The sequence below is a fragment of the Colletotrichum siamense genome (assembly GCF_013390195.1).
Source record: "Colletotrichum siamense strain Cg363 chromosome Unknown KSG_Cg363_contig01, whole genome shotgun sequence".
NCBI classification, from domain to species: domain Eukaryota; kingdom Fungi; phylum Ascomycota; class Sordariomycetes; order Glomerellales; family Glomerellaceae; genus Colletotrichum; species Colletotrichum siamense.
Genome location: NW_023501014.1, coordinates 5,069,775 through 5,180,177, shown reverse-complemented (window position 1 = coordinate 5,180,177; position 110,403 = coordinate 5,069,775). Strand labels below are relative to the sequence as shown.

Sequence of the window (110,403 nt, the reverse complement as noted above, 5' to 3'; positions counted from 1 at the left end):
TGTGCGATGGGTTGGGGAATAGGTCGCTGAAGGTCCAGTGAGCCCGTTGCACCGTGGTTGCTGGGCACCCTGCCCTCCTGGTATCGTAGACCGACCCAGGTGAATAAGTAGACAGGCGAGCTGGCTGGATGAGTATTCGATCAGGACTTCTTTGGTGTGAGGCGCCCTCTTCTTGTCCTGCCGCTCCTTGTGCCGTTCTGCTCTCCCACGTGGCTCGCTACCCTCCCTCGACCGCCCACCCGCCGTTCACCTTTTCCTTCTCCTGTCGCGATCCCACAAAAACAAACCCTTCTCTTCTTCTTCCACCCACCACGACAGCTTCGCGCAAACACTCGACAACTTTCTTTCGCCACCAAAGGTACGTAAATATCTTCCCGAGAGATCACAAAATCCTCTTCCTCCTCGTCCCATCTAACTAACTTCCACCAGCACTTTGCGCCTCTTTCGTTCATCTCTTTTCCAACACTCATTCTACAATTCAGTCTCAAGGTACGTCGACAAGATCTTCAATCTCACGACCTCTCCTGCTTCTCACTTTACCCTCAATACCCTTGGGGCAGCTTCTCAGCCTCGAAAACCCCTTCTTCTGAGGTCTCCTCATCCTCACGATTTTTCCCATACCCAAATTACCCTCCCAGCTCCCAGAAGCACATTTGCCTTGTTTTCTCCCCTTCCACTCAACAGCTCAATTGAGCATCTCATCTCCTCAAAATCCCCCTTTGCCCACTCTCTCCCCATACCACCCGTTCTTTGTGGCAGACCAGTCTGAGCAAGAGACGAAAAACTCCCTTCCTCCTTGCGCCTTCCTTCTTCGATCTGTTTCCCAGAAGCGAGCGCACAAGTTTGTTTTTTTCTTCTCACCTTTATTGACGCGCCTCTCCCCACTTCCTCCTTCTCACCTTCTTCCTCTCACCAACACCTTCACTCTTCCATCACCATCTCAACTTTCTTTTCCCTCACCACCCACTCACCACGCCGTCTCTCATCCAGACTCCCACGTTCTCTAGAACAGAATCTGTGAGTATCACCAACTTTGCCGCGTTCTTTTTCGCTTCGCGCCTTTTTTTCTCTCCTTCTCCCTATCGCTCTCCCCCGATCTCAGCCTCTCACTTCACAAACTCACTTCCTTCGATCCATTAACAATCAACTAACAAAAAACAGACAGTCATTCATTACAAATACAGATCGTTAGCAGCATCTTCAAGATGATGGACAGTAAGTTCTTTTTAAAAAAAAAAAAATCTCACAATCTGTTTTTTCGCATTCTGACCACCTGACCAGACGGCAAGCATCGTCACAGCGGCTACTACGCTGAGGACGAGCTGTTGGAGATCAACGATGGCTCCATCACTCGCTCCACCAATTGGAAGGATGACTGGGCTGCTTACCGCAAGTCGAGTTTCTGCTTCCTGGCCTATGTCTTCCTGATGGGTCTCTGCGTTCTCTCGGCCGTTATTGGCATTTCCTACGTCGGTAAGTTCTACTCAGCTCGTCTCAAGTTCTGCTCAGCTTTTCTGACACTTGAGCCAGCCATCCGCAACGAGATCCAGAGCAAGAACGCTGCCGACCAGGCTCAGGCTGCTGCCATCGTCCCCCGCTTCCCTGTCATGAACTTCCACGCTGGATCCTACAACGGCACCCACTACTCGCTCAACCACACCCTCACCGCTGTCTCTACCGGTATCTCAACTGATGTCTTGACCTCAACTGCTGTTCACTGCCCTGAGGAGACCGAGACCACCACTCAGCCCGCCAACATGACTTCCGTGGAGTCCACGACTACCATCAAGAAGACCCGCACCCAGACTCGCACTCACGAGCAGTCTCAGGGTACCACCGTGTCTTCTGCCTTGGGCGTCACCGGCACCCAGTCTGCTACCCAGTAAGCTCAACCCTACACTCTCATCATTCGCAGTCTTCTGACGTTTTTCCTAGGACCGTCGATGTCATCACTGAGTTCATCACCACCTCTGTGACCAAGACCGCGATCCAGACTGCCTCTGCTTCCTCCATGAGCGTCTCTGAGTCCACCTCTCAGTCCACCTCTGAGAAGTCCAGCATGTCCAGCTCTCAGGTCCAGAAGCCTTCCGTCGAGGTCTCTTCCGTCCTGGTTACCAAGACGCAGACTGCCGTTGTGACTTCCGTGAAGAAGGTTACTTCCACGATTGAGGAAGCTGTGGTCACCACGACTTACACCCCGACTTCTATTCTCGTCTCGACCGTCTACGTCACCTCAGAGCCCCTCGCCACCTCGACTCAGGAGGCCCAGTGCTCCATGGACGACCACACCGTCTACGTCACCGTCACCAAGACCGCTGAGCCCAGCTCCTCAGCCTCTTCCACTACTTCTTCCCTGACCAAGACGAAGACCGAGACCGTCTCCCCCTCTCCTTCATCTGTCTCCGCCTCCAAGGCCACCGACACCGTTCTGATCACCTACACCGTCACCATCGACAGCTTCAAGCCTACCAGCACGAGCTCGTCTTCCGGCGCTGTCAGCGAGACCACTACGTCCGTCACCTCCGAGGCCAAGAAGACCTCCACAGTGGTCGTGAGACACACCAAGACAATCTTCGAGACCGTTGTCGACGGCACCACTGTCGCTTACAGCACCACCGTCTCCTCTGCCCTTCCCCACGCCGCCTCCTCTTCCGAGATCAGCCAGGGCACCGGTGATGCGACCACGACAGTCACTGACATTGTCACCGAGACTCACCGCGCATCTGCTTCCTCTGATGCCACCACCACCGTGACCTCCTCTCTCATTGTCTCCCCCTTCAGCTCCACCTCCACCGTCAAGAAGACCAAGTCCATTGAGACCACGATCGTGCTCACCGATCGCGCCACTCAGACTGTCACTGTCGGCGGCATGGAGACTGTCACCGTCTACCCCACGCTGTCCCCCGTCCTCAACACCACCTCCTCTTCCGTCGAGGTCGTCACCGAGGTCGACATCAGCACCCTCACCGTCACCGTCTCAGGCGAGGTCCAGACCTCCACGGTCGGCGTCCCCAAGAACGCTACCGCCACCCTCACCCTGAGCAAGACGGACGTGGTCAAGACCGCCCTCTCCACCATTACGGGCGTGTCCAACACCACCACCCTGACCACCCCCACCCCGGAGGTCACCATCAACACCACGGTCTACATCACCGGCTCCCCTGTGAAGTACACCAAGACCGAGGGTGTTGAGCTGCCCCCCTACCCCACGGGCGCCAACGGCACCATTGTCACTCCTCCCGCTGGCCCTGTCAAGCCCAGCCAGCCTGCCACCACCACCGCTCCCGTCTTCTCCTCTGCTGAGAAGCGCGCCGAGCCTGGTGTGGTCTTTGGTGCCGCCCTCGACCGCATGAACTGCCAGACTTGCCTGGTCCTGTTCGTCCTGGCCCTGCTGGTCCTCTTCTAATCTTTCACTTCTCCTGCTTTTTCTTTTTCTTGTCATCACTCTCTCATTCTCGTAACGCACTGCACACCTGACCGGAACCCTTCACGGGATCCAGTCACACGCTGCCTTGCCTGCCCGCAATGCCGATGACAAAAGAACACAAAGAGCACTTTTACTTTCACACTGTTGCACTGAACAACAGCACGAACGTTACGGAAAGGAATGATTAACGCAATGATGATGAATTGATACCCCCAACAAAAGGATTTGGGAACCCCGGTTTACGAGAACAGAAAGGGAAAAATATCGGGCTTTGTATGATGCGCGAAGGACTTGGTCAAAGGGGATTCATTTCGGAAACCACGACAGGAAACTTCTTGGTCTTTTGGCCGCTTAGGGTAGTTTGGTTGAGGTAATCCGGTGGATTTGATTTGGCTTCAGGACCATTGCTCAATACAAGACGATTAGCTACTTACCTCCTCTCTTGTGATGTCTTCGAATGTGTGTGTCTCTCATCTCAAGGCGCGCCTCAAAATGATCAAATCGCTTGCATTCATTCATCCTCACCGTCTAAAATTCTATCATAATTCTATCATTCCATCAAATCTTTTCTAGTTATGCGCAACCTTCAGAATCCGTTGCTCCATCTCCTCGAACGCGCCCACGATCGGCTGGTACTTCTGGAATACCCCGTCCTTGAACCCGTCGTCGACCTTCTGGATCGCACCCTCCTCCTTCCACCGCTTGCCGATGAGCTCGTCGAAGCTCTCCCCCTCGCTCCTCTCCAGCGCCCACACCGCCTTGTACGCCCCGCCGAGCGCGCACGCGTTGCCGCCGACGTCGAGCTTGTACACCCCGTCGCACCCACCGAGCACGTCGCCCATCACCCTCGCAATCGCCGGGTTGAGCGAGCCGCCGCCGACCAGGTAGATCCGGCGCGGCTGTGCGGGGAGGCCGTCCTTGGGGCTGTGCACAAGGTTCTGGCTGCGCAGCCGCATCGACAGCGCCTGGCTCTCGACGATGATGCGCGGGTCCGTCTCCTTGCTCCACTGCGCGGCGGCCTCCTCGAGCGAGCTGCCGTCCTGGTTGGCCGTGTACCGCCACGTGCCAGCCTTGATGTTGGGCACGATCTCGGGGAGGTCAAAGTAGAGCCCCAGCTTCGCCTTGTCGTCGGCCGAGCGGACGTCGAGCGGCGGGGTATCGAGGACGGCCTTGTTGAAGCTGGCCCAGGGGTCGCCGCCGTCGGGCTTGGGCAACGCGTCGCGCACGCTCTCGCGCGCGAGGCCGCCGTTCTTGTAGCACAGCATGAACATGTACTGGCCCGGCGTGCAGGGGTGGTTGAAGAAGTGGTACGCGGCGTCGGGCTTGTACACGGGGGTGACCATGAGGAAGGTGGACGAGGTGCCGAGGGAGACGATGGCGTCCATCGGGCGCAGGGGCAGGGCGAGGATGGTGGCCGGGTTGTCGCCGGTGAAGGGGGCGACCTGGCAGTCCTTGCTGAAGCCGTAGCGCTGGACAAAGTAAGCCGCGATGGAGCCCATGGAGCCGCCGCCGTCGTGGCGCGGCTCGCCGAGCTTGGAGCGCAGGTCCGCGACGCCGGACTTGCCGCCGGCGGTGAGCTCGAGGAGGGGCTCGCTCCAGCTGCCGGCGGAGATGTCCCAGAGGTTCATGCCGCAGACGTCGGAGATGTCGATGGGCGCGACGGTGCCGAGGAGGACGGAGGCGAGGAACGACGAGACGAGGGAGACGCGGGAGGTGGCGGCGTACATCTCGGGGAGCTTCTGGCGAAGGCGCATGATTTGGGTGCCGGTGAAGCGCTGCGTTTGGTCAGTGTCTACCACGTAAATGCGGTGAGAAGGGGGACTTACGTGGTGGGCAGCGCTGCCTGTGACTTCGGCGAGTCTCTGAGCCGTCTCAAACTGGGCGTCGAACTTGTCACACTGCGACTGCGTGCTGTGGTCTTGCCAGTTGGGGGCGTACGGGTGCGAGAAGGCTGCCTTGAGCTGCTCAACAAGAGGCTTGTCGGCCTTGAGCCCGCCGAGGAGCTTCTCGGCATCGTGGCTCCAGTAGGTGCTGCCGTGCTGCTGGCACGAACCGCTGATGCCCTTGATGCGGTCCATGGGAGTCTTCTTGCTGAGGCGATCGAGGACAAGGTCGATTGCCTCGAGGAACATGGCGACGGGGGCGTAGACCTCGCCCTCGGCCTCGTTCGTTAGAACACCCTTCTTCAGGCCATACTGCTTGCCGAAGTCAGCATCGAAGTCGACCTTGGCCTCGGAGACGACTGTGAGGTCAGACTGGACGACGATGGCTGTTCGGTCGTCAGCATCGTGAGTCGGATGATGATGGTGGATTGAGATGGCAATTGATGCATGAACTGACCCTTGAGCTGTTGGGTTGATAGATCGAACCCGAGATACAGGGGACCGGCACTCATGACGACGGCAGACGAGAAGATCGTACACTCTTTTGGGTATTAAAATCTGTCTAATATGATGCAATTCGAATCACATTAAAGCTCTGAGAGACAGGAAGGGGAAAAAACACGATGCGACCCGGATATTTGGGAAAGTTGACCGCTGCCCACCACCTTACATCACTTTACGTGGGGAGTGGACATGGAGGGGCAGCTCGGGACAGGTTGCACGGTATCAGCCTTGTGGCAATTCAGGCTAAAACCGGATTGGCCAATCGTAGATTTTGTACCTCCTTGCGACGCATATGCGCACCAATGACATCTCGATGGCTTGGCAAAAAGCCAAGACAGCCTTGTCCCCCGGCTCGGGGGTCGGGGGCAGCTTAGCCCGCGTGCTATGCGCACCTTAGATTTCAGATCGCAGTCCCCGCATGCCGGCCCAGGGATTGATAGGTCGGGATGAAGCGAGTAACTAGGTTGCGGGAATGGGCAGAGTGTGTGCCGGCGGCACAGCGCGAGACACGGCTGTATGCAAGGTGACAGGCTAAGACAATTGATTCTGTTATTGGCAAGGAGAGACACAAGCTCTCCGGATGACTGGCCTAAATGCTGGCCTTTTGCTAACCCCCCTGAACGCCGCCCAGATGCATCGCATACTTGAGAGGACCCTCCAAGTATGCTCTTCTAAAACTTCCCCTATATGCCACAAAAACAGGTAAAAAACAAGACGGTGGCTATTCCACGCTTCCGGATAGTGTAAGGGAACCAAGGGTATCTCATCGTGAATGGCAAGCTCATCCTCCCGAATGTACAACTAGGGACGTCGGCCGCTTAGTGGTGCTTGTGGTGACCGTTGCCGTTGGCGTCGGTGGTCTCCTCCTCGGGCTTATCCATGTTGGCCTCGCCGGGGATGAACTCGTCAAACTTGGGCGCGATCTCAGCCTCCTTCGGGACGTAGCGGACCTTGATCCTCCGAACTCCACGCACGCTAGAGCCGACTTGGGTGCGGACGGTCTCCTCGACGGCGCGGACGTGCTCGACCGTCCAGGCTCCCGGGACAGCCATTTCAATGTCGACGAGGTAGTTCTGGCCAGACTTGACACCAGAGATGTCCCTGACTTCGACCTCGTGGCCCTCGGTGACATCAGATAGGCTCCTAAGTGTGTGCTTCTCGACCGATTCCTTGACCTCGTCATCGATGCTACGGTCGGCCAGTTCGTACAGAGCGGACAGGGTGTTCTCCGCGCCAGCCTTGATGACCAGGAGAGAAATCATGAGGCCACCGACAGGGTCCAACCAGGCAGCATCTCTGAAAAAGTTTGCGCCGAGAATAGCAAGCAGTGTAACAATTCCAGTCCAGCTGTCGACACGGTGGTGAACGGCGTTGGAGGCGAGGACAGATGACTTTCGTTCGACGGCGACTTTCATTGCTGCAAAATCTTTGTTAGACACGTTGCTTATGTTTGCTCACTCTACAGGGGTTTGGGTGACACCTACTTGCTTGGTACAGCCACTCCTTGATCGCCACGGTGCCGAGAGCCAACCAGGCCGCGTGCAGGCTGGGGCCAGAGTGGTCGTGGTGATGGCTGTGGCCGTGGGAGTGAGCGTGGGCGATGGCCTCAGCGGCCGCCGCGGGATCCAGGAAGAGGTGGGCGTGGAGAGTCAGCAAGCTGCTCCAGCACATGAACAGGCCGCCGCCCAGAAGCATGCTGGAGACTCCCAAAGAACCCAAGCTCTCAATCTTGCCGAAACCAGTGGGGAAGCCAGCGGTAGGGGGCTTCAGACTCCAGGAGACGGTGGCCAGCGTCAGGATGTCAGAGGCCAGATCAGTCAGACTGTGCCAGGCGTCAGCGACCATTGCCTGGGAGCCGAAGGCGTAGCCGCCGGCGCCCTTTGCAATGGCCATGCCGAGGTTGGAGTAGAGGCCGATGCGGGTGATGCGGACGCCGGCATCGTTCTTGTTGCTTGAGGTCAGGTAGACGTTGTCGTGACCGTGATGGTGGTGGTGGTGACCATGGCCGTGGGAGTGGCCGCCAGAGCTGTGTCGTGTCTGAGTCTGCATGACGGTGGTGGGAGGTGCGGTGGTGGTTGTGGTGGTTGTAGTTGTAGAAGACATGATTGCGGTCTGTGTGAGGATGGGGAAAGAAGTACTGGTAGTGGCCGGTAGCCTTGAGCGCAAGCGGAGGCGGGCGGCGTTGGGGGTTAAGTAGGGATCGCAGGGAGAGGCGGCCGGGCTGGATGTTTGATAGACGCGCACGCGGCGCAGGTTTGGGAGATGTGGCCTAAAGGGGGTACCGGTAACAAAATCGAGGCAAGATGAACGGAGGAGGGCGTGTACGGCGGAGGCAGACGGCCCTGCGGCGCGTCCAGGCCCAGATCGCATTCCCATCCCAATGCCCATCCCCATGCTTCTTTTGCGCGTCCCTGTGCCGGTGCCAGTGGAAGCTCCAGACCGGGACGTCACACTCACACTCAGCCCGGATAGGCGGCGGAGCAGACCCGTCGGCGGGCGCTTGGACGGGGGAGACATGTAGGTACGGTACGGCAAGGTACGGTAAGGGTACGCGAGGCACAAGTGACAAGGCACGAGGCTAGAGGCCGGGAGTACCAGGAATAGGATGGGGGGAGGGGACGAATGATGGGATGGCTAATTGCAAGCAGCGGCGGCAGCAGGCAAGGGACGCGTACATGACAAGCAGCCCAGTACGGATCGAATAGATGGGGAGCGCGGCGACGGGAGTGGTGGGAGTGATTTGGATGGTGGTGTACGGAGCCAGAGGTACTGGGTAAGGTAGGTAACGTAAGGTAAGGCAAGGTACGGAGGGGAGGGGGGAAGGGAAGCCGAAGGCGAGGGAGAAGGTTGCGGGAAGGGCCTTGGGCCTCGGTGGTGGACTTGTGGCTAGGCTGTGTAGCGGAAGAGAGCGAGAGGATGTGGGAGGAAAGTGACACGGCAGGGTTTGAAGTTGAGAGTTGTCGTTGATGTTGCTGCCGTTGACAGACAGTCATGCATGAGGTACGGTGCAGTCAGGGCAGGTCAAGGTCGGATCAGTTCAGTTCAGTCCGGCCACGGCGGGTGTTCGATCTGATGTCCCCGACTCTCTCGGGCTGCAGTCGCTTGGCCTCGCCGCGGTCGCAGTGCGCAGAAGTGGATGCAGTGCGGGTTGCAGGGCGACAACACAGGGCAATGGGCAGAAAGAGGCAGGGCAGGGCCGGCTCGGCGGGACAGGATGGGACGGGATGGGACCTATGGGATGGGTTGCTGATGCTAACCTAAGCTAAAGATGGCATCCGTTCCTGACGAGGATGGGGTCTGTAACCGTACTCTGTAAGGTAGTGTATAAGTACATCGCAGCGGTATCCGTAGGTAGACCACAGGACGGGAAAGGCGATGATAGAGTGGATGCAGCATGGCATGGCCCTGGCCAGTTGAATTGGATTGATTGATTTGCTACTATGCCTGTCCCTAATTACAGTTGTACACGTTACCGCCGCATACAAAGTAAAGTAAAGTACTGGGCAACGCAACGACTCAAGCTCACCAATGGAAGTGTGTGCAAATTTCTTCCAAACCAAAACTTGCGTTTTGGCCCCGGCACCGGGGTTTGGGATGGGGGGGAGAAGCTTGAATTTTCTTTTACAACTGGCCCTGCACCTCCTGCAGTGGCCCTGGGCAACTGGCGACGACATGCGTCAGCAGCGCCCACTATTGACAACGGAGCCCGGCGGGATGCTGCAATTAGCCATTGGGATCTCCAGCTGCGCGAACCAACTCTGGTTAAAGCAGATGAAGCGTACGCAACTCAAACAGACGGACGGAACCAACCCTCCAGGAGCCTCAAGCCATCACCTCCGGCCTGCCGAAAGAGGATGCCGGACGACTGTAGAGGCACACGAGGTGACAACCGGACGCATACTATCGGACAGGCAGGTGACAGACAGCCCCTTGAGTCTCAGATAGTCGCTGTCCTGGCTCTGAGTTGCCAATTGCGAATGTGACCAGTGCGAAGTTGCCAATGAATACCCTCTCCATTGCAACGGAATCTCTCTGATTTGCTGCAGGGCGCCTCGCTTGGTCCGTGCCAAGGCCTCTACCACAGTGCAGTGTCTAATCACTAACCACCTTCACAACACTGCAGGTGGTGTCTTCACTGCGAGACCTCGGGCAAGCCACACCAGCTTTGTCATCGTGTGGGGTGACAGCGGGCCCCCTTGAGGCTGGGACCCCCGAATCATGACGAATCGACAAGCTGACGATAGAGAGATGAGATCGCCCCTTGGACTCAACATGAGATGAGCCCGTCGCAACGCTTCCGTTTACCAATACACGCGTCTGACACCCGCCCTCAAAATTCTCCTCCCGTCCCTTGTTTGCTGCTATTCTTAAACCCACCCCCGGGCATATCACGTCCACATCACAACCCTCTCTTCCTTTAATTCAACCCCTTTCTGGTCTTCTCCTTCCTCTCACAGCCTCAGCCTCCACGTCGCCCGGCGCCATCCCACCTCACGATCCATTTCCCTCCCACATTCCGGCAGCCTTACGCAACACCCCACCACAAAGCCTCGCCCCGATGCGCAAACCTCTTATGCGCATTCCCTACACGGAACTCTTGGCTCCTCCCACAGTCCGTCCAAGTAACGCAAACTCCATCCCTGGCGCTGTCGCGGCCCTCCAGAACTTCTTCACAGCTCCTCCGCCACAGGGGCTGCCGAGGTCGACCGTAGTCTTGACTGGGGCGGGCCTCTCCGTCTCCAGCGGCCTCGCCGACTACAGAGGGGTCAATGGCACTTACCGCGTGAACAAGACTTACCGTCCCATCTACTACCACGAGTTTCTCTCAAATCACGAAGCACGCAAGAGGTACTGGGCAAGAAGTTTCTTGGGATGGACGTCACTCCACAAGGCGTCCCCGAATCAGGGCCACTATGCCATCCGTGATCTTGGCCAGCTCGGTCTTATTCGCAGTGTCGTCACTCAGAACGTCGACTCATTCCACTCAAAAGCTCATCCTGACATTCCAACTTTAGAGTTACACGGTTATCTGCGGTCCACTGTCTGTGTTACTTGCAGGAACGAATACCCCAGGGACACCTTCCAGGAAGAGCTAGCGAGGCTCAACCCGGCTTGGGCGACCTTCCTCGCCGAAGCCTTGGCTTCCGGGGCTCTCGATACAGAGAATCCCGCGGAACGCAGGGCCAAGGGCATCCGGACCAATCCTGACGGAGACGTCGACCTGCCCGGCGCTCCTTACACCACCTTCCGATATCCTGCATGTCCGCATTGCCTGGCGCACCCACCCTCCACCCCCGAGGGTGCTAGGCACGTCGTCGAGGTCGACCATGACGGCGCCTGGCACTCCTCCAGCTCTGCGGGCATCCTCAAGCCTGCCGTCGTCATGTTTGGCGAAAGCATCCCCCACGAGGTCAAGACGGCGGCGGAGGAGGCCATCGACGGGGCTGGCAAGCTGTTGATCCTCGGTACTTCGCTAGCCACGTACTCTGCTTGGCGGCTGGCCAAGCGGGCTCTTGATCGCGGCATGCCCATTGCAATCGTCAACACGGGAGGCGTCCGAGGAGAGGAGCATATCGCTGCGGTCCCGGATCCGGATCCGACAGGGGCACTTGGAGTCCGGACCGAAGTATCCACCGACGTCGTCCTTCCGGCACTGGTCGACCAGCTTCAGAAGCTCTCGGCGAGCGGTGCCTCCGCTCCCGCGGGAGGCGTAGCAGCCTTCAGGGAGAATCATGGTGTCTTCAAAGACATGCTTTCATAAGCCGCAAGATGTACAATCAAAAACGTCTCCGTTATGAATCTAGAAGAAGCTGGACATGCCTCGTGCCGGTGGCTTCGCAGCCTCAGAGACCTCTGTCGCATGCGATTTGGCTTCCTTTTCGGGCTTGCTCTTCACGCTCTCCGTCTGCCGTGACTTTTCCTGCTTCTTCTGTCGTGACACGTCTTCTCGTTCAATCTCTCTCAGCACTGGTCGAGTTCGTCAGCATTCGTGTAGTACTATCCGTGACAGTTGACATACTCTCTTCCCACTCCAACTCCTTCTGAGGGTCGCCCGTGCCAAGTGCCTCTTCCACGTCAACCTTCTCGCCGCGTTGTATCTTCTCCACGACCTCTTTCAAGACCCCGATGCGGACGTCAGCTTGGCGTGAGAAAGCTTCGAACGACTGCTTGCTCGACAGCATATTAATCGACATGGAACCGATCAAGAGAAAGATGACAATGTAGAAGGTTGCAGGGTTCCATTCCTTCTTCTTCTTCGACTTGACTCGCTTGATCGACGGGTCTCCGGGGAGCTGCGGTTCGCGACGGAATGGTTTCGGGATCAGGCCCTTCCAGAAGTCGGACTGCGCAACCGTCGGCAGGGAGCTCGAGTGCCGCGCATGGAAGTAGACGGCTCGAGGGGCAGCATGCGCAATGGATGCGCTGCGTAGGCATGGAGCCGCGGCAATCAGCCGTTGTGTGGCAGTTCGAGACATGTCGGCGGAGGAGCAATCAAAAAGATGAGTTAAAGGAAAGACCGATGCTCGCAGCGTGCTTCCGTCTCGTCTTGGAAGTTGGAAGTAAAAAAAGTTCCGGTCCTGCAGTTGAAGGCCAAATGGTCCGTGCGCTAGCAGCTTCCTCCGCACGGACCAAACCGGATGGCGGTTGCCCCGGACAACGCCCCGGGGCATTGTTTAGCGAGATCTGCCAGACTGACAACTGCAGTGCACCCTTTGTGGATTTGCCATGAAGTCACACATCCAAATTGCTTCTCGAACAACTGCATTTCGCTCTTTTGGCCTACCCCTGGTCGTACTTTACGAATGAAGCTCGAGATTTCATGACGACATGCTTAGGATCAAAACGTATACGATTCGATGACTTCCCTACAAAGCAAAGTAGAAGCCGTCAAGGCGGCGGCGACATCAACCGCGACATGCACATCAGCAACCTCTGTGTTGCTCAAAGAACTTCTTGCGACTGAGACCGAAACAGCGTCGGCAACAACGAAGACAACATCACGAAATGCAAAGTCGACAACGACCGCAAGAGGCAAGACCGCAGGAGCGGCACGGACCGCTGCCAACAAGAAGGAGGAATTGAGCCCAAAGGAAAAGGCAGCACTCGCGGCGCACATCGTCAACGTCGCGCTCAAGTCGCTCACCGAAGCTTCGAAGCCCGCACCGGCGGCCGCACCCTCGACACCATGCCGACGACAGAACTCGGGCGAGGACCTTAGGAAGACCCCGAGCCGACGACATCTGAGACGATCAAACTCATTGCCGATGACGCCCATGCAACCGCGTTCGCTAAACCGGACATCGACCTCGCCCATGACTGCCGTGAAGCCAGCACCGAAGCCGACGACCACGTCTACACCACCGACGACATGCCTTGCGACGGTCGAGTGTTTGAGGGCTTCTTTCGCCTGCCTGAGAGCGCTGCACAGTTCTGGAGCCGTGCCGCTTCCTGATTTGCAGCTGGAGAACGGCATGTCTTCTTTCATTGCTAAGCTTGTCGGCCTGGGGCTCCAAGAACACGCGCTGAAGGAGTTGAATATCCTGAAGCGAAGGCTCGATACGTTGGGGACTTCACCTAAGACCAAGCCCAAGACAACCAAGGCAGCGGCCGCAGACACAAAAATCAAAGGACTTGCAGAGCTGTTGGACTTTGGTGATGCCAAATTTTCGGGCGCAACTCTGGGTGTCGTTATATCAACACAGATGCACATTTTGCGCCTGATATCTTTGGGCAAGAAAGCAGCAATCATCGAAGCAGCTAAGCCGTTCCTGACCTCCGCCTGCCCGACATCTCCCATGAATCTCCTTTTGGAATCCGCCAAAGAGTCTGCCCAAGCGAAAACGAAAGCGGCTCGGCAGTTGGATTTGCTCTCGCAGTTGCTTACCTCCCTGGCTCCCAGCGTCTCTAACAAGGACGACGACACAGCGAAGGACTCCCGATTGAGCTGTTCTCCGGCCACCGCGTTGGAGTTTCAAGCAATTGCACTGGAGGCTCGCCTGCACTGGTGGCCCATGGCAGGCCACAAGGCCGACGTCAACAAGGACATCATGTCCCCGTTGTCGAGATGCATCACCTCGTTTGTTCGCAGATCCCAGTCAGACCTCGCCGGATCCTACCGCCGATCTCTCGATATTTTCCAGCGCATCATGAAGATGGTTGACAGCCAACACCTGGAGCCAACTCTATCATCGAAATCGCCGCTCGCCATCATCTACCAGGCCTTGGGTACCGCAGCTCAGGCTGCTCGGCTTTACAAAGACTCGGCCGACTGGATCTTGAAGATCAAGCAAACTTTGAACCCGGAGAGCGACTCAGCGGCGAAGTGCTGTGCTTACTCGGCGCAGCTCGTCGCTGTTTACGGCAAACAAGTACCACTCCCCGATCAGCAGCTTACAAAGGCCCTGACCGAGGTCATCGACGCACTCCAGGGCATGCTCAAAGGCGATTCCACAGAGCTTGAGGAACTAATGACCAACCTGTCGGCTGCTCGAAGGTCTTCAGTCGGAATATTATCAAGCAATAAGCAAGAGGTTTCCGAAGAGATTGTCGATCTGCTTAACAAGCTGATTCTCCAGTTCCCCCGATTCTCTGTTCGATGGCTCGGGAAAGCGCCGACAAGAGACTCAGCAGCCAAGGACCGTGTGCGCCACGAGCAGAGACGACAGATCCTTCTCAGCTCTGTCCCCCAAATCTTGGACTCGGCGTTCATGGTTGCGAAATCGCACATTGACAAAAATAAGATGACTTGGGAACTTCTCGACGGCCTTCTGCAAGAGTGCCTCATGTTGCTTGATTCTATGGGCGACATTAGCACTACCGGCTCAAAGACCAATGATGGCAACTCTGCGTACACTAAGATTTCCCATCTGTATTTCATGTTTTTCCACTGGTATCGACGTAACAACGAAAGCAAGCCTGGCGACAAGACGCCTCTGCGGGCTCTCCGACGATCCGTTGATTGCGTCAAGGACAGGCCATCCGATGAGAAGGAGAAGGCACAGACTACGGCAAAGCTCGAATATTTTGCAGAGCTCTGTAAGCACGCGGGCCGCATTAACGATGCCCGTGATGCCCTCAAGCTCATCTGCACGAACATGGTCGAAGATGGTATCCTATCCGCCGTGGCCGCTTCCCTGTCGGAAAAGTCACCCGCGGTTGCCTGGGGCGCAAACGACAAGACAGAGGCCTTGTCACGGACGCTGGGTGCCATGGTCAAGCTCGACCAGTCTTGGAATGACTGGACCTTCTTCCTCGCAGATGTTGAGCGGGCGGCGGTCCTGGAGCGCATCATCCAACTCCTTCTATCCGACACATCGAACGAAACGAAATCGGATGATATCAAAGAGCCGGTTACTGAGGCTCTCTTGAGGATTTACTCCGTCGATCGCTTCCCGATTCGCCGACTCCGTACTTTGACGCAGCTTCTCACGATGGCCATTGGCGACCAGAACCAGTTTCAAGATCTCCGAGAGCAAACCGAGGCGGCCCTACAAGCATGCCGTTCGCAGGATCTTGCTGATGACAGTGGTTTGGCAAGCTATGTTGCGGACCTTGAGGCCTCCCTGGCATCAACGGTAGCACTCGTAGAATCTCATTCCGAGTGGCGCACAAGCGCTTTCGAGTGCCCGATCAACGCTTGGCGTGTTATTGTGACCGAGTGCTCCTCCAAGGACGATGTTCTCTCCAGAGTCAACGACGCCGAGGGACTTCTCAGACAGCTCGGTGCCATCGCCAACTTCGCGAGGCTCCGCGGCGAGGACGAGTTCCTGCTGTCGATTCTGACCTTATCAGCCAACCTCTCGCAGAAGCTATGTGATTCGTCCACAGACTTGCTGGTCCAGTCACACAGCGATCTTGCGGATCAATATACCCACCTGGGCTACTCTGACAAGGCCGAGGAAATCCTCAAAAAAGCCCAGGAGTTTGTGCAGTCCTCGAGCAGCGATCCTGACCTCGCGGCCGTTAATCTTTTCGTATCTTTTACCGAGCATCAACTGGCCAAGCAGAACTCTGCTGCCGCGTAAGTTGCCCAAATTTTTCTTCGTATGGGTGCGATTCTAACAGGGTATAGTCAAAAGATGCTTCTCCAGGGCCAAGCCGCTTTTGAAAAGTCCTCCTCGAGTCGCAGAGGCTCCCGACAACAGAGAAAGCTCCTGCTTGCCAGAGCCGCTTGCCTGTTTTCCCGCATCAAATGGGACCAAGGTGAATACCAGCATGCACTGTTTCATGCCAAGACCAGCGTGCGTCTTCTGTACTCGGACTGGACGAAGCTGGAAGCTCGATGGCAAAGTGCACCGAAAGCAAGCTCGGCCCAGGCGTCACGGGAAGGCTCTCCCGACACAGATGATAGCATCATCAAGGGCGATGCTTCTGCCCGAATCGACTTGTCCGATGGACCGGACAGCTGGGCACTCGCCTGCGGTCTCCTGACGGCTATGCTGCATCTTTCGTCTGTCTACGCCCATCTGGGTATGTTCCAGGAGACGGTCTACTACGCAGAGAAGGCCCACCAAGTCGCCAACTCAACCAACGCCTCTATCTATAGAGCACAGGCAGCGAGCTGGATCGGCTCTGTGTGGCTCAAGGCAAGCAAACTCGACAAGAGTCTGGGGTATCTGAATGAAGCGAGGCAGCTCATGGCCACGGCTGTTAAGCCCACGCGTCAGGCTTTCCAGCTCGCCTGCGAGCTCAGTGCCTCTTTCGGAGAGATGAAAGACCATGAAAACGAAATGCTGCTCCTCGAGCTCGCAGAAGTCACCCTCGGAACCTTGAACACCAGCAATCAGGGTGCCATCACCGGAGTCAGCGCTGAGCAGGTTGTCCATAAGATGGCCAACCTCACGCTGAAGAGCGCTGCAGCGACAACGGCCACTCGAAGAACACGGACGACCAAGACCGCCGCACCGGCAACGAAAACCGCCGCTAAGACTACGACCAAGACAGCTGCAGCGGCGAGAACTACGAAGCGCGCAACAGCCCCGAAAGCGAAGACGGCTGCGCCATCCAAGGCTGTTGTCGTTGCGGACAATGGTCAAACATCTGACTTAAAGGCATCCATGTTGATGTACAAGGCACTGGTCCACCTTAGCAAGGGCGACTGGGCGGGCGCATCGGCACTTCTTGAGGAAGCCAAGCAGATGTCGACAAGTCTACGGGAGTCTCTCCGTGTCCAGATTAGTGAAGCGACCTGTCTCATCGAGCAAGGCATCAAGCAGATGGAGGGCGACTCCGTCTTCTCCGTGGTCAAGGAGTCCACAATCTCCTACCCCTCGATTCACGCTGCCTCCGACAAGAACACCACGGAAAAGACATCACCGACTGGTCCCTCTCCCCGGAAGCCTCAGAGCCGGGCTATTTCTGCGGAGCGCAAAGCATCCAAAGAAAACGCCGCCTTTGTGGAGACTCTGGAGCAAGCCCAGGCACAGCTGATGGAAGCTCAGGCGGCCGCTGCTATTTCTGGCAACGGACATCTGGTTCATCGCATCTCAGCGTTGCTTCAAAGCACAGGCATCTTTTTGTCGGCCGCATCCCAAGGTGTTCCTAAAAATATCGGCAACTTTGGATACGCTGCCTGCTCTGTTGAGTTTGCACGAAACTTGACATGGAAACGGGAGCGAAGCACTGTGGCCACGGAGCAGCTCAACCCCAGCTTCAGCGAGACGGGTTGGCCGTTGGCTCTTCAGGTTGAAGACGACAGGCGAGCAAGCATTATGACTGCCGACGACATGACGAGGTTCCAGCGTGACTATGTCGACATCATTCCCGAGGCGTGGAGCGTCTTCTCTGTCTCGCTTAGCGATAACCGCAAGGATCTGTGCATCACGAAGTTACAAGCCGGCCAGAGCCCATTCGTCCTCCGCTTGCCATTGGAACGTGTGGCCTCCAGAGACGGCGAAGAAGAGTTGTTCGACTTCCAGCGTGGTCATGAAGAGCTCATGGATATCATTAAGGCCACCAACGACAGCTGCCACAATGCGGGCGACTACACTGGAAAAGGAGCCAAGGCGGCCTGGTGGGCCCAGCGAGAGGACCTCGACAACAGGTTCAAGGACCTTTTGGACAATGTCGAGCAGGTCTGGCTCGGCGGCTTCAAGGGCATCTTTTCTCAGCACCGCCATCGTCCCGAGCTCCTTGCCAAGTTCCAAAAGGCCTTTGCAAAGATTATGGACAAGCACCTGCCCTCTCGAAGGCAGGTACGCGGCAAGAAGACCACGAAGGCCCCCAAGGTTGCCTTGGAGCCTCGCATTCTCGACTTGTTCATTGGCTTGGGAGACCCATCGACGACCTCGCCAGATAATGACATGGATGAGCCCCTCAACGACCTCCTCTACTTCGTCGTAGACATCCTCCAATTCCAAGGCGAGAGGAACGCTTACGACGAAATCGATTTCGACTCCATGGTTCTGGATACACTCGATGCTCTACAGGCCTACCACACCGCGGCCAAGACCTCGGAATCCGAGGAAGGAGCGCACAGCATCCTGATCCTCGACAAGGCGCTCCATGCCTTCCCTTGGGAGTCCCTCCCGTGCATGGAGGGACTGGCATACTCCCGTGTTCCCTCGCTCTCATGTCTTCGCCGATTGATCACGGAGCAGAGGGCTGCTGAGGGCACCCACGGCGTTGATCACCACACAGTGTCACCCACTGGGGGCACGTACATACTCAACCCGGGTTCAGACCTCAAGAACACCCTCGCCACCTTTGAGAAGCCCCTGAAAACCCTCGGCGACTCCTGGAAGGGCATCGTCTCGCGTTGCCCGACAGAGGACGAGTTCGAGGGTGCCCTCAAGGGCTCGGACATTGTCCTCTACTTTGGCCACGGCAGCGGTGCGCAGTACATCCGCGGCAAGACCATTAGGAGGTTGGAGAAGTGCAAGGCGGCAGCGCTACTCATGGGCTGTAGCTCAGCGTCGCTCCAGAACGTCGGCGAGTACGAGTGCCACGGTCCCGTGTGGAACTACATGCTCGCAGGGTGTCCCGCCGTCGTGGGCACCCTCTGGGATGTGACGGACAAGGACATCGACCGGTATGCGGGCCGATTATTCGAGGAGTGGGGTCTGATGAAGAAGGGGACGTTTGTTGATGATGGCAAGCCTTCGGCCAAGGGCAAGGGCAAGGGCTTGTTCGCCGATAAGAAGGGCAAGGGCAGCAGCAAGAGAGAGGAGGAAGAAAGCCCGGAGCGCGAGGACGGGCGCGAGACGTCACTCGTCGAGGCTGTTGCTAAGGCTAGGGACGCCTGTCGGTTCAGGTACATAACAGCCGGCGCAGTGTGCGTGTACGGCATTCCCGTGTACATCAGCAGGGACAAGGCCAACGGCGCGTGAAGAGAGCGTATTGCTTTAGATGGGGATCGGGCATGTCGGGGTTCTTATTGAGCAAAGGGGTTTATTGTTTTTTTTTATCTGTTCGGTTTAGCATTGCGTGGGAGTTGGACGGAAACTAGACATTCTGGACTGAGGATTCAGGGGCTAGAAAGGGGGCGCGGGTGTAGATGCGTATAGCACGGGTTATGGGTACGCTTGATAATGAATGAAGAACAACGATATCATCAAAGTTTTTTTTTGTCCTGGTCTCCTTGATTCCCCGAGAGGTGGTTCCCTGGACCTGTTGCCATGGTGAGCCGTTCAAAGGGGAGGGGTATGATCTGCCTTGTCATAATGCTTCGCAATATCGCTCCTCGTCTGGTGCGGAACGGGGTGACGTTGTGTCTACACGGATGATGGGATCTTGAATAGGTCCGATTTTGGAGATTGGGCCGCGGGATATCCGCCATGTTTCCCCCGTCGTGCTATGCTGGCGCGGGCATGCTCCAAATGGTGATGGTGTTGCTCGCCGTATTCTCGGACAACTATATTCGTGCCCCTAGACGTGACCGTGTGCTTAGGGGTCTACCATCCGTCTGATTTTTCTAGGTTGTATCTCAGTCCATCGTGAGGCGGACATAGATCTGATTCTGGACGGCAGCACTTGGACTCGTGGAAACGTCGAGAAGGACGGGATGTCATCCTCTCTATTCTTGGCTACGGGACGGACGACGATGATGGATCCGAGGAGGGGAGGGTGCCCTTGTATCATGAGAGGCAGTCGAAGGAGCAGATTCGTGCTGCTATTGGGTCTTGCCGTGGGCACATAGACATCGTGACTTTCTATTCTTGTTCAGGAGTCACCATGAGTATGAGGTATAGGTATACACACCGCCGCCCCAGCGCGGCGGCACCGACCACGACGACAAGCCTGCCTGTCTGCCTGCTTCGCTGGGGGCCTGACGAGTGTGGTCTTGCTATTGGTTTTCTGGGTGGCAATGCGTACGACTCTATTTCTGTCATTGGGAAGAGCATCGTTCCTCCTTTGGACATGTCATCGGATAACGTCGTGGTGAGAGGGGCACGAGGAAAGGAGGCTTTGATTCATCTCATCGTGTAAGTGTGCTCCCCCGGCGGAGAGTGGCACAGCAGATTCAACTGAGACACGCATTCAAGATGAGATTGCAGCACGACGGCGATGCGCGATGAGAGAGCCCAGGTATCTGGGCCGTCCAGTCCGGGATGCTTCGCACGGGATGGGATTGGTTATATCGTCTTCGGTATGAGCTTCCCCGACGACGCCCTGGGAAAATTGGGATGAGGCCGGCCGTGGTCCGTATCCCGTGGCACTCCGGAGCCATGGCCCTTTCTTTCCGGGAAAGCAGCAGGCGTTTGTTGGGCAAAGAATGGACAGTCATGTCTGCTTGGGGTTCTCTCCCATGTGCATTGTCTACAACACGAACACGACGACCGCTGCTGCTGATGCTGATCAGATGCCTGGCTCGGTGCCGGCACGTTATTAGCAAGCAAGCCTCCTGGTCCTTTGATATCTTCATCGTCGATGGGCCGAGCCTCTTTTTTTTCGCTCATCTCCAGGGCTGCAGGCTCGCCAGCGACCAAAGAGCCCGAGTGGTGATGGGGCTAAGCTGCCTTCGGATCCAAGTCCGAAACGCGGGCACGACGAGGGACGAGGCTGCGCTGGTGGCCTGGCGCCTCTATTGCGCATCGATCTGATGAGCCAGTCGCCTTTCTTCTTTTGCACCTTTGCTCCGAAGCCTCCTTGCGCCGTTCCTTGGGGCCGTGTACTTGGTTTCCGCCCCGGGAAGCTGATAGGGCAGGAATTTTGATGATGTGCACTTGTCTCTCTTTTTTGGCGTCCCTAGTAGAGCGAGGCGTAGGGCGGTGGCTTTGTGGCGTTCGAGATGAAGAGCCAGTCGTATCTCAAGACGGACGGACGGAAGTGGGTCTGGTGCGGATTGGTCGACGGGGGACCTGCGGGGGACGGGGACACTGGATTGGTTCCGGTCGACCACCGGGGGGGAGGTGTGGGGCCGCGAATAAGGAGGGTGTGGGCACAACATGTGTTTCCCTGGCTGGTAGCGAAACGTCGCGTCTCCGTACAGTTAGGCACGGTGCCGACAGGGAGAAAGTGGATGCAATTCGACAGTGTGTGTGTGTGACTGCACCTGGGTGAGGTGTCCAGGGGGGGGGGCTGAGTGGACTCTTTCCTTGGGGTAAGGGCCACGAGATGGCAGGTGCACGCTTGAACACTCCCATATTGCACCGAGAAAACGCAGAAGATGCTTGCCCTTGAACGCCAGCAATTCGTTCTTCAGCTGGACCGTGAGGCAAGGTAGGCCCAAGATTTTTTTGGTTTCGGGACGAAGACCGTTTAGGATCATCCGTAAGGACTTAGTAAGGCTGGCTAAGGCCTCCTTCGTCTCTTCTCTTCCATCAAACCGAACGTTGTTCGCCCCCTCTGCGCACGTCCTCGATCCCCCTCTCTAGCGCCGCCTCCAACTGAGGACGACGTTGAATTTCGGTGGCGGGGCACTTCCCAGAGAACCATACCCGCCCTGTGATCCCTTCAATGTCTGCACCTCTCTGCCTGTGCTGACGAGAAGATGACGGGGGACACTCCTGTAAGTAGACAGCATCGGGGACCACTTTTGGCCTCCGGGAATGAGATCACCCGTCCCCAAAGTCAAAGTCATGCATGCAGCTTGAACAGACAACGACGTAGACACGGACGGAGACGGAGACGGAGACTACGGAACGGCTAGTCTAGAACCTTGGTCTTCACTTCCGGGATGAGGTATGTGTCTTGGCGTCGTCCAGAGCATCGAGACGAGAAATCAACGGTCGTGCTATGAAACCGAGCTCAGGCACACTGGGCGTCTTATTCGCCGCTTCGTCTTTTCTTGCAAAGCGAAGCCATGTAAGTTGATCTCCTGTTGCGCCTTCATGGACGTTCCTGGCGACCGACATTCGATTATGGCCAGACGCCATTTGCTATATCGTTCTGGCTTGTCTTTGCGACTGACAGCTGCACCGTTCCGCGCGCGTCACGTTGCGCCAGGCAGCTTTTCTCCTTCACTCCCCCCTTGACGCGGATTTGACAGAACATCGTTACCCAAGACGAAGCTTCGAATGGTCCGTGTTGTCACGTCAACGTATTATGACACGAGCCGGCCCTTTTTGCGTCGTGGGAGGGTACATATACCGAAATCGTTTTTGTGTAGCTCTACACTCACGTGTCAACCATATGCTTTGCGGGCGGGTCAAAGTTGGCCTTGAAGAATTGACGTGCAGTTGATGCACCGTCGCGTTCCTGACATGCCGTAGTTCGGAGCTATGCGCAGATGTGGCTTTCGCTTGCGCGACTCGAGTGTGATCCGGTCGAGGCTGGCGGCGACCGGGCGGCGGCTGGCCCCTCTTCTTTCACGTCTTGTCCCGCCAGGGCCCAAAATCCTTCATCGGTTGCGCGGATGCTCGGCTGAGCAGCGTCTCTTTGAGGGTTCAGGGTTCATGACCGATGGCTGAAGTTCCACCACAGCCTAGACGTAAATGAGAATGGCTGGCCGTTTGAAGGCATCGTGGATAAGCATAGCAAGGGTGTCTTGATTGGCTGCCCGGGTCGCAGAGTCAGTCAGACAAGAAGCGACGGAGATCATCAGGCCGGGGTTCAAGGGAACATGACCCCCAGAGATACATCGCTCCATCCTGCGTGATCACACATGCTGCTGTATTTCTTGGTTGATGAACACAGGCTCAAGCAGCGGCACGCATGCTGCATGACCCGTGATGCACCCAAGCACCGGCGTGGAGCAGCGTGGCCGGGGAGGCAAAAGGCAACTGGGGGCGCGGGGGACGTATCTAAGCAGACGGCGAGACGAGATTTGCAGAAAAGCTCCGAGATACATGATTGATCTGTTTGATGAAATCAGCAATGTCACCTAAAAAGGAGGGGGGTGTGGCCAGATGGAACGCGGGAGGACCAATACAGACTGGCGGTGTCGCCAGATTGATGGCCTTGGTGAGCTGGCCATGCGTGCCAATCCTCGACGACAGATGCTTTGCTATAGGTCACGGTCGACGTTGTAACGGCTGTGGGCGCGATGTCGAGGAGAGTTTGTCGCCATCAGCCTTCCGAAATGACGGACGGCGGTGACAGGTGAGCAAGCATATGGCTTGTTTGCTCAGAACCAGTCAACATCAACAACGGACGCAGAAAATCCCGCGGAAGCGCCGTCACCGGTGGCTTTCGTCAAACCGCATGCCGCCAATCTCGGTCGAATTGTGGTGACAAGGCGTTGGGCACAATAGGCCAGCATGAGCAACGGCGACTTGACACCGCACGCCATTCTCGACATGTTACCTTACCAGGACGGAGTAATGTCGAGAAAGGGCTACAGAGCCACCGGAATCGACGTGGTCTTCCTGCGTGACTTGGTCGATGCTCTGGATCGCAACGACTGCGTCCAAGTAGCTGCGAAGCGCGGTCGAGCATCCAGGGTCTAAGCAACATGGCGCAGACGGCGCAAGAGAAGGCCGCATCAGCAACTCGTCATCGCGAGCAGGCGTGAAAACAAAAACAGATATCCAGACATCAACCTCGTCAGGGGCGGAAGGAGGGATGTGCGGATTAACAAGCTGGCGTTAAGACGGTCTCAAGCACGGAGGGTGGGTATGAAACCGGAGGAGCTCTAGGGTGTATCCCAGCGAGTTTTGCCTCCTCCAGGCCTGACGAAGTTGGAAAGTGTGTCGATCTTGAGCGTTATTCGGTCGTAGACTAGCTCGATTGCGCTCCAGCTTTCATCCGAAGTCGTGCTTTTTCTCGAAGGGGTTTAAGAATCAAGTCAAAAATAGTGTTCGCAGCGTGTCAACGGTTCCCACCCCTTCTGATTGACAGTTGACAATGACCAGCATCAAGCAAAATGCGATAGTGGTGCTCTCTCGCTCGTGTCGATTCGCGATTTCTTCCAAGTGCTCAGGGGGGCAATTCGATGGGTAAGGTCGTCATCGAAAGGACAGCTCGTACAAGCACGAAGAGATGCAACCTGGACGAAGATAAGGTAGAAGCATGGACAGGAGGCAACAGGCGCGCAGACCGTAGCGGCGATGTTGGGCTGGGCAGGGTTGTAGTGTTTAAGGTGAAGCTACCCAGTCAGGCAGGAAGATCATCGCGACTGTCGCATTCACGGGCTGGCGTTTTTTTGGAGGACGGTGGGGGGGTTGTTTCCCCATCTGGGTGTAACTCCAGTAGTGAGGAGAGAGAATGTGGACCGGTCCTGCGTTGGGGAAGATACACCAACGACACTGAGTTCTCTCACTCACTGCGGTGGTTGCTTCCAAACTAGCAAGACGTGAGTGACACAAGCGCTGGAATGTGGACACGCACCAGCGTGAAAGACACACACACGACAGGCAGGGGGAGGCATGGAAGCCACGACTTATTTGCCCCGTGTTGTCGGATTCATCGATGTCAGACATGAGTGTTAAACTCTCTTGTCTTTGTCGAGGCGTGGTGTTTTGGACGCTGAAATTGAGACATACCACTGGAATACGTAGCGAGAATTCCGCTGATTGATGGAGGTTGCCCGTCATACTTCAGCAACGCCGCGCTTTACCCTAGACGGGAGCTCGTACATGACTACATAGTGTGCAAGGTATTCTTAGAGTACCGTACATGACGGGCACCACGGCAAACCTTCAAGGGCTGCAGGTAAGTCCCTGTTTCCCCAAAGCTTTGTAAGCTGTGCAGATGCATGTAACCTTGGTTGCGGTAAACTAGGCGGTACGTCTGCTTTCAACCGAGGTTCATCGCCGTATAGTTGCTCCAAATATCGCGTTGAAGACTTTTCATCGACTGATGGAACACATTTGGCCAACATGAGGTGAACTGTTTCGACAGAACTGTCACGAGTACGAGCATGGCGGATAAGCAAACAAAGAACCGGAAATACCATGCAAATGCCAGTTAGCCACGATGGCTGAGCACGAACGACGTACTAGACTGAGCCCAATTGAAGGGCACTGACAGAGACACGGACAAGACAGTTCGGTCATCTCCCCATCTTTCTTTCTTGCAGCAAGACCGTTCCTGGCATAGGCACGGTTCTAGGCTTAGGGTACCTGAGGTCGTGTCTCGTGAGTGACGGAACGCTCGAACGCGTCCGGGCTGGTCTCATTGTCAAGATTGTCAGGTCTGGTGGCTGGAGTGTGGAGTCGCAGGTGTCCCCGCCAGAGCTCTCCAACACAGACAAGTGCCAGTCCTCGTCTCCACGTCGTCTAGATGCTGCCCCGCCGGATGGACGGCGCCAGGTTCAGGGTCAGGGCTCAGGCACCAGGCAAGGCTCTTGATGTTGTTGATCATTCACTGATCGTGTGGCTCGTGGATCCCTTCATACTAGATGTAGCTAGTAGTTGCTTAGTGATCCTCAGGTGTCGGTCTGGACGGATAGCACTCCGTAGTGTAGAGGAACGTAACTCTTGACATGGACAAAATCGCCTGCACATAGTTTCTGCGGCTATCCAGTCTCCGAGCACGAGCCAAGCTGAAATCGTGATCAATGAGGCTACGAGCTACGGTGAAGCTAACGCAGTTGCGGCTCTGGCCCTAGAGCATGTTTTGAACATCAATCGTCCTCAAAGCACAGGTAAGATGATTGTGACTCGGTGCAATGCTTTGACGATGGTAATCTTCAGATTCAACTCTAAACGCAAGTCAAGGGCTGTATGGGAGGACCTTTGCAGTTCGTGCTTGTGTTCGATCTTCTCCTCAGCTTCTTCACCAAACGCTTTGCAGCAGCTCCAATCCAGGACCCACAGCCTTCACCACGCCCCACATGGCGTCTTTACATAATCACTCATAATCTCCAAACCGCCAAACCTTAACACCGACGCTGGTCCTGGAAACCCGCCTCCTCCACACTGCACATCGCCGCCCTCGCGCAGCTTGCAGCACCCTCCACATCACGCTCGTCCTATCATCGCTCAGACATATCGCGATCTGCCATCCCCTCCTTCTTATTTCTCCTACCTACAGCTCGTCAACCCCGAACTTCGACCGCTCGAGACGGTCCGCCACTCGTCATGGAACCGGCACCCTCGTTCCCCGGTCGCCGCGGCACCGACGTCCACTCTATTCGTTCTTCACTGGTCCAAGACACCGCTACTGAATCGTCAATAAGGACCAAGCCAAAACTGCGGGAAGCAACCTGATCCCTGGCTGAACCCAATGACGTCCACCACAGCGAGCTAGCCTCACCTCTCTACCCTCCGAAAGATCGCCCTGCGTTCCCACCTGGGGCAAAGCAATCCAACCCAACATTGCGCGCAGTGCACCAGGTTTATCGACGACAAAAAGACCAGCAGCCAAGGCACGGATACGCTTCTAGATTGCAATATGCCATTTTGCCTTGGCTCCCACAGTCCAACTTCGGTCAAACAAAGCGCCAAGCCTACATATACACCCCGTCTCATTGGCGCCGCTGAAACCTGAGCTAGCATCTACTTCGACAAACTTCGTCTGCCTCTACTCAAAGCTTGCCCGTCTTCAAAAGTTTTAGTCTATACATCGGACACGTTCTGCATGGGTCACAGTCGGGGCGCCATCCCGTACAGATCCGGTCGGCGTCGTTGTGCTCGAGAACCCACCACACCGAACAACCAGCCTGCAGTAACGACGGCATCCGGACAGCAAGGTGGTCTGGGCCAGCCCGGGCAAACACGGATCATGCCCAAACCGATGCAAACCTGCAGCTCTCCCTCCTGGCCATGCCCCGGGGTCCCTTGGCCGCTGCCGCCCCGTTGCGACCGTCTCAGTGGAAGTTGCCGCCGCCCGGTGGCATGGCGGGTTCAATGGCACGTCGTTCAGAAATGTCGCTGTGCAGTTACTTGCTGGCATCGCGTTTTGAGGCCCCAAACTTGAGCGGTAAAGAAGCCAGGGGTCATGCACTGAGCTCCAGCCAACCAGCTTGTTGGATCCCGCATGGCCAGCGCCATTCCCGTGGATGCACATGGCCGACAGGTCACCTGTGAGGCTTGATCAAGTTGGTTCCCGTCATGATGGACGATAATAGCACGGCGAAGCTGTTTCCGCTTCGTTGCGCGAATGAATATCTGCCATACCGGACTGAAAGAAAGACTCAAAACAATCGCGGCGGCACCATGGCTCGCGAGGTCTCTGAATAGCGACGGCAAAGATGAGAATGTAACAACAATGATCTCTCCGTCCCGTCTGTTTGGACATTCACAGCGGTCTGAGTCTGAATACTGGCTCTCCCCAGCTTCATCCTTCGTATGCTATCTGCACCTCACACACAGATTATCCGCACCACGCCGCACCGCACTCAACCGCACGGCCGGGCTCTCTTGGAAGCCAATTCCATGCTTGGAGGTATACGTGAGGTCTTGAAGGATTATCACCAGCTCGTCAGGAATATCCCGTCGTTTCCGCTGACCGCATGGCACCTCATCTGCAGGGCGGCGCATATCCACCCGCACCGGGACAGTCTCGGAAGTCACCTCTGGCTGGGGGATCCACCAGGCTTCCGGCCCTCCCACTTCCTCCCCCCCCCCGATCCATCCCTGATATGGCGCGTCGACCAGAGCCCCCTGTTACCTAGTGTTCCCTACCATACCCACTTTCGCGTCCCCATATCTGTTCGCACTGCCATCGCATCGTGGGTCTTGGGCCGGGACGCCTGGAGAACATCTCATCTGCATCGACCTCCAGATTCAAGGGGGGTTGACGTTTGCGAGAAGGAGGATGCAACATGGTCTGCGTCGTAAACTTTCAGGAACAACCATGCAGACCCTATCAAGAGGTGCACATTTCCAACGCATGTTCGATCCTCGTGTGTGCTGGTACACTTTCAGAACCTGTGCAGGTCATTTCGATTGCTGTTGATGTTCCTGTTACTTCCAGCCAGAAGAACATGCGTTGGTTGCAAAGTGGAATACGCACACGCATGAGCTGCAGGCCCCTGTCCTCGGGCATCTAATTGTCACGCCCAGATCGACGTCTGTAGGGAGAGAGGCCTCATCATTTCCTCTACCTAACTGTGTAGATGTACTTGAGCGTCTGTGCGAGGAGCAGCTGGGTTGTGCCTTTCTTTTCCTCACCGCGTTACTTACTTCACGTCAGATACTCAGCATGCCAATGAAGCGCTTTTTTATTTCATTACTTCGTCGGTCCTGAATTGCCTTGGCGGGCCACCTCCGGTCTGTGGGATGGGCGGTACTCTGCCCGGGCTTATCTTAATAGTACGATTGCATTTACAGACATGTACGCAACGTGAACGGCAGGGACCAGGCGACATGTCGTTCGTTGCGGCTTAGGGGTTGCACTTGAAGAGATGTACAAGTCCCCCTTAAAGGTACAGGAGGAGGTCGTTGTCGTCGTCGTCGTCGCCATGGTTGGGCATTATGATTGATGCCCCCCTTTCTGTCCCGATCATCCCCATCCATCTTGTTTATTCTTATAAAACCCCACGCCCCTCTCTTGTGCTTCTGCGCCTCGAGGGGAAAGCTTGGCAGATCTTCGATGCATCAGCTGCAAGTGTCGTCCCGGACGTCACAATTCTAGGCCATTGTTGTTCGCTACCGCTAGCTCCCTCTTCAAGTCTTCCCAAACCAGCATAGAGTCTCGGCCTGAAAGGGAAGGGGCCTAAGAGGGTCTCGCGCCGCGCCAAATCTACCACCAGCGCTAGCAGTTCCGACTGCGTACAACACAGCACAGCACACACGTCCACGTCGTCGACAGCCTTTCAGCCTACCACCTAGGTACACCTGGGGTCCTTCATTTTGCGGTGTTTATATTGCCGGTGGGAGAGGACCCTCCACCACCCACTCAGTATCGGGTCGCCATCACTTTGAGCTACAGAGCCGTGCAGCCAGCCAACAAGCCAACAAGCCGCTACACCACAAGCACGAGAGCCACGAGCGCAGCATCTTTACCCCGCGGTGAAACCACCTGTCAGGTGGTGGTGGTGTTGTTGTTGGGGATTCTTGTTGCTGTTCTTCTGCAGCCAAGCGGGATATATAAGGTTCTTCCCCAGTTTCCGTCTCCGTCCGAAAGAGCCCGCGGGGAGGACGACTTCGAGACCTTTTCTGGAGAAACAAGGCCCACTAAGACGGGCGAGGCACAGCCATAAACGCAGCAAAGACAAGACGACGCCAGGTTTTTACCTTCAGCGCCAGCGCCAGTTCCAGCGCCAGCCTCACTCACATTGCCAGTGCTGAGGAGGTGCTGAGCTGCGTTGCCTGCCCTATCCGTATCAAGTACCCAGGTACTCCGTGCCTCCCTCCCCCCCTTGGCGACCTGACGTTCCAGCAGCCAGCAGCAGTACCCCACAATTGGACCGCCGAAAACGCCTTTTGGCCCTGCCCGGGCTTCTGGAGTCCCCTTGGTGCTCTGGGCTGTCTCTCTCTCACCTGCAACTGCACCTTGGGCCTGCACGCTCACGCTGCAAGCCTGCACCTGGCACACACCCGCTCTTGGAGCAAAAGAGGTCCAGCGCCCACTTCTTTTTCGTCCACTCAGAGGGCCAGGCCAGGAATCCACGCAATCAGAGGCATCATATTACCACACGCCCCCCTCACACTCCTCACGCTCCCCACGCTCCTAGTCCTCATCCTCCCGCGACTCCTCACTCACAGCACGAACACCAGGTGCCTAGGTACCTCACCTACCTACCTAGCACCAGTACCAGCATTAGCAGCAGCAGCCAGCACCAGCAAAACACAGCACCAGGGCTGCCAGCACTGCGAGGTGTGTGAGGTGTGAGGTGTGTGGTGTGTGGTGTGGACCCCCCTCCCCCTCCCCGGCCGTCGACCACCACTGACCAGCCAGTGCGGTGTCTTCTCCCCAACCCCAGTTTTTACTCCAAGCCGGCGACGTTCCCCATCTCCTCCCAAAATCGCAAATCTGCTCCGCTGCTCTGGTTTTCTCTGCTTTGCTTTGCTTTACTTTTGACCTGGGTCCTGTCTCTGAGAGTCTTAGTCTCTCTCTCGCTCCTCTTTTTCGTCCTTCTCGCTGCTCGAGGACGCCGAGTCAGAATTTCTTCTCCCCGACAATTCTCGACACTGCGTCTTTCTCCTCTCCGTCTCTTCCCCGCCCCCAGACACAAGAGAGTGAGAGAAATAGAGACTGTGTGTGTGAGAGTGAGTAAGAGCTTTGTTCCAGCTCTTTCACACAATTCCAGTTCCTCTTTTTGTTTTTTTTTGTCCCAATTCAAATCAGCCAACCAACAACCTCTCAATTCCCCGACTCAACAACACCACAGCCGCAGACACCGGCACGCGACTCGGATTGCCCCGGGCCAAGACGAGTCTTTTCCCGCCGTATCATGGTCCATCTTGCGACCGCTGTGACCCCCACAACTCACACTTACACCCGCGGTCTGAAGGCATAAACAGGGACAGGGACGAACGCCGTTCTCTGCGCCGGCGCGTGCGGGGAGTTAGAACCAGAGCCAGTGCCCCGAGTAGGATTGCCAGCAGAGGTGCAGCTGCAGGTGCCAGAGCAGGACCCAGCTCGCTCGGAACCGCCTTCATCCACCGTCGCCTCCTCGTTGATCTTTCCTTGTTCCCCCCAGATGACAAAGGACAATGTCATCTAGTCTGCAGCAGCTCCAAAGTCACCAACTCAGAGCTGTCAGTCTCGAATACTCGCAGCACGGTCTAGACTCTCCCGGCGCCCATTCGCACCATTCCCATATAACAACTTCCTCAGCTTCCCACCAACCCTTTTCCTCAGGAACCCCAAATGACGGAATGCGGTCCAACAGCGCTTCTCAAAGCTTGGTCGATGCCTCCCATTTTGCCGAGGACTTTTCCTTCCCACCCCACGACCTCCAGGACCAGAATGCAATCATGTTTCTCGGCGACGCGGACCACGCTACCGACATGTTCTCGACCTCGCACCGCCAGTCCGTCTCTTCTGTGAGCGGCGGCGGTCGTCAAAACTCCATCACCGTCATGTCCGTCCCCTACGGCAGAGCCGTCGACCAGCGCCGGCACAGCGTCATCACCTCGGAAGACGGCAGCCAGGACGACCAGGCCGAACCAAATCCTCTCGAGGACAACGGTGCCGACGAATTCGGCTTGCCTACCCAGGCCGGCAATGCATCTGACTTGTCAAAATCCAAGGACGACAAATCCGACCAGACGCCCGCCTGGAGTGAGCTGAAGACGAAGGCCGGCAAGGAGAGGAAAAGGCTTCCATTGGCGTGCATTGCCTGCCGCCGCAAGAAGATTCGATGTTCGGGAGAGAAGCCTGCTTGCAAGCACTGCCTGCGATCGCGCATCCCCTGTGTTTACAAAGTCACGACGAGAAAAGCCGCCCCCCGTACCGACTACATGGCCATGCTGGACAAGCGACTGAAGCGCATGGAGGAGCGCATCATCAAGATCGTCCCCAAGAGCGAGCAAGACGCGAGCGCCGCCTCTCTGACCCGGGCTGTCGTCAAGCCGGCGATCCCAGGCTCACTCTCGGCTTCAAAAGCCAACGCAAAGAAGCGACCCGCAGACGAAGCCTTTGGCCAAGACCTTGACCACTGGGCAAAGGCTCCAGCCAAGACAAGAATCGAACCGCCAAATAAATCCAACACCCTCCAGGCCCAAGAAGCAGAAGAGAACAAGCTATTCCTCGAAGGTCTCGACGCGCTCCCGCCTAAGGAGCTCCAGGAACACTTGGCCGAGATCTTTTTCGAGAACATCTACGGCCAAGCGTATCATCTCCTCCACAAGCCAAGCTACATGAGGAAGCTCAGGTATGCCCATCGTGATCAGTGAGAAGCTGAGGTTTGCTAAACTGTTCTGCAGAGCCGGCACGTTGCCACCCGTTCTTGTCCTATCTGTCTGCGCTATTGCAGCCCGTTTCTCCAGCCACCCGAAACTCAACAGCTCGTCGCCAAACTTCCTGCGTGGCGAAGAGTGGGCTTCGCACGCAAGAGACATCTGCACCAGGCGGTATGAGTGGCCCAACATCACGATATTGACATGCCTTTTGATTCTAGGCCTGCATGAGTTTGGTACCTGCCACGGCGGTAGGAGCTGGGCCCTCGGCGGGCAAGCGATCCGCATGGCTTTTGCCTTGCAACTCCACAGGGATCTGGATCACGACCCCTTGAACCGAAATGGGGCGTCGCAACTAAGCTTTATCGACCGGGAGATTCGACGGAGAACCATGTGGGCCTGCTTCCTTATGGACCGTTTCAACTCGTCTGGAACAGAACGACCGACTTTCGTAAGGGAGGAGACGATTGAAATCCCGTTGCCGATCAAGGAAAAGTACTTTCAGCTCGACATGCCAGCCCCGACCGAGACTCTGCGAGGCAAGGTTCCTCACCCGGTATCCGCAGAAGATGGACAGCTCGCCGACGTAAAGGAGAACATGGGCGTCGCTGCCCACATGATCAAGACGATCGCCATCTGGGGTAAAATCATCACGTACCTGAACCAGGGAGGCAAGGAACTCGACCCTCATCCGATTTGGAGCTCCGAGTCTCAGTACGCGACCCTGATGCGGGAGGCGGAGGAGCAGCTGAACAACATCCCCGACTTCCTGAAGTACTCTCCCGAGAACCTGCAGCTGCACGACACGGAAAGGATGGCGAATCAGTACTTGTTCCTTCATATCGCCATGCAGCAGAACATCCTGTTTCTTAACAGGGTAGCCGTCGCGTCGCCAAACAGCCCGGTTGCTCAAGACGTTCCTCGAGAATTCGTGACAAAGGCCGGAGACAACACATTTGCCGCTGCGAATCGCATTTCAGAAGTCCTCAAAGATGCCGAGTCGTACATGGTCACCGCGCCATTTGTTGGTTACTGTGCCTTCTCTTCGGGTACCATCCACATCCTGGGTATCTTCTCGGGCAATCCTGCTGTGGAGGCGGCGTCCAAGCGGAACTTGGCAACCAACGTCAAGTTCCTGTCCAAGATGAAGAGGTACTGGGGCATGTTCCACTACATGTCGGAGAACCTGCGCGAGCAGTACCGGACCTATGCAGACGCTGCCAGAGGGGGATCCCAGACCAAGGAGAGTTCGACGGCGTCGCCCATCTTCCAGTATGGCGACTGGTTCGATCGTTACCCCCACGGCGTCTCCCAGTCCGACTTTTCAGACCCAGCGACGGCCAAGAAGAAGGAGAAGGGCGACGATGCAGTGCTGGAACAGAAGCCGGAGTTGCACACCGTCGAGGAGTTCTTCACGACCTTGTCCCCACCGCGCAGCACCGAAGGCAACACATCGAGACCCAACCCTCTTAAGCGCAAGTCGTTCGCCGGGAAGAAGCTGGGCACGTCAGGCATGCGCTCAGATGGAAGTCAATTGGAACCACTGTCCACTGAAAACATTGCTGCATCAGCTCAGGAGCAATTGAGTGCTCGCATGCAACAGCAGCGGGGCATGTCCGGCGCTCTTGGCGGGCAGACCAGCGGCCCTTCCAGCTTCAACCCCCTCACCGTGCCACATTCCCAGGGCTCAAACTACCACGCCCTGTCCCCGATCAGCCCCATTGCTGTCAGTCAGTTCGGGCATCATCACCAAGGACCCGCGCCGTTCTACCCGCCTGATCTGCTCAGCATGTCTCTGAACCAGCAGAACGGGATACTGCAGCCCCTTGATCGACAGCTCGTGTTTGGTGCTTACTCGATGGAACCGGGCAACATGGGCCACTTTGACGGCCTCGACTGGGATGGCATGCCATCCAGTGCCCACAGCACTTCCGGGACACACCGGGAGGGCTCCCGCCCACGTCCGCAACGAAACGCCAGCGGTATGGGCGGACACGGCCACCAGACAGACGGCATGGGCTTTGTCGGCCAAGAGGCGTCGTCCGCTTGGTTCATGCCGTTCAACATGGAGCCACCCGAAATTGGGCAGGACATGGGCATGAACCTCGATGGCTTTGGCAACATGTTCAGCAACGGCTTGCACCACGGCGCGAGATGAGCTGGGGAGCGCACATTCAATCATATTGTCTTGTTTAATACCGTGATACGACGGCTTCCGCAAGGAAAGATCTAGGGCGCCGGGTGTGCCTTTGGGCTCTGTATTATCTGTATATGTCTTGGACTTTCCATGTTTCCCTTGCTTATGACTATATGACGGAAAAGACGGGACGGAGCAGGACCGGGGACTTCATTGGGCGGGTTAAAAAATATCTACTTGGGTAGCGTAGCGATTCCGATATACTTGTGTGTGAGATACCAACCCAACGATAATGCAGCATGAAGACCACTACGTTACCGTCCGGATGTTCGTGATTAATTGGAGAGAGAGAGAGAGAGAGAGAGAACCTTTACATGGTATCGTTGTGTCTAAAAAAGAATATGACTACTTTTCTAACCCCGTTCCCCAAAAGAGTTATTTACGCAATAGACAAATAAGAACAACCGACACTTTCGTCAGAATACGCAGTTTTTACACTACTCCGCAGCTGCACCCGCCTCCTCGGTCTTCTTCTTTCCCCTGGACCTCTTGCGCTTCTTGCTCAGGCTGGCGCCTCCGTCCTCGGCGTTCTCCTGCGTCGTCGTCGTCATCTCGTCGGAGGCTTTCTTGTCGCTCTTCCTCTTCTTCTTGCTGTCCTTGAACGTCGCGCCCTCAAAGTCAAACGTCGGCCCCGTGCGCTCGTACTCGTTGCCAAAGTGCTCGCGGCGCCACTGCCTAAGGCGCGCCTTCTTGCCAAACTTCTTCTTGTCCTTGCGCTTCTTGTCGTCGTCGCGGTAGGGGGCCAGCTTCTTCAGGCCGGCGAACTGGTTCAGCGCGGCGTCGGAGGGCGCGAGGAGGATGTCGCGCGCCGTCATGCCGAAGGAGGTCGGGGACGTCTCGCGGTAGCGGAAGCCGAACATCTCTGGCGTTTTGGAGGACGACGATGACGCCTCGGGGATGTCGAGGTCCATCTTGGCGTCGACGAGGGCCTCGAGCTTGGCGCGCTCCGCCTTGGCCGCCTTCTTGGAGGCCAGACGCTCCTTCTTGATGTCCTTGGAGGTCTTGCGCTTCTTTGACGGACGGCCGTCCTCGTCTTCCTCCTCCTCCTCCTCCTCATCGCCCTCCGCCTCCGCCTCGTCATCTGTGAGTGTGATTTGCGGGTGCTCCGTGTCGTCCTTGAAGTCGGGCACAATGTCCTTGATGTCAATGTCGTCGTCCCATGTGGGCTTCTTTGGCCTCTTCTTCTTGCTCTTCTTCTCTCCGTCCTCCTCCTCCTCGTCTCCCGAGCTCGCGCCACCCTCGATTTGGGCGTAGTACTCCTCGCCGAACTGGCGCTTCATCTCGTCCTCCCACTTGTCGTCCTCCCACGCGTCGTTGAGGAAACGCAGCCACTCGTCCTCGCTGAGCTGCTTGCCGCTCAGGCCCGCCGCCTGCTTGATCTTCTTGAGCTTCTCCTCGGCCTCCTCGAGCTTGAGCTTGCGCAGACGCGCCTTCTCCGCCTTGCGCTCCGCCTTCTCCGCCTCCTTGCGCTCCTTCTCCAGCTCACGCGCCCGCTTGCGCGAGCTCGCGGCCTCCTTGCGCACGGTGCGCGCGTTGGTGATCTCACGCGAGTACGTCTTCAGGGCCTGGTTTGACTTTTCCGGGTCCTCGAAGCGGAGGTTGTACGCCTCCTCGAACTTGTCGGCCAGCTCGCCGTCGTCGCCCTCGCCGTCGTCCGACTCGAACGCCTTCCAGTTGTGCTCGCCGCCCTCGGTCCACGCGCGCGCGGCCATGAAGTTGGAGAGGAAGAGCTCCGGGTCCTTATCGGCGTTGGCGATGTCGTCCTCCGTGATGGCCTTCTTCTGCTTCTTAGACACCTTGCGAGCGCGGGAGGGGTGGACGCCGTCTTCGGTGGCTTCGGGCAGCTCGACTACTTGGCCAGGCTTCCGCGTAACAAAGTCCCCGCCCTCCTCCTCCTCGTCCGACTCCTCGGCCGCCTTGTTGATCTCGGAGATGATGGACTTCTTGAGGGCGTCCTGCTCCTGCGCATAGGTCTGGGGAGGCGGCGCGTCGTCCTCATCGTCAGACTCGCCGACGCCGCCGGCCAAGATCTTTTCACGGTGGTAGTCCTTGAGGAAGAGCGGCTTCTCCTTCTTCTTGGAGGGCGTGGGCTCGGCGTTGGGGGTGTCCTTGAAGAAGGTGAAGTTCTTGTCCTTGAAGCGGGGGTCCTTGTTCTTGATGGCGGATAGGGTGGCGGAGATTTGGGCGTCGAGATCTTCGGTGGCCAGGAAGCCTTCCTCGTCTTCGGTCTCGTCCGAGGATGAAGAGTCGTCGTCTTCGTCGTCGTCGTTGTCGTCATTCCGCTTGCCCGTCTTTTTGTACTTTTCCTCCACTGGTCATGGTTAGAGATGCGTCAGAAACCAATCCAATTCGAGGTGAACTTACGCCTGTGCAACTCCTCGCGCTTCTTGTTGTGCTCAAACCGCTTCGCGTACTCCTCGTTGACCTTCAGCTGCGGCGCCGCGATGTCTGCCCCTCCATCTTCGTCGTCTGAGTCGCTGTCGTCCAATAGGTTGACCTTCTTGGGCACCGACTCTTTTGTCGGTGCAGGCGCCATGTTGTCGGTAGTCTCCCTGCTAAGGCTCGGCCGCGTCGTTGCAGAATCCCAATGGGGCGGGCGTTGTAGTGGGAACTTCAAGGGAACATGCAAAAAGCCTTTGGAAGGTCCTCAGAATCAACGTCCCGGAAGGTGGTCAAGCAACTTTTTTTTTTCTGCCGCCCAGCGACGCCTGGAGCTGCACTGCGACCCTGTTCGGCAGCACTGGGTACGGAGGTACGTGCCTGGGATGGAATTTTTGGCGGGGCCCGGCCTCCATCAGTCCATCGGGGTCCGCAGCGGAAGCGCGGCGGATTGATTCTCCGCTGCCCCTCTGAGGATTGGAGCTCCGAGCAAGAGCATTGGCCAACCTTGGTCGCTGCCTTCCGCCGGCTGGGGCCCCTTTGGCCCTTTGGGGGCGGTGCTTCGTCATTGTTGCGCCTCACCACCCTCGTCGTTTCAGTGGCCGAGCTGTGGTCCTACGTATCACCTCTACCACCAACCCATTTACCTACCACCTATCAACCCATCGCGCAAAAGGCAGCAAACCCATCCCAAAAATCCGCTGTCTGATTCCATCCGAACCGATCCCTGAATCCCGCATCCCCCGCAATCAAAGAGACCCTCCGAATCAAGGGCATACGTTTGTCGACTTTCAATAACCGATAAAAAAGATGGACGGATCCGGCGGTGCCCCGAAGCCGAGCAGCAGCGTCAAGCTGGTCCTGCTCGGTGAAGCTGCTGTTGGAAAGGTACGCCCACCACGCCTACGACAGGCATCGCGATGAGATATGCTAAGGAATCAATCTTCGCAGTCATCCCTCGTCTTGCGCTTCGTCAACAACGACTTTCAAGAGAACAAGGAGCCCACCATCGGAGGTACGTAGAGAAAAGTCGCCGCCTGCCGTCCTGTCGTTCGGGCCTTCGTCGCGAGACATGAACCTCTATGGCTAACCCGCAAATACTTGGTCTGCAGCCGCCTTCCTGACACAAAAGTGCAACCTGCCGACCCGGACGATCAAGTTCGAGATCTGGGATACCGCCGGCCAGGAGCGCTTCGCCTCGCTGGCGCCCATGTACTACCGCAACGCCCAAGCCGCCCTCGTCGTCTACGACCTCACGAAGCCCACCTCACTCATCAAGGCCAAGCACTGGGTCGCCGAGCTGCAGAGACAAGCGTCGCCCGGCATCGTTATCGCCCTCGTCGGCAACAAGCTCGATCTCACCAACGGCGCAGGAGAGAGCGCCGGTTCTGCCGGTGGCGACGCTGGCGAGGATGCCGACGGGGAGGACGGCTCCGGCGACGCCCGCAAGGTGTCCACCGAGGAGGCCAAGACGTACGCTGAGGAGGAGAGCCTGCTCTTCTTCGAGACCAGTGCCAAGACGGGCCACAACGTCACCGAGGTCTTTACCGCGATCGCCAATGCCATCCCCGAGACGTCGCTGAAGAGCGCGAGAGGAGCCGGTGCGTCGCATGCCGTGAGCCGGGGCGGAGAGGAGCAACGGGTCAACCTCACCGGACCGAGGGATGCGGCGGCGAAGGAGGGATGTGCTTGCTGATTATGACGACAAACCGAGGACCTTGGCGAAGAAGGGAATTGCTGAAATTTTTCACGTTTATTTTTCGGAGTCTCTAGTCTTTATGCGCTGCATTTCTGCTATAGGGTTCATGTTCTTTTTTTATGGGAAGCGTCCATCCGGCAGAAACTGGGAAAGGTCGTCGTGGGGAGAGCCACTTTGGGCGCGTGGACGATAATGGTGGTCACGTTTTGCTCCAGATAGTGCACACTATCCTTCCCGCTCCCAACCCTCGCATGCTTGCTATCCGTTCGGTGTGTAACATTGGTGGTTTTGTGTGTTTGCAACGGCGGCGGGAAGAAGACGGACATTGGGATGGATCTTGCAGGTCAGCTTGGAACTGATAGCAGTCGTCAGTGCATTAGGTAGACGGAAGTATCATACACTCAAAGACAAGTTTGATAGCCTTTTGTCTTTGGTCGCACTTCATTTGATGTCACCGCCGCCTGTGAGACGACGTCGCTGAGCGAGTAATTGCGCACCATGGTCTGTCCTGACCGGTGCCTGTGGCCGGTGGTCGGTGGTCGGCGGTTGGTAAAAAAAACCAACCGGGTGGCAGGGTGGCCGAGGCATGCGCACAGGGCCACACGTGCGACTTACAGTTGGTAGCCGTACGAATACAGACGGCGGCCTGTCAAAATCAGCCAAGTCTGAAGCAAGCACTGTAAAACAGGCAGGTCGGGGTGGTGAAGGAGATGCCTGGTTGGTCAGTCACCGCCCATGCGTCCCACCTTTTTTTCTTAGTCTTCCCGCGCCTTCGTCCACCTCACCTCGTCACCACAGAATCTTTTATTACGACGGGTTCTGCGCAAGAGGGTACGGGAGAAAAAAACTGTCCGCCAACAACACGCTCGTCGACATGACAGTGTCCCGCGCGACACGCTGAGCCGTCAATTCTCTTTCCATAATAGTACCTTGCTGGTGCCAAGACCCCGGCAGTCGGCCAATTATTCTACTGTACTTTTTCGGCCCCTCCACGTTACCCATGTATCCCTCGTCTTGATTTTACCTCTCGACCGACGACGATATGGCTTCGTCAATTACACCCGCTCAGGCTGAGCTCATCAGGTGCGTTTGTTGACTGCGCAGGACGATGGTGCCGCATGCTGACAGCAGTGATTCGGCAGCTCTCTCGCGCCTGAAGACATTCCCGTTAAGCTGCGATGCGCCATATGTAGCGAATTGGCCGTGAACGCCTTCCGCCTGCCTTGCTGCGAGCAGGCCATCTGCGAGACATGTCAGTACCACGCTCTTCCCCATCACAACCTCGACGTCGGTTTAACCCTCCATCAGGCCAGTCTTCACTACCAGCATCATGCCCCGTCTGCGAGCACTCGCCAGTCTCCGCCGACGACTGTACGCCTCACAAGTCTCTGCGAACGACGATTAAGGTCTTTCTTCGAACCCAAGAAAAGAAGCGTGAGGAGGCGCGAGCCAAGGAGAAGGAATCTGCGCCCCCGACACCCGTCGATGCGAAGCCGGGCGCGTCGCTACCTGCCCCGAACGATTCCCCGGCTGTGCACGCAGAGGCGTCTCCGCAACCTGCTGAAAAGGCGCATGCCGACGAGAAGACGGACGCGGAAGCCGCGCCAGCTTCGGCGGTGGAGGCGACCGCTCAGAACGAAGCCGATGCGGCTGATGCCCCAAATAATGTTCGTGCTCTCCGCCTAACGCGGGATGCTGAGTTCCGCTTACACCTTCACCAGGACGCGCAGGACCACGACGAGGAGCCCGGCCTCTCTAAGGGAGATGACGATGATAACGAGACCGTCATCATCACTGGCGACGAAGACGCGGCGACCGCACCCAGGCGAGGGTCTCAACAGGACGATGACACTGCGGAGAACGGCGACGACCAAGGCGACGACGCGAGCACGAACCCGAATATGAGCTTTAACTCGATGAACGGCGGAAGCTTCCCGAACATGAGCTTCAATGGATCTGGCGACTTTAGCCAGATGCAGATGATGATGGCCATGCAGAACGGCATGGGCGCCAATTCTTTTGGCAACTTTCCTATGATGGGTACGTTTCACCTCACATGATGCCTGCCGACCGCAGCTGCTCACACATCACCAGGTATGCCAGGTATGGGTATGGACCCAATGGCGATGCAGAACATGTACATGAACGGCGGCTATGGTCCTCAAGGCATGGGCATGGGAGGCTTCGGCGGTGGTTTCGGCTCAGGCTCCAATAACTGGAACGGGCAACAATCATGGAATTTCGGCCAAGATAATTTCAATTCTGCTAATGCTGCTGGCATGGGATCTGGTGACTTTGGCAACTATAACTCAGGATTCCAGTCAGGGTACAATCAAGGTAATTTCGGTCACCAATTCAATGATTACCGCCGCAACAACTACGGCAACCGTGGACGTGGAAGGGGACGCGGCTACTACGGCGGAGGCTACGGTCGAGGCGGATACCAACAGTATGGCGGCTACGGGGACCACGGCCAGATGCAACAGCAGTACGGTTCCAACTACAGCCAGGGCGCCGGTGACGCGAGTCGCACCGACAGCAATGTGGACGAGTTTGGCCGCGAACGAAACCCTGATCAGGACGAGAAATCAAACGCCGGAGGAGACAATGCAGATGGCGGAGATGGCTCTAAACCCGTGAACGAGGGCGGGAACGAGTCTGGTCCTATTGATGCATCCGCGCAAGACGCAGACAACGCAAACATGGCACAGGATGGTGACTATGCTGCCTACAGTGGTAACAACATGAACGGAGGTTATGGGCCGCCAGGATTCTCAAACCAGAACCAGGGATTTGCACAGCCCGATGTTCCTTTGAATGCTCCCACGGGACCCAAGGCCATGCGTCAAGGCCTACCGAACACTAGCCTGCATACCCTTCGGGCTCGAGGATACGTCGTCGCCGATGAACAGGCCCAAGAGTCGCCAGTAGATGGCCCTGACCAGCAACAACAAGAGTCCAACGTGGAGCAGCCCCGATCTAGGAGTAACTCTTCGACGCGCACCAAAGATAAGGACAGGAGCCGTCGTCGTGACGTTAGCAGAGATCGTGAGAAGGAGCCTGACAGCCGGTCTGAAAGGGAATACAGCGCCCGAGACCGCGAGTACTCTAGATCACGCTCACGCACCAGGGAACCTAGCAGAGAACGCAAGAGCGATCGCAGTGATCGTGATCGCGACCGCGACCGCGACCGCCACAGGCGTAGACGCAGGCGCTCCGAGTCCAGATCCGCCGCCGGAGATCGTGACCGCGGTGACCGGGACGATGAGTACCGTCGCAAGAAGCACAAGAGCAGAAAGCACAACGCGTACGGTGACGAGGACGACACCAAGTCCCGTTCTAGAGATGATGGGTACGAGGAGAGATCAAGGTCTGCCTCCCCTAGCGACTCAAAGAGATCCAGTCACCGAAGCCATAGGGACCGTGACGAGAAACGGCGAGACCGCGAGAAGGACAAGAATCGGGATGACGACTACGACCGCCATCGCAAGTCAAGTCACCGCTCCCATCGGGACAGAGACCGCGACAGGGACCGTGATTATGACCGCGACCGCAAGAACCGGGATCGCGATAGGGACCGCGAGAAGGACCGCAAGCGTGACAAGCACAGGGATCGCGACCACCGGCACCGCGGCAGCCGCAAGCACTCGCCGGAGCCGTCGCCTTTAGAGAAGGATTTCAACCCGCCCGCCGGGCCACGCGGCAACGCTTCGGGACTCGAAATCAGGGGGGCAAGCTCGAAGCCTGGCAAGTCGTCGGAACGACAAGACTCTGGCAGACGGGATTCGCAAGCCTCGGTCAACAGCAAGTCTGCGCCTGCAGCCACCAAGGACCCGCACGCCCTCGAACGCGAGGCGAGAGACCGTGAGCGTCTGCTCAAAGAGACGCAACGTATGGCGGGCCTTGCTGGTCTTGCGGGCATCAAGCGCAGCAGAGACGACGGGGGCGGCGATGACGGGAAGCGAAGTCGCCGGAAGGGACGGCGTAGTGAGGCCATCAGTATGGACGAGGAGGAAGAGCGTATGCAGAGGATGGAGGCCGAAAGGGAAGGCTCCCGCTTCCGTTAGCAGCAGAACCAAGCCGCGACGGGGGAGAAGGGTCGGAAGCAAGCGGACGATGCGGTCAAGAGGATCCTCAATAGCCTGCGCAGTCACATGGCGCGCAATAGCAAGAGGAGAAGAGAGAACAACCGTGCCGACCATCAGTAGGTGAAGTCGGGCTTACTGTGGCTTGGTGGGATGCATTCCAGCGGTCCGGCTCCCTCCCCGTCAGTTATCTCTCGTGCCGCAGGCCCCCGGGACGGGACGAGAGCTAGTGACAGCGTGAAAAGACATGTATGTTAGGGGCTGGCACGTTACATTATCCAAAAACCCCTGACGAGAGCGACTGCAAAAGTTATTCAGCGGGTGCGGGCAGCTTGTGGGATTATAGTAGACTTACAAAGCTTCAGTGGCCGGTACGGGCTGTATAGAGTTTATTTAATTGGACTCTTTGAGATCAGATTTGGTTATCGTGACGTGTTCTCGCGCTTCTCTGGCTCTGGTCTTTCACTACTGTGCTTGTCTTGTCACAATCAGGTTGCGTAAGACAGGTAGAAGTCAAATTGACGTGTGTCCCATGTTGATGAGGAATTCCCTTGCCGCGGCTCTGTCTCTATGGAACATGCGAAGAAATTTGTTCCGTTGGCTGTGTTTTAAGCCTCACGGAATTAAGCTATGGTGGCCTTGGTGGCTCTGGAGAATCTTTACTATCACTGGTCCTTATGGCAACAGGTCAGAACGCCAACGCGATATCGATGAATTCATATCAAATTGGTCGAGGTGCTTGCGTCACGGGCAAGCAGTAGTTTAAATCCAATACACTTGATTAACCGTCCACGGCTTTGTTCTCTCAATTCCATGCGGGCTGAGCACAAGCATTTGAATATCTTGGGCTCTGTACTTTGCAGAATCCTCCTGCGTCCGACCAGTCACAGATGTGTCTACCAAGCATTGAGACGTCACCCAAATGGGCGCCTGATGTGATTTACGTGAGGGACGGGACCCTAACCCAGGCCATCATCCAAGACGAGGTTTCGTTAAAGTTCGCAGACAGATTGAGCTTAACTTGGCAGTAATTGGGAGCTTGTTGCTGAGATCTGCCGAAGAATGAGCTGATCAAATAGCGCCTCGCAGGTCGTTTTGATGAGTTCTCAATGCCACTAGGAACTTCTTCGGAAATGCCCCTAGACGTCAAAATTCGTCTAATGTGCCCCCGCCGAAAGAGGACAAATGTGCGAACTCGTCCACTTTGAAGGGTACTAGCTTGTCGATGATGGCGTAGATCATACCGAGTCTGTCCTGTCTCGCACGGTTCTCAAGACCGGCTTCCAGTGTTGGGCCGAAGCCGGACCTGGGACGCCTCCTGTGTCTGGTACGGGCCAGTGTATCGTCTTCCTCGGGAAACCGGAGTGATTAGTAGATACGTCGAGATCCCTCTTGAGCTACTCGACGGCTGGTCCAGCCGGACGGCAGTGCGTTTCTAGCTCTGCCGGCAGGCAAATGTCTCCGGGGGCACGTTGCCAAGTTTGCCTTTTAGGGCTGACTTGGGCCGATGATTTTGGGTTGGCCAAACAAGAGACTTACTCACGCTTAGAAGAGACCCTGCTGTCTTTTATCTCAGACCCCTATCATCGGCCTGGACAGCAGCTGGCGGTTCTGCTCCAACGAAGCTCCTCGAGGTCAAAGTAAACGGCGGGTCTAGGCCCATCATCAAAAAGACCGTACCGCCAAGCGATCACCACCGATGAGACCCTGGCCAATATCATGCCAGTCTGAACCAGCCAACGGCGCGCCATTCTAACGTCTGGCAACATTGTCGACTCGAAAAGCGCCACTCCTTGCGGCGGCTGGGACGGCTCACTGCTGACACGCATGGCTTTCCAGCGCCACCGCACAACACCCAGAGTCAAGTCAAGCTCACAACCCAAGCCCCAAGCCAACCGCCCATCCATGGTTCAGAGCCACACCAGGCATCTCATTGGTCGAATGAAGCACCCCCCTTGCATCCTGGGAAGGTCGCGGGGCTTTCGGGAACCTCTTCTTCAACTTATCGCCGTCCTCGCTAAGATGCAGCTCTCCACTATTGTCGCAACGCTGACCTGTCTAATCTGGGAAGGGGGATAGAGGCAGGAGAAGCTTCTCACCACTTCAAAGGACACGAAAGAATATGAAGTCGGCGGGTTTTCTGCCTTCGTTTCTCGAGGAGTAAGTTGTTGTTTCTACGGCCCGTTTCCCCCAGCATCGGTGGTCTCCAGGCCTAATTAACCCCCCTGTCGCTGGCTGGTCCGTGGGGGAACCTTACAAGGTTCGGGGCTATGGATGCTAGCTCAGTAAGGCAGACAGGAAAGAAAATGAACAGCACGCTCGACCACGGGCTGTGTGAGAATTAGCACTGGAGCCCTCTCTCGTGAGAGAATGAAGAGACAAGCACTTCACTTGCTCGGCGTCCCGAGTTGTCTGCAAGGTGGGTGCTGCAATGAAACCTCTCGCCCAGTGTTCCAGAAGAAGCAAGATACGAGAGACGGAACATGCACATCTGCGGCACAACCTCACTCATTCTCAAGGCAAAAAAAGTCATATAGTGGTGGCGATCACTGCCTCCCCCGTGTTTTAAGAGGGGATACCCTTTTACAGTATCATTGCCTAATAGCGCTGGCTGGTGCTTTTTCCCTCCCCCCCGACGCCAAGCTATCCCGAATGAGGCGCGACCCCCCTGGGAGCTGACAGACTGAACACACCAAAAATGTCGTATTAACAAGCACTAGCTTGCTCGCTCCTCCGTCGTGTTTCTTCGCTTCTTACTTTTTTCTCTTCTGCCCCCCTCCCCTACAAGCTCAATCTCAATATCCGTCATGCAGGTGCTCATAAGCTCCGTCCCCCTGTCAAAAACTCTTTCGTTTACTGTTTAGTGGCTTCTCTTTTCCAAATTCCCACTGCCGTACCCGTCCCCTCCCCAGATTTGAGGGGTGTTGTTGTCTGCTTCAACACTAAAAAAGGAAGAAAAGAGTACTAGCCGACACCCACTTACTTCACACTTCGGCTCCTTTTCTACATCTGTGTCGCTTGGCATGAAGTAAAGTCTGGCCCCGTTTCCGTTTCCCCGTCCCTCGCATCTGCCGGACCAACCTTACCCAGGAGAGCGAACAGGAGGAGGATTGATTCTTATCTGATTTGGGGCGGATCCTTCGTGAGAGAAAGTGCCTGTTAGGAGACCAGAAAGAGTCCTTTGGGACCAAGCAATCATGGAAAATGGAGAGGAGAACCTAAAGTCCCGTCCCTCGGTAAAAGAGAAGGTCATGGGCATCTTCAAACCGAAACCCGAAGACTCGAACTCGCTTCAGGATCACCAGAAGCAGCAGCAGCAACGTCTGCCCCCGCAAGAATACGAATCAGGGCTTGAAGTCGTCCAGCCTCTCCCGTGGAACCCCAACGACGTCCCCTTGCCGGAGGTCGCTCCGTACAACCACCTAGACGCCAAGACGTTGTCGACACCGCAGGTCGCCAACGACCCGGCGTCATGGCATCACTACCACTTGAAGAAGAATCCAGGTCTGGAGGTGGCGGCGGCGCCGGCATCTTCGCCGGACGCGTCGTCGGTGATGAGCCCCGGCGGGTACAGCAGCACCCTCTACGGCGGCAGCCAGGACTCGACGCACGCGTACTACCAGCAACATCCGCCGGGGTACCACCGGCCGTCGTCCAAGAAGGGATCCTCCGTCGACGGGCTCGGTATGGGACCGAGGGTGTGCGGGATGCGGCGCAAGGTGTTTTACATCGCGATGGCGGTCGCGATCGTCTTCGTCATCGCGGCCATCGCCATCGGTCTCGGGGCCGGCTTGGCGTTCGGGCGCAAGTCGAGTGGCCAGTCCGGCGGCTCCGGTTCAGGGTGAGTTTGACGGTGCCTCCCTCACACCGTCATGATACTGATATTAGCTTGTAGCAACCTTCCGACAGGCGTGGAGTCAACAAAAACGGCCAACATCACCTGTCCGGCGTCGGACAACTCGACCTTTTCCGCGCAGGATGAGCCGGACCGCCTGTTTAGGCTGATTTGTGGCCACGACTACAACAGCGCAGACGGCGCCATCGACCTGACGGCAGAGAACGCGACGACCATGGCCAACTGCATCGACCGGTGTGCCAACCGGACGGAGTGCGTCGGGGCCGGCTGGGGCGACTACTACGGTAATCACGTATGCTGGATGAAGAGCCGCCTGGGGAAGCCCAACGTTTCCGGGAACTGGTTATTTGCGGTCGATCTCAACGGCACTGACGCGTCTTCACTACCGTGAGGAGACGATGACATAAAACAAAAGGCGAGATGCCCCCTGCGTGTCCACGCAAATGGTTGGTGACACGGCAGGAGAGGCGAGACTGTTTCTCAACAACGCAAGGTGGGCTTGACGGTAACCGTTGGCCGTCGGGACGAGGGCATCGAGATGGAGTTCAGGCGTTTTGGGATACGACCATATTGGCGATGCCAGGGGCATGTGTGATACCACTTCCATTTAGGCGCTCATAAAATGTCATCAAACGTAAAGTTTTCATTCGCTGTCATCAAGCCGTCCTTTTGATCCTCCTCCTCACTTGCAGCTCTTCGTCACACGCCATGCGACGAGGCCACGCCGACCAATCACTCTGGCGAGCGTGTTCCATACACCGTCATCGCCGAAATCGAGGTCGTCCAAGTTCAGGTGTTGTCTGTACCTCCACACCTCGCGGAATCGCAAACCCTTCAGGCCCTTGTTGGACAGATAGGGGTCTATCCACGTTGCTGAAGCAGGCGCAATGAGGTAGGTGCCGTTCTTCTCCTTCAGATACTCCGAATTGCGTCTGTCTGCGGGCGTGTCGCACGTCGCAAGGCTGTCCAGCTCCTTCAACAGGGCCTCGCCCTTCATGCCCATGACATCGCGGGTAGTGAGGACTTCATTCTTGCCGTTGAGAAGCCAGATTGGCGGGGTGTACGTCTTCCACCAAACGGCCTGGGTCGCGTCGGGCTGCTTGCTAAGGAACACCTGTCCAGGCACGATTCCTCCTTGGTGGTAAACGCCCATGAGGATGCCAAAGACCAGGTTGAAGCCAATCCAGGTAGCAATCCAGGCTCGAAGAACGGTGCGGCTCTTTGGCACATTGACCGACGACAGGATCAGTGGAACTGTTGGCAGCAGGAAACGGGCTTCCTGGTGCTGGAAGATAGACAGCACAAAGACGCCGGAAATGGCCGAGTAGAGCCGCAATGAGACGTGCGGCTGCGTGAACAACAGCAAAGCAGCAGGCCCGATCAACATGGGGATATTGACCAGGAGGTGTTGGTACCAGGGGTGCAGTCCATGCTGAGCCAGGTTGTCGGGGTTGATGTTGTACATGAGGTTGTTGAGTGGCGTGATGACGGGGCGTGAGATTAGATCTGCCCACTTGATGGGCTCGGGAAGATAGAATGCCGTGTCTAGGGTGATGGCAATGAGGGTGGTGGTGAGTGCAGCCAACACCATGACGGTGAGGGAGAGAGGTCTATGAGGTTGTCAGTGCTGCTCGCTGTGGCGTGAATCAGTGCCTCTCACCTATTGACAAAATGGGGTATCAAGCGAAGTCCCGGAATCAGCAAAAAGGCCGGGAAAGTAATCCTATTAAACAATCCAAAGACAGCCACGATTCCAAGGATCGTGGAAGCAAGAAGCGACGATTGTTGCTGTCACAAACGTCAATATCCCGTCAGACTCAAGGGTTAAGGGCAGCTCACTGGGCTTTCAACAATGCGCTGAATCAAAACCAAGCACCATGCGACCACCAAACACTCCACCGAGTTCGAAAAGGTGTGGGTTTGGTAAGTCCATGTCACATATGACGAGGCAACGAGCAGCACAGCGACGCGCCTGTGGCGCGGGGAGCTGATGAGCTCGTGGATGGCCCAGTCCTCCAAGACAAAGCTGGTGACGAACATGAGGACGCGCAGGGTCCAGAAGACGGCGATCGGAGGGATCTCTCCATCGTGGCCGTTACCGATCCATAGCCATCGTAGGAGCAGCATGGGCAAGCCGTAAACGGGCCATAACGGGAAAACGCTCCGGATCGGGTGTTCGTTTGTGAATTCCCATGTGTGTCGAACGGGGTAGCTAAAGATTTGGCCTGCGCCACGCGTTAGCTCAGGTACTCCAAAAAGCGAGAACGAGCGCGAAAGTCAATGCGAGCTCCCGGAAGCTCGGGGGGAGCTCCAAGGCGCAGCAAAGAGCTGCGCGCGCCCGGCGCAAACGACGCGGGTTGCGGCAGCGACCAAGTCGATCAACATACCAGCGATGACCTCGGGGCCTTGGAAGTTCTCGTCCGGGTGTAGATAGCTGGGGGACAGCGCAAACCACAGCCGGACCAGGACGAGGAACAGGTATAACCGCCGCCACATGGCTTTTGCTCTTGATTATCTGGTCGTCGCAGGGCGGCCTGCAGCTGGGGAATCGGTTCGTGGTCTGAAGCAAAAGCTTGCAAGTAGGGCACAGTATTAGCCCGGGCAAGGTCGAGGGATCGTTTGGGTGGGACAGGAGTGGTCGCAAAGTCGCATTATCGAGGGGGAGGGGGCATGTATTGAACAAGTATGCGACTGTTCGCCCGGAGCCAGGAGGATTCGAGAATGAGCAAGAAGTAGGATGGAGAAAGACAAGCAAGAAGAGAAGCTTCGAAGATTAGGATGAGATAGGTAAGGTGAAGCAAGCCAGGTGAAGGTGAGGGAGGGAAGAGAGGAAAGAAAAGAAGAAACGGGTAAGGTAAAGCAAGGCACAGGCTATTGCGTAGGGTGATGGTCAGGATATTTTGGAGCAGCTCTCAGTCGCAGCTGCACGGAGGGCCCTCCTTAGGCGCTCCTTGGGTGCGGTGCGAATAGGTGGTGGGTGGATGCTAAGGGCAAGGTTCGGACGGGACGGGATGACTGATAGGTGGCCCACGCCGGGATGGTGATTTTGTTCTATTGCAAGGGATCCGCAATCTCTGATTAAGGTGGGAGGCACATGGCCCTGGCTCCTGCCGTTTTATGATGCTTCTCGAATCACCAGAGCTAGTGACGGACCACCTGGCAGTCGACAGGTCGGGTGAGGTTGACTAGAGAAAGTGGGTGTCGAGGTCGCGGATTGTCATTTTAGCAAGGAGGGCTTCGCTGCGTGTCCTGTATCCAAGCTGGCAGTTGGCTGCTCGAGGAAATGCTTATTCGACGGCTCACAGGGGTCGCCAGCCCAGCAAACCCAGCGAACCCAGCAGTGCCGTCCCACGGTGCAGCGTGACGCGACGTGGTTGCTGGCAAAAAGTGAGACTTTGGGAAGTGTGCCCTCCGATGGCCCCTGTTGCAATGCAGAACCCTGCCAATGTTGCTTCGCCAGGGCCTCCTTCTGGAAGCACTAATCCCCGAACGGGTAAGGCGGAGCCTGGAATGCCACCAGCGAGCAACTGCAGCTGGGAGTCTGGGACGTGGACTCATTGCTGGCTGTGGATGCCGGTGGCTCCTTCTTCTTCTTCCCCGGTCTTCCAGTCCAGTCGTTGTCGATGCTCTCCCTCCTCTCCCAACGTCAACGGACCCCCTTTCCCTTGCGAGGCCAACCAAATACGTTCGATCCAGTCAGCAGCTTTCTCGAACCACTGCCATCTCATTGTCTTGGTGTCATTATGCATTGCGCATCACGGTTGCTCCCTATCAGCCAGGGACTCGCTTTGTTTCTTGGGGTCGCTTGTCTCTTGAGCAACGCGGGCACCAGACCAAGACCAGCGTTGTCCGATTGTCCTAGAGAGTCTGATATCGGACGAACAGACATACTATGCAGTAATAACATCCTTTAGCCTCTGCGGGTATCAATTCCGGCTCCTCGGGCCTTGTCATAGTCCGAAGCGCTATGTGTTATCATCTCGGTGCCACGGACAGAGGCGCGCCGCCCACGGCTGTCTGCGCGACCCTCGAAACGGGCCTCCCATCGGGACACTATTGGACAGGATTTGAGGATCGGTAATGATGCAACAAGCAGCACACAATGTCTCGCCGTCGGAATGTGGTTTGCAGGGCCAGCGCCTCCCTGCCCACGCCGTGGGGTCGTGGAGTTGACAGGCCTCTTAAGTGCCTGCAGCTCGCTTTCGCCTTCAAACCCCGCCAGCTTCGACTTCATCGTCTTTCTACAGATCTCCGTCTGATTCTTGCATCGGCACCGAACCATGGGTCCTGCAGGTGGCGATCTGCGTTTGCAGAGGCTCTGCGCTTATTCGGGCGGTGAGTCTGACGCGGGCCTGGCGGTGAGGCTTGCATTCACCGCTCAGGGTGAAGCATTAAATAATTCATGATCAACTTGGGCGCAAGAAGGACCTCTGCTCATACCGAATCTGTTGGGGCGGAGCTTTACTACTACGGCCCGAACGCAGCTCCGGACCCGCCGTCCCGATCCCGTCTCTCCGTCCGAGAGTGCAACGCTGTTTAACCACATTTCCTATTTCCAGAACTCGGAAATGGGGGGTACGCAGGTTTGTAACAAGGTATGGAGGTTTGTTCTTACATCAAGCCAATATCTTTACACTTTCTGAGTCACACTTGGCGACTGGAAGGCGTCCAGGTCCCCATCCACCGCAAACCTAACGGAACATCAGTAGACTGGAGATGGCACCGAGTTCAAGCCTCACGACTAGAAGAGATCATTGAACGCTGGAAGATGGAGCACCATCTCAAATCTGCAGAATTAGCACCTTGGGTGGTCTAGATGCATCTTCTCCGAGCCCTCTCTCAATGCAAATCGGCTTTCGGTGGATATCGTGGCTGGTGCTCATCGATATCGGATGTGGCTGACAGCATTCGATGTGGCTTAACCCGAAAGTTCTCTGGAGCATTTGTACCTGGAAGGCTCAGGTGATATGCATGACATAATGAAGCCATGCCGCATCCACGCCGGTATGGACATATTGAAGACCATTTTCCAACCCCAAGCAGAACTCAAATAGGGAAGGCCAGCTACAGTGTACCCTTCGAACCTGACGACGACAGAGATCAGGAGAGATGCTCATGACAGCCCCGCCGATCTGTGGCCGTCAGGCTGCCATGGCTGGACATTGCAGTGTGCGTAGAGGTATCTGCGGTCGGGGAGGACTCACAGATCAAAAGTGCTAGCAAGGCTTCTGCCTGAAAACCCTTGCTTGAGGTGAATGCAAAGACAGAACGGCATTTTCCCCTCAGGGATTCCTGCCTCCAGATGCTGCGGCGTAGCGGGCTCCTTTGAGGCCTCAGTGCTGGGCCGAATAAAGGTTCGTCGTGGACAAGGCGCCATTCACCTTGCTGCTCCAGGCATCAGAGCGGTTCCGGCCCGCAAATATGTTACCCCAGCCAATGAGAAGCCGGGCAGCCTCCTTTCTTGCTCGGGTACCCTACGATTCTGAAGGCAACCACGCGCCCCTCCGACCCTTCCTGTGTGCTGTCCCCACAAAGAGAAGGTACCTACCTACCGTACCAACCGCTTTGCCCCCCAATACCTTGCCGACCAACGTCAGACTGTGAATCAGCACAAAAGCATCTCCATCCGCAACCCGTAGCCGCCATTGTTTGCTACCAACACCACTTCGTCCAAACCACCTCTCTGTCGCGCCCACTCCAGTTTCTTTCTCCGATTAGCTTTCTGTAGGTATATCTACTGCATTGCTTTCCGTCTTCGTCGATCAATCCAAATCCTCACACTTCCCCCATCAACCCCACCTCGCTACAATACAGCTTCACACGCATTTCTCTGCTTCAACCAACTGACATCGTCGAGATTACTCGTAGACACACATACATCAATCAAGATGGCCACCGAAAAGAAGGAGCAGAAGATCTGGGTGCAGTCCAACGACAGCATCACCCTCCCAGTCGGTACGTCACATCTTTTTCTCTCCGAGGCTTGCTCCTTCCTCCGTTGTCGCATCCTGCTAACCGTTTGGTTCCAGACCGCGTTGTTGCTGAGCGCTCCATGCTCATCAAGAACATGCTTGAGGACGTCGGTGATGATGCCATCAGCCAGGAGAACCCCATTCCCATTCCCAACGTCAACGAGGCCGTCCTGAGAAAGGTCATCGAGTGGTGTGAGCACCACCGCAACGACCCCCCCGTCAACGCCGATGAGGAGAACGACGCTCGCAAGAAGACGACCGAGATCGAAGAGTGGGACCAGAAGTTCATGCAGGTTGACCAGGAGATGCTCTTTGAGATCATCCTCGTATGTGATGCCCCTTTCATGTTCCTTCCCAGCTAATGCTAACCTTTTCCCAGGCCTCCAACTACCTCGACATCAAGCCCCTCCTTGACGTTGGCTGCAAGACCGTCGCCAACATGATCAAGGGCAAGTCTCCTGAGGAGATCCGCAAGACCTTCAACATCACCAACGACTTCACCCCCGAGGAGGAGGAGCAGATCCGTCGCGAGAACGAGTGGGCCGAGGACCGTTAAGCAAATCCTGGGAGCGGTGGGATCATCTAGATAGGATATCCCGTGCCCGCCATTTATGTGTTATGCATCGTTTTCTGGCGTTTTCGACGATTCCAAGGGCACCCAAGGGTCACGGTTTGCTTAGGGCGGGAATTGGTGAAGGAAGGACTCACCGCAGTGCGCATTCGAAGACCGCAAGGTAGTGTGGGTTGTCTTTTTAGTTTGCTTCACCGCTAGCATTTCAAGGCAGACCGTCTCTTCACCATTGCTATTGACTCATTTCGTGAAATGACGGATGTACCCGTGTGGGAGAGTGTGGCTTTTCCATGCACCACTATGCCTGGATCGCTGCTCGTTTGTGTGCTCAACATTTTAAGAGTTCTCGCAATGAGACAGGTACCATAGTAGAACAGCCACATATTGCTGCTCAGCGGTCATTAAATCCTACATATGTCCAGATTGAGGAACGAACCTGACTGCTAGATTTCACGGCAGCAGAGAGACTCATCACATTGTGACGTCTCTATTTTGGCATCGGCACAAGAAGAAATGGGCAAGTGGATAGTGGGTCGTCGTTGAGAATACCATCCGGCCATCTACATACCAACGAAGCTCACGCGTTCCTACGGCACCATTGTGGCCTCCGACACAGCCAAGATAGAGAGGCCCAATTGACATCTATAGAATCTAGACAAGCCTGGATCCAAGGACCTTACTTGGGCCACTTTGACCCGTGTTGGTCGCCCATGATAGATGTGCTACCGTGTAGAAGTGCCGAGCCCATCCAAAGCTGATGGCCAAGCAAGCCCATGAAGGCAGGGGACCTTCAAAAACTCGAAGACCAGTCTGCCCCAGCCCACATCACACGACAGACACCATGAAGCGGGAGAAGCAGGCGTGGGACCTCGTTATCTTCATTCAGAGGCATCAAATGATTTGGCATTCCTTTCCCTATGACCGTAACATGCAATGCGTGGTGTCTAGCCGGAGCCGGGCATCCATTTTCCCTCCGTAATTTTCCACCCCGAAGACTCCCACGATCAGACTCTTGCCGATGAAATTTAGAGTCCGTCTTAACTCCTCCCAGAAATTCCAAGTAGAAGTTCCATGTCGGTCGGCGATGCCATCGAGATGAGACACACTGGTTCGGATTTTTGGGAAATCGAGATTTGGTGCGAGGTGTTTAGATGCCGAGGCGGGTCTTGCGCCAGTGGCGTCTCTTCGCGTTGTAGCTGTAGGAATCAGTGTCAGTCAAGATCGGTTGCGTCGTGTCGGGGGAGCGCGCGCGCGCCCTAGGATGTCGTCGTGTCGACCCCAGAGACGGCAGCAGAGGGTGTATCGTACCGAATGGTGTTACCAGTGCGGAGACGGATCCATTGGGGGATAGGGCGGTTCTGCTTCTGCGCCTTGGCGAGCTTCTGCTTCGTGCGGAAAGACTTGTGGCTCTGTGATGGTTCCCAAATGTCAGCGCTCTGCTTCCCTTCGTGGTGTTTGAGGACCCCCGGGTCGTGGTGATGATATTTGCCCCTCCTCGATCCGTCCGCCAGCGCCGCGCGCCCGCGGCCTGCGCGAACCACGCATTTCTCCGGAGAAATCGATCGGGCACAATATCATCATTGTCGTCGTCGCGGGGAGGGAGTAGGCGTCATCACGTACCGGCATTTTGACGGCTGTTGGCTGATCAAGGTAGTCGAGTCCTTTGGGTGCAGTTGGTTCTCCGATGGGTTTGATGGTTCGAAAAATCATAAATTCTGTGTGAGAAGGCACTAGGTTAGGCGAGCCCGCAAATACCCTGATTGGCGGGGAGGGCACCGGGTGGAGACGGTCACGCTTTTTCGGAAGGAGTCACTGCACGACTTGAGGCTTGCGTGCGCGCCTCAGCCTCAGCGGCTGCAGCTCGATTAGATAAGGATTGTAGTGACGCTTTCTCGACAGGTACAAGGTCATTTCTCCTTGCCTCAGGCAGCAGCGTTAACAGAATTCGGCTTATGTGATAATCCCTGACGTGCCGATAGGCTCGAGCGGCCGACGATCCCAGAAGTGGCAGGCCCGCGGACCCGTTGGAACGCCCAGAATTAACCATCCATGCAGGGCATGTCTTAAAAACTGTCAATTAGGGGGCCCTTTCCGTACCTTCAGGGGCCATCGAGATTCTTTTGTAACGGTCCTTTGTCTCCCATCTCTCAAAGCCGCGGAGTTGCAAAGAAACCAGAAACAAGTTTTTGCTGCCTTTTACTTGACGAGACGACGAAACGAACGACGGACGCCGAAACCAAACCGGAAGAGGGAGTGTGTGTGCCTGAGTTGTCCTTTCAGGCTGTCGTTGTTTCCTGCTTCTTTGTACATAACCCGGACGACCGTCTTGTTACTTGTCGCCCCCCTGGATCGGAAGAAACAAGCCACCTTTTAGCTTGTCAAGCCTCGCCTTGCCTACCTACCTACCTCTCCTACCACGACCCGAGGCCAACCGCGCACCTTTTTGAAGACTGCGACATTCTGCAGTCGCAGCGGCGAAACGCAACATCAACCCCAGCAACCGACGAAGTAACGACACATACACATCCAACAAACCGCCAAGATGGGCGCGAGCATGTCATGGCTGTCCGGCCTCTTGTGGTCGAAGAAGGAGATCCGGATATTGATCCTGGGCTTGGTATGCATGCACCGCACCCGCGCCGCTGCTGATGCTGCTGTTGGCCGGCACCCCTGGAGCCAGCGACCTCCGAAACGCAAGAGATGCAAGGCTGACAAACCGCGGGCGACTTGCACAGGATAACGCAGGAAAGACGACACTGTTGTACAGGCTGAAGGTGAGCTCATGACAGCCCATCCACATGCGCGCGCGCATGGGGAAAGAAGCTCGGCACTAACTTTATGCTTGTTTAGATTGGCGAGGTGGTCACCACGATCCCCACGATAGGATTCAACGTCGAGTCCGTCACATATAAGAACCTCAATTTCAATGTCTGGGTATGTGAGAGGAACCCTTTTGATTTTCTGGCACATAACGAACGTCGAGGCTGACATGGCATGCGTGCGCCTGTAGGATCTAGGCGGACAGACTAGCATCCGTCCGTACTGGCGGTGTTACTACGCCAACACGGCCGCCGTCATCTTCGTCGTCGACTCGACCGATATCGAGCGTCTGCAGACCGCAGCCGAGGAACTGGGCGCCATGCTCAACGAGGAGGAGCTCAAGGACGCGGCCCTGCTCGTGTTTGCCAACAAGCAGGACCAGCCCGGCGCCAAGGGTGCGGGCGAGATCTCGGAGGCCCTGCGACTGGGCGAGCTGCGCGACCGCAACTGGAGCATCATGGCATGCTCAGCCGTCGACGGCAGCGGTGTGACAGAGGGCATGGATTGGCTTGTCGTACGTTGTCACCCCTCAGCACCGCCTTGGTCCATATGACCACGAGTGCTCTTTCGCCCGATATGGACTAACTCCTCGTAGCAAACCGTCAACCAAGAGTCATAGAGGTCTGGCCTCGACCCTTGGACGCTATTGAACAAGCTCTCCAACACCCCCACGCCTAACGCCCCCTCATGATTTATAATACAAGCCCCGCTGGGTGGGTAGACCTACGCATTGTAGTATGTTGTACGTTTGCGAGCAATGAACACGCAAGGTGTAACTCCGAAGCCTCACGCTCACCTTGAACTGTCGGCGTTTCTGCTTTTTGGGACGGCGTAGGCAGAGCGCGAAGGCACACTCAACGGCCGTTTTCACTCGTCACAAGCGTCTTGGACGGACTGTCGTATGAAGGTGTCGCGCAGACAAATTTCACGAGGCGATCAGAGGGCCAGAGGCGGGGAAAATATGAAGACAATTCGAGTCGGTTCGTTGTTTTATTTATACGTTCTAATACCAGCACGGGGACGTCGTACTGCGTCCCTGGTTCTGTTCTGATCCTGCCGGTCTCTACCGAAGCGTTCTGTCTGATATCTATGTCATGCCGTGCAGACGATTGCATCGGCTCCCTCTCAACAGCACCCATTACTCTTCAAGCCCAAAGAGATGGTTCCATCATAGTTTTCCCACCATGGTGGTGGGTACGGATTGACCGCCATCGAACATGTTGAAATCCGGTTGGTCAGACAACATCGCATTCTGAATCATCAGGTCCAAATCCTGCGTATCCATCGCCGGCACGGAGCTGCCTCTCAAGACACTTGACGACGACTGTTTTTGGGTGCCTTTTGGCAGCCTAGGAAGAAAATCGACGTCGCTCTCGCTGCTGAAGTGTCCAACAAGCCTCCGCCGTTTGTTGGGCCCCTGGGGGTTGTTTCTGGTGTCGTTTCTGGTGGCGCTTCTGGTGAGTCTTGTGGCTGTGGTGCTTCCTTTGGCTTTGGGTGTGGCCTTGCCGTTGGCTTTGCTTGTGGTGTTGCCCCCACCACTGACACCGTTGCCTCCATCGCCTCCATCGTCTCTATCGTCTTTATCGTCTCCGGAGCCCTCATCATTGCCCCCATCATTGCCTCCATCGTCGTCCTCGTCGTCGCCATCGTCGTCGTCGCCATCGTCGTCGTTGTCATCGTCGTCGTTGCCCCCGTTATTGACGTCGTCGTTGGCGTCGTCGTTGCCTTCATCGTGACCGCCACCTCCACCATTGCCTTCGTTGCCTCCGTTGCCTCCATCGTCTCCAGGGTTTTCATCGTTCCCGCCCCCAGGACCTCTGGGACCTGTGAGGTCTCTGCCTGGGCGTCCTCTGCGGCCTCTGCGTCCTTTGGGGCCTTGGAGACCTTGCGGACCTCGGGGACCTCGGGGACCTTGAAGACCTGTATTGACACCGATGACTCCGGGGCCTCCCGAAGCAAGGTAAGCCTGGTCCGCTTGAATCACTCGATGAAGATAGTTGATTTCTATCTTTGCTTTGTGCTTCACGCTCATTGTCATGTAGGCGGGTGGCATGCCAGTGTTGCTGAAACCATTAGTACGTATAAAATCCACTGCAGAGGGCAATGCTCACATAGCTTGCTGCTTCTCTTGCGCCATCCACCCTTCGTTGCGATTCAGTCGTCGCAAGAATTCGTTGGCTTTGACTTGCAATGCTTGGGCGCGAGCTCGGCTCATGTTGTCGGACACGCCGCGCTGCAAAACATCGGTGCAGGCTTGGCTAAGATCAACGGCCAGGTGTTTCGCTTCTTGTCGAAAACTGGAGTGGTGAAAATGTAATGCGGCCGCCCCTGTATGCCTAATAAGCATCTGTTGTTGACGATGTCGGGATGTGGACTTTCAACTCACACTGTTCGACGTCTTCCGAACTGTACTCAGCTCTTCCGTAATTCGTCGTCGGGACTTGGTAAGGGTGGAATCTGTACATGATACCACTTCGGAGCCTTGGAGGTTGGTTGGCCATGTTTTCTGCGTTTGCTATGTCTGCCTGCAATATCGGTGTGGTGGGACGTTATATCTTGTACTGGAATTGATGTAGCCAAGAAGTTGTTGGGATGAAGATGGGAAGATGAGCAGATGACTGACGTTAACATGGGCTTATAAGGAAGACCTCCGGGGACGCTTCGGGCGGTGGAAGGTAAACACAACGACTGGTCACGCCTGCATGATGGAAGTTGAGACTGTGAAGCACTTGCCCGTTGGCTGGGTTTAAGTCGTGGCCGAGGGCAAGTACCTCTCGAAATGCGCTTCAACCCGACCTTCACGGTCGATCCCATCACCCGCCTGCCCCGTATCATTTTTAATCCCACCTTCTTGTCGCTTTCGGCGAGGCAATAACCTCGAGCTGCATTTAACCAAGCGGCTTCTCTTCCGGTCAACTTCTCAAAACAGAAGGACCGCGGCGGATGCAGTGGCGACGCCATAGAATGGAGGCAACTTGGAAGGTAGTGGAAGGGATAGTAATAACGACGATGGTAGACGACGGTAGACGACGATGGTAGACGACGGTAGACGACGACAGACGACGATGGTAGACGACGGTAGACGACGGTAGACGACGACAGACGACGACAGACGACGACAGTAGGCGACGACGAGAACATAGGCGATTAGAAGTAATAAGGACAACAGCAATAATGGCGATAGTGATGACGATAGCGGCGACGATAGCGACAACCAAAGTGAATATGTAGGAAACGTAGTCGTTTGAGCTTAGGGAAACTAGGGGGTCTCGGTAGAATATACGGATTACACGCGTGTGGTAGACGCTGCCCGGATGGCCAACTAATACTGCCTGGCTAGCAAGACTCTCCCAACTTCATAATCCGTCATGTCTTTCTTTTCCATCCTCCACTCTGACGTGTACCGTCCTTACCACACTACACAACTCAAGCCAGCCCACCCACCAATGCGACTACTGCAGCTCCCATCGCCGCCATAATGAACAAGGACTCGACTCTGACAGCCGCCCCCGAGGCGCCGTAGTCGGCAGAAGATGTAAGAGCACCCGGGCACCCCTCCTCCGGTGTGTTGGTACTAGTGCTGGCGTACGGTCCGACTGCCGCCATCTCAAAGGAGCACGTCTGACGTGTTGGTGACGAGGCTACAGAGGTCGATCCCGGCATCTTGTTTCTCCCGTTTGATGTCGTCTCCGATGGATAGAATGGGCTTGAGATAGTTAGAGAAGGGCCGAGGTCGGGATCGCCGGGGCTCAAGGCGGAGGTCGCAGTGGCTGAAAGGGTCAAAGACGCCGTGGTCGTTCTGGGTTTCGAGCAACCGAATTTAGGAGAGGTGCCGCAAATCTCGCCCACTTTGCAGCTCCAAGGCTCGTCTCTCTCAGGGTCGGCGCAACATATCTCGGTCTTGGCGATGCATCCTCTCATGCACGGTTTGAGTCCCCCCTCACATTTCTCGTCGTCCTGGCGTTCGGTGATCTGGGAAGCGGGCAGAAGCTCGGCTCCTGGTGCTGCCGATGCCGGTAGGAAGAATGAAGCGCTGATAAGAGCTGTGATGAGAAGCATTTTAGGAGTCAGAGCTGCACAAAGCTGAAGGCGCTGTGATAGTAAACGAAGTGCACAAAGCATTGCAAGAAACCCTCGAAGTGGTCTTGAGCATGACCTCTTTTATTCTCAGTCAGCTTTTGCCGTGATTAACTCCCTCAGCCAAATGTGATGCACTAATGTTTGCTCAGATAACTTCCCTTCAACGTACACATCGGAGCCGGGTCGGGTGCGGGTGTGACGTTTCTCCTCCAACACGGAGGGTTTGCCATGTTTGCCAAATTCCACCTGCCCACCTCGTGTCAACTCAAGCTTGTCCTATTTCTTGTATAATGCTCATCATCTGGGGTAGTGCCGTTGGACAGTTGTTCCCGACAAGCATGGTCTTGAAGGACGAAGCCTGCCCGTGGCACCCCAGAGCCAAGTTTGCCAAGAGGGGAGGCAGGCCGGGACTTGTGAGAAGTAACCGATAGGCTTGATTCATTGCCTGATGTTGAAAATGCAAAACCAACTACTGCAATCGACCTTCCGGGGCCGTGGGCTGCGTCGTCCCCAGAACCCATGGATTGCCAGATCCAGTATGGACCCTGTCCACTAAGGGGACGCAATGCGGATCTGTCACCGGTTGTCTGCAGAGCATTGCGCGGCATTTTCTGTCATTCCGTGAGTAAGAATCTTCAAGCTCGTGCCCGTGTTGTCTGCGGCAAGAATGATGTATGCGTCCTTTGGGGTGACGTTAGGGCCCAACGATTGTATCTCTCATTTCCAGGTCCTCTTGACTGACTGACTGACGCAGGGTTGGCGGGACATCTCTGATCACTCTCAGTTCGAGGACCGGTTTGAACAGAATGCAACATGCACGAAAGATAGAGAGAGGCCCTCACGATAGGATGCGAAGGCACAATGGGAAAGCTTTTTAAAATGTCCAAGAGACCGCTAGTAGCATTGGTTACAAACTTTGTGGTATTCGTCCTTTGAAGCAACTCCGAGGGACGTGTTAGCTTTGTCGGTCTTCATTGAAGGATACAGGGACATCTCTGAACTTGTTCGTCGTCTCCTGGAGCCTAGTCTGTGGACATTTACGAGGCTATCCTCAACAACGATCTCACGGCTGTTCAGCGAGCTCAGCTGGGGGAGGTTCTTGCCGACGCTAAGGTTGTTCTGGAGCGAGCGCGCGGCGGTCGGAGTGCTATCGATCGTGAGATCGGCAAGAAATTGTGTGTGTACGCATGACCTTGACTTTGCATGTCACTCAACTAATGTTCTGCAAGACGACCATGACGATGAGCCAGATGCACAACGCCCAGATTCAAGAAATCACGACCGCCTCCAACCTGAAGCTGAAGCTGAACAACGAAGAATGAGGTTCCCAGCCCGCCTGACTCTGACCGATCTCTTCGGCGAATTTCGGTCTTGGGCCACGGCCGTTGCTGCGCGATGTCAAGATGAACGTCAACCTCGGAAACAGCCAGCTTCTGCCTGACAGGGTCTCAGGAGTCTGGCAGAAGCAAACTTGGTGCAGAGAACGAGGTACAAGATGGGCGGATAGAGACAGGCAGAGGAAATGGAAGTCGTCGATGATAGATACTAGTTGATCTGCCAACTCCTATGCTCCATTTGAAGAGGAAGACTTCCGCAAAAGGAGTGAAAAGACGGTGACTTTGACAAGCGTGAAACTCATCTTTGGTAACAAACGCTGCATCCCCACGCCCTCTATGTGTGATTCCTTTGCCTTTGAAGGCCCTCACATGCGAGGGAGATGTAGCTGGCGCTCCCCGATTCAAGAAGAAAGAGGGACAACAGACAGCAATTGACAATTATTAGAGATTCTAACGTATCGAGCTTCTCCATGTTTGGTATCTCTTGGCTGACAGGCAGCTTCGGAACGCCACACATACAGGGCTCGGCATCTTTCCGCGTTCGACCGAGCCATTCCGTGGCTCCTCCACCAACAATGGTGGAGTGCCCCCGGAACAAGCCATCTCTCCATTTAAAAGTCGGGTTCTCCCGATATGCTTAGTCTTGATAACTTGAGTCTTTCGGGCCCGTTGGCATTTTAACTTTGGTTTCGCTTTACGCTTCGCACGGAAATCTTCCATCGATGCAAAAGCCGCACATCAAAGGTTGGGTGCCAAAGTCCGGAGACCTCCGGGATATCACCGAGATGCGAGCCAAAATCTCGGCGGTCTCGGCGCAGCAGCGGTCGGAACGCCAGCCGGCCGTAGCGGAATGCGAACCGAAGGCCGATCATGTGAGAACGCGAGCTGCCACTTTCTCCCTTTCCGGCAATGGGAAAACGTCGAGGCTGGACGCGACTCTGCTGCGTGGTAAGCCACCCAAACATGTCGTGAGCTCGGCGGTGTGCGCAGGATTGCCGTCTCCCGCTCCACTCCGGGGACAGGGAAGGCCATCGCGATAGGACGCTTCCCGGCGAGGCCTGCCCGTCTTTGACCAATGATGTCATTTGCTCTCCTGCATTTTTCCCGATTTAGGTAAAATACACGATGTGGGAATCCCGCTGCCACTGGCTCGGGTCTGGAACAGGAACAGAAATTCGCACATAGCATGAAGGACGGCTGACTTGTCGGGCAACGGAGAGCTTCACTCACATTGGATGTCGTCTGCGTGGTTCATCCAAAGGCCGATGGTGTTTGAATGTCAAGCGTAGTCTGGAGGCATACAGGCATGAACCTCGTCGCGCACAGCCGATTGGCGCGCTGCTCGACTTGCAACATCTTTTCCTCTTCAGACGTCTAGTCGGGATTTCTGGACAGGCGCAAAGCTAGCCTAACCGTCGAGGTGCATACGGGTGGTCTGATGGATCCGTAGGACCAAACTCGTTGGTCACAGGCGACATGCTGTACCGGCCAAATCCATGTTGGCAGTCGTCCGTCTCAGCGAGTTTTCTCCGCATCGCTCAAGAGGCTGGAACCTCTCCAACTTGACGACAACCGTCCCGGTGCAGAGCGTCTCCCCCGCAACATCTGGGGAGGTCAGCAGCACCGGGACATGACTGGTGTACCCGGCAGCAGAAGACAACTTGGCAGGTCGCTGTGGGACCATGCCGTTGTCGGAGGGGCCAGGCGACGTGTGTGAGCCGAGGATGAGCGCATGTCCCGTCTCACAAGCATATATCACTGCTGACCCTTGCCGGATGTGCTGGTGTCTCCCGACGGCACAGCGTTGCCTGTGAGCTCTTTAACGCAAGAGACGCGGCTACGTGCGTCTAAAGACGTCGCTCGGCGGGCAAGAGGTGAGCCGAGGTTGAATTCTACATCATGTTGGAAAACAGACAGAAAGATAGCCGACCGTCTTGCTGCTGAATCGTTTAGACACAACTCAGCGAAAGCCACGGGTGGAGCGACAAGGGGGCCGAAGAGCGCTAGGAAACCTCGAAATGGAGCTTCGTGTGGATCTCAACACCCCAAGCTTGCATTTATGTGACATTCCATTGGCCGTGTCGTGCCGGAGCTTCTCAAATCTGATGGCATCCCTGCCGGTCGACGCATGTCGTGCCCTGGCTTCTGCTTCGTAACTTGAGCGCCCTGAGTGGGAGAGGTCCCCAAAAACCGAAAGAAATGGGGGGAGAGAAGGAGAGAAACTGGAGCATGATGGGGAGGGGCCGAGGTGAGGCCCCCATCGCAAGCTGGATGGATTGCCCGGGGGCATTTCTTTTTCTCTGCGCGCAGCCTTTGAAAGTATTTATGTTTCCCCTTCCCTCCCGCTGGACCCCTGAAGATCCTCTTTGATCTTTTTTTGATCTGAATTGCCAATTGCCGCTTCTGTTTCTTGATATCCAACTTGGACTCAAGTAGCTAAGCAACAACACTCTAGCAGTGTAACCCTCCAACCCGCCCTCCCGCATCCGAACCCCCATAGTCTCATCCTCGATTCGAGAGACAGCCGACACAATGGGATCCGACGAGAAGCCCCCTTCCACCTACCGGTACAACGAGAAGCCGACTTACACCACCTCCAATGGCGCGCCGGTCCAGAACCCCCAGCACTGGCAGCGTCCCGGTCCCAACGGACCTCTCCTGCTCCAGGACTTCCACCTGATCGATCTTCTTGCTCACTTTGACCGCGAGCGCATTCCCGAGCGTGTCGTGCACGCCAAGGGTGCCGGTGCTTATGGCGAGGTATGGCGGAACAGCGGGCGGTCTCTGAAGGCGAGACACTGACATGCGACAACAGTTCGAGGTCACCCACGACATCAGCGACATCACCTCGATCAACATGCTCAACCAGGTCGGCAAGAAGACAAAGGCCGTCGTCCGTTTCTCTACCGTCGGCGGAGAGAAGGGTTCTGCCGACTCTGCGCGCGACCCCCGCGGTTTCGCCATTAAGTTCTACACCGAGGAGGGCAACTGGGACTGGGTCTACAACAACACTCCCATCTTCTTCCTCCGCGACCCGAGTCTTTTCCCGGTAATTGCAATTGATGAATTGGTCCTCTCGGCATTATTCTTACCATTTTTAGGTTTTCATTCACACCCAGAAACGCCACCCGCAAACTAACCTGAAGGATGCCACCATGGTAAGTCTCAACACCACAACTCGCATTACGACTTTGCTAACTCAACCAGATGGTAAGCAATTGATTCCGGACTTGAAATACAGTAAAACTAACTTGGATTTTCGTTTAACTACTGGTCAACTCATCACGAATGCGTCCATCAGTTGATGCATTTGTTCTCTGATCGTGGAACTCCTTACTCGTACAGACACATGAATGGTTACTCTGGTCACACGCACAAGTGGACCAAGCCCGATGGCTCCTTCGTTTACGTTCAGATTCACTTGAAGACCGACCAAGGAAACAAGACTTTCACCAACGAGGAGGCTGGAAAGATGGCTTCTGAGAACCCCGACTGGCACACCCAGGACCTGTTCGAGTCTATCCAGAAGGGCGACCACCCCAGCTGGACTGTCTACGTCCAGACTCTGACACCTGAGCAGGCTGAGAAGTTCAAGTGGAACGTCTTTGACCTGACAAAGGTCTGGCCTCAGAGCGAGGTCCCCCTGAGGCCCTTCGGCAAGCTCACCCTCAACAAGAACCCCGAGAACTACTTCGCCGAGATCGAGCAGGTTGCCTTCTCCCCCTCTCACTTAGTTCCCGGTGTTGAGCCCTCCGCCGATCCTGTTCTTCAGGGTCGTTTGTTTTCCTACCCCGATACCCACCGCCACCGTCTCGGTGTCAACTACCAGCAGATTCCCGTCAACCAACCTCTCAACGCCTTCAACCCCTTCCAGAGAGACGGAGCTATGGCTGTCAACGGCAACTACGGTGCCAACCCTGTAAGTTCAGAGTCAAGTGCTTGCTCATCATCTCAGTTTTGTTGACCTCAACCCAGAACTACCCTTCCACTTTCCGCCCCCTTAACTACGCGCCTGTCAAGGCCGCCGGCTCTCACGAGCAGTGGGCCGGTAAGGTCGTCGAGGATCTCTTCGGCCCCATCACCGCAGACGACTACGAGCAGGCCAACGGCCTCTGGAAGGTCCTCGGCCGCACTCCCGGCCAGCAGGAAAACTTTGTCAACAACATCTCTGGCGCGCTCGCTGGTGCCGTCCCCGAGGTCCGCTCGGCCACCTATGAAATGTTCTCCAAGGTCAACCCAGCCCTTGGCGGTGCTATCATGAAGGCAACTGAGAAGATTGCTGCGTAAGTCTTCCTTGACTTTTCTTTTTACTTGAATTCGACTGTAAGCTAACACCTTGCCAGCCCTGAGGAGCCCCGCGCCAAGTTGTAAGAAGCTACGAAGTCAAGATGCAAACAAAAGATGGCGATAGACGAACGATCTAGACGAGAGTCTCCTCACTTAGAGTCAAGCAAGCGTTTGACAGGATAGACGCCGTGTACTACCACCACCTCCGCGCCGAGGTTCGAGAAGACACACAAGAAGCCGAGCGGGCAGCCATGGATGATGCGCACCGTGAAGAAAGCTTGAAATACCCAAATACAATTGTTTAGAAGATGTTCTAAAGATTTATACATGATCTTGGTGGCTCATGAAAAAACTCATGGCCTTGGTATATGTGCAAATGCGCCCGTTCCTTTCCGTCCGTGAAATTCATAAGTCCTCATACGAGTCGCCCACCGCTTGCGCGGATTGGGGGTTCAAGAGCGGCCGCTTCGTGTTCGTCGACGCCGACTCGGATATTCGATCTACAAGAATGAAAGAATGAGGAGCAGCCGGTCGGTGCCTCGTTGTAACATCTGATCGGGCCGCCGCTGAAATCGACTAACAGCAGCAGCAGCAACACTCGAGGCATTCGAAGCAGCAGAGGCCAGCGCAGATACCGCAGCAAATGGCCTGCAGCAGGTGAGAGTTGTTTGTTAGCTGTTTGAGATTCCAATGGTGAGTCTCGAGCATCAGCCTCCCCGAACCTACGCGCGACTTGAGGGCGTCGATGTGGTTTGCGAAAACGACAGGACTTTTACAAGACGTGGTCAAGTTTGGGGAAGTTGATGAGGAGAATCATGGGTTGGGAGCTGGAGGGCTTTGCTTACTCCGCCGTCTGCTTTACCGCCTCGTAGGGACGTTGACTGTTCCATCTTCATAGGCTCTACCAGGCGCTGGTGAAAACCGTCAGCGTGGGATCTCGCGTGATATCTCAACTGAGTGGCGAAGAGCTCATTCAAGTCCAGAAACTGGAAATCGTGGGCGACGGCGGAACTCACGGGTTGTTCGGAATGGTTCGGCTCCACAATCATCGCCGGCGCAGGCTCCCTTGGCATTTGGTTGTACTCGACCGCCCCCGACATTTCGAAAATTACGTATTACACAGAGTGAAACTATTTCGTCCTCGAGTATTCAAGTTCTTCGATTGATGGGCACCGCCGGGTATTGTATGTCGTCGCGTCGACTCAGACAGAAGAGGGCCGGGAATTCTTTCAGCTTCGAAACCAAAGGTGTCGATGTAACGTTGGAAACACGGATCGAAGGTTCAGGCACAACAAGAAAAAGAGGAAAGGAAAACCTCAGACCAAACACGAGGACGTGCGGGAAATCCTTTTTATTAATGAGCAGAAGATTCGAAGACCAGGCCGTAGAACAATCAGAAACCGTGGACCGCGCGCCGCCCTCGCCAGGTCCGGGGGTCTCTCTGGGCCCCCACCTGCATAACGGAAGGCAGACTGGCTGCAGCTGGAAGAAAGCCTTGGCCTGGAAAAAGAGAATTAAAGCTCAGGGCAACTTAATCCGAGCCAGACGAGTGGTCCGAAAAAGAGTGCAAGACCGGGGTGCTGGTACGACATCCGTTGTGTGAATACACGGATTTCAAAGGAAAAGGTGCAAGGATGGACCGGGCTTGCATCAGGCGGCACTTGCAGGTCGTGCTGCGCGTTCCGGTGTTTGCTGCGGGTTTGAGGACTACCGCAGAAGCTGTTCGGCCGCCAGCCGAGGGCTGTTCACCTTGGGATGGGAAGGTGAAGCGGCTGGCAGCGTGACGCGAGCTCGGGATATCCCTTCGTCGAGTCGTGGGCGGCGGTGCGAGACAAGGCTCCTTCGCCTGACCTCGTGGTGTGCCTGCTGTCGTGGATGGTGGGGGATCCTTGGGGTGGTGTACGTGGTGGGGGGGGGAATGACCTCAGCGAGGGGTGACTCCAAACGCAGGCATGCGGTTGGCACTGAGTAGTGACAGACGGTGGGAAGGTTGCGTCGGAAGGAAAAGTCTGTTCCTGCCTTGACATCACTTCTTGGGACGAAGATGCCTTTCAGCGCCTGTCCTGAATGGATTCATGCGACAGTGAGAGTGGAAGATGAGACGGTTGATGTTGGCTGCAGGAGGAGTTTGTGAGAATGCAACTAAAGGGCTATTTTGAGGCTTACTAGTTCACATTCATTAAGATGCTAATAGTGACGCGGCATACTTGGTTGACGGATATGCTAAGAAAGGGTGCTGTTCGGTGGCAGTTAAAGTAAAGAGATCCCAGTAACCCGCCATGGGCTGACTCGGTCTGCCGACCAATGATCGGGTTATTGACGGGTTCTTTTTTCCTTCTTCTGGGCCCGAATCCGAGCGATCGCCGCTTACAATGATGGGCGATCTGACGTGGTATTACGGGCTGCAGGGTTGCGGCGCCCAGAATATTCTTCAGCCCTTAGTGGGCGATTCAAGAGAGACAATCTGTTGCTCGACTTGGAAGCGACGTGTTTGGAGTTTGAGCGGCTTTCGTCGGGGTTAAGGGAAGGATTCAATTCGAAACCGCTGACTTCAGATGGAGGATCCAATAAAGTCGAGATTGAGAATGATGCGGTTTGATGTGGTTCGAGCCAGAATAGTATCCAGATTCGAAGAAATGACACCTTCCCAAAACTGCTTGTAGATGTCGTACGTAGATTGCCGGGACTTGCACAAGTTGAGCGAGCAAGTCGGGTCAAATCAAGACTGGCCGATCGCCCACGTGAAGAAGCATGCGACAGGCGGCATTTCGAATGAATGATGCCTGCACCAGACTGCAGCTCCGCGAGCGTCTCGTGCGTGCTGCTGCAGTGCAATAGGTAAGGTAGGCCGGTGCCGCATGCTACGGACCGAGTGGGTCCGAAACCGGAGTCGGACCCGGTAGACTGGGCGATGTCTCCGGTCAGGTGCACCGGCGACACTGCTTACATGCACTTCGAACAATCCTTCTAGAGAGAGCAAAGAGCGGCCAGAGGAATCCGACCTGAAAATCTTGGCCGCATGCACCCTTAACACCAACAAGACCCCTAAAATCTGATGCAGTGGGATTAGCGCGCGCCCTCGGTTGGCTGAACCCCAGTCAAGGGATCAACAGCCGTCAAGCGGAGGGCGCAGTGTGGACACCCAATCCGAGCCGATCCCCGCTACCTCTGCAACCCTTCAGACTTTAAAGCTCCCACCGGAACGGCTCCCGATCAACTCTGCAGCACTTCTCCAACTTGCCAATTGACAACAAAGTCTTTGCAAGTGACGCCGCCAGAAGATTTGGAAGCAATGTCAACCTCAGAAACCGAGCTGAGACACCTCCGCGTCGGGGCTGGCCCGGCCCCGACGGCACCTCCCCCGGCCGCGACCCCGCCTCTTCGGGATCCGTACGCCGCAGAGAGCTCCGAGTCTGGCTCCGGCATCGACGACAACGTCCAAGACAACCACCACTCCAGCCAGGAATTCGATTCGCTCCCTCCCGTCGACGGCGGCAAGCAGGCGTGGCTTTTCCTTGCCGCGTGCTTCGCCATCGAGGTGCTCGTATGGGGCTTTCCCTTCGCCTTTGGTGTCTTCCAAAACTACTATTCCACCAACGCGCCCTTCGCCGGACAACCAAACATCGCCGTCATTGGCACCTGCGCCATGGTATGAATCCGACGAATCCCGAATTACCCAGACACTAACCTCCCCAGGGAATCATGTACCTCTCGGGCTTCCTCGTGATCGGCCTCCTCCGCCTCTTCCCCCACCAGAGCCGCCACGCACCCATCGTGGGCCTCTTCATCATGTGCATCGCCCTCGCCATGTCCTCCTTCTCCCAGACCGTCCCCCACCTCATCGTGACCCAGGGCATCTTCTACGCCGTCGGCGGCTCCATCGCCTACCTGCCCTGCATCCTCTACATGGACCAGTGGTTCGTCCGCCGCAAGGGCTTCGCCTACGGCGTCATGTGGTCCGGCACCGGCCTCGGCGGCGTCATCATCCCCCTCCTGCTGGAGTACCTCCTCGGCACCGTGGGCTTCCGCACGACGCTGCGCATCTGGTCCGGCGTCCTCTTCGGCCTCACCGCGCCCCTCGCCTTCTTCATCAAGCCGCGCCTGCCCGTCTCGCAGATGTCGCTCTCGCCCATCCACGCCGCGCCCTTTAGGAACCTCAAGTTCATGCTGAGCCGCCCCTTTGTGCTGCACCAGCTCGCCAACATCGTCGAGGCGCTGGGCTTCTTCCTCCCGGGCATCTACCTGCCCATGTACGCCCAGAGCTCGCTCGGCGCCTCGGCCTTCCCGTCCGCACTGACGCTGCTCCTCGTCAACGTCGCCTCCGTGTTCGGCTGCATCGGCATGGGCTCGCTCGTCGACCGCTTCTCGGCCCCGTCGTGCATCATGCTCGCCAGCGTGGGCGCCGCGCTCGGCACGTTCCTCATCTGGGGCTTCTCGTCCAGCCTGGGCGTGCTGTACCTCTTCTGCGTCGTGTACGGGCTCTTTGCTGGCGCGTATACTTCCGCATGGCCTGGCATTATGAAGCAGGTCACCGACCACGAACGCGAAAAGGAGCGCGGCGTTGACTCGAGCATGGTATTTGGCATGTTGGCTGCCGGGCGCGGCATCGGCAACGTCATCTCGGGACCGCTGAGCGAGGCCTTGATCAGTGGTTCCCCGTGGAAGGGCGAGCTGGCGCATGGGTACGGCAGCGGGTATGGCACCTTGATCATCTTCACGGGCGTGACTGCTCTCATGGGCGGAGCGAGCTTCTTCTGGAAGAGGATCGGGTGGTTGTAGAAGGGATTGGTGAATAAGTATGCAAGCTGAATTCAATTCTTTTCTAGAGCAGTCATCAGATGATCTATGTCAAATGATCTACCTCTGCGGACCTGTCCCGTTTTATTTTCCAGATGTGATGACCATTTTTGTTGCGCCGATTGTAACCCCACAATGCAAGACTTCTTTTGTAAAACGATTGCCCCCCTTTCCTTTTCAAAATGCGCCAAGATTACTTCCGTATATGCAGTACTCTAAAAACAATTAAATATCAGGGATGTGGCTCGTCTAGGGGTATGACGAGTCACCACGCGCGAGTAGCGGTCGCTGGTCCCAGCGATCCTCATCGATGCTCTCGTCATCTTCCTCCTCAATGTCGCTGAGCTCGCCGTCGGTGCGGTACATGAAGTACTGCGCGAAGATGCCCATGTCGAGGAACAGGGTGCCCAAGCTGCCGGCCAACCAGCTGAGGTTGACCAGCATGTAGCGGCCGTAGATGCGGTTCGCCTCGGACGGGGAGCACTCGTTCTTGCAGTGGGGCTCAAAGGCAAAGATGCTCAGCACGTAGGTCAGGTTACCGAGGCAGGCAAAGAGGAAGAAGAGCATGCTGACGCCCTCGGTGGACTTGCGGCGGTAGTTGAGAAGGAGCTGCGGCAGGCGGGAGCCGAGGTACAGGACGGCGCAGAGCCAGCCAAAGATCTGGCCGAGGGTGTTGAACTCCAGGGAGTCTTCGTCACTGTTGCTGTGTTCGGGCTCCTTGTCGGAGTACCCGCGGCTGAGGAACCAGCCGAGGACGCCGGCGGCGCAAACCATGATGATGGCGGTGGTGTTCCAGGCAATCGCCTGCAGGACGGTCGAGGGCCTCGGCGGGGGAGCGGGCGCGGATTCGGGGCGCATTGGCACGGCAGGGGAGAGATGGGACCAGTCGGAGCCTCGGCGCTCACGCTCGATCGCCGACGCGGGCAGGAGGCCGGTCCGCTCGTTCGGCTCGCCGGTGCGGTTGCGCGGCTTCGGGGTCGGGGGAACCACCTCGTCCTTCCAGGTGAAGCCGCGGTAGTAGAAGCATTGTCCCAGCAGAACCATGTCGGCAATCGTGTAGTAGATGGCGAGGATGATCTGGGCAAGGAGTCATAGCGTTAGCCAGGGTCATCGATGCTTGAGGCATGCATGGGCCGTGACTCACCATGGTCGGGAGAACGCCCTGAAGGACGGCGCCCAGGATGTTGAAGACATCGCCAGCCAGCCAGACAATGATGAACTGCAGCGACAGACCGTCGGCACTGCCGCGACGGAAGTTTTCGAGGATCTGGGGGGAGAAGACCACAACCCAGCACGCAATTGAGATGGAGCTAGACGCAATCAGGTCAGAGGCTGTAGATTGTGCAGGCGAACGTGTTCAAACTTACCCGCAAATGCCAGAAATGGCCTCAACATCGAGGTTGAGAGGCTCGGTAGGGGGAGCCATGGTGATGCGCAGGTCGGAGGCGTGATGCGACAAAGTGGTACCACAAAGGAGACAACGATATGAGGAAAGAAAGGAGAAGAAGAAAAGATCCTGGGAAAGGAAGAGAAATGATCAATTAGTCTAGTAAAGGAATTGCCGACTCGATATTAGGAACGGCAATAGCAAAAAAAAGGGGTGTCCTCCTACAAATCCTGGCAATGTCGAGTGGAAAGACTTTTCCATGGACAAGACAATTGCGAAAATGAGTCGAAAATTTGGAAAGCTGCTCCCACTTCCGCTTCGGCGCTCGCTCGCGCCATCGGCGGACACGTGCGCCAGCAGGTATTTCGCCAGCTGCAGCTTAGCGAGGTGCCACGACGTCACCGCTATTGCCCGCTGTCGCCGGAAAGGGTCGCCAAAATGCGGGGGAAGAGACGCTAAGACGCGCTGAAACGCCCACTTTTACCAGGTGCTGCTGTGCAGGAATTCAGTGCACTCAGCTCGTCCTCCAGTGCTGGACTGGGATGGGCGGTGGGCGGTGGGCGATGACTAAGAAATCGGAATTTTCGCCTCGGCAAGATCCCCCAATCCACCGGACCTCGATTTTCTGGGCGATTTCGGGGGCCAAGTCGGAGTGGAGATAAGCTTAAGCACCTCATCTCACTTGACATCTGACTTGTCGCGGGCTGCCATTGGAGCGCCGTCCCTCTGTCACCAGCTCATGCCGGGGTCTCTTCCACTGGAAAAAAGGCTCGCAATGTGTCTGGCTTCTTGCAACAGAGTTGGACCTGATGCGTCGGGCAGTGTTGGCGTCCGTCGCTGGCGGGTGTCAGGCCGAATGCCGCGACAACTCCGGGTACCTACCTACACACCTAATACCTACCTGCCTAGGGCGGGCAGGTAATGACCAGTCGATGGCCTGCTCCTGCACGGCTGCTCTGCTCCCACAGGGGATCTCCGGAAGCTCCATTTATCGGAGCTCAGGCGGCGAGTCGTGATTCACCGTCACGGCTCCATCGCGTTGCGTCCCCGCCATCCGTGTCTCTTACATCTGATTAATCAGCCGGGACAGCCCGCCGCCACTACACGTCTTGAATATTTGCATCTCCAGGAACACTCCAAGTGATTGCTTGACAGGCTCCAGCCATAATCACTTATCTTGGTCCCGAGAGCTCAAGCCACCCACATTGTCTCCTGCATCGGCGACGACTGTCACGCACACGCACCCGGAAATCCCGCGATAGCTTCACCGCTGCCCAACCAACCTCGGCATGGGTTCTCAGATCCCCAATCTCCCTGCACCCGTCGACCACCCCGACTCGATGCTGTCCCGGAAGTTCGGACGGGAGACCGTCAACTACTTCGCCGGCAGCGCCCTGAACCGTGTTGGCTGGCTGCGGACCGACCACACCTTTATCAGATCCGCGTTCCAGGCCAAGGAGACCAACTTCATGCTCCTCAAGGACCTCAGCCCTTTGACCAGCGCCCCCTCAAAACTCGCATTTGTGTCTTTCGACGATGTCAAGTCTGTGACCTCGGAGGACCCCTTTGGGCCTTCCGAAGAGGACCTTATCAAGAACTACGACTCCTCCGTCTCCCGCCCACTCATCATCTTCCTCGGCTTGGAGGAGGGCGCCAAGGTCCCGTTTGAGTACAAGGGTCTCCAGGGCCGTCCTTGGTTCGCCGTTGACGTGACCCCCAAAGGCCCGTACGCAGAGGCTGCCAACCAGCTCATCGAGGCCCAGTCTGCCAAGGGCAACAACTTCCTCCAGGGTACCAGGCATATTACTCTCGAGCCGGATGCTGGTAGGTCATCGTGAGAACCAACACAGTCTCCATACGCTAACGCACACTAGCCGGCATCTACGCCCAGGCCAGGTCGCTTGCCGACTGGAACTCCCGCAACAAGTTCTGCGCGGGCTGCGGGCAAACCACACTGTCAGGGAACACTGGTTACAAGCGCCTGTGTCCTCCCACGGATCTTGCTGGAACTGGGGCTGCGCTTGACAGGCCTGAATGCCCCACGCGCGGCGGTGTCTCCAACATCAGCTTCCCCAGGACAGACCCGACCATGATCGCCGCCGTCGTCTCTGCCGACGGCCAGAAGGTGCTCCTTGGTCGCCAGAAGAGGTGGCCTCCCCACTGGTACAGCACCCTCGCGGGCTTCATCGAGCCGGGCGAGTCCATCGAGGAATCTGTCCGCCGCGAGGTATTGGAGGAGAGCGGCGTGAGAGTTGGCAGAGTCGTCATCCACTCGAGCCAGCCGTGGCCGTACCCTGCCAGCTTGATGATTGGTGCCATCGCCCAGGCCCTTCCTGACGGCGAGACCATTGACCTCGGAAACGACCCTGAGCTCGAGGATGCTCAGTGGTTTCCTTTCGAGACTGTGAGGGAAGCGCTCAAGACCGGCGTGAGCGGCCTGGGAGAGGCGGCGCCCGAGGGATACAAGGAGGGCAGCCTCCGTCTGCCTCCCCCCACGGCCATTGCCAACCGTTTGATGACTGCGGTGATTGAGGGATACGCAACCACCATCCCTAAGATGTAAGGGTGTGATGTGGGCGCCGGCGGGGTTGTAGCGAGCATAGACGACGGATAGAACTGGATGAATAGACGTGAAAGTGTATGTGTGACGCAATGACACCTACATGATGAGATGTATCGTGAATGTTGTGTGATGGTGACATTTTGAGACAGTTCGGGTTCAGAAGACGGGCGTAGACGGCGAAGACGACGGTGCGGAGAAGAAAGCTGGCTGATGTCGAGCAGTCAGCGACTACGTTCCTGGCAAGCGTTAGCCGCTCGAGAAAAATGACCTGATCTGCAAGCCAAAGCTTCAACAACGGGGCAGAGAACTGTTGTTGAAGCTTCGAACACGCATCCGACGATCAGAACATGCGGAGATTTAAATCAGTCGACTCTCCGGGTTCTCACGCATGACAGCGGCATAGGGCTGAAGAGCCACCAACGCAAAGTCCCCTGAAACCCCTGCACTGCCCCCACTGACGGCGCTACGGACAGCGTGTCAGCGCCGGAGGACAACCAAGCTCCAGCGCCAGCTCCCGTCCCGTCGTGGACGGTAAGCTCCATCCACCTCACCTCCATCGTCCCCATCCCGCCCTGCGCCGCCAACGAAGCTCCCGTCGCCGATAACCTGCCACGCCGCCCCGCCAGCCCACGACCGCGCGACGAGCTTGTCCGCAAGCGACCGCTGCCCACCATGTACCACCTCGCAAAGGGCCTCTACCTCTTGGCCACCAGTAAAGAAGGTTCGCGCACATGAAACGACACGTCGTCTGGCCGGCTCTCGCTAACCTGTTCCCTTTGCGCAGAGTACTCCGTCATCCTCCTCGGCCTCGACAACGCCGGCAAGACCACCTTCCACGAGCAGGTCAAGTCGTTCTTCCTGCCCTCGCACCCGGACCCGAAGCTCAAGACCGTCCCGACCGTCGGCCAGAATGTCTCGACCATCACCCTGCCGGACATGTACCTGAAGATCTGGGACGTCGGCGGCCAGCACTCGCTGCGCCGGCTGTGGCAGAGCTACTACGCCTCCGCGCACGCCATCGTGTTCATCATCGACTCGACTGATATCGGCGACGGGAACCTGGAGCACGACAGCTCGGGGCGTTTGGAGGAGTGCCGCCTGGTGCTGGAGGACGTGCTGCAACATTCCGAGACGGAGGGCGTGCCGGTGCTGGTGCTGGCCAACAAGCAGGATCGGGAGGACTGCGTCGAGGTTGTCAGGATCAAGGAGGGGCTGGTGAAGAAGGTGTTTGAGGGCGAGAAGGCGAGCAGCATCCGCGACTCGAGGGTGCTGCCCGTGAGCGCGCTGACGGGGACGGGCGTGAAGGAGGCGGTGGAGTGGGTGAGGTCGCGAGTGAAGTGGAACAAGGAGTCGAGGCCGCCGGTGATGCGGTGATGCTGCGTACGGGGAATGTTCGTATCGGTTCACGAGGCAATGATGTTTCACAAATCATTAGAGCGGCGTTTCTGGAGTTTGGCCCCAAGAGGAGGACGAGTACCCCACGGGAGAAGATGTTCACTACCAAAGTTTGATGGTTCCAGAGAGAGCGTATATGGCTGGGTATCATTTTACAATTTTTCTTCTACGTCAGGCATGACAAATCTATGCGTCCACTACTCTGTCATTCTCCGCAGACAACAGCTCCGAGATGAGACCGCCCTTGTCCCTCCGCTTGGCGTCGTCCGCGAGCTTCTCGTCCACCAGCGTCGAGAAATCCTTGGCCTTTTGCAGCGCCACGTTGCCGCAGTGCAGCAGCGTCACCGCCTCCACGGGCGTCCCTCCGAGTTTGGAAATCTGGCTAATCTCTCCGTGCTTGTTCAAGCTGACCGTCAGGCTGCTTGTCCGCAGCTGCTCCTCGAGCCAGTTGGCGTCGATGAGGGTGATCTCGCCCTCGTCGCCGTAGAAGCTGAAAGTGACGCAGAAAGGGCTGTGCAGCCAGCTCAGGGGCACCGGTTCGCGCTCTGCCGGGGTGAAGATGGTGAGGGCCTCACCCTCGTTGCTGGTGTCTGGCTTGCGGAAGTGGCGCAGGGCGGCGATGACGCCGAGACAGGCCGCGTCGGTGAGGTTGCCGTCGTGGGAGAGGACGTGGACGTCGGCGCGGACGGACCAGACCTTTTGGCCGGCGACGAGGCACAGCGACTCGGTGTCGAGGGCGCCGGACCGGCGGATTGTCTTCTCGAGCAGGCGTGAGAGCAGGACCTCGGCTTCAGTTGGGCGATTGACCTCAAAGGCCGGCGACGCCATGGGGCTCAGCTCAGTGACGATTTGGAAGATGCCCTCAAATGGGCGGTCTGCATAGGGGACTGTAACTTCTGCTGAGACTTTGACGAGTATCCTGTGAGATGTATTAGTACATGCCGTTCTTTACTTCTCAAGAGGTGACCATTTTCGTACGTCGTCTTGCCCAGCTCTACATTGGCCACTCCATACTCATCACCGAAAGTGAGTTGAACTTTTCGGTATTGGTCGAATTCGCGGCTGTCAAGCCTCAAGTTCTCCTTGAGAGCTTGTGTGACGAAGGCCTTCTCATTTGCTGATGGCTCGGCTTCTCTGGGCATTTTTGCGGTTGGACTCTTGCTGTAAAGGGCCGATTCTCACAGTTCAGACCGAGAGCCACTCTTGAGTTACTGGAAGTGTTTACTGAGGTCAATCGTATTGGTGGGGCGCCTGCGAAAATTCTGCCGGGCGGTGGATGCCTTAGCTCGCAGTACCCTTGCAGCTGAACCTGGTCCTGTCAGCCACCTGCGCGTGCAGCAGTGCATCTGGAGAAGGTCCCTTTTGCGACCCAGTTTAGCCAACTTCAATCATCAACACGACTTCTACATCTCGACACAGCATTCCAAGATGACCACCGCTCACCGTCCCACCTTCGATCCGGTACGCTCACCCTGTCCAGTCGTTATTTCCTTTCAATGCTGACAAATGAATGCAGGCACGAGGCAAAGAAGCCTTGCGCGGCCCAGCCTACCATCAACGCCTCCTTCCGGCGCACACGCAGCTCAAGTTCCGTCAGGCCGGTCAGGGCGGCGAGGCCGACGACGAACCCCGCGATCTCAGAGCCGAGCTCCTCGCCGCCGAGGCCGCCCACTTCGCCAAGAAGAACGGCGGCGCTCCTCCCCCATCCGCTGCCGACGACGACGCGCCTGCCGGTGGCGTGAAGCGCGCTCTGGAGGCGGCATCACAAGCAGATGGCGAGGAAGACTTTGAGACGAAGAGACGGAGGATATTGGAAGAGTCGCGAGATATAGACGCCGATTCGGAAGACGAAGAGGAGGACGATGATAGCGACAGCGACGAGGACAGCGATGACGAGGAGGCGGAGCTGCAGCGGGAGATGGAAAAGATCAGGCGCGAGAGGGCGGAGAAGAGGGAGCGCGAGGAGCGAGAGAGGGCCAAGGCGGAAGAGGAGGAGAGGGAGCGGGACATTGCGCTAGGGAACCCGCTGTTGAACAAGCCCGATTTCGCCATGAAGCGACGGTGGGACGACGACGTCGTCTTCAAGAACCAGGCGAGAGGCACCGAGGAGAAGAAGGGCAAGGAGTTCATCAACGTAAGTTTGTTGTGTGGATTGGCTTGTGTGCGGCTTTGCTAACTTGAGTACAGGATCTCCTCCGCTCAGATTTCCACAAGCGATTCATGAGCAAGTACGTTAGATAGATACCCACCACCGACTTGAGTGGAATTCAGTTTCGTTTCGCATCGCATATCGTTCAAATGTGGCCTCGTATCCTATCGATCTTAACGCACGAGTGGCAAAATGACCAAAACCTGAGACTACAGGATCTTCCTCATATCGCCCCTGGACCTCATCACACCGGCCTTCTTGTCGATAAAGTTCTTCTCGTCGGGTTCAATGACGTTGAGGTAGTAGTCATCCTTGAAAGCGGCTGCAAACGCCTCGAAGCTGGGCAGTTCGAAGACGGCGCATCCGTCGAAGCCCTCCAAAGAGTTGGCATCGCGAGACTCGGGTCCTATAGGTGTTGCTTCTTTGTTCATCGCCTGCGCGGCATGGACCTATGATGGGAGACGTTCTTAGTCGAGGTATTCAACGGGAGTGTGGCGTGTTTACCTGCGTGTAGGAGATGAAGCCGTGCTTCTCGGCCCAGGGTCTGACAAGAGGCCCGTGGACATTCTCCCAGTGATGGTAGAACTCCTCCTGCGTCAAGTCTGCTTTGCGTTTGAGAAAGGCTATGCTGCAGACTGTGTTTTGTGGCGTCTCTGTGGCAGTTTGGCCGCTCATGTTGGGGATGCACGTCGACATGTGACGCTGGATTTATCTATAGACGAGTTGTGCAGTTCAAAACACGACGAACACATTCTGATCTAGAACCCGTGATTGTTGCTTTACACGTTGGGTTCTATCTATTTTAAATATGCGGGAACGCTTCAAGGTCCTGGCCCGGATAACATCAACCGGCAGCGGTTTGGTGCAGAATTCGGTTGGCTCTCTAACATTGTAGACACGCTAACTCACACATAACTAGTCTTCAGGTTCCTGCAGCTCATAATTGGATTTGGCCCTATGCCAGGTTCTCGGAACAAGCTCCGCTAATGTTACCCAAATTGTTTCTTGCACACATATCACGATGTGACCAAATTCGCGGGGGTTTGACGGTGGAAGCCTGGCCGTTCGACGTGCCCGTTTGCAGCAGTTGTTTGCGGAAGCTAGGACCGAATTATTTCAATCGGGCGTTACTGCCACAGCTCCTTTCCCGTCTCTTGCCTCTCCTTCGTCTTGGTCGCTGTGTCTTTCCCTGCCCAACGTAGGTACGGAAGGCCGCCACTTCCGATTCCTTGCGCCTGCCTCACTGACCTGACCCTAGATCATTCCTTCCTTTTTTTTCGTCCACGTCTCCTTGCAACATCACTTATAATCTCAGCTTGACCCTCGAGGTAATCTGCAAAATACATCCTCCCTGCAACTTCAATGTTCTCCCTTAGCTGATTGAATTCAAGCACGAGACTTCCCGACAGCTCCATTTCCTCTGGTGCAAAGAAAATCCTACCTCCTCATCACCATCTTTGTGCCTACCGCAACCTTCTCAACGCCAAGCGGGGTAAAGCCATGTTTTCACCACCGGACATCGACTATGTCAACCTGCCCAATGGGCGGACCATCACCGTCTGCGCGCTTCATCACCAAGTCGTTTGCGGACGCTGCTGCCTCGATTTCAGCTATGAGGTAGAAGATGGCTATGGCGAAGACGAGGAAGAGGGCGAACTTGAGCGTCTGGAACGCAAGTTCCGCCAGGGCCGCTTGATGGACGACTCATCAGACGAAGAGCTCTTCAGCACTGGTATCAACGCCTTGCCCCGTGATGTCACTTTCGATAATGTCGCCAACAGCAAGTACGGACGCAAGCGTGAGATCGCCGCGGAGGACATCATTGAATCCAAGCCTATCCGGGACTACGACATTAACAAGAAACCACAGGGCAACGTCATTCCTGTCGTGTTTGAACCAGATGACGACGCTCTATCCCCAGTGGAACACTTCCCTCCCGGTGTCAGCATAAAGGCAATGCCAAATGTAGTCCGCTTCATAAACCGCTACGACAAGTCAGAGGCCCTCATCTACACCGACGGAGCCTGCCTCGACAACGGCGCCGCGAAGGCCCGCGGCGGCTGCGCGTTCGTCTTCAAGCCCACTTATTCGGAGAAGCAGTCCGGCGTGGTCTCTTTGCGCCTCGAGGACCGAGGTCCGGGTGGCGAGATTTACCAACACACCAGCAATCGCGCTGAACTGCGTGCCGTCATCGCCGCACTGCGGTTCCGCGAATGGTATGGCGAGGGCTTCAAAAGTATTGTCATCGCTACGGACTCAACGTACGTCGTCAATGGTGCCACGGACTGGGTGCGTGCATGGATGCGCAAGGACTGGCATTTGAGTACCGGCGGCCGCGTCAAGAATCGTGACCTGTGGGAGACGCTACTGCTCAGGATCGAGCAGCTGAAGGCTAGGGGCATGCAGGTTCGGTTCTGGAGAATTCCGCGCCAGTGGAACGGCGAGGCAGATAGAGCGGCCAAGGACGCTGCCGCCAATCTCCCGGTGTCTGAGAAGTTTTGCGACGTCCATGGTATTCTTTGCTAAGAGGCCTTTGGCTGACTGTGGCACCTTGCTGATTGGGAGTGGACAAAACAAGATTCCTTAAATATTGCGTTCAGCGCAGAGACGAATGGCAGATCGGTTGTGTGGCATGGCTGCTAGCTAGGAAGGGATTTCATCATGTACGGACTGCTTGGAGCAGCCAAGCCAAAACTGGGACTTGGCAATCCTGTAACATCAAACATAATTCACATTGTCACGGTTTCTCACAATGTGCCACAAGTATTTGTTCGGAAAAGGATGTTGTATTGGCCGGCTCCTAATCCGACCGCAGAGCTTCCTATGATTGCCCGTAGTCCTTTCCCATTACTAGGCCAGCGTGCCTCATGCACTCATCACAAGCACGCGAGGACGCAGCCCCAGCGGTACTCTAGCACAGACGCCGTAGAAAACCAACGACGCGCTTAGTAAAGGCGCTTGGGGGGAGACATGGTAGCCTTGATGGTAAGGCTACCGACGTTCTGCCAGCCCTTCTTCAGAAGGGAGACGAGGTAGTTGATGGCCAACATGATGTTACCAACGAGCTCCTCCTGGGTCATGCCAACGTTGCCGACGGCGACACCCATGCAGAGAACCTTCTTCAGCTGGAACTTGATGGTGGACTTGACCTCGTTGATGCGGCCAGTAAGGTCGTCGGAGTGGGAGACGGGGGTGGGGAACTTGCCGGCTGTGAGGACATGGTTAGCTGCTGTTCGATTGTGGCAAGAGAGGAGACGCGACATACCCTTGGACAGACCAGGACCCAAGAGACGGGGGATCTGCTTGATCAGAGTCTCGGAAGCGACGAAGGCGTCGTACTTGCGAGCGAGCTTCTTGATCAGCTTCTTGTTCTTGTTGAGCTTCTTGAGATCGTCGGCGGACATGGCGTCAACGCCACCGTGCTTGGCACGGTCGATATCGTGCTGGTCACCAAGAATGCAGATGCTCATGTTGGGACGGGGAACGATGGGCAGGCGGACGGTTCCGGAGAAACGCTTGTCACGCTGGGGGTCATAGTTCTTGAGGCCGATCTGGAGCTCGACAGTCTCCTATGGGGGGGTTAGCGGTTGTGGTGACGATTGACGTCGCGCAAGTCTTGGGGTTTTCTCGATTCGAAAATGTTGCGACGGCGCCCGGGGAGGGAATACTGACAAGGAAGTTGCGCTTCTTGGTCTCGAGGGAGTACTCGAGGAGCTCACCGACCTGAGCGCGGACGTTGGCGACCGTAATTTTCGACATCTTGGCGATATCTCCCAGTAATCTGGTGCTTACGGTAGATGTTAATGGGTTGTTGGGTGATGGGTCGAAAAAAAGAAGGAAAAGCTCGAGAAAAGTTTGGGCGGGGCGGCGTCGTTTTAATTAGGGCAGAGGGGATGGTCACTTGTGGGTGCGGCCCGTGCGCGTGTCGTTCCAGAAGGCGCAGGCGATTGGCTGAGGGGCCCGCCTCCCGCCTGCCGAATGAGTCTTCGCCGGCCGCTGGCTGCAGTGAGTCGACTGCCCCTCCATGTACCTTGCTGGTAGTGCCCCTCGGTGAAAATTCATTGCATGTCACTCGGCGCGCGGTACGGCATACCATCGCTCTGACGAATTCGTTTTGCGCCGGGCATTTTTATGTAAGACTTCGGTGCGAAAGTCAAAGTACGAGATCAGGTGCATCACCGTCATACGCCACAGAGATCCTGAGGATCGCGCCAACCCCTGTCACTCATTCGGCCAGTACTTCGCTTCTGTGCCCCTCACTTCTACTCCATCTCGCCGTGCCCCTCCATGATGAGATCGCGATGAAGCAAGACGCCCCCAAGTACGAGAGTTTCGTCAATCCGAGCGACCTGCTCAAATGGGTCGAGGAGCAGCCGGAGGAGTCATGGACGCCGTAAGAATGTTCCAAATAAAGAAATTCCAAAATGTTGTTCTGAGGGTGTATTTGGTTGACTTTTGCACCCTAGTCTCGCTCAAGACGTGTTTGACCATCTGCTGTCTCTTGCCGCCCAGCCAAAAGGCATCTCTGGGAACTCATGCGTGAAGCTGTGTGGATTCGTCGAGCAAAGCTCCAAGTCCAGTAAGCCCGCCCTGAGAGAATGGGCCTTCTCCAAGGATCCCAGCTTGGGCCTGTTCAACTTCTTCATCAAGTGGAACGAGACGGAGCAGCACCGGTCCATGAAGCTGGTCCTGGAACTGCTGCCTTCTCTGATCAGGCGCAATCCCGACCCGGCTGTTGCTGAGGTGGTCAAGACGACCGTTCTCGACACCCTCATCTCCATCATCGGGCCGCAGTCCACCAAGCCCTTATTGAAGTCGTCATTAAAGGCAATGGACTACTTTGCTGCCAAGGTTTTTACCGTTGAAGATATCGCCGCCAGCTATAGGCGCACGCAGCCTTCTTGCAGTTGGGACTCTGAAATGGCGCTGTGGCAAGACTTTTTCAGCCAGATGCTCGGCTGGATGACGATGCACTACGTTTGCCCCACTGCCGGCAAGTTCATCGTGACCATCTTCCGTGCTTTGCGCCAGAGTTCTCTGAAGAACCCCCAAGCAACGTGCACTGATGGCTTCAGCGTCGTGGCTTGGCTCCGCTGGGTTCAAGCCGCCATTGACGCGACCCCCTCTCTTTTGGAGGGTGTCAAGACATACGTTTTCCTTCCCCTGTTCAAAGATGACCGCAAGGATTCGGTCCAGATCCTGCAGCAGATCAACAGCTCGTGGTCTGCGTCTGATTCTAGTGCCGAGCTGGATACTCTTGCCCAGCTGAACCTCGCAGTGCTGGAGGTTGGCAAGAAGGTCGGCATGGTTGAGGAGCCTGGTAAGTTGTTTGACCCCTGAGTCCGTGCGATTGCTTATCGTGACCTCCAGGTGCCATCGTCCAAGAGGATTCTTCGTCAGTAGTGTTGGAAGAGGAGGTTCTCCAGAAAGTCCTCTCGCATCCCTCCCATGAGCTGCGTTCACTCGCCCTGTCGCTCATTATTGCGTCTCCTTCCACCACGAGGCCCTACTCCCCCGTAGCTCTGCGTCTGCTGCAGGTTCACTTGCAAACGTACTTTTCAGAGTCGGACGCAAAGTTCCGCATGGAGGTTCTGAGCAAGCTGAAGGACATGTTCAAGCGGAGTCGCGGCGCCATCTTCATCCTGAAGAAGAGTCTCGACCGCGTCAAGGCCATCAAGGCGTTGCCCCCTCCTGCTGACGGGAAGCCCAAACCCGCCCCCAAACCTGCAAAACAGGCCAACCACCGCACCAACATTCTATTCTGGCCCGAGGACAAGCTCACCGAGAGCTTACAGCAGCATGAAGAGTTCCTGACTTGGTATCTGCGGTTCCTGCGCTCAGAGCTGATTCCCACTGCGTCCTTCCAACGGCACTTCACCTCGCTGAGGGCAGTCATCTTCATCCTCAAGCTCGAGTTTGACCAGTCCAAGACCTGGGAGACCGAGGACGACGAGAGTCTATTCTTCAACCACTTTGATGGAAGATGGACCCGCACACTCCTCGACCTCATCATGGACCCCTTTGACGACGTGCGTGAAGCCAGCACTTCTGTCTTGAAGAGCCTGTTCTCCGACAGCCGCTTCAAGTGTCTCACCGGGACGCAAGGAGTCTCGCCAACATTGGAGGAGTTCCTGGCCAGGGCTGAAGATATCGCCAGAAGAACGGCTCGCGCCGACCACGCTGACGGTGTAGCCCGGACCAACGAGCTCCTCTTCAGGTTCTACAGCGGCAGAGACGCCCAAATCGCCCACATCGCCAAACTGGTTGACCTCCTCGAGACCAAGCTCTCCTTCGCCGAGGGCGACCTTGGCAATGCCGTCCTCGAAGCCCCCGTCCACGGCTACTTTGCCTCTCTCCGCTATATCTGGCAGGCCGCTGTCGAAATGAAGTTCTCCGAGTCGGAAATCGCGACCATGGCAACCTTACAAACCCGCATCGTCAAGTGCTGCGAACGCATCTGGGCCGCCGTCCGAGACATTCTTTGTGACGATTCCCCTGAAGGCCACCTCCCCCAGGAGCTCGAAGACCTCGAAGGTCTCGACACGAAGGACCTCCTCAGCTACAGCTTCCGCGCCATTCACGAGTCGAGCAGTTTGATGCGCGTCATGGTCCTGCCACTCAAATCCAAGCCCCAGCCAGAGACCCTCCGCCCGTCGAACTCCCTATTTACGACGGTTGGCACTCTAACATTCACTCAATTGTCCAGCCTCCGTCACCGCGGTGCCTTCAACACAGTCTCGCTCTCCTTTGCGACCTGCTGTCAACTGGTCAAGCACCTTGATGCCTCGGACGACGGATCTCAAAACCTCCTCGATGTCTGGTACGCCGGGACAAAGGAATGCATCTTTGCCCAGGCCTCCACAACTCGTCGCTCGGCAGGCATCCCCGCAATGATCACCGGCATCGTTTCCGCCAACGCAGCGCAACCCTCCTTTGACGACGTGATCTCAGAACTCGTGACCATCGCCCAGAAGCCTGCTTACGTCTCCAAGATAGACGACACCAAGCTTCCGCAGGTCCATGCCCTCAACTGTCTCAAGGACATGTTCAAGTCCTCCTTCATCACCCAGCTCGGCAAATCCGCCCCGCACATCCCGCAGTGCCTCGAGCTCGCAGCGGGCAGTCTCAAGTCGGAAGTCTGGGCGATTCGCAACTGCGGTCTGCTCTTCCTCCGCAGTCTCCTCGACAACCTCTTCGGCACAAACGAGAGCAAGGCAACGCTTGAGGCAGGCTGGGACGGGCGTACAACGCGCCTGCAGTATCACAAGTATCCCATCCTTCCCGACGTCCTCCTCAACCTCCTCCGCTCAGGCCGCGAGGTCATGAAGCCCAGCACGAGCACCATCGCCGCCGAGTCCGTCTTCCCCGCCCTCGACATCATCCGCCGCGCTGGGCCTCCCGACACCTCACGAGACGAGCTCTACGATCTCGTCACTGGCTACCTCGGCAGCCCTGTGTGGCATGTCCGTGAAATGGCAGCCCGCGCTCTTTGCTCGTTCCTCCTCCGCGATGATGACTGGGTGAATGCGGCAGAGAAGATCATCACCGACGCTGTGGCCTCCGACGTCTCGAACCGCAACAACCGCCTTCACGGCAGCCTCCTCACCCTCAAGGCCGTCTTCGAGCGCCTCTCCGATGTCTCCCCCCAAAAGTTCTCCCTAGCGATCCCGCGGCTGAGTTCGATCCTCCAAAACCTTGACGCAAACGCTCCTGCATGCTTCTTGTCTACGCCAGACATCCGCGCGGCTTACCTCGAGGTCCAAAACCTCATCTCCAATTTCACTCTCACGATCCCTACGACACCCGCCTCAATCTCTCAGCCGCCGCAAAGCGCCCTCCTCCGTACGCAACTCGCCATCAATGCAGTGCACACCCACCCCTCCGCCGCCTCCCTCCGCGACACTCTCCTGTCCACAAGCACGACCTCCGTCGAGGCGACTATCACCATCCTGGAAACCCTCTCCAGTGTGCGTCACCCCCGCCTCAACCCAGTGGATGCGGCATCCTACGCAGCCCTCTACACCGACCTCGCCCTCTTGACAACCCACCCCGATCTCCGTGCGGCAGCCCTCACAAACCTCGCCTCAAATATCGACCTCGTCCTCTCCGCAAACCAGTCCACCCTCCTCCCCGCCTCCTCAACTCTCATTACCCTCTGGCAAGACGCAAACACAAAGACGATAAACCCCAACCTCTCCAACGCCGTTATCCGCGCCAGCGGGCCCTTGCTGGCAACCCTCGTCCTCCGCGGCGATGCCACCTCGCAATCACTCCTTGGCTGGGGTACAATGATGTCCTCCGCCGGCCACGACTCCTCCCCCTTCGACACCCGTATTGCGGCCGCCGCCTCCCTCGCCTCCTTCTTCTCCGTCGTCTCCGCCCCAGACGCAGACGCATCCCGCCTGCCCGCCCTGGTCGCTCTCTATGACGCGCTCAACGACGACGATGACGAGGTCCGCGACATGGCGTGCCTCTCAGCAAAGCATATCCTTTCGCAGTCCCTGGCGCCCCTCGACGCAGCGGACAGGCTGCTCAGCCACATGTCGGCAAACTACGCCTCGGCGCCGTCCTTCCACGTGTTGGTTAGCTCCCGCATGACGGGCCAGACAACCGCCGAGTCCCAGCTGACAGAGGCTCTCCGCTTCGACGACTCCCTCTTCGCGATTGAAGAGCAGAACCTCTTCGTCGACGAAGTCCGCGAGTCGCGCCGCTGGGCAGCCGTCTTCGAGACCGTCGCCGGCGGCACGGACAACGAGCAGCTGGCGCAATGGACCTCGGACGGTCTCGCTGCCCTGCTGAAGCTTGCCAAGGAGGAGCACACCGACGACGGACCCCTGGGCTGGGCTTCTGTGCCCGACGTGTACGCCGTCTGCGCGAGAATCATCGCATGTGCTGCGGCGCTTGTCAAGACGGGTGTGCAGGTCGAGGGGTTGAGAGACAAGTTGGTCGAGTTGAAGACCGTGGGTGAGAAGGGACGACTTCACGGTCTCCTGATGGAGATGGCTACATTGTAGAGAGAGGCAGATATATACCAACAACTTGGATGTAGATTTGATAGACAAAAGTTTGCTTAGACTTCGTGTACAATGTTTTCGAAATTCCAGTTCAAGGAGAGGCTTGGAAAAAGGAAGGCTAAGACGCCCCAACGCCATCCAGATGCTTGTGAGTATGAACAACAAAAGTCATGTATCATCCCCCTTTTGCGTGGCATGCGGGGTATCCAGTCCCCGCGGCTCACGTATGTCTTGCATCTCCTAGCTCGAGACACTCTGGGTGGTCAACTTCTCCCCCGACGTGCTCCACGCCGCCGAATCCTCCCTCTTCAGCCCACCCAGGCGGCCCATCTTGGCCACAAGCATAGTGTTCTGGCTCTGCAGGTCTCCAATCTGCCCCTTGAGTACCTCAATCTGCTTCAGCGCGAGGTCACGCTCCGTCTTGACCCGCTCGAGCTCCATGGCCATGTTACCCTTCTCCTCCTTCTCGGCTTGCTTGCGCCTCCTCTCCTCCGCCTTGCGTTCCTCATTCTCGCGTCGCTCCTCGAGTCTCTTGAGCTCGCGGCGGTACTTTTCTTCCTGTTTAGCAATCTCCTTGTCATGTTTCTCCCGCAACTTGGCCTGCTGGGCGGCATCGCGTTGCGTGTCTTCTGCGCGCTTGGTGGACATGCGCTCTTGCATCTTATTAATCTTGTCCTGCATCTTCTTCCGGCGTTCCTGGAGCTTTTTGAGCTCCCTATCGTGATGCGAAGTCGTCGACTTGTGCAAGGAGTTCGCGCCAGAGCCGGACGAGTGCAGAGACATGGTGTCTTGGTGGGTAACGTCCGGAGGCGTGAGGGCCTCGCCCTCGTCCGTCTTCTCGACGGCCGACGCGAAGCTGCGGATGGACGAGGTGTCGCTCTCGTTTGTCTCTTCGTCGCGCTCGTCTTCCTCAGCTATCGAGCCGTTGGTGCTTGGCGCCTGGAACATGCCGGGCAGGCCGTTAGGGAGCCGACTTGCCACTGCAGACCCTGCCAGTCCGAAGGCCCCTGAGATAATACCATAGAGGCCGTTGCTACTTGGCGGGACAGTCTCATCCTGTGCCGACGGATCTGGTACGAGATTGGACGTGGGCTCCTTAGCGACCTCCATTGGTGATGCGACTTTTTCAGCCTCCGCTTGCTTGGCACTCTCCTTTGTCTCCTCCTGCTCCGTGTCTGACGCCGTGAAATCGTCTGCAGCCTTGGCGGTCATCCACTTAATGAATTTGCCTGCATCGCCGATGATACCACCAGGCGTGCCGCGATCGATCAAGAACCGAGGCACGTTTCCGCCAGGGTCACTGCGAGTTACCATCAACCACTCAACCGTCGTTGAAGCTTCCTCGTCAATGCCTTCCGCGCTGTGCCCGGCGTCATCTCTCGCCGGTGCACTGTCGACAGAAGTTCCGCGCTGTCGTCCGCCTTCGGGGTCAGCAGCCTTCTTGGCCGCCCGCAGAACAGCCTCTCTGCCCATGGATTCGGCGACTGCTTGCCTTTCCTTCGGACCGTCGTGGCTCAGATCGATCGATGACTTTGCGCGGGTGATTGAGGGCTTGTCGGAAGGGATCTCGCGGATGATCTCCACCGACTCGTACTGCCCTCGAATGTAGCCCGGCCGCTCGGCGCACTCGGGATGTATGCACGGCTTCGAGACAATCATGAAGGTTCTAAGCGGTCGCCTCCCGCCTTCCTGTGCGGGAGGGTTGCCGGAAAAGTCGGAAGTCAGGAGCAGAGTGACAAAGTCTCTCGGAGCGGTCGGACCCGGGAATTGCGCCGACAATTGGAAAACTGCAAGCATCATGGTCAGCGAATTTGACGGCCATCATCATTTGCGGCTCGCTCACCTTCCATCTTCCCGGCGCCCTCGACAACCTGGTGGACCACCCGTTTCTCCGCGCCGATTCCACGGATAGCGCCGGCTCCAGGACCCGTCTGAACCTTCATCGACTCGGCAAACTCCTTTTCGAGGCCCAGCTTCCACTTCTCAAACGTGAGGCCATCGTGAACACTGCGCCGCGCGAACCAACTACCCTTGCCGTCCTTGGAGGCGAGCTTATAGACGTTGATGGCGAGCGGGTTGTCCCTGGGGTTCACCTTGACCTCCTTCCACTCCTTGGCCAGGTCACGCGACAGGCTGAGGGAGGCGGCGGACTGGCGCTGCTGGGAAAGACTGCGGTTGATGTCGGCGACGGGTTGAGGCGGATCGGTGTGTGAACGAGCGCGGCCCGTCGTGGCCTGCTTGACGGCAGCGGGGACGGGGATTGAGTCGACTATCGTTTGGGCATCAGAGAAGACACTGGCGAGGAATTCTTTGGGATCCTCCTCTTCGACGGAGGACCATTTTACAGGCGCGAGGCCCTTGAAGGGCTCGTGATGCGGTGCCATTTCGATTGAGGTTGTGGTGACACGTTGGAGGGAAAGTGGGAGAGGCGAATCAAACGCTAGTTGAGGTCGATGTCATAGCCCTGGTCGAGCGACCGAGCGACCGAACAGACCGAAAAATGTTTCGTAGACGGGTTTTCGGAGAGGATGGGAATGCTTCGCGGAATCGCAGATGCTAATGGGAATGCGAAGCAGGTTTGCGTCGGAGTCCGCGAGGTGCCGAGGTGTAGCCGCAAGAGGACGTGGGGTGTTCGCGGCGAAACAAGGTAGATGCTGTACGGTAGCTGCGATGCTTAATTTCTTGAATTCTGTTGATTACTGGGCAAAATGGAGACGATACTTCCAGGACCAAAGAAAGATGCAGACGGGGGAGAGAGAGAGGCAAAGGTAAGCATGTGGCTTAAAAGACGAAGCGAGTACGGGAGCGAGGGAGTCGCGCGGTGCTGGTGCAGTGGCTTGGAAGATCCGTTCGGTTCCCTGCACACGACCACGACACTGACACTGCACGACGTTTTCAAGGGCCGTAAAAGGGATGATACGCAGCAAGGTGGATGGGTTGGATATTTTCGCGGGGGGGCTTTGACGTCTGCAGTACCCCGGGCGGACCTAATGCTCCATGCGCTGTGCTTTTTCGGGTCACGTACTTGGTAGATAGATGGGCGTTGCACCATCTGTCCTGCGGTCGATTTATCTCGATGCTGCCCGTTTCCTGGCTGTTGCAACTTTCACTCCAATCAGTGACCATGGCCGGCGAGTTGGTAAGTCCTCCTTCCCGTTTTCCCGTCTGCCTTGCCTGCCTGCCCTACGCTCTTTCACCGATTGACTTCCCCCAGCGCTGACGTCACCCCTTGTCCCATGTTACAGCGCCGCCCAAGAGGGCATCCGAGAGGGGGGAAGAGGGGTTGCCCCTGCACCGCCCGACGTCACAATTGGTGGTCGCGGGGCCTTCCAAGAGTTCCAGCCCTCAGGGGATCGTAGAAAAATGGAGAAATGGCGCTAGATCGTCTAAAATCCCGCCCAATCCGCGTATTGCACCCGCGGACTCGGCTTCGTTAATTGGGCGCCGCCTCCAACGATGAAGTCAACTGCGGCTCACTCCCCTTCTTCTGCACCACCGTTAGGGAGGGCATCTACGTCGCCCAAGGCCTGTCATCCGACAGACTGGCCTCTCAGAGCCCTGCCTTTCTGCTATCCTTGGACACCATGCGGCATGACTGCACTGGCGGAACGTGGGATGTGGCATTCCTGCTTTTGCTCTTTGCTTTAGTTACGTCGTCGGGCCCGTCCGCTTGGGTCGGGGAGTCCATCGTTCGGGCGGATTGTCCCTGGCAAAGGCACGTGAGGTTATATTCAACTTGAGGTTTCACCGTCTGCCCTTTTTTGATGCCACCTAGCCTGCTTTTTGGGTGATCCGGGGGATCGCATCATGATGAGATAGATCGTAAAGCACCGAGTCCAAGGAGGTGGCCGACATATCCGAGACAAGCTTTCTCTACTGCTAGTCTTGCCATCTGCCACCCTAGCCTCCATTCGGCCTCTGCGGGTGTAAGCGCGACCGCGCCAGTCGGTTCGTGCTCGTCAACTTGACGCAACGTAAGCCTCGTCTTCCCATATGCCATTCCAGAGAAGGCATCACGGATAATGGACAGACCTCCTGGGGGGATTCGCGTTGCCACCCGACTGCCTCGCTCTAGCAAGTAGAGAAATTAAAACGTGTATTTGTATATGTAGCAACGAACGACTGTCCAACAGACACCGAAACAAGAGACTGTGTATACTTCGAGGTATCAAACCACTTCAACCATGACCGCAATGCATCTACAGACCTGCCAAAGAATTTCTCTCGCTCATCAATGCCGCGTGATCTAACTTGCAGCTGCCACAATATGTATCGTACCACTCCCGCAACGTCTCCCTCTTGCCCTCATCAATCTTCGGCGCCATGACCTTCTGGTCGCCGCTCCGTTTGGTCTTGGTCGACTTGTCTGCTTCGAGCACCGTCTTGAGCTTATCGCAACGCACGTTTTCATCAGCTAGCCAGTTCTCCCACTCCGACTGCACCATCTCCCGCTCTATGCTGTTGACGATGCGCATCGCAACCAGGAGATCGTGTCTGTAAGAGCCGAGACGTTGACGTGTCCGACGCAGTCGGCGTGCCGTCGCCCGGCTCGTTGCTGTCGAGAGAGTTGACCCGGCGTCTTCGAACGGAGCGTCCAAATCGGTGGAGTTTGCAACTAATTGGAACGTGGTGAAGCTGTTGTGACTCGTTAGCGGCTGTTGTCGATTTCAGAGGTACAAAACTTACCATGCACTATCAGCGGGCCAGGAACTGTTGTGGCCTACTGCACCCGTTGCCTCGCCCAGATCTGCCATGTAGATGGCCTTGCTCATCATCACGTTTGGCCCAACACCGACGCGGTTCATAAACTTGGCTGCCCGCCTCTCCATCCACCAGTTTGAACTGTCCTTTGACGTCAGGAAGACGTTCGTAAACGTACTTCCTGCCAGTAGAAGAAGGATGAGTCGGTGTGCCGTCACTACGCTGAAGAACTTTTGCACTCCAGCAATCGCCCACATGATGAGCGACGTGACCGCGCTCTCTCCAAAGGAGCGGAGCGTCTCTAGAAGCATGGCCGTCAGTGTGCGCGGCTTGATAAGCTGCTTCTTCGCTGCGTCAGCATCAGCTGGCGAGAACAGCACGACCTGAGTCTGCTGCCCAATGTTTCCGTAAACTTGAATTGCTCTCTTGGTGCGACTGTGAGGGCCCAGTTTGCGGACCTGGTCCGTTGCCACATCCGCCAGCTCTTCGGCGTCGCCCTCGGCATCATTCAGCGCTTGCCGTTCGACCAGATTCTTCGAAAATGCCGGCATCTTAGACCAGTCCACCTTTGTGTAGATCGCGAGCTTGCACTTGGATTTGGCCACATGCGTAATCACCACCTTTGTCACCAACTTGAAGTACTGCGAGTGGGGCAGATGCCATGCCGTCTTGACGTGGGTGACAACGTACGTAACGTGGTCTTGGAACACGTCCATCGTCTGGTGGTCGACGACGTTGACAGTCTTTGGCCGACCAAGCATGTCTTTGTAGTCGAATTTGAACTGAAACTCTCGCCTCATTCGACCGTGGTCTGCGAGAGTCCAGGGACCCTGAGCAATCTGCTGCGCTCTACGCTCAAAATAGAGCTTCGGGAACACAAAGCTCTTGTCTCCAAACAGCACATGGAAGCATGCCTTGGCGCTGATTTCAAAGTGACGCTCAGCAACCTTCCTCTGCATATCTTCGGGCTCGAAGACGACAGGATGTGCGGGCAACTGAAGCTTTGGCGTCTGCTTACTTTGGCCTGATATACGAAGCTTGGGGCCGAATTGACTCTGGCGTCGTGGAGGACGGCCTGAGTGGGTGCCGTCGTCAAACGGGGTGTTGGACGAGATTTCTTCCCAGCTCTCAACGCTTGGGCTTCGCTTGCTATAGTCCTCAAACTCAAGGTTGATGAGAGCAGTAATGAGCTCTGACAGCTCCATGGGTTCCTCTGACTGGAGATCGTCGATGAGGAGGTTCAGTCTAGCATGCAAAAGCTGAAGGTTGTCGAGGAAAACCTTGATTGTGACTCTAGTGTAACCGGTCTCGTTGCCATCTTCTCCCAGGTGGAGGAAGATGAAATCGCACTCCTTTCCGGGCGCCGCTGTAACTTCAGCAATGATGTCGAGACTGACGGCGTATGCCACAACAAGACCCATCTGCTGGCCGTAGAAGTACATGTTGTCAGGCGTGATGTAGATGCGGCCGTTGCCTGCAAGTCCGTGTCCGTTTGATGGCGAGTCTTTGCCAGATGAGCTCGACCAGGCGGCTCGGAACACGAGGACCAACTTCTCGTCGAGAGGGACGGTTGGGAAGAGGATTCGGAACTGGTGGTGCTGAATTCTCAACTCGGGAGGATAGCCCGGGGGGAACGTCTCGACAGGTTGTTTGATCTGAGGATGGGGCTGATTGAACTTGGCGTCGACGCTGACCGTCTTCCTGTGTCCGGTTGTAGGCGTCGAGGGCTTTTCTTCGCCAGGTTTCCCAATTTCTCGAACAATGATTCCAAACGGATTTTCCTCCATCTGCCCAGGCGTCCGGGGTCGCCCAGGACCCGAGCCGTAGACAGTGCTCCATTGACTGCTTCCCCAGTAGTTTGCAAGGACCGCAGTGGGCATGTGGCTTGTGTTGTCACCACCCATGCTCCTGTCGACGGAGAACATGACTGCGGTCCGACTGAGATTGGTCGCAGCTGGTGGTCTCGCCAGCGTCAGTGGAGCCAAAGTACCCTGGGCAGGATCGAAAGAAGCCAGTCTTTGAATGGGTGGTTTCTTGGGCGTGCTCTGAGGAGGCGATGGGTATCCGGGCAGATGACCGTGGCTGGCTATCATGCCTGCAATGCCACCACTGCTTGGGGATGCAGCAGCGGCAACAGCAGCCTCGGCACCAGCCCCAAAGGTCGCTTTGCGGTGAAGATCTAGCTTCTGGATGATCCTCGCAGCATGTTCGCGATTGCTCTCACCATCCTCCCGGACCATTTCCCGCCCAATGTCCCGACCAAGGGCAGTGATGGAACGACGCGGTGCGCCTCCTACATCGAAGCTGGCACGGCCCGCCATGTTGTTGTCGGATCCAGGAACCGGCAGAGTGCCAGCTCTGTCGAAACTGGCGGATGGTTCTTCGCCAGCAACCAACGCATCCAGAGACCTCGCAGAGAACTCGGGCAATGGGGGTGGCGTGATGGAGAACGCTGGATCGGCCCCCGCAGGAGAGAGATTGCTATCTCTATCCATGCTTGCCTCGAAAGCTCGCTTCTTGGCCACCTCGAAGACTTCGAGCCACTCGGTCAGCTGGTTCTGAGTCTCGGCTTGGAGGACCAGTGTCTGGCTCTTGGTCTTGACTTCGAAGCAGAAACGGCGATCTTCTGCCACTGCCGGCTTCGCGTTGCACAACAGGACACCGATTTCGTCGCCTTGCAAAACGCCTTGAGAGCCATTGATCAGCCAGCCAAAGATGCCATCCCGGCAGTAATACCAGCGACGGACCCAGTTGGACCGAGCGGGCTTGCCGTATAGTGTCTTCAAGAAAAGCCAGCCCTGCTTTTCCGAGATAACGGCAGAGTTCTCCTGGGGCTGAACGTTTACCGGGCCCCTGGATCCAAGGAACGGCACAGTGGATGCGCTGTAATCCTCCAGCTCGCGGGATGGCTTGAAAGCCTGCAGAGTGCTCTCCCCGATATCTCGCCTAGCAATCTGAAGCTCGCGTTTGAAGACGAACTCGGACGTCTCCATCTCCCTAGACCAGCCGCGGATGCGTTCCATTTCGGAACCCCATTTTGTCGACACAGAGGCAGCGTCCCGTGACCGTTTCATCTCCTTCCAAAAATCGGCACTTACACGGACGAGCAACTTGTCGAGGCTGAAGCGTACTTGGGGCGCAAGCTGGCAGAAGTCCATCGAGACCTTGAGATACGCTTTGCGGGTTTCGTACACGGCGAAGGCTTCCTCTCGAATGGCAGATGGCTCCTTCGTTTTGGACTGACTCATATAGCGAGCCATGGCCTGGTCGAAATTTCTTTGCGTGTGTTCCAGCACCCTCCGCACCTCCTTGAAGGACCGCAGGTCAGCGGCCACGAACGAGCGGATGGGGTCGACCGAGATGGTGTCAATCTTCCGCACGGTCGACATAATCTGTGTCCACCATTCCTTTGATCCATCGCTAATCCTCCGCAACGCGAGAAGTGTATAATCGTGGTCGATGATGGCATCGGCGGTCGCAGCGGGCGGGAAGATTTTGGAGAGGTAGGTGTTGACCCCTTCTTCGAGAGCCAGGAGGTCGCGTGTCACTTTCGAGGTGGCCTTGACGTAGTCGTCGAGCCATCTTTCCACATTATCAATGTGCTCCCCAAAGTGCTGAGAGGTCGACCGGAAGGTTGGAGAGTCGAGGGAGGCTTCGTTCAGACCGACGGGGATGGCAGGGCTCGATTGCTTCTTGGCCACCGGGGCGGCCGGGGCGGCGGGATCCGCCATCGTCGAGCGGTGGTTACGACGTGCGTTCGTCGCCTGTAACAATATTATCGGTTTCTATGCTGTAGGGAAGGCATGCTCGGTATATCGAAATCGTGGAAAATGCTGCGTGGAAGGGCAAAGGTGTTTGCGAAGTTGTAATGACGTCGGTTGAAGCCGCATGCACTCTGGAGGTGTGCTGTCAACGTCAAGCCTCATCTGAGGTCTCAGGACGGGGACGAGCCAATGAAACCGCGTATTCGTCGTATCCGGGGGGCAACTGGGGGCTAATCTGCCCAGCCTTGCCGCTGTGATTTACTGGCCGGTCCACTGTAATCTCGGCCGAGTTGCCCCGCGACACGCTGAAGCCACAGCTCATTTGGCGCTCGACTTTAGCTCAGGCCCGGTGAAGAGAAAATGGCCCAAGCTCCTCGTTAGTGCCATTGCCGTTGACAGCAACGCCGGCTGTCTCCTGCCCCAGATCTCCAACTCACATCATCCCCGTCGTCCTCCAAGTATTCTCGACCTGGAACCTCTCAACAGCTCACCATCCATCCCACCGTGCTGTTTTGCTTGTCTGTCTTGTCCCAGAATAACAAGCTTCCAACATACTTTCGAGCTCCCCAAAGTCTCAATGCGCTGCTCTTCCCGTTGACCGAAGCCTTACGGAGTTCGGCAAATGCAAAGATGAGCCTGGCTTTTTGGCTCTTTCGGATTTTTCCATTGGGCTACCACAGCTTGGAGGACCTTATTTGGATTACACCTCGATCTTGAAGCCAGTGCCAGCTGACTGCAGACTTGGTTCGAATTACGCCTCGAGGGGGAAAAATTTACTCGGTCTCGACTGCAACCGCCTTCTCCAATGATCGCGATCGCTTTCCTTGTCGACAGGCTCTGCTTGTCCTGCTCTCAAATGAGCATCCCGCTTGGAGTCTGCCATGCATGTATCCACCGGTTAGCCATCGCGAGAGGCAGACGGACGCAAATGGAGACACGCGGACAGAAACGAAGATAAACTCATTTGCGGAGACGGAGACAAAGCTGTGGCAGCATTGAGTCATTGATGCAGCTTCACGCTCAATAAGTGATGTCGCATATTGAAGCTCAACAACGACTCGAGCTCCTCAACCATCAGTTCGAAACACGGGGCTATCATGACTGGCTGGGACGTCGTTACCACGACACACGCACACGCAAGAACACACAATCGCAATACGCATCCTACCCCAGACGTCAGGCTTGTTTCTGCACCAAGCTTGGTCTGGGGGGCATCTCTGGTGAAACAAATGCCATCATCGACGTTGGGAAACACAACCATGGTGATGGCATCATGCTGGCCACAACTGGTATCGATTGTCGCCAAAAGTGCTTCTGGATCCCTTCGAAGCCGCGTGGCTGTCGCCAACGGCCCGTATGGTGTCCTGTGCCAACGAGGAGGGTCGAATCAATGCCAAAATGCCGACCATCAACGAGTCAACGGCGTTTGTTTTGCGGGCAGCACAGCCCCTCAGCCCCTCCCGTGTGTGGCCTCCCTTATGCAGAATCAAGACCCGGGAGGTCCTTGTGCTCGACCACTGACAAGCAATCGGTTCGAAGCGATCAGCGGGCCCTATGCATCGGTAGCAGCACATTTCAGCTGCTCAAGGGCCGAAAACCACCCAACCACGGGCCTCCCGTATTCGGCCCATGTCCCCTGACTTGTGCATCTGCTAGCACGACGGTTGTTCTCGGGAGACATTCGATACACTCGCATTTTGCGAATCGTCTTCTCGGGCTGCCCCCCATCACCAGCCTCCCGGCTCTGCGCCACACGCGGATCTTCGCTGGTGGGGTTTTCGCCGCACCGTTTCTCCCCTAGACCGGCAGTCCCTGTTCTTTTTTTGGACACTCTCCGGAGCTGCGAGATCTGGGGAAACCCTACGAAAATCGGTTTTCGGTATCACCATTCTCACCGGAGGAGCAGACACGCAATCGCATTCGACTTCGAGAAAGGACCGCCCTGCTTGTCTACATGCTTGTTCCTCCGGGAGCTGTCACTAAGCATCCAGTCCGTGCCATGGCATCTGTGAAAGGCGTTGCAATCTGGCTCAGACGTAGCAGGAGCTTAGTTGGTGGCGAGTATCGATACAAGATGCTTTCGAGGCAAGGAATGCCTTTCTTTCGAATACCCGTCCAAAACGAACCGTCCCGCTCGCATGCTTGGCTCAAGCTCGCCATGCTATTTTGAACACCAGCATGAATCGGCTAGGCACGCGCTCTCGAATGGTCGAGTCGTCGCTGTCGCTCTCGGTCACGATGGCAATGCTCTGGCCTCGACCTGCATGCGACGCATAGAAAGCAGTGATGGACGGGGCTCGCTGCGAGATGAAGACGAATGAAGCGATGAAGATGCCGTCCTGCAGATGGTAGTTTCGAATGAGAAGAATCCCTATGGACGCCTTTCAAGTCGGCGCCCGCTGCCAAAAACCAAGGGATCTGCTCCCGCACAACCGTGCGGCCAGTCAAGGTTTGCGGGTCGCGCACCCAGCCACTAGGGCAAGGATCTGCCTTGAAATGCGGCGACACCGGAAACGACACTGCCTGTGAAGCTTGGCGTGGTGCAATCCGAACTGATGCCGTTGGCCTTCCTGTTTCTTCACCGGCTCGATGGCAGGGGGGCGGGACACTCTGAGCGGTGACAGAACGGACGCAGGCCGGCGGCTGTACTCATGTGACCTGACTGTAACAGAGTCAAGTGACAGCACCTGTGGTCACGAGCCTCGGGAGGCTGGAGGACAGTGGCTGTTGTCAATCGCCCACTCTTGCGGATGCGGCAAACGGCGGTCTTGCTCAGGCGACAGGCGATGCCGCGCGCGGGGGCCAAAAATAGGGCAGACAGTCAGCAGACCTGCCGCCACGGCGCAAGACCGGCACTCAAGCGAGACTCCACTGCACTGGCTTGTCCGACTCCACGACGTTCCGTTTGTCGCCCTCTCCCGCGTCTAAGGCCGAACAACCGCCGCTCGCCCAGGGGAGCACTCACCTCCGTCCAAGGTGTTATCGAAAGCCCACCCTCCCACCGCAATGCCGACACCGGTCCCAGAAGCGCCAGCTACCGGTTTGATGGTATCCTGGATGCGCAAGGGTTGGATTCTTCAACCCACTCACGAAAAAGAGTCATCGTTCGCCACCGCAGGACGGAGCAATATGTCGGGATGTAATTACCACCTCGACAGCGACGATGTGGTCCCTGCTTGCTTTCCGGATCTGTTTCTGAGCCGTGTCCCCTTGTTTAGTCAACCGGAACTGGGCCAGCAGCTCAATGACTCGATTGGACCGCGGATTAATTGGTGAAAGGTCTCAACCCGCTTCTGAAGAGGTTCGAGAACGGTTGTTTCTGCAGCCGGGCACCCGCGAACGGGACAGGCCCGTCCCCAATCTGGCAATCTGGGTATGTAACCATGTCGAGATGCCCTTGACCATGCTGCGTCTCTGACCCCTTATCCCGGGGCAATGTTGCTCCTTTTTGTGCCATTAACGCGGTTGCTATTGCTCAACGGTCACTACTCATAGGGATCCCTTGGGTCTTTGGACTCTGCTCGTCTCTGCTCATCGTGGGCTCTCGCGGTCTCTGAGCCATGATTGGTCAAATATCATTGAGGAATTCCAGCATTTCTTGCCAATCATCATCAGGCGCTCGGCCGTTTTCCGCCTAGACCCACATAGCCCGAATCTGACCCTCAGCTCAGCAACCAATGAGACTCCAAGGACCAGGTTTTTCGCAGACACACCTCAGCTCACCTTCCGCCGCTAGCAAGGGCCTCGATCTTGTCACAAGCCATCTACAGGCTGTCGTTGCTCGACACCTTCACCCTCAACCGACCACCCTCACTCCACAGTGCCTTTGCAGCCCGTTCCATTTTGACGGGCCAACCCCCTTTGGCTCGGCGTCCATGCGAAGTTCGAAGGAATAAGGGGAGCCCACGCTTTCGGAAACGCTCTCGACGCCAGTTCTCAGATGGAATGCCAATGCTGCCGCTGCCGTACGCCGCGCCATCTGGTCTGATGTTCTATCCCAGGCGGAGTCCCGGCCGGGACTCCAGCGAAGGAAGTTTAGTGTTGGTTCTTCTGGCGGTTCTCTCTGCGGGCTCATGGCCCGCTCCAATCACCATGTTGCCCTGAGTCTCGAGGAATTTGAGCCGGTCCATGGACTACGACTCTACGCTCCAAAAAGAGTCCAAGCTGCAGATGGACATGTCCATTCAAGTACAGATATGGCCAATGTAGATTATTGGGGCTACCCGCCGTCACGGCCGCGCCTGCGTCGTTTCAAGACGATCTCCTGTTGGAACCGACATGATGCAGGGAGACGAGCAGAAGTGTCCTGTACGCACATGCAAGTCATACGGCTCTAACGTGCCAGAGACTCTTGACTTCAACTACATGACTGGATAGGAAGACGAGTCGGCGAGATGAAGATGACCGAATCTCAAGTCCCTCATCTCCGGGATGGTCACAGCTACGCCAGAGACTCAGCCGTTAGTCGACTAACGCAACGCAATGACGGTCCCATCGCGACGACGGCCTACAGGACAGGTTGATGGTGGCAAAAGTTTCACTGGCAAAAGACAAGCCGTCAGACCGGATCATCGAGGCTGGACGGATTTGGCCAGCTGCATAAGCGCAACTATCTTGTGGTACTCTTGGATGGTTTTCTAGCGGCGGACAAGTCTAGAGGCTTTTGGTCTCTTATGCACACCTACCTGCATGCGACGGCACAACATGCGGAGCCATTTTGGGTCGCAGCGAGCCAAGCAGGACCTGCGTGAGACTGTGTGATTGATCACGATTGGACGGGGCGCGCCAATCATGGTCGTCTTTTTGCGAAAAATCTACGAAGGAGGCCATGCACGTTGGCCAGATCTGATACTGGGCGACAGGACTGTGGCGGGCACTCCCAAGGGACAAGCGTGTAAATGATCACGACGCTGTGTAATATTTGGGATATGATATATCGCAAAAGACGTTGGAAAGTACTCATGGCCGGAACAATTTGCAATCCCGCGGAAGGCTAATGAGGGCCCCGAAGAAGGCCCAGTGGGCAGTTGTGGTCGCAGGGTCGTAGTAGTAATGTCAGACGAAGCGCCAGGCGCTGCGTCAATGTCGTCGTTGCAAAGTCGCCTCTTCTTTCCCCCACTTTGACACACCCCTGAGCTTTTGCTTTTTGGAGGGGTGGACTGGCAGCTGGTGCCCTGGGGCACACCCTGTGGCTTGATTGCAAGGGTCTGCCTCTTCTTTTGAGAAATACATGTGAAAGGAGACGTTGTGGGTTACCGACGAGCAGGGGTAGACCTTCTTTGGGGAAGAAACGTTCCTCTTACAGCAGTGACAAGTCTCGGTTTGTTTCTTTTTGCAACCCCAGGGTCGGCCGGGCTTGAAGTTGTGCGACTACAACAACGACGCCGTCGTTGGGCCGGGAGGTTGTCTCTGTCCGGGCCTGTCTCTAGCCGGAGAGACACAGGTTCAGACTCAGACTTTGGGGCGAGGAGTTTCTCGTCGAATTTATCAAATCAGGGCAATTGGCCGTGGCTTCTTGATGCAACAGCGCACACGGAGAGACACGAAAGTATGGCAAAGGGTGTATACGGAGATGCGCACCCTATATCGTCGATATTGCATCGCCTTCGAGCGGCGGCAATCAAGATGCGATGACGGCAACTTGTAAGCGAACGGGATCCGAGGGGGCGGGCCAGGTCAGCACGATAAGGCAAGGCAACTTAACACAGAGTCGGCGAGGGACCAAGAGGAGCAAGGCATTCGTCGAGCTTGCTCTTACACGGCGCCGTGATACGACTACGACTGCGACTTACTTTCCTTGAACGGAAATTGCCATTGAGCGCGCAGCTGTGCCTCAACTTTCTCGTGGCTGTTCTCCGCACAGGCCGTGGGGCATTGCAGGAAGAGACGAGTTCAACTTGCAACGACATTCCCTCTAAGAGTGAGGCGCACGGCTGGTCGAGGTTTGGGCCGCCTGAGCCTCTCTTCAGCTTGGGAGGCCGCATCGACAGCACATCACATTCGGGCATGACGTTGAATTTCCTAGGCCCGAATAAAAAATCGCCATGCCTCGGAGGGCTTGACAGGTCTCCAAATGGGCCACAGACCACGCCCCAAAGCCAGCTGGACAGGAAAACCACAGACTCTAGAGTCAAGGCTGCGCAGACGAAATAAACACGGACTCTAAAAAAGTACAGACCAAAAAGATACGTACTTGGTCTGGCGACGGCGGCGACGGCAAGCTTGCGCTTGCATCTGCAATGGCATCGGTCGTTCAGCTGGGATTCTGCGGGCTCCGACGGCTCCCATTCGCCTGACCTCTCGGATTCTGTCATTCAGCATATGCAGGTCGCAGCACAGCCCTCGCCTTCGCATCCGTCTGTTTTTATTTTTTTTCTCTTGCTCGTCAACCAACGCGCACTACCTGCTGGGTACTCTGTAGTCGTTTCTCGCAGACGCCGGAAGCACCTTTTTAGACTCTTTTTTAGAGTGTGGTGTACGGTACTTTCTGATCCCAGGAAGACGGGACAAGTCCCAAAGTTCGCCTGTTTGGAGCATCTCGCCGCGCGCGCCCGTCTGCCGAAACTGCCGCGGGGTCGCTTCGCTAGAGGCCGGGGTCGGGGCCGAGGGCAGCAATACGGACGGCAAAAAAGTAAGGCGAAGGAGGGCGACCGCAACATACCTTGCAACAACTGAGTACGTTCCGCACAGGGGACACGGTTTCTCGGTCTATGATGCAGAACCCAAGTCTGTTCAAGCCCAAAGACCGATCTACCGGAGCGCTGCGGCAGCCCGCGTACTCAGATCCATACAGATGCCGTCGTTTATCTCTTGCTAGACTAGACCTCACCTAGCAATTGCTAGTTTCTCCCGGGGTCGCCATGGATGACGGCGCACCTCTGTCATGTTGGTTTTGGTGCCCACACGTCCATCTCTCTTGATTTCCCCCTTCTGTCGCTTGCTGGCTTCCGGGCAGGCTTACCCTTAGCCACTGCTAGCAGGTAGTTTTTGACTTCCAAGGCTCTTCCCGTCACTCCTGTCTCTCTCTGGGACTTGGAACGTGTTGTGGCGCGCGCCGCACGAAGCAAGCCAGCCCACCACGCACACATCTCACACAACGCACGCCAGACAGACGTTCGCCTTTGCTTAGTGCAGACGGGCTAGACCGTTGCGGGACACATTTTCTACAAACTTACGTTGGTTGGAAAGAAACGAATGAAAGAAGAAATAAAGGTAACCGTCGGGCGTCGCTGAGATGGTTCCGGCTCAACGGGCAACTACAGCTAACGACGGTTTGCCTCAGTCAGCACCTCGACCTGGCCATCCAGTGAACCTTGCTGTACGAGTCCACCAACTCGCGATTAAGCTCACTGCAGGACGGGCAGTCAAGGAGACTCGGGAAGTATGGAGTACAGTAAGATAAGGGGCCTCAGCTTGGCCGTCGACCTACCTAGTTCAAGCTGCTGCTTACTCTGGGTGCTGAACCTTGCCTGAGGTTGAAGCTGTCCAAGTCGATGTCGATGTACCTTCGTCAGCCGGGAGAGGGATCTGCTGCGTATGGCGTGTATGCAAGCGCCAAGGGGCCTGGGGTGTTTGCCTGGGTTGGTTAATGCAGCCGAAAGACAGGCAATCCCGAGAGGCAGGGAGTCGGAGGAGGAAGGAGAAGAGGCGCTGCTGAACCGAGGTGGGCTCGCTGGCGTCTGGCGTGAGCTATGAGACGATGGCGACTGAGAGTCGACGTGGTCGCATGGAGAATGTCAAGAATCAAGGCGAGGGCGAATTTTTTTTTTCGGTCCTGGTTCTCGACGGACTCAGGGCTGGCTCAGGTCAATGCCTGTTGGAGTCCTCCAAGCCGCAGATACAGGACGGTGCCCGACTGGATGTTTTGCTGCATGTTAGTCATGGGCCGTTGGGCGCCGGGGACTGGACATGGAAAGTGGCCATGGACAACACCCCGGGACACGACGCTGAACCGGCGCAAGAGACCAGCGCCAGCGCCAGCAGACGAGGCCAGCTTCCAGCTCGCAACCCGGACAGCATGGAGCCGGGACTATCAAGATCCAGTCTGGGTGCAGTATTCTCTCCATGGATGGAGTAGGCTGGCGGATAGTGTGCAATGCCGGGTGAGGCGAGAGGCGTAGAACGGAGACCTGACCTGGCAGGCAGCCCAGTCCAGGACGCAGGACGCATGCACTGCGCAAGATGGCAATGGGACGCCGTCCTCAGGCTAAAGTCCCTATGGAAAGTGACGGCACAGAGAGGGCCTAGGAAAGAGAAATCTGCCTCCCATGGTGGGTAGGTAGGTACCTAAGGTAACCTATAGCAGGCCAACCCTAGCGGCTTAGGGAGATCCGATGCTACTGCACAGAGCAGTGCGCTGCCCCCGCCGGCGTGCATCATCCATGGATCCTCGTCGTTCCCGCGTCCAGTTCAGTGTGCAGTGAGGGAGGAGGTTCAGGTCTTCCGCTCCTGAGAGGGACGACCGGGAGACTCCACTTGCTCCTCTAGGCCCCCCTCCACCTTTTTTTTTTTTCCCTCTCTCTCTTTTTTTTTTTTTTTTTTTTTTTCTTGCGCTGCTGCGGGCTCCTTGCACCTTGCTCCTTGCGCCGCCTGTACCGCAGTACCTGCCACACCCCCCTCACTCCCCTCCCTCCCCCCCCCCTCTTCCCTACCTTGGTACCCTCCTCTCTCTTGCGCCTTCCTCGCCGTGACATGTCCCTAGGTTCCTACCTAGTAAGGTAGTAGGCAGGCAGGCAGGTACCGCAGTACCTCCAACCGCAGCAGCTGCAGGTGCAGCCACCAACACCTGCTCCCACTGACAGCGACGTACAGCGACAGGCCCCCAGATCCAAAGCCCCAGGTCTGCCCTGGAGTCGAGGGAAACGACAGCTCGGCCGATTACTATAACACCCCACCACCCTCGCACCACCACTTTCACCTCTCACCCTCCTCTTCCCTCCTCACGAGCTCTTCGTCCACCGTTCTCTTCTTCTTATTCGCGGCAGCAGGCGTGCAAGCCAAAATATCCCACACGACGTCAAATTCCGAGGGACCGCCCAGCTCCGTCATATCCTCTTGTTTCCTTTATTATTCCTTTTCCCCCCTCCCCGAATATCCCCAGATTTCATAAGGGCACCTAGCACACATCAAGACATATCACACAAAGATCGATACCCTCCCATATCAAGACCAAAGAACTACCGGATACCTCCCAGGGCCCGCCATATCTACGACACATCTTGCCGCCACGCTTCCTCGATTGGAATATCCTCACACCTCCACCGCCAACATGCCCGTCCAACTGCTGCCAGCCTCTGCGGCGGCTTTTGCCCCCAGAGCCTCATCAGTCAACGTCGTGCTTGGCTCCAAGGTCGAGCCGTGGTTGACCCAGACCCTCAAGCGCATCAACAGGATCAAGCGTCCCCTCAACAGCGTCCCCCAACACCAAAGGTGTCTGACCGAGACCCTCTCCTCCCCGAACGCCATCTGGACCCTCACCTCCATCATGCTCCCCAAGGCCCCGGAATCCGAGCTGCGCCAGGACTCCAACCCTCTTGTCGAGGCCGTCTTCAACTACCAGCTCCTTCACATCGAGGCTTACATCGTCCACGTCGACATGGTCCTGCGCAACGAGGTCGCCTTCAAGTTGACCACCGACTCAATAGAGGCTCTCGTCGAGTACCACAAGGAAATCCACTGTGTCGACAGCAAGGCCAAGACATACGACTGGTCTGAGAAGGACCAGCAGTGCAAAAAGATGCACGACGACTTCGTCCAGGCCATCAACAAGTTTGTCTTCAGGACGCACGTTTCCGCCTTGGAGGGTCTCGAGGAGGATGGTGCTGGCGAGCTGCTCTCCGGTAAGAGCGAGGAGGTCAAGAACAACATCATGGGCCTGATGAAGCCCCTGCTTCCCCCTCCGCCCCGTGTTGTCGATGTCATCAGACAGCCTCCCCTGCTGCCCAGCTCGCCCGCCAACGCCAGCATGTGGTCGCAGCCCACCACCCCGGCCAGCCTTGCCGCCGTCGACGCTTGGAGGGTGCTGCCCTCAAGCCCGAGTGTCACCTCTCAGGACTCAACACCCATCTGGGCCAACATCGGCATGAGTGAGGTCCAAATACCCTCACCAACCCCGTCCTACAGCCAGCCCTTCTCCACCGCCGGCTTCTTCTACAGCTCGCCAGGCATCACCGCGCCCATCCCTGCGTTGCCCCTCCCCAGCATGTTCACCCCGCAATGCGGCGTGAGCATCGGCTACGGCGGCTTCGGCTGGGATCGCTACCAGGAGTACACGACGACGATGTGACAACCAGCGCCCCCCGTCACTGCTGATAGCTACCCCGTCGTCACGACCTCATAGCATTGCCTGGCACGTTTGTCCATGTTTCCCGGCGAAAAGTTGAAGTCCTCTCGATCTGCTCGGCATAGAACCATCACTCAAGGCATCTCGGCGTTTTGCATCAACAGGAAGGGGGAGCGAACGGTGTTACGGAAACTCGCGCGCAAGATCAACCAACTCAACAAAAAGATATAATCTCGGTTTTCCTTTGTCGGCAGCAAGCGAGCGTTTGATTTTTTACTACTGTGTCTTTTCGATATCCGGGGAACAACAACCACCACTCACTACGCCGCAAGCTCGGTCACCTTTCATTCGAAAACCATCTCACATCATGGCTGGGTCCGGGGCGGGCATTTGAGTGCATTTACATTTGGGGGGGGTTCTCGAAATACGGCGGCTTGTGTCTCTTTTCCCTTTTTCTCATTTTCCTTTGGGTCTTCTCCAACTAAATAAGAGGAACACGCAGCAATGCAACCCCCCACCGCTCGGCTCCAGGCCTGGAGCCGAGACAGAAGAAACCGACACACACAAACCTTGGATTCTCGATTCCCCCGTTCTGGATTTTCCGTTTGTTTCTATTTTCATTGGTTCAAGAGGCTTTCTTAGAGATACCCCCATCGGCATTACACTGGGTCGGAAGATACCATTACCGCTGCGCATCTGCTTTCTTTCATTTCCTTGGCTTGGGTTTCCTGTCTTACGGATGATTTACGACGACTCTTTCACGACCAATGACGAATATTCACGACTGCGCGACTAACGATACGAATCAAGACGACGTTGCTTACCCGGGCTAGACGCCACGACACGCGGCTCTCTTGTTTTTCTTCGATTCGCAAAGACTATTCGGTTTTTTCGGTTTTGACGGCGAAGACTTGCAACCCGGACTGGATCCAATAATGGCAACGTTTCTCGCGCGGAAGGGTCGATTTCGCAACACAATCATCGCGTAGCCGAGACTTGGCTGTATCTGAGATACAGCCGTCGAAGCGGACACTGGCTTGTCGACAGGGTCCTCGCTGCTGCCTTCCCCGCATTTGGGGGGTTGGCTGACACGGAAGTGGAGGAGAGATGGGACAAATCAACAAAAAACCAAAGAAGCTGGGCATCACAAACGAGAGTTTCCTGCCGGACAGGGACACATGGTGCAAAGCCCTCTTGTGCCATAGCCTCGGAATCTGCTCTCCACGACAGCACTCTCCCCCGCCCGATGTGGCGCGGGGCCGACGAACCCGACTACCCAGACCACACTGATTACCCCACGCGGACGCCAAGTACGGCATGGCGGATTCCCGCTAGACGGGACCGACGATGAACGGAAAGGATGCGCCGGGATGGGGGTCAAAGTGTGCAAGTCTGGGGTCAAGGGGGGTCGCGCCCTGTGAGCAGCTTCGGGTCAGGGGGGTTTGTGGTCGGGGGACGGTGAGAACAGGCGACATGCTGCTCGCCCTCACGCATGGCCTCCCCGCCAACCGATGGGTAGACACTACTCGGGAGAGAGCATAAGAGTGCTCGAGGCAGGGATGGGAAAGCCGCATGGGAGACTCTTAAGGTGTGTGCGATCCGCTGCGCGGATCTCGACATGCTCAAGCTCCCCCAGGAACAAGATTCTGCGGCAGAGGTGCGCTGGGAAACTTTTTTGAGAGGAAGGGGAATATAGGCGACGAGGCGGACCCTGGAGGTTTTCGGCCCGGGCCTGGATAACACTGCTCAATGGTTTTATTTGATTGCATTTTTACGTTATTAGTTAATTCGAACAAGATTTTGTTCACCAACTTGCCGGTGTCTCGTATGCGCGCTTATGTGAGGGTGACTGATGGGAGACGCATGGAGAGGACAAGACCCTGAACCTGACTTGGGCGAAGGAAAACAAAAGTTGGGATGCTTGCATGTTCACGCATTGTTGGGAAATCGGGACAAGATCTGCCCCTCCAAATGCATTGCATCTTCAGCTTTCTCAGCTTTTGGGGGAGACCTAGGGGGGGAGGGGGGCACGGGTTGCGTTGGCCAAGGTGGTGTTCTACCCCAAAGGGCCCGCCCCTCTATTTTGGGCATCAACGGAAAGAAGGAGGGTTCTGACAAGCACAGCTGGGGTAAGGCAAAGGTTCAGACTTTTGTGAAAAGTTTGTCGTCGTCGAGATGCATGCATGCATGCATGCAGACGGGCACGCACGATGAGAGGGCAGAAAAAGAGGAAAAGAAAATTAAGGGTCCCGGAAACCGGCCTGTCGGTCGGTCGGTCGAGTCGGGTGGCGAAGGTTGCGATGAGTAGTCAGGAGAGCATCAGCATTTTCAAGTCAGCACTCTGCATGCAAGGCATGACGGTGGAAAAGCAAAATATGCGGTTAGGAGCTTGGCCTTGGGCTGGGCGGATGATGGTCACGGGCGGGCGTGGGAGTGTCCAAGACTGAAGACGAAGGAGAAAATGCCAAGTATGCCATCGCAACGACTGCTACCTGTCAGGCAGCAAGCAAGAAGAGAGAGAAAAAATACGAATGCCATCCTTGGCGATGCGTTGAAGCTATATCGACCGCTGCCGATTTCCTAAATAGGTATCTGGCCGTCACGATTCCAAGACAGATCGTGTAAGTGGTCTAGATGGAGGGCTGTAGAGCTAGATTCCTGCTGCCCACCACACCCCTTGGCCTCTTAGCCTTAAAAAACTTGTGAGAAAAACGAAGAACAACAAAAAAGGTGGGCGGGCTGTAACAGAGACAGCCGACCGACACCAGACATTGCTCACACACGGACAAGACACGCGAACGCTGGCGCGAGAACTCAAGAAGGGGGGGTTTTAACATGAGGCGGAAGTTCTAGAAGGCCGGGTTCATGGATCGATGCGTCCGTCGGTCGGGTACTGCGCGGTCGGGTGGTGGTGACACTGGCCAGAAAAGTCTGAGCGGGCCTTGTGCTGATGGTCTGCCAACACGACTGCCTGCCTGTCTGCTGCCCGCCCCGGGACGCGGTGCGTTTGCTGTATCGTCGGTGTGGTGGTAGGAACAACCCAAAGGACGAGGCAGGGCAGAGCCGGCTTACACGTTGCGCGAGGAGTGACGGCTCCGTGTGTAACATGCACACCACATTTCCATCCCACAGTCCCCCCACCATCGCCCAGAACACGGACCAACTGCTACTTTGCCAAAAAGTCGGCCCTTCGCCCGTGAGGGGTGCTGGTTTGGCTGCCGCTCACTCGCACGGACGGTAACGTCTGAACGCCGGGGCAATTCTAGTCCTGTCGAGCAGGCAAGACAGATGTAACGGCGGCCAGATGGGTTCAACCGGTCCCCGAGTCCAGGCCAGAGGTTTCCGGATATCGTTTCGCGAGACGCGAGAGGCACGATGAGACCCAAGGGCAGCGAGCTGCAAGCACCTCGGGCTCGGTAACCATGATTTACCTATCTGCCAGGCAGCGGCTGTTGAGAAAAAAAGAAACAAAAATCCTAAAAGCCAGGCTTCCCTTATTTGATATATAGAATTTGGGTTGGCAGCTATCACGTTTGATGGGGGGAAAGGGTCGGGCGGAGGGAGGGTGGTTGGTGCTCCATGGTTACTGGGCATGGCACCATCCGGCGCTGGACTGTTTGAGGCTTCGCGGAAGTGTGAGTTACGCGTCCTGGGGTAGAGCGCGTTGAGAGTAACGTCGCATGGGCGTTTGTAGGGGTCGTGTTGGAGGCCAAAGTTTGAGCTGAAGAGCTTTTTTTTTTTTTTTTCTTCTCCAGAAGGGCTAAACAGCGCAACGGGCTTCCAAGGGTTTGGGCATTTTGACTTTGCTCCTGAGAGTTGTAGTAGTAAGAACCCAGCTCGAGCGTTTTGCAGCTTTGCATCTAGCCTTGCGCGGCGCATGAAGCGTTACATGGAGGCTACGGGCTCGCTGTGCGCATAATCAGAAGGGGGGAAGTTTGCTCTGCGTGTGGATTCAACTTTTTGTTTCTCGTATTTGGGCGTGACAGACCGATGCCGGCCAGCAGGAACTTTGCAAATGGGCAGAAATGCGATTGTGAGCCTAACTTTGCAATGCCCACATCTAGATCTTCGTGCCAACAGATACTCGTCTCCCGTGTGTCGGCATTCGGAGACGGACAAAAACGATGTCACAGAAGCAAAGAAGCGTGTGCCAGACACTCGATCCCTGCCTTGCAAGGAGACACTGAGAGGCAGGGAGGGTGTGGCTTGCCACTCACAGCTGGCAGGGATGAGAGCCTGAAATGCGGCTGAGCATCCCAAAGAGGATGGTGGGGATCGCCTCTGCCGTCTGTGCCCCCCCCCCCGGCTCGAGTACGTACCCATCCCGGATTGGCGCTCGGTGGCTGCCGCGGAGCCGGGGGGTTGAGGGGCTCTGAGGCGGTGCAGCTGCTCCGGTACCGTCGCACTTTGAAACGAAACATTTTGTGGGGAGAGAAGATCGTGGTGCGGAGACGCTTCGCGCCCGTATTGGTCGAGATACGAAACCGGGGCCTCTCTCCGGAAGGAGCTCCGGAGGGGACAGCCGTTGGCACCGCTGCCACTTCTGCCACTCCCGAAAAGGGGGGGAGGAGACCCGCGGATGTGACCGAGACTCAATTCCGCCCTGACGCCTTTTGTACTCTGATTGGTCTGCGGGAACGAGCGACGAGATCTGACGTGGTTTGGCGAGGGGATCGTGTGGGAAAAGGGATTGGACACCCGTTGGAGGGGATCAGCGGCGCCGAGTTTGGGGTCCGTTGAAGATGAGTCGGTTCAGCGGCCACGTCCCAGAGGGGTTTGACAGGTCGGATGGGAACTCTGGCCTGGTGTTTGTGTGAAAAGGGCACACGCTGCATATTCTAGGTAGCAGCTACTTGGACGCACGATATGCGCCTAGCCACTATGGGAGGATATCGCCCGACCTGCACTGTGGCTGCTTAGTTAACATTTAGCACCAAATATGCGATCCCAACGGTGCAGTCGGCCGAGTTGGTGCTTGCAGTATACAAGTTGGACTCGCCGTCGAACCCTTGGGCCTGCGTCCGCCCGAGGCATCTGCTGAAGGATGACCGGGCTCGGTCTTCTGTACCATCGAGTCGCCGCGTCTCGATATTCGCTTCTCGCATCCCGACAAATGGAATTCACGTCCATCGCCCGGCTCCGG

At 56.5% G+C, this 110,403-nt stretch overlaps 30 protein-coding genes across 30 annotated transcripts; 16 read left to right on the top strand and 14 right to left on the bottom strand.

Annotated features, from left to right (window-relative positions):
* Positions 1 to 1,205: 1,205 nt before the first annotated feature.
* On the top strand, positions 1,206 to 3,406 carry CGCS363_v001295 (uncharacterized protein; the record flags this gene model as incomplete). Its single annotated transcript, XM_036633144.1, has 4 exons — positions 1,206 to 1,215; positions 1,282 to 1,473; positions 1,531 to 1,882; positions 1,936 to 3,406. 4 exons carry the CDS (start codon positions 1,206 to 1,208, stop codon positions 3,404 to 3,406), a joined length of 2,025 nt encoding a protein of 674 aa, XP_036501875.1.
* Positions 3,407 to 3,996: 590 nt separating this feature from the next.
* xkiA (putative D-xylulose kinase A) lies at positions 3,997 to 5,822 on the bottom strand (the record flags this gene model as incomplete). The annotated part of the gene is made up of 3 exons (XM_036633143.1): positions 3,997 to 5,202; positions 5,254 to 5,696; positions 5,768 to 5,822. The coding sequence occupies 3 exons, from the start codon at positions 5,820 to 5,822 to the stop codon at positions 3,997 to 3,999; spliced, it is 1,704 nt and encodes a 567-aa protein (XP_036501874.1).
* Positions 5,823 to 6,632: 810 nt separating this feature from the next.
* On the bottom strand, positions 6,633 to 7,917 carry MMT2 (Mitochondrial metal transporter 2; the record flags this gene model as incomplete). Its single annotated transcript, XM_036633142.1, has 2 exons — positions 6,633 to 7,231; positions 7,299 to 7,917. 2 exons carry the CDS (start codon positions 7,915 to 7,917, stop codon positions 6,633 to 6,635), a joined length of 1,218 nt encoding a protein of 405 aa, XP_036501873.1.
* A 2,455-nt stretch (positions 7,918 to 10,372) lies between these two features.
* On the top strand, positions 10,373 to 11,575 carry CGCS363_v001292 (NAD-dependent protein deacylase SIR4; the record flags this gene model as incomplete). The annotated part of the gene is made up of 1 exon (XM_036633141.1): positions 10,373 to 11,575. The coding sequence occupies one exon, from the start codon at positions 10,373 to 10,375 to the stop codon at positions 11,573 to 11,575; it is 1,203 nt and encodes a 400-aa protein (XP_036502626.1).
* Positions 11,576 to 11,614: 39 nt separating this feature from the next.
* Positions 11,615 to 12,290, bottom strand: CGCS363_v001291 (uncharacterized protein; the record flags this gene model as incomplete). Its single annotated transcript, XM_036633140.1, has 2 exons — positions 11,615 to 11,781; positions 11,834 to 12,290. 2 exons carry the CDS (start codon positions 12,288 to 12,290, stop codon positions 11,615 to 11,617), a joined length of 624 nt encoding a protein of 207 aa, XP_036501872.1.
* Positions 12,291 to 12,671: 381 nt separating this feature from the next.
* bimB (Separin) lies at positions 12,672 to 19,142 on the top strand (the record flags this gene model as incomplete). The annotated part of the gene is made up of 2 exons (XM_036633139.1): positions 12,672 to 15,835; positions 15,887 to 19,142. The coding sequence occupies 2 exons, from the start codon at positions 12,672 to 12,674 to the stop codon at positions 19,140 to 19,142; spliced, it is 6,420 nt and encodes a 2,139-aa protein (XP_036501871.1).
* An 11,760-nt stretch (positions 19,143 to 30,902) lies between these two features.
* CGCS363_v001289 (putative transcriptional regulatory protein) lies at positions 30,903 to 34,083 on the top strand (the record flags this gene model as incomplete). Its single annotated transcript, XM_036633138.1, has 2 exons — positions 30,903 to 31,900; positions 31,953 to 34,083. The coding sequence occupies 2 exons, from the start codon at positions 30,903 to 30,905 to the stop codon at positions 34,081 to 34,083; spliced, it is 3,129 nt and encodes a 1,042-aa protein (XP_036502858.1).
* Positions 34,084 to 34,559: 476 nt separating this feature from the next.
* kri1 lies at positions 34,560 to 36,658 on the bottom strand (the record flags this gene model as incomplete). The annotated part of the gene is made up of 2 exons (XM_036633137.1): positions 34,560 to 36,433; positions 36,487 to 36,658. The coding sequence occupies 2 exons, from the start codon at positions 36,656 to 36,658 to the stop codon at positions 34,560 to 34,562; spliced, it is 2,046 nt and encodes a 681-aa protein (XP_036502859.1).
* A 653-nt stretch (positions 36,659 to 37,311) lies between these two features.
* VPS21 (Vacuolar protein sorting-associated protein 21) lies at positions 37,312 to 38,197 on the top strand (the record flags this gene model as incomplete). The annotated part of the gene is made up of 3 exons (XM_036633136.1): positions 37,312 to 37,389; positions 37,453 to 37,516; positions 37,614 to 38,197. 3 exons carry the CDS (start codon positions 37,312 to 37,314, stop codon positions 38,195 to 38,197), a joined length of 726 nt encoding a protein of 241 aa, XP_036502861.1.
* A 1,045-nt stretch (positions 38,198 to 39,242) lies between these two features.
* Positions 39,243 to 42,267, top strand: RBBP6 (E3 ubiquitin-protein ligase RBBP6; the record flags this gene model as incomplete). The annotated part of the gene is made up of 5 exons (XM_036633135.1): positions 39,243 to 39,283; positions 39,343 to 39,452; positions 39,509 to 39,867; positions 39,922 to 40,240; positions 40,295 to 42,267. The coding sequence occupies 5 exons, from the start codon at positions 39,243 to 39,245 to the stop codon at positions 42,265 to 42,267; spliced, it is 2,802 nt and encodes a 933-aa protein (XP_036502862.1).
* Positions 42,268 to 45,482: 3,215 nt separating this feature from the next.
* On the top strand, positions 45,483 to 46,532 carry CGCS363_v001285 (uncharacterized protein; the record flags this gene model as incomplete). Its single annotated transcript, XM_036633134.1, has 2 exons — positions 45,483 to 46,126; positions 46,181 to 46,532. The coding sequence occupies 2 exons, from the start codon at positions 45,483 to 45,485 to the stop codon at positions 46,530 to 46,532; spliced, it is 996 nt and encodes a 331-aa protein (XP_036502863.1).
* A 291-nt stretch (positions 46,533 to 46,823) lies between these two features.
* Positions 46,824 to 48,637, bottom strand: SMP3 (GPI mannosyltransferase 4; the record flags this gene model as incomplete). Its single annotated transcript, XM_036633133.1, has 4 exons — positions 46,824 to 47,751; positions 47,802 to 47,929; positions 47,981 to 48,366; positions 48,529 to 48,637. 4 exons carry the CDS (start codon positions 48,635 to 48,637, stop codon positions 46,824 to 46,826), a joined length of 1,551 nt encoding a protein of 516 aa, XP_036502864.1.
* Positions 48,638 to 52,029: 3,392 nt separating this feature from the next.
* Positions 52,030 to 52,669, top strand: scon-3 (E3 ubiquitin ligase complex SCF subunit scon-3; the record flags this gene model as incomplete). The annotated part of the gene is made up of 3 exons (XM_036633132.1): positions 52,030 to 52,096; positions 52,171 to 52,439; positions 52,493 to 52,669. The coding sequence occupies 3 exons, from the start codon at positions 52,030 to 52,032 to the stop codon at positions 52,667 to 52,669; spliced, it is 513 nt and encodes a 170-aa protein (XP_036502860.1).
* A 2,557-nt stretch (positions 52,670 to 55,226) lies between these two features.
* Positions 55,227 to 56,123, top strand: ARL1 (ADP-ribosylation factor-like protein 1; the record flags this gene model as incomplete). The annotated part of the gene is made up of 5 exons (XM_036633131.1): positions 55,227 to 55,301; positions 55,420 to 55,458; positions 55,535 to 55,618; positions 55,695 to 56,018; positions 56,100 to 56,123. 5 exons carry the CDS (start codon positions 55,227 to 55,229, stop codon positions 56,121 to 56,123), a joined length of 546 nt encoding a protein of 181 aa, XP_036502379.1.
* A 549-nt stretch (positions 56,124 to 56,672) lies between these two features.
* Positions 56,673 to 58,005, bottom strand: CGCS363_v001281 (uncharacterized protein; the record flags this gene model as incomplete). The annotated part of the gene is made up of 3 exons (XM_036633130.1): positions 56,673 to 57,567; positions 57,616 to 57,832; positions 57,891 to 58,005. The coding sequence occupies 3 exons, from the start codon at positions 58,003 to 58,005 to the stop codon at positions 56,673 to 56,675; spliced, it is 1,227 nt and encodes a 408-aa protein (XP_036501139.1).
* A 925-nt stretch (positions 58,006 to 58,930) lies between these two features.
* Positions 58,931 to 59,563, bottom strand: CGCS363_v001280 (uncharacterized protein; the record flags this gene model as incomplete). The annotated part of the gene is made up of 1 exon (XM_036633129.1): positions 58,931 to 59,563. One exon carries the CDS (start codon positions 59,561 to 59,563, stop codon positions 58,931 to 58,933), a length of 633 nt encoding a protein of 210 aa, XP_036501995.1.
* Positions 59,564 to 63,453: 3,890 nt separating this feature from the next.
* cta1 (Catalase) lies at positions 63,454 to 65,292 on the top strand (the record flags this gene model as incomplete). The annotated part of the gene is made up of 6 exons (XM_036633128.1): positions 63,454 to 63,681; positions 63,737 to 63,970; positions 64,023 to 64,079; positions 64,223 to 64,840; positions 64,897 to 65,204; positions 65,265 to 65,292. The coding sequence occupies 6 exons, from the start codon at positions 63,454 to 63,456 to the stop codon at positions 65,290 to 65,292; spliced, it is 1,473 nt and encodes a 490-aa protein (XP_036501531.1).
* A 492-nt stretch (positions 65,293 to 65,784) lies between these two features.
* CGCS363_v001278 (uncharacterized protein) lies at positions 65,785 to 66,308 on the bottom strand (the record flags this gene model as incomplete). Its single annotated transcript, XM_036633127.1, has 3 exons — positions 65,785 to 65,856; positions 66,054 to 66,119; positions 66,225 to 66,308. The coding sequence occupies 3 exons, from the start codon at positions 66,306 to 66,308 to the stop codon at positions 65,785 to 65,787; spliced, it is 222 nt and encodes a 73-aa protein (XP_036501530.1).
* A 2,192-nt stretch (positions 66,309 to 68,500) lies between these two features.
* asaE-14 (MFS transporter asaE) lies at positions 68,501 to 69,987 on the top strand (the record flags this gene model as incomplete). The annotated part of the gene is made up of 2 exons (XM_036633126.1): positions 68,501 to 68,857; positions 68,905 to 69,987. The coding sequence occupies 2 exons, from the start codon at positions 68,501 to 68,503 to the stop codon at positions 69,985 to 69,987; spliced, it is 1,440 nt and encodes a 479-aa protein (XP_036501523.1).
* Positions 69,988 to 70,254: 267 nt separating this feature from the next.
* On the bottom strand, positions 70,255 to 71,431 carry CGCS363_v001276 (putative vacuolar amino acid transporter YPQ3; the record flags this gene model as incomplete). The annotated part of the gene is made up of 3 exons (XM_036633125.1): positions 70,255 to 71,082; positions 71,150 to 71,315; positions 71,373 to 71,431. The coding sequence occupies 3 exons, from the start codon at positions 71,429 to 71,431 to the stop codon at positions 70,255 to 70,257; spliced, it is 1,053 nt and encodes a 350-aa protein (XP_036501522.1).
* A 1,250-nt stretch (positions 71,432 to 72,681) lies between these two features.
* ARL3 (ADP-ribosylation factor-like protein 3) lies at positions 72,682 to 75,329 on the top strand (the record flags this gene model as incomplete). The annotated part of the gene is made up of 4 exons (XM_036633124.1): positions 72,682 to 73,216; positions 73,267 to 73,951; positions 74,429 to 74,676; positions 74,740 to 75,329. 4 exons carry the CDS (start codon positions 72,682 to 72,684, stop codon positions 75,327 to 75,329), a joined length of 2,058 nt encoding a protein of 685 aa, XP_036501525.1.
* A 207-nt stretch (positions 75,330 to 75,536) lies between these two features.
* On the bottom strand, positions 75,537 to 76,492 carry rrp45 (Exosome complex component rrp45; the record flags this gene model as incomplete). The annotated part of the gene is made up of 2 exons (XM_036633123.1): positions 75,537 to 76,269; positions 76,329 to 76,492. The coding sequence occupies 2 exons, from the start codon at positions 76,490 to 76,492 to the stop codon at positions 75,537 to 75,539; spliced, it is 897 nt and encodes a 298-aa protein (XP_036501524.1).
* Positions 76,493 to 76,778: 286 nt separating this feature from the next.
* Positions 76,779 to 77,591, top strand: cwc15 (Pre-mRNA-splicing factor cwc15; the record flags this gene model as incomplete). The annotated part of the gene is made up of 3 exons (XM_036633122.1): positions 76,779 to 76,811; positions 76,867 to 77,484; positions 77,538 to 77,591. The coding sequence occupies 3 exons, from the start codon at positions 76,779 to 76,781 to the stop codon at positions 77,589 to 77,591; spliced, it is 705 nt and encodes a 234-aa protein (XP_036501527.1).
* Positions 77,592 to 77,708: 117 nt separating this feature from the next.
* aurZ-1 (Dehydratase aurZ) lies at positions 77,709 to 78,174 on the bottom strand (the record flags this gene model as incomplete). Its single annotated transcript, XM_036633121.1, has 2 exons — positions 77,709 to 77,948; positions 78,004 to 78,174. 2 exons carry the CDS (start codon positions 78,172 to 78,174, stop codon positions 77,709 to 77,711), a joined length of 411 nt encoding a protein of 136 aa, XP_036501526.1.
* An 825-nt stretch (positions 78,175 to 78,999) lies between these two features.
* rnhA-2 (Ribonuclease H) lies at positions 79,000 to 80,025 on the top strand (the record flags this gene model as incomplete). The annotated part of the gene is made up of 1 exon (XM_036633120.1): positions 79,000 to 80,025. The coding sequence occupies one exon, from the start codon at positions 79,000 to 79,002 to the stop codon at positions 80,023 to 80,025; it is 1,026 nt and encodes a 341-aa protein (XP_036501529.1).
* Positions 80,026 to 80,444: 419 nt separating this feature from the next.
* crp-74 (60S ribosomal protein L10a) lies at positions 80,445 to 81,258 on the bottom strand (the record flags this gene model as incomplete). Its single annotated transcript, XM_036633119.1, has 3 exons — positions 80,445 to 80,707; positions 80,765 to 81,068; positions 81,172 to 81,258. The coding sequence occupies 3 exons, from the start codon at positions 81,256 to 81,258 to the stop codon at positions 80,445 to 80,447; spliced, it is 654 nt and encodes a 217-aa protein (XP_036501528.1).
* A 542-nt stretch (positions 81,259 to 81,800) lies between these two features.
* On the top strand, positions 81,801 to 86,513 carry CGCS363_v001269 (Uncharacterized protein; the record flags this gene model as incomplete). Its single annotated transcript, XM_036633118.1, has 3 exons — positions 81,801 to 81,892; positions 81,966 to 82,819; positions 82,870 to 86,513. 3 exons carry the CDS (start codon positions 81,801 to 81,803, stop codon positions 86,511 to 86,513), a joined length of 4,590 nt encoding a protein of 1,529 aa, XP_036502452.1.
* Positions 86,514 to 86,753: 240 nt separating this feature from the next.
* Positions 86,754 to 88,897, bottom strand: CGCS363_v001268 (Reticulocyte-binding protein 2-like protein a; the record flags this gene model as incomplete). The annotated part of the gene is made up of 2 exons (XM_036633117.1): positions 86,754 to 88,300; positions 88,357 to 88,897. 2 exons carry the CDS (start codon positions 88,895 to 88,897, stop codon positions 86,754 to 86,756), a joined length of 2,088 nt encoding a protein of 695 aa, XP_036502453.1.
* Positions 88,898 to 90,712: 1,815 nt separating this feature from the next.
* On the bottom strand, positions 90,713 to 94,945 carry CGCS363_v001267 (putative PH domain-containing protein; the record flags this gene model as incomplete). The annotated part of the gene is made up of 2 exons (XM_036633116.1): positions 90,713 to 91,148; positions 91,200 to 94,945. The coding sequence occupies 2 exons, from the start codon at positions 94,943 to 94,945 to the stop codon at positions 90,713 to 90,715; spliced, it is 4,182 nt and encodes a 1,393-aa protein (XP_036502460.1).
* A 9,301-nt stretch (positions 94,946 to 104,246) lies between these two features.
* On the top strand, positions 104,247 to 105,263 carry CGCS363_v001266 (uncharacterized protein; the record flags this gene model as incomplete). Its single annotated transcript, XM_036633115.1, has 1 exon — positions 104,247 to 105,263. One exon carries the CDS (start codon positions 104,247 to 104,249, stop codon positions 105,261 to 105,263), a length of 1,017 nt encoding a protein of 338 aa, XP_036502461.1.
* Between the last annotated feature and the right edge of the window lie 5,140 nt (positions 105,264 to 110,403).